Source organism: Pseudoliparis swirei, chromosome 5, assembly GCF_029220125.1.
Source record: "Pseudoliparis swirei isolate HS2019 ecotype Mariana Trench chromosome 5, NWPU_hadal_v1, whole genome shotgun sequence".
Classification (NCBI taxonomy): domain Eukaryota; kingdom Metazoa; phylum Chordata; class Actinopteri; order Perciformes; family Liparidae; genus Pseudoliparis; species Pseudoliparis swirei.
In genome coordinates this window covers 13,392,817-13,535,663 of record NC_079392.1, presented here as the reverse complement: position 1 = coordinate 13,535,663, position 142,847 = coordinate 13,392,817, and the positions used below count along the sequence as shown (strand labels likewise).

Here is a 142,847-nt window from a genome sequence, read left to right as displayed (position 1 = left end):
TTGAATGTTGTGAACTCTTCATTTGTCTAAACTCTATGCTGTCTTTATAAAGAGCAGAGAAACAGATTTTTCTTCTGTCTAAAATCAGCATTTCCTCTGTAATGAGCCATAAAGTGCTGTTTTTTTATCCATCTGAATTCAGCATTGTTTCTGTATTGAGAGACAGATTTCTTTCCATTTCTGTCTGAATTCAGCATTATGATAATACTATTCATAAAGCTTTATATTGCTAATTTCAACTCATTGTATAAACAGCTGGCACTTGTCAGGTCCCATTGTCTTTATATTTTTAAAAGGTGTGTAAAAAAGGCAAACCCCTTTTAAAATCAAACTTGGTCAAATTAATTAAGCTAGGGTTGAATGAAAAGACTGAAATTATGTCTAAAGACACCTATAAGATTTAAAAGTGTTGTGAAGAGAAGCATTTTAGGATTGAGAAATCAAAAAGTGACTTGTCATTCGTTCAGGGTCATATAGCCTAAAATATAGACAATGAATACATGACCCTATAGAACACTAAATACAGAACATAAAGAAAAGTATATAAAGGAGGCTTTTTGTAACGGATGTATATTTCTTATTTCAGAATGCTGAAATCCATAATTTCTACAAGGCCCCAGGTGCCATACTTTAAACCGCCACCACTCCACATATGCGTGGTGGTAGTAAAAGACCAGCCCAGGGTCATTAGTTGGGATTTCGTGGCGGCAGATGCGGCCAAAGTGACCCTCCACGAGGAGTACAGGGATAAAGTAAGAGAGGGGGGGTGCTTCGTGATCCGGGGATATGGATTACGCGGGGCATCTCCCCCGTATCAAATAAACATCACAAAAGACCCCAAATTTTATCAGAGTAGCGACATCTTAAATGCAGAGCTGAGGCAGAAGCCCTGGTTAATCCGCGCTCAGCTCTGACCCCCTCAGCACCTGCAGGGAGTCCGTGGGTCTCCTCACCGTTGAGGGTGAGGTGGTGGAGGCAAGTCATGTTCTGTCCAACAGGACTGCCATGTGGAAACAAATGTAGTACATTTTTGGAGAATACTGACAAATATCCAAGTTTTTTTAATGAAATGTGAAATTAACATACAAATCCACCATGTTCAGGTTTCTTCTGTGAAGAAGGTGGTGGTGGCGAGGGAAACGGTCCCTCTGCAGAACGTCACCCTGAAGCAGGTACAGGCTATTTAATAAAGACCCATGGGTTAATATGCATATTGTCAGCATTGTAAAATACTATTTTTGTATTTACAGGGGGACACACGGGTGCCACTGTGTTTGTGGAGGGAGGCAGCCCTCCAAAATCTGGCAATCGGGACGCCTGAGGGTGTCCCATCTCAGAGGGTCGATGTCGGACTACGGGTTCCAGCTACAGTCAACCCTCAATTCAACAGTTGAGGTATGCCTAGCTTGTGCAGTTTTCTTCTTCTTTTGATAAATTATTCATTTTATCTTTTCGATTTTGGAGCACTTATGGATGTGTATTTGAGTGCCCTGTCAGCATTCATTGGTGAACAATTCCATTTTCAAAATGTACAGGAAAATGACGAGGATTAATATATACTTCATCAATTTAATAATCAAGACAATTAATATTCAAAGCAAGTGCTGTACCAGTATGCTATCATGTTGAATTACTGTTGTCTTTTGACTATGCTGTCTTTCTTCAATGTTAAGCTCCACGAGTGTGGAGGTGGTCGGGGCCTATGGGGTGATGGACGTGGAGGAGAGTCCAGGAGAGCTGGAGGTTCTCCTGGAGGACAACCGAACCCTAAGCATCACGCAGGAGAAATGGGACCCGATCGCGGCCAAGATGACGGCGCCGCCGATCAAAATTAAAATAAGTATCATCGGTAATCGGTTAGACGGCAGAGGTGGTTGAGGAGTGATTTGTATTTTTTGTTAAACTGTTCTATATTTAATGTATTTGTTTGATAAAATATTTTAATTATGTTATGTTCTCGTTATATCAAAATGTTTTTATTTAATCAGAATTAAAGTTGTTCTATGTTTCATTAAAATAAATATGTTAAAATTGTCAGCTTTGTTTCAAACGCCTGTTGAATACTCATTAGCAACGAATACAGCTATTAAGATATTTATTATTCCCTTTATTAACACTTAAAGCATCGTATCTACTCTTATTTTAATAATAACTCTGATAAAAATAATGAATGGTTTCCTATGGAGCAAAGCTTCAAATGTCAGCGTATGTTTAGATAGACACCATTTTACTTTTAAGATGTTGAGAAAATTGTTAGCTATAACTTTATAATTCAGCTTTTTTTCAAAGCTCTTAGTTATTTAACTGTCCCCGTTTTAGTTTTGTGTTTTTCCGCTCCTGGGGTTGTCAATGGGGGGAAGTCTCGAGCTGTTTAATTGGACATTTGGTTTAAAGTCATGGAAAGGTCCTGGAGATCCATTGGTCAGCATGTGTATGAACCCTGTAACAAACAGAACTGACAGCGCTTTACTCGCCTGAGTTTAGTCGCCTGACTGTTTGTAGTTTAAACGCGTCGGTGAGGGGGCATGGCTTATCTCCGTGGCGAAATATTTTCCGCCATCCGCCACGGAATAATTAACCACTAGTTCTACATTATACTTCTTGTGGAAATGCCACACACGTCAACTCCCACACCCTGGTGTCTGGGTTCATAACATCACCCGTAGGCGCATACAGCGCCACGAGAGCAGCAGCAGCCAGTTAGATTCATCAACAGCGGAGCAGCTCAGCGCTGATTGGCTCTCACAACGCAGCGTTCAGTCTGTCCTCTCCCTCCGCTATTTTTTCTCCTGCGCCACTCTGCGCTCAACTCAATTCGTTTTATACTCCGCGACTTATTGAGTGCCGTAATAATCTCGCGACACAACGAATCAATAATGCAATATTGTAATAATCGATTTGATCGATTCGTTGTTGCAGCCCTAGTTAGCATTCCAGCGCATTTTCAGCAGGAAATGCATTTTCTAGTTATTATTTATCAAAATCTTTGGTCGAGCAGACCGACCGCAGCGTTGCTCGCATATGCGTACAAAATACATAAAAAACGTGCGGCCTGACCGGGAATCGTGTGCATTTGAGTCTGGAAAAGATTCACCCGGCCGATCTTCGTGAAAAATGAGAAACAGCGAAAAATTCAGAAAGCCTATGGGAAAAAAATGTCGAATGCTATCTAGTCTGAGAGCGTAACCTGAAAATACGTCAAAACGTGCGGCCTGATCGGGATTGGCCAGAAATGTCTCGACTAAGAGATTGGACCGGCGCGAAATTGTTCCTTTCATTTGAACGAGGTTTCGCAAGAGAAAACGCTAATCTTTGTTCCCACAGTGACTCACCAGACCTTAAGGTAGAGAAATTATTTAAACGTTAACAAAAGGATGTAGTTTATTTGATCATGTAAAGAATATATATTTTAGCTTAGCACAACCTAGTATTGTTTGCATAAATATTATGTGTAAGATGGAAAACACTGAATGGAAGTTAAAATCTCCACTCTGGTGCCTGACTGATCTAAAGAAAGATAACAGTGCATCCACACATTCCGGAGGTGATCACATACAAAGAGCTCTCTATACTCTCAGAGCATAGGAAGGGTCCAGATGTGGCCATTATTCTCCTTTGGTCCATCACTGTCCCTCCTCACTTTCCCCTCACATGTGGGAAGAAGCCCCGGTGTGAGGCCCCATCCCTGAAGAGATAAGGCCCAGTCTTCTTACAAGAGAGGGACTATTAAATCAACTATCTCCACAACATATGCACTCATTGGCAGATGAGAAGAACCAATGAAGGCCACTGGTCCCAGCTGAGGAGGGTCCATGCATGATGTCTACTTGTATCCTGATTTCTGAATAATCTAATTTCTTTCAGTAACAATCAATTGGACATTTTTTCATAGCGCAGTTTCCATGGAATATTTGTTCGAGTTTCGGAAGATATCTGGGCTGTTTCAGAGTTTATAATGGGTATGTCGCGGAATCTTCAGATCTAGAGGGCAGAACCAACTGCCAGTGAGGGGGAGCAACTGAAATTCATAGACAAATCTAACTTATTTTGCCACAAGCCTGCCAATCTTCACTCTTATTCTACCATTTATGGATCAATGTAGGAAATCTTGTGCTATTCCTCACGTGTGGATTGAATCCAACATTTTTCCCACATTTGTGTGGAGGAGCCTTAACAAGGGAGGAAGTACACCTCTCTAAAACAGAGACATATTTCCCTTTTTGGAAGAAACTACAACACTTTGTAAACTGCGGTTAAGCCGTCATATCTAAACCCCAAAACATATTTGAGGACCCGTAGACATTCACAAAAGCCTTGACCCTCTCATAATGCAGACCCCTTTCTGATTAAAATTATGCTTTCATGTGAAAATTCCACTTTTAAACAGGTTGTTTTTCATTGAAAACCCTGCTATCTGGACTGCTGGTCTATTCACAGATGGCAAATAAAAAAACGTGAACCTTGAAGTATGTATGTATTGAGTTGATGTAAATTGTGCGATTACACATACTCAAACTATGATTTTGATTCCAGAAAAAAACAGCAAATTTTGAGAGGCTTCTTGATGGGAAATGTACCATGTACACCACTGCGAGCCACTGTCTTAAAGGATCGTCTCCTCAACATGCTCGTCACTGACATGAGGTCTTTGTCGATGATTGAAGATGACGGCTTCACTAAAATGATCTACACCTTGAACCTTGGTTACACTCTGCCCTCCAGGACCCACTTCACAAAGCTCAGTGAGAGAAAATATGAGGAGATATTCAAGAAAGTGAAGACTGCAAAAAACTCCAACAAGTGTAGCAACTGAAGCTTACCTTGGTGTTTCATGTCACTTTACAGATGACTCAGACATGCAGTCAATCTGCCTCACCAACATGCCACTGCTGGACAGACATACTGCATCTAACATTGCAGAGTGGTTGGAGCTGCAACACCGTTAATTTTGTGTCCGTCTCCCCAGTGATTGTTCATTCCCCAGCCACTTCTGTCTCCCTGATCCCCGATGCCCCACACCTGTGTTTCCCCTCTTTATATATTCTCCCAGTCTCTGCCTTGTCCCCTGCCAGATTGTTGTGTGTTTTGTCCCGTGTGCCGATTCACATACGACCAGTCCTTCTTTAAGTAAAAACGTTTGTTTTGTGTCACTCAAACCTGGAGTCAGCCTGTTGTTCTGCACCCGAGTGATACCCGTGTGAACCCGTGATAGGAGCAGGCAGACCATTTTATCTTATTTTATTTGGGTTTTGTTTTCCTGCCATCATCTTATTATTCCTATCTCGATCCTATAATTCAACCAATCCAACCAGCCTAGCAACGTGTTAGCCAATTACAGGTAGAGGCGGGTCACGGGTCACTGAATCATACTATCGCTGTCAACAGATCAGTAACGACCAACCGTTATGGATATAATTTCTTTCAGAAGAATAGCGTTCATGCCAAGAGGATTAACGATCGAGCAGGAAGCAGCACCATACAACACCCATTCCACTGGAGCGATGAGCACGAGTCAACACTGAAGTAAGCACTCATGCTAGGAGGGTTAGCTACAGCAACTAGGGAGCACAAGGACTGGGCAACAACAACAACAACAACACGGTTTAACATTCCTGCAGACAGCAACAGGTTATTGCAGCCTAGTGACCTTGGCACAGAGAAGCCCCAAAGACCGTCCATGCAGAACTTTCCTCAGGAAAAAAAGGTCATTTGCAGTTCCTGGTATGGAAGCTTTTCATGGATGGAGTATTCAGTTCAGGCAGATGCTGCATACTGCTACCCATGCAGAATGTTTCAGGGACCCAGATCCACTGACTCAACCTTCACTCTAACTGGGTTCCGTGACTGAAACTGGAGCACCTGACTTGTGATGCCATGTGGAGGTTCACACAAGTGAAATCTCAAGATATTATCTGTCTGCAATTATTGATGGATGCATACAGTGGAATGAATGAGGATGGATGTGGGCTATTTTTGTCTCTATTTGAGTTTGCATTAAGGAAAGATGCAGAACTAGCAAAGATAGCCAAATCTATTCGATACACAAGTCACGACATTCAAAATGACTTAATAGACATAATGAGTGCTTACACTTTAAAAGCGGATGGAACCAGAGACCCAACAGGCTTTGTGAATGAACTGTGTGAACCAACTGAGCGCCTCTAACAATAGCCACTGCTGACCAGGGAGATGCAGTTACATTGACTGACACCATCATAGAAGAACTGACCACAGCTGGCTGAGAAAATCCTCAGTCAGGTATATGATGGTGCCTCTACAGAAACTGCTGCAGCAAAAACTGGACAGAGAGATACCATATGTCCACTGTTATAACCATCAGCTGCATTTGGTGGTCACCCATGCCGATGGATTTCTTCAGTGTGTGTAACATGCTGTACAAGTTCTGCAGAAGACCGACCGTTGCCATTCTCGCCTACTGGACCAGCGATGGAGTGGACATTTGGTATGTTGATATGGACTGATGGTCCATAGTTGATAGTTGATAATGATGATGCTCTATGTTTGTGATTCCCTGCCTGAAGATATTAAAGTTGTTGTTTTGTATTCTACAGTCTCAGTCATTCTGAAATCATTTGATGACCTATCCACACTGTTCCAAGAGATCACCAGCACCATTTGGAGCAGATGGTTCATTGCTGAGATGGTATCTTGACCCCCAAATAAGATGTTGCAGTCTGAACACATGGATCTGGCTACAGGTAAAGAAAGAATATATTTTTGTTAGTCTAGAAAATGTAATTAAAAGTGTACTTATGTACAGTATCTTACACAATATTTTAGAACTTACTGTTGGATGTGTTTGTTTTGTTTCATTTCTCCGTCTTGTCATGTAATGCTGCACTTTTAATTTTGTTATATTCTGTACAGTAACAATAAGGAGGTTTGTATTTTCTTCTAGGTTTGCAGCTCATCAGCAGTGCATGCACCTGTCTTGAGAATATCCGCACTGAGACAGAATTCCAGACAATCCTGGCACATTGTGACAATGTTACAACAAGACCATCAAACACAAAACTCTGCCCTTGCTGACTATGTTGTTGAGAAATCTGCACACAGTAGATACTGATGATACAGAAGGATTTATTATAGTTGTATTGACTCAGTATGTGGGGAAATGAAAAAACATAATTGTGACCTGATGGAGGCACTCAATGCCCTGGATCCTGCACAAGCGACATTCTTGGATGCCAGCAAGGTGAAGCCTTTACTTGACCTCACCAAGACACCTGCTGTGGACTCTGAATTCGAGGTGGCCGCAACTTCCTCAGGGCACAAATGAAAGAGTCTTCTCCACCGGATGAGGAGAAGTGGACAATGAAACAGGTGATTAAGGCTAGTCGAAAGTTCAATTTTGTCTTTATTGTATTCAAAAATCTCAAAAGCTATAAGGCTCCTTTTAAAAGGATTAAATAGCCTTTAATGTCATGGCATGGTCATTTGGGACCTTTAAAACACTGATATGTTTTGGCATCAAGCCATCATCAAGCAGTCAAACATCACATCTAACATGATTAGGTTCAATGAGATGAGCATTTATTTAATTTTTCAACTGCATACATATTTTAATGTATATTGGTGTCTGGGGAATCATTATGGTTATTATATTGATTTCAACCTAATTTCTCAATCCTTACAGATTCTGAAACAGTTCCAGAGGCCGCTGGAAGCAATGCCCACCGTCTTCACAGCATTTAAACATGGCCTGACTTTTGGAGCCAGCAAAATTCGTTTTCCACGCTCAAAAATGTCTACACAGAACATCGCCTAACTATGCTTCATCAAATCTGATCCAGTTGGCATTTGAGAAGGACTTGACTCGGAAATTTAGGAATGAGTGGAAGGACAGTGTTTTAAGGAGGTTTCACACAGTCCGCCTGCCACTCTACTAAAGTGAGTTATTAAACCTTTGTCTGTTTTATTTCTGAGGTCTCCTCCAGGCTTTTAAAACCTAGACCTCATTTCCTCTCTCTCTCTCAACAAACAGGGTTACCACCAGCATATGAACTTTGCCTGATGTGTGAGGACAACACCTCACAGATCCATCCATCCATCTTCATCATCTTTTCTGAGGTTGGGTCATGGATGTAGCAGCTCCAGCAGACGACCCCATACTTCCTTCTCCCTGGCCACATCAACCAGCTCTGACCTCATAGATACTCCATATTTTGCGTTTCTTGCACACTGCACAAACTCACAAACTTACCAAGAATATTTGTCTTATTTCTAGTCAAAATGTCTCATTACACTTTTCACTTTATTTATTTTCTTTTAATAATAAACTGGCATATTTTTCTACTTATTTCAATTGAAAATTAGCAAGTGACAAGTGAAAAACAACTTACTTTTTGGGTAATGTGTTTTATTTTCAGTGAAATTAGACATTTTGACTGGAAAAAAGAGAAATATTCTTGGTAACATTTTGAGTTTTTGCAGTGCTAACACTGCTTGGTGCTCCTTGTGCTCCCTAGTTGCTGTAGCTAACCCTCCTTGCATGAATGCTTACTTCAGTGTTGACTTCCGTAATCATCGTTCTAGTGGAATGGGTGTTGCATGGTGCTGTTTCCTGCATCGTTAATCCTCTTGTATTGTTGAGTTTTTTTGTAAATAGTTATTGGTTTTCTTTCTTGTGTTAATGAAAGAATTAAGTTATGTTACCTAGATTTTATTTTTGATATTATATTATATTTATTATAATATAATTATATATATATATATATTATTGAGATTATATTTTTTGTCTATTTTGTCTGTTTCATTTAAATAAATAGACATAACACTACACTACTGTTTGTTTGTTTTTGGATTTGGGGATGAACCAAATATGAGTTTTTAGCACCGTAGGAATAGCCACAGAGCCGTTGAAGCAAATAAAATGTAGCATGAAAAAGTGTGACCCCCCCAAAAAATTTAATGCCCCCCCTCTAATTTGTTTCTGCAGCCGGGTCTGGGAGCAGGTAGTGGCCAGATTCCTCTCACTAAAATCATTGCCATAGTCCATGACAATGGTGCCAATATTGTGGTTGCGGTAAATATCTTTGAGGAGAAGCATGGGTGGTCCTCTGTCCGTTACAAAGGCCACACTTTGCAACTTGTGATCAATGCTGCATTGAAGTATCCAGGCATTGAAAAAGATGTTGGGACTGCAAGATGTCTGGTAGACCATTTTAAGAAAAGCGAGCTCGCCAGCAGTAAGCTCAAAGAAAGAAAAAAAAATGGCCACACCAGAGCACAGCCTTGTTCAAGACATAAGCACAAGGTGGAATAGCACATTCTACATGATAAGCCGACTGCTTGAACAAAGGTGGCCTGTAATAGCAACACTGTCGACAGCGCCGTCACACAGAGGCCAAAGGTACCTGGATTTGAAATCAAACCAGTGGCGCCTGCTGGAAGAGCTTTCAACAGTCTTCTTTTTTATGTTCTTCACAAAGGGCTTGCAAAGTGTCGCCGGAGCCAGACGTGTATGTTGCTGGTGAGTTTACAAGTAGTGTCAGATTTGAAATATTTAGGCATTTTTATTGATTCTAATCTCTTTTAAAAAACAGGTAAACCATGTGATAGTCATGAATTTTAATGCAATGATCGTCACCAGTGGCGAGTTTAGCCTAAAATTTCTGGTGGGGCAATTTTGTATGACATCATGTCACCTTCACAAAAATAGGGGTAGTTGATTATTATAACAGTAGGCCTATATAGACCAGTCAGATATACTATGGGCTGCATTTTGAGTGCCAGCTGGGAGCAGAAATCCCATTTCAAATACATTTCACAAGCTTAAGCGCTTAGCACGACAGAAAGATGTTGCCAATAATAATAATAATAATATTGTATTATATTTTTACCACACACTTCATTCCAAAGAATCTGAGTGCCAACAAAGTACACACTATAATACAGCATTAAAGTAAAATTATTGCAACAAAGTAAAAAGATTAGACTGACACAGCTTAAATAACTTGCATAATTTATTTAATAACTGTAAAACAAACGATGTCCTTCAGCTAAAAAAAAAGAAGAAGTTTTGACTCACCAAGGCCGATCACTTAAGGAAGTTGGCGCGGCTGTTCTTTGCTGTTAAAATCCAGCAGTCCATGAACGCACGGGTTTTCAATAGAAAGCATGGAGAGGGCGTTCAGTCTCTTCTGTCCCATCGTGTTCCTTGTGAACGTCTTAATCCTTTAACATTGAAAAGTTCTCAGACTCCGCAGACGTCATGGCGGTTGTGATGCTGATGCTGAGCAGAGTGCAGGTTTCAGACAAGGCCTCTTTTGTAGGTTGTTTCCCCAAATGGCCTGGAACGGCAACAGTGCTGATTTTCCTGTGTGCAGCTTCGTGTGTCCGTATAAAAGAGCCAGCTCAATTTGCAGCTTCCCCTCGTTCATAAGAGCTGTGGGCCTTAGCTTGATAGCACAGGCGAGTTGGGCCTCCGGGAATGACTTCATATTTTGGGGAAATGTGCAGTCCACCAGTTGTGCGGCGATAAGATGGTCACTTTTGGAGAACCGGTACTCCACTCGCGCAATCATGGTATCACGGCAGGCGTATTTGATTTTCTGCGCTTTGCTGTGCCCGGCTCCTCACTGGCTTGGTTGCCAATCTCATCTGCTCTCGGATTTCTTTCACGTACACTTTGAAACATTCCACTGCATGATTCACCCCAGAAGCGTCGATCTATCTTTTCTGTAGTATGCCATACAAAACATCCACTTCTGGCATAACTTTGGCAAAGAACTCCAGCAGTCGGAGAAACCTGCGGGCCCGCAGGTGCATGGAGATGCCGAATGCCTCGCTGATGGACACCTTGTCCTATCCTGGTTGAGTGCGAATGTTATCCAGACACTCCAGTATATCTTCCCTAGTTTCCCATACCACATTCACGGTCCTGATTTTAAAATTCCATCGGGTGGCCGCGGGATCTGCTTGTCTGATGTCTCTCTGCCAGAGCAGCCAATCTTTTCGGTGAGGTGGAGAAGTGTAAAGAATATATATTATAGCTTAGCATAGCCTAGTATTGTTTGCATAAATGTTATGTGGAAAGTGGAAAATCACTGTGGAAGGTTTGAAACATCAGCAGGGCATTCCGGCGCCTGAACTGATCAAAGGAGATAACAGTGACACACGAAAGAACTTTATGCACCAACGCTCACCCTAGATTTGAATAGAACAAAGCAACACTCATGCTCACATGAACAGGAGAGCCACAGAGACAACTACTGAGCGCAGATAAGATAAGGAAAGGTCCAGCTTTGACAATTAATATCCGGATTCAACCACAGCCCTCTCTGACACACACACGCACACCTACACTGGCCCTTTGTAAATATCCTGGGAACGACCTTCTCGCCACAGCGCATCCCACCTAGGAAGAGATAAGACTATCTTAGAAAACTCCCGAGCTTCAAGGAAGCTACATGTGAATTCCATCTTTCTTCCTTTTACACTTTTTCACAACATATGCTCTCATTGGCGGGCCGAGAAGAACCAATGAATGAGCGACAGCGATGGAGGCAGAGAGATGAAGAACCAATGAGAAGACACCACTCTCTTTTCTCCTGACCAATCAGAACTGTTCCTTTTGGCTATTTCAATGGCTGCGCGCACTCTGCTCAGCATCCTTTCTCCAGCGCTGGGGCCATTGGTCAGAGCTCTGGAGGGGGGTCCATGCATGATGTCTACTTGTATCCTGATTTCTGAATAAAACGCTAATAAATGTAAAGTAGAAGTCTACTGCTGTTTTTCCCAGTGAGTACCGTCCAGGTGGTGTGTTCCTGTCCAACTCCAACATAAGATTGTGGAAAAACCAAAGAAAGGGCACGTGATGCCACATCTGGACTTCCCTTATCTATCTGCCCCGGTGAGTGAAAGTCTATAGTTGCTCTCCCATTCCTGTGAGTATAAAGAGCTCTTCGTTATGGTCACTTCTAGAATGAGCGTGATGCGGGTTGCATAAAACTTCCTTTGTGTGTCTCACTGTTATCTTGCTGTGTTCAGTCAGGCGCCAGAGTGCCCTGAGAGGAGTTTTCAACTTTCCACAGTGACCTTTCCACTTTTCACATAATCTTTATGCACACGATATTTGGGATAGCCAAGCAATAGTATATATAATTTACACTGCCACGCATAACCGCTGCACCATGATAGGTTTGGGCTATTAGTTTGTCAGTCAGTCCCAGTGGCTCAAGGGCATTTGATAGCAGTATAATGGCAAATGGCAGTTTTATCCTTCACTTCAATGAACTCAAGAAACCGCTCTGTAACGCTGTTGTCCACCATGTATCTAAAGACTTTGACCATTTGGGATTTGAATGAGGTATCTGTGGTCTCATCCGCCTGCACAGCTACAAACTGGGTGTCTCGCAATTGCTTGTCCACCTCACACTTGTCGACCTCATACATGCAATCCAGGAGTTAGTTCTGAATGGTGCTCGATGTCCCCTTGAATGTAGGCTCCGAATCGTAGTGCCGTCTCAGCCTAGTGTTGCCCTCGTAGTCTCAATAATGCACCTAAAAATGTCTGGGCTCACAGAGTCGGCTGACTAGTCGTGACCACGCAGACCCAGTTGGCACTTCCCTCAGAGCTTTAGGCATGATATCAGTCTCCCTAGTACATATCGATTCTCCTCCGCCTGCTTGTTCTGGAAATGAGCACTATCTGTGCCATGATGTTGACCCCGTCCCAATAGTCTCAATTGAGATGACTTTTCCTACTCTCATGTTTCACCGTTCTGCCAGATGCTTCAGGTCTTTATATCCATCAGTTGTCCAAACTGAGTCTGCAATAGTTGTATTTACAAAAAGAAGGCGTGTAAAACAGAACATTGCTCTTTTTGTTGTGCTCGCAGTTAGCCATGTCTTTTAAACCACTCCATCTTTAAAGTTCGATTCGCTTTCTCACCAGGCTGCTGCAGGAACAAGTCGTCTGGTCTGTATGGCCCCAGAGGTTTTATTTCCAATTTTTCTTCCAGGGGCAATGTGCTAAATTGCACCCTATTATTCTGAGAGGGATCCTCCTCCTGAAGGAATTTTTCCTGATTCGTATGTGTACGGGTTGTAAAGCCTTCAGAGGCAAATTTGTAATTGTAAAAAACATTCTTTAAAACTCCTCAATGTAATGCCGTGTTCACACCGAAAGCGACAAGATCCCATGCAAAGTCAACGTAGAGACTCGTGTGGTTGCGATACACGCTTTTTTTTCCGGGCGGCGCGTTTTGTGCGATGCAATTTTCACCCCTAATTGAATTATTTAAACTTTGAGGCAATAATAATTTCGCAACTCGAGCCGATTGGCCCGAGTTGCGAAAGGAGACATTTTGATGTCCCGCCGTTGTTGAATCAGAAATGTTTACTGTCATTCGGTCACCAAGCAATATTATCCTTCTCTGCGGCATTTCAGCCACCTCTCTTGCCAAGCAATGGCACTATTCTGATATCCAGCAGCGTGAGATGCTTTAATGAAAGTCTGTGTACATAGTCCAACTGTTGTTTCCTCCATGTCTGCAGCTACTGGAAAGGATCTCATCATCCCCAGTCAGTCAGTGCGTTCACATGCAATCGAATTATTGGCTTAGTCCAGGGGTGGGCACACTTTTTGACCTGCGGGCCACATTCGGTTCTAACATGTGACAGAGGGGCCGGGCCAGGAGCATTTGGACACGCAATGTAATTTATTAAACCTGGAGATTGCGTCTGTTTTTTATACATTTCAATTTAAGGTGCAAAGTTAAAGTAATCAACATTTACTGGAAAGAGATCAATGGAATCACTTTCAACATTCAAAACAAATTATTACCCAACGAAATACTCAAGCTCAATAATTTCTAATGGTTTTAAACCCCGCAAAATAATGGACGGATTGTCCTGAGAGATAGACTGTATTAAATATCCTGCCTGCAGCAGAAACAAGAAAGGGGTCTTTAAATTGAGGGCGATGTGCGGCGTCATCTGGTCAGCATGTGTATGAACCCGTCACAAACAGACTGACAGCGCTTTACTCGAGAAAATATGACCCTAAAGCTGACAATTGAAGTTCGATTTTTAAAAATTATTTATATCTCTTCTGAAAACACACCTTTACTCATGTGGACGAACTGTTTTAGTGTTTGAAATTGGTTTACCAAAGGTCATAGGTTCACAAAAGCAGTGAAATATCTGAATACAATGCTAGATACATGTAATTGCACCTGTCCATCCTGGAGAGGGATCCTCCTGTTGTTCCTGATCCGATGTGAGGTCAAAGGTCAAGGATGTCTATATGCACAGATTGTAAAGCACTCCGAGACAAATTTGTGAAATTGGGCTCTACAAATAAACTGAATTGAATAAATGAGGAAAACCAAATTTTGTATTGACGTTTTTTTAGTAAAAATGATGTGGTCTGTCACACATTCACCAAAATGATAAAGATGGGACTGAGAAATGACTTCATATTGCAGATAAAGTTTCATGGGGTGTGTGCAAATAAAAAATGACCATTACATTTTTTTAAAAAATAAATATGTATTGTACATTAAAAAAAAAATCTACATTATATACATGTTGAGAAATAGAAAACAGAACACAACTATTGACAGACTATTAACAATATGGCTTCACTATAATAACATGTCATCGTGTCACGAGACCTCTGCTGGCCGGGCAGGTTGAGCTGCAGGCTGCGCTGCAGGAGCTGGTGAATCCTCTCTGTGAAATACAAGACTAGTCAGCACCGCGCACAAGTTACGGACACCGTGACACGTAACGTGTAGTAAAGACTCTTAACCGGTCCAAGTGGACCTCTTCTGGCTGCGTGGAACTCCTCGTGGCTCTGCAGCCCCTCCAGGCTCCGCGCTGCTTGCCAAAATCACTGCGGCCGTTTCTAAATGAGCTTCACCTGTGTGGTGGGCGGGTCCCTTGTGATTTACTGGTTATTTTTTTCGCAAAATGTTGACAGACAAACGGATTGACAAATCATGGTGAAGGGTTTTGTGTGACGAGTACTTTCCGCGCCAACGCACACCGGAAGTAAACAGTCGCGATTTGGACAAGTTCGGCGGGCCGGATAAAAAAGCCTAACGGGCCGGATGTGGCCCGCGGGCCGTAGTTTGCCCATGTCTCGCTTAGTCGGACTGAAATCGAATTATCCGTTTCATGTAAACACCTTAGTCGGACTATGTGCGGTCCGACTTCGATCCGGTTAACACCCCTGGATAGCTCGATCCGATCCAGTTGATAATTCGACTCTCGCTGCATGTAACGGTGAATTCGATTAGGAACTGGACTTTGCGTCTTTGCGCATGCTCGAGATCCCGCCGCCCTCCTCCCTCCCTCCCTCCCATGTCGTGACCCGGAAGTCGAAAGAGACGATAAATTAAATTCTCCATGTACCTTCGGCGACGGCATCTTCTCTCCGTTATCAACTCAGCCAATAGCGCTATTTGCATTTGCTGTACTCCTATTAACACCATGGAAGAATAGTAGAGTGATGTAGCTTCGCCTTGCTCTCTGTTCGCCATCTTTCTCGAAATGTTGTTGTTGGTGGTGGTGAAGAGGTCAAGCGGAAATGGCTGTATCACCACGAGTTGTAATGAAAACAGCGCCGCCTATCGTATATGACATGCTTTCGGCCAATGATTCGAATTACTCACTACCATGTATATTGGGATAACAGCAGATCCCCCAAAAGATAGCATAGTCCGACTAAATCAAGATTCGAATTATACCATCATGTAAACGCACTGAGTGTGCCCCCTATTTGAGTTCTTGTGAGAATTTTGCCCCGACATGCTCTGCTCACAAGTCTCCACTCGCACCTCCCTCCGCCTCCTCACGCCGCGCCCCCCTCCACTTAGAGCTCAGTGCTCCTCGTGCCGTGCCAAACAGGTCAGCCTACTTCTCCTCTGACCCGCAGCATCAGACAAACGGGCCATGACGTAGTTTGGTAATAAATTAACCACGTCGACATTAGCGCTGCTGAAAACATGACGTGGCAACTGGTCAGACGTTTCCTAATTATTTTTTTTAAAGACTCCCGAAATCCGTGATTTCAAAGCCTTGTACAGCTTAGTTATGTTTAGAGAAGAGAGAGGGAGAGATATACAGGCAGGCATCTTCTTTGTGTTGTATAAATGCTATTTAGACAATTTCTAAAGTATGTTGAAATTATTAATTCATTTTATAAATGTCACAAGAATTCAATGCTAGCTCTCGTTGTCATGCAATCCTTGTGCCACTTTTTTTAATGTGGTATGGATCTTTGTTTTGTCAGTTTCACAAAGATCAATCTTGCATCAGCATTGCAGAGGATGAAAAGAGTAAACTCAAGAAAAAAACACTTGTAATAACTACTAACAGTGAGGTCATGCGCGGAAATATCAGACTGAGGCTTTATGACGTTTTTACAGAGGTTTGATATTTCCCCGAGCGGTCGAGATTAGTAAAGTTGATGATGGCATTTTTCGCTCCCATCATTTAAAAAAATAAAAACAAATTGTAATGTTAATAGAAAAAATGTCATTTTGTTCAGCTGTGTCTTCTCACAACACAATGTGTTTCAGGTGTTGCTAGCAACCAATTACTTGACTTCAAGTTAGTGATCAATAGAAAAATCATGTTGCCGATGGGTGCCCTTTTTTTTGGTTCGAGCACCTGCCCCCCAAAATGTCTGCGCACGTCCCTGATCTTGAGTAACTCGCAATTTAACTTTCCTCTCATCCTGACTGTTTGTTGACCATCTGCTCACAGGTTTGTCACAGGGTTTTCGTGAGTCCTCACTATGCCTACTAAAACATATCTTACCTTCCGTTGGCAGTTAACGATTCAGTAACCATTTCAGTTGCTCGAGAAAGAGGTCAGGAAATAATGTCCTCTCCATGCCTCATGTTTTACACCTGTCCAATAGGTAAAGGTTTGGGGATAGACCCCACCAACCTACGAAATTATAGACCGGTGAGTTTTGTTATATGGACCACAAAATCTTAACAGATTTTGGCAATAATAAATGCAGCTTAAATAGGATTCATAAAGGGAAGGACATTCACATACGTATACTACATCTTACCCCTCTCACAGCTGCCTTTTCCTTGGATGCTCAAAAGGCATTTCAGTTTTCTTGCAACATAGCCTTAAAAGGTTTGGATACACTTTTATTCAAAGGGTGATTTTAAAATGTACTCCGATCCACAAGCGGCAGTGACAACAGAATATCACTCAACTTAATGAAAGGTACCAAACTCTTACCCCCAACTCTACATTAAGCCTGGAACTTTTGGCTATCGCAATCAGAACAGAGGCGGACTTTAAATGGTTCAATGAACAAACCGTTTGTATGGCAATAATATTTTATTACTGTCAATTACCCATTTTCTATCTAATTGAATCCTTTAAAGAAATATCAGGCTATAAGTAAAGACTTGTAGTGGGCATAATACAGCAGGACTAGTGGTGTACCAGGAAGTAAATGGGTGAGGACTCAGGGATATTACTATGATGACTTAGGATACGAGTTAATGACCCTTTAAGAGCGGTGTCGTAACGCGGAGGCATGGGGGCGCAGTTTGAAGGCAAGTGCTAGTACAGGGTTGTCAAACTCAGTCACCGTTGGACACATCAGCAGATGGCACTACGCAGCAGAAGAAATTACCTTCAAAATAAATGCACAGGATTTTTTTTCTTACATTCCTTTAAGAAAAGGTGATCGGATGTCTTTCAAGCCATAGCAGCCCACATAAAATGATGTCGTGGGCTGAATTAGGCCCATGGGACTTGTGTTTGATACCTGTGTGCTAGAGCAGGGATACTCAACTTCAGAGGCCAAGAGGGCCACATTTAAACCACAACAGGTGCAAAGGGCCACAAATCATTATTAACATATATTTGTACCATTTTATTCACTGTATTTATTCCTACCTAATTTTCACACGATTTTGGTTGGCTAATTATAATTCAGGGTTTTTCCTGGGTCAAAATGGGTCTTCGGTGCTCCCAAAAAAAGAAAAGTGCCGCTGTTCGAGCAGGTCGGGCTGTTGAGTGAATGATCAGCAGCTGGCCGCTCGGTCCATTCGCGCACCTCAGTTGCGTATTGATCAAACAAGAAGACACGCTTATCAACTCCAGTGTTTCCCCTACCATTAGAACAGGGTGAAATCTCCACCCGCCACTCTAATTTTCGTCTACACCCCCCCCCCAACAATTCTCGGCTCGCGCGACAGTGATGCGCGCGCCGGCATCGAAGCTCTGCCGTGATGCGCGCACTCTCACCCCCACCCCCGTCAACAACTCATCTCGGCTGGTGCGCGCCAGATCTCCGATGCCGGCGCGCGCCCTAGTCCCGCCCCCCTGAAACTGTAAACCTAGGGGAAACACTGAACTCGATTACGATTAATCAAAACAGAACGAGGGTTCGGTTGTAGCCTCCTTGAAACATAATATTGAGAACATATTCGCTGACATGCACCTGATGAACACAGTTTTTATTTTTATTTTTTCCATCGCAGACTTTTTTTGCCTTAGGCGCTCGGGATTTGTCATAGGCGCTCGGGAAAACGGCTTAGGCGCGCGGCCAAATTTTCTCTATGCAGGAAAAACCCTGATAATTATTATGCATTTATAACCAGGCATGTCGGGGCCCACAAAATAAGCGTCATCCGGCCCGCGGGCCGCCTGTTGAGTAAGTCTGTGCTAGAGGGTCTGGCATATATGCAGCAAACAATCTGTCAGTGACTGAGTGAAGCCGGGGCTTATATACTAGAGGCAATACCATTGGTGCAGCAGAGTGGACAGGTGAGAGTGATAGAGCTGACGAGATGGGTGATGTGGTGGGTGTGACTACCAGGTGCACTGAATGAGCTGATTAGGTGAAGGAGACAGGCCGTTTCTCAATATGCATTCTTGTTGAGCTTGTTTTTCTCGTGTACTCAAGTACTGTTCCAAATTCTGCATCTTCCCAAGCACAGTGCAAATGCCCAGATGTGAGTTGTCTGTACTTGGGACAGCCAAATAACCCAGAATGCATTTCGCAACGGAGCAATGGGGAAGGAGAGAAAAACACAACTAAAAGTTGACATTTTCTAATTAGACCTACTACTGTTAATGAGCCACAGATTTTTTGAGGCGAAAATGTTGTTGTTGAAGCATCAAATCTGGTCGGTTTGTCAAGATTTAGCCTACTTAAAAATATGGTCTGACGAATTTTGGAGATTTGAGGTCTTCATCATCTCTGGTTTGGAGGATCTACAGGCATGAGAATCCCTCACCTTTCGGCGAAATTCGCCGTTTTGAAACCAAAATAGGTGACTGACGTGAATCGTGTAGATCCGAAGAGTTTTTGTTTTGGGGGAAGGGGGGGGGGGGGTCAATTGGCCGGCCGGCGTTTATGAGATTGGAGTGGGACACGGAGAAAATGTGGAGTGGTGCTTTTCGCAATAGAACATCTTTGATGGGCACGTGTCGCGTCTCGGCCAATCAGCGTCAAGATGTCTTCAGCGTTTGGTGGTTTAGGTTAGCTTGAATGTTAGCCCGCTATCTGCTGCTGTCACGCTGCACGGTGTAGCGATTCTAACAAAGTACCCGTACGTTAAGAGCGATGTGATTTAGCATATTTTTAGTATCGATACTTCATTAAAAGAGCGATCAGAGCGCACGCGCTGCTCCGTGTCGAGCTGTCTGCGCACACTACGCAGCGAGTGCCGTTAAGTGGCGGAATTTTCGGCTTTAAAAATACAAATTAAAAAAGATGCCAGAAGTTTAAATTCAGTCTGTAAAGTTCTGTTACTGTAACTCTCCAGCTCCTCATCCTGATGAACTCTGTATCATCTGGTCAGATACAGACTAACAGTCTCATAGTGATAATCAATGCTATGATGGCTCCATGTAGTTTCATTAATATCTTGTAGGCTAATACTAATAATACTGCCATTTGTTAAGTGTTGAAAAAGTTGGTAAAAAGTGAACCATACAGATATTTTATTTATTACTATTATAGATAAATATACCAGGATCGTATTTATGGTACTGTTTTATGGTATTGTATCAGTATCATGATATTTATGGCAGGTATGGCATAGATTAGAACATACGTGTCAAACTCATGGCCCAAGGGCCAAATGTGGCCCGCCACGTCATTTTATGTGACGGCATTCTTGTGTCCTTAAGATTCACTTGTTGGTTCATAATTGACTGTAAAGGGAATATTACTAAATAGTTGTGTTGTGCATACTGTGATATTCTGAACACTCAGGTTCAAACTGCAACATCTTTTCATTAAATACATTTGAGAAGTTAAAAATATCCCTCGATTTAGGTCTCAGCTTGTCATTCAGGGGTGATAGTGCGTCCCAAAGCCAGACCAGTGGAGAACCACTGCCCAAACCAGTGGAGAACCACTGCCCAGACCAGTGGAGAACCACTACCCAGACCAGTGGAGAACCACTACCCAGACCAGTGGAGAACCACCTGTCTCAACTGAAAAAGATTTTAACAAAGTTAATGTAATAATGTTTGTTTGATCTTTGATAAAGTAATGTGGGTTAAAATAAATATAATTAAATTAAATAGATGTATTGTATAATATTAAATACATTTGCATATATAGTTATACATTTATATAAGTACACCTAAATAAACAAACAAATGCAAAGACAGTTATTTAACAATATGTTCTGGAGTAGTTAGAATTATACCGTGTTAGTGACAACCGGCCCTTTGAGGGCAGCCATGAGGCGGATGTGGCCCTCGGTGAAAATGAGTTTGACACCCCTGGATTAGAAGATTGTGACAACCAGGTAGAGGCAGAACAGACTCAAGGAACAGACTCGAGGCTCAGCAGAGCACAAGACTTGAAGACTTGTTCACGCCACAAAAAAAAGGAAGTTGGTTCATGAATGACTATATTATATACAATATTACTATTATTATAGGGCCCACTGACTTGGTGTCAGAATGGAGGAACTATAGATTATCATACAACGTCCAACATCGATGTTCGTGGAAGTCACCAGCACCCCCCCCCCGCGCGCGCCTATCCTTCTCACCTTTTTCACTCCTGACCCGTTTTCATGCCTGATCTAATAAGTAATCTTTGGTCTCAGTGTGTATTATTTGTTCACAGGTAACTTTAAATCAATTTGATAAGATTTAATATTTTAATTTAACTTTAGCATTGACTGAATTGTTTGCAATTATGTCTCAATAAATATTTAGAAAGACTTAAAATATATATATCACTGATTCTTGAGATAAGGGACAATTCATGTCCTCCACTGAAATGCAAAGATTGGCTTAAAAATCCCGATATAAATGAATTGAAATAGACTTTAAAAGCTCAACATGAAAGACTTAACTACCCCAATGTACTTACTTTTGTCTATATTTATATATTTTCATAGCAATTTGAACAAGTGCAAGCATTGCCCTAGAAAGTACATGCAAATTAACATGTCCTCTGCAAGAGGTCACAGGTTCTAATTAGGGATGGGTATCGTTTTGTTTTTTTCCGATACCGGTGCTAAACCAGTACTTTTAAAACGATACCAGTGCCTGAACCGATACTTTTTTTTCTAAACGCACAATGAGGACATTAAAAACCTCTTTGGCCATATTCCCTGTAGAAGCCGTTATCATGGAGCACTGACAAACAACGGATATCAGACTGTTAACATACACAATACATGTTCTCCATTATTGATGTGATATGTATTGTCATGTGCAGACTTTATAGGGTTAATCCTGTCACTGTTTTGATGGGCAAAGAGAACAACCAATCAGAGGGACTGAAGATGACACGTGACAAATAAAGTTTAGCTTCTGACAGCGAGAGGTCCACTGAAACAAAGTGATGCCCTACGGTCTTTTTTCCTCCGTCATTATATTCCCGGTAACACCGGGTATACAGCCGGGATCACTGTACATCAACACATCTGCTAGCAGACTGTCACGCTCATAGCTCGTAGCTCGCGCTAGCTACGAGCTAGTTTAAACATTGTTATAATGGCTAATTTATTATTTCTTGGGCTACTTTTATGAATGCAAGACTTGTAATAAACGTTACGGTACTAATCTGAGTTCAGGCTGCTCGTCATAATCGGTCTCCCCGTGTTCAGGGGGACCGGTGACGGTCTCCCCATCGCGCCCAGCCTGACGCTGGTGTGCTCGACACGGGTTCACGTAGTCACACACGGCGCAGCCTCCGCTGTCAAACTTAAATATGATAGGCTATCGTAACCTGCTGACAGGGCGGAGTCACCTGAGAAGTTCACAACAATAGTTTTTTTCAATTTCAATCGGCTCAGGCACCGGAAAGAAGCACCGAAATGTGTGTTGCGTTTCGGTCCGGGTAATACCGGTTGTATTGGAACCTGTACCACATTGGCACCGGTTTCCGGTACCCAACCCGAGTTCTAATTGCAAAGCAAAGTCCTTAAAAATGTAATAAATACATAAATATCAATATGAAGTGAATTGCATGGCTTTATAAAATGTAACCGAATACATAAAGCAAAACAGCCATCAAATTATACATTAAAAATTGCCGCTCAAAGTAGTGTCCTCAGTTCATGTCAACTCCGTCAGAATTTTTACAAATTAAAAAAATCTGGCATGAACTTTAATCCTGAGGACCCCTTGTACATGCTTCTTCTCTTGATGGATGCAGCAGTACAGCACATGGTCTCGTAAGTTTAACATTTATATATTTTTAGCAAACTAAGTTGATATAACTGTCGTCACAGGTTTTGTATGTGAACTTTGTCATCCAAGAATGATTATTTTAAATAAGAATTGTGAAATAAATGGAGGTGTTTTTGGTGAGTTTATGGAGGCAGCTAGCAACTGGGAAAAATCTAAATGGCTCCAGTGTACGGGATACGATTCAGACAATAAAAACGTTAATTTCGTCAACTCCGTCCAGAATGGCTGTCAGACTGTTGACGTTCAAGCTGACGGAGTTGACAAATGATCCAAAACCTCATTATTTGATGCATAATAAACTCAGATTGTGTTTATGATTTAATATTGGCATAATACTTATACTAAACTGACTGACTGGCAACAAATAAATGATCAACACAAATGTTAATTTATATTTATTGCTTTTAGGCAAGAAGTTAGACACCCCTCCAGATAGCAGAGTATGGAGGAGCCAACTTTCAGTAGACGTGCTCAACCGAACCAGGATGTGTTTAGTTTAAAGTTAACCTTTTACTTTGTTTATGGTATAGAGCTGGTGGTGTATTGAGTTAAGTCTTGGTCATTAAAGATCTTTACCTGTCACCGTCCCCATTTTCTTGGCCTGTTTATGTTATGTGTGCCATTTCTCTAAATTGATGGTCTTGTAACACACAGAGGATTCTGGATCCTGCATAGTTCATTGACTTTGCTAATAAGTTTTAAGTTTGTCCTTAAACAGTTAAATGCACTTATAATCCAAGCATAGAGGGACTGAAGACACATGAATGTCTCATGTGTGCTTTACGGCCTTGTTAACAGACCTTGTTTGCTGTAATGTTACATCAGTCCGTCAACACTGTCAGTTTTGTCCCACCCTAAGATGTGGGTTTTTGTCTTAAAAAAAAAAAAGCCTTTTACTTCTGTTTATTTTAGAGTTAATTCACTAAAACATTGCATGGACTACATGCAGTGGTGTCTTAACTGCATATAACCACAGATTAAATATGTAAAATGTTAAAAATAAATAACAAAATTAAGTTTTTTTCCAACGCCGTTTTTCCTCAACTGTGTAAAATTTTAAAAAAGGGAATACAATGGTTTTTTAATCACTTAACTAGGAGTAGGCACACTATTATTATATATTTAAACACTTAAAAGTGTCACTGAATCATTTAAATTAAAATAAAATTATTTCTAATGCATCTGACTGAGTTGACAAATGTCAACACACAAATTGGATAAATGTCATTTTTTATAAAAAGTGATTTAATAAAAAACGTGTTCCTTTACATGGTAGGTCAGACGTGTTTATAAGAAAATCTATTCCAAATGGATGTGCTGCCCATTTTAGTTTTTTAGGTTTCAAAAGTACGGAAAACGAAATCACGTTATTTCTGGTTTCCGTATTTTGAATGAAACGAAAAAACAAACGAACAAAATGTACATGGACCCCCCCTTGCTTATTCTAATTCAGGATGGAGTCCAATCACCAAAGACTTTGCACTATTCCAATGTATGCAAATGTAAGATTTTGTTAAACTTGAAATACCAGTCTCTTCTGATTGAAATATGTTTAAATAGTATTTTATGCTTTTTTTTTTAGCTTGGAGAAAGAAAGTCCTTTTAACAAATCACTATTTTGTTCAGTATGTGGAGAACAAAATGCTTTGCAACGTTTCAACCAGACCGACAACTGGTTCCCACAGAACCCCTACGAGACAGCTGAATAAGAACAGAATAAATCACGAGTCATTGATGAAATACACTGCAAGCATAGCATCAAAATGTGTGCAGTTTTAACAGGAACAGCTATCACAGTTTAAACTTCTTAATTCTAACCACTGAGGAGGCGGCAGAGGGGCCATGAGAAAAACCTTCCCTCGATGTCACAGTACAGAGAAGGGATGTATGGCACATCAACTATTTTCAAGAGTCTTGTGTCTTTCTTATATTTTTAATAGATCCAAAATGAGATCGTAAACAAATGTCCCACCATTTGAGATTAAAACATGCACTCGAAAGTCCTAAAGGTCTGTCCCATTGTTGTCCTTGAGGTGGCAGTATTACACCATGTTGGTGCTTTTGTTTAAACTTTTATTTAGCCCTGTGGGGAAATTCTTCTCTGCATTTGACCCATCCTTAGTTATCAAGGAGCAGTGGGCTGCAGTGAAGCGTCACGGGATACAACTGCGGATACAGTGTCTTGCTCATCGGCGTGCAACTATGGGGAGAGCGGGAATCGAACTAGGTACCTTGTGGTTACAGCCTTGTTTTACTCTTCACGAGAAATAAACGTGTAAATGCACGACTGTGCAGGATTGAAAGTTTTACTTTAGAAAAAATGTCTATCCACCACTGCCAATACCAACATTGTCAGTTAGAGACAGGCTGAAAAGTGTTTCCCGGATGCTCCCTTCTCTTCTTACAGTGTGTGGGTGTGTCTGTGGAGCTGCCCCTAGTCATCAGTGCAACTGTCCCATAACAGGAAGCTTCAGTTTCTTGTCAAGCATTCACCAGATTGTCCTGTGTTTTTGCCAAGCATTTTTCCAGATGTCATCGTTTTTTGCCTTGTCTCCACCTCAGCCTCACTGCCAGACCTTTTGGATGTGTGACCTCTGCCTGCCCACAGATTTGCTTTTGCCTAATACATCAACTTTTTCTCATTGAAACTCAGAGATTTCTGGGTTTATCTGCTTCGGAGTCCTCCCCATGCCGCCGCACAAGATGTGGGGGTGTTGGCAATCGGGGTGAAGACGACACAGAAGGTAACATGTTCACTGCTTGGAGCAGTATTAATTTCAGCTAAAATGTAAAGAAAATAGATGACTAAAATGTTTATATTCCAGGAGCGTTTGAAATCCAGTCTGATTAGGTGTAACTTCAGTTTTCTGGCTTCTCGTACTTAAATGCTTTGAAACAAGCTTTTCAAGTTAAATACTGAAAAACTTCCTCACATTTTGAATATATATCTGTTGTGTGAATCATTTGTGTAAAATTTCTGAATGCGTCAAGATAGTGTTTGATACCGTATCTAGACATGACTGTACATGACTACAAAAATGCACCATACCCTATAAATCAAGATCAGTGGAAACTTTCAAGAACATATTGCGGAGTAGAAAAGCATGCACATATCAACATATTTAGCAAAACAAGTGTTTATATGATTTTCTTACCATGATAAAAGAAAGCTGCGAGCAGCGATGAAAGGGTCCTCGCTCATTAGCGCCAGTCGGGAGCGCAGATGAGAGAACAATGTGGACATATACATGCATCATGTGTCTCTAGACCACGTCATGTAAATTGAATGTAAAATAAAAGTGATGCAAGAAATTAGCCCGGGCTGAGATTCAAACCTGTAACATTATGGTTATATAGCAAACACACTAACTCTGAGAGCCACAGCCTTAGATGTAAAAAGTATTTCTACTAGAATAGGATTATACTCAATAGTATAAACTGTGTCATTTTCTCTTGCCAGTGGCATGATTGAATGTTACAGCCACTTTCTATAACATAACGTATCACAAAGTGAGTGTGTATTCGGCCCCATTCGGTGCAAGTGTACATAAAATCCACTACAACCTAAGCCGGAAGACATAACTCTCGATTTACTAGTTGTAACAGGTTCTTGGCTGTCACATGTAGGTTTCTCCCCCCATACCAATGGATGAGCACTCTGTGATATTTCGTAATATCCTTTATTGGACTGCACTGTGCCTCTGCTCTCCTCTCTTGTGCCCTGGATAAGTGGAATAGATGTTTAACTGTTTGAGATTTGGTGAACTTTAAGCTTTGCCAATTAATGTATAAAGGTACATTCGTGACACATTAATAATAATAATAATAAAGAAACATTGAATGAGTCAGTAACTTAAAGATACATGTTGTATGTCTACAGAAAAAAGGTAAGAACATTTATTTAAATGTATGCAAGTTGTTGTCGCTGCTGTTGGGTGTGGTAGAAATAAGTGTTCCTTTACCTTGTGAGAAATCAAAAGTAGTTTAAGCATGGTTGACCCATAACACTTTATTATAGTAACAAGTTTACAAGTCATCAACCAAGCACTAAATAACAAACAAGTCATGAAAACATTCAGCTGAATGGAGCAGAATCCCTGAGCCTTAAGACTGTCAGAAATAACTGCTGCCTTCTCAGTGCAAGACTGCAACCTTTATACATCTCAGAGACAATCCACATTCCAAAGTCCATCTGTTTCCTATCAGGAAGTTGAGACACCCGAAAGCTATGTTTAGTCTGCCCCCTGCTCTACCGAGTGACCATTTGAGTGAACTTCCCCGGTTTGATCATTCCCTCAAGACACTGGGTTGTGACCTTTCCCGTGACCCCACAGGATTAGATTACCCCCCCCCCCCCCATGAACATTTGGGAGAGACAACTGTTTAACACATTCCGAGAAAGAGAGAACTTCTAAAACACATTTTCCCCCCGACATTGGAGTCATTCAAATCGAAAGCCCGTAGGAGGAATAATTAAGCCGAACAACTTATATCGTTCTGGTATATTTATTCGTCTGGTCATCAGTAAAGCACACAAACTCCAATTGCAAGAGTAGGATGATTCGTCCAGCTCAACATTGAAGCATACACACACACTGTAACATTCAGGTTATATCTCCTCGAAATAGGCGCCAGTGTCATCGATTTCTAATTGGCCCTTTCTGTCAAAAGATGAGTTAACCTCTGCCCTAGTGTCCTAAGACCCATCACCTTCAATGCAGATGAGTCTTCCATCTAATGAATAAGAAAAACATGCGTGGGTGTTGGGAGTTGTGAATATGTTCTGACATGTCGGCTTAACCACAACCTCCTGTTTTTTAGTCTCGACATCTTCTGCTTTCATTTCTTAACTTGACTTTGTCCTCAATGCTATCCTGACACAGAATGTATGGAACAATACACAATACATAAATGAGAATAGATTATCACTGCTGTGAGTTTATCCAGGCATGTGGTAAATTGAGGGTCCAACAACTTAGTGACCTCTGAGTCCCAAGAGTAGTTTCTAGTAGACATTTATTAATTGAGATTTAAAGGTTAATATTTTGTCGTCATTGTTTATATCACATTTCAGTTTTCATCATCTTTCCACTACATTTCTTACTATTATTTCATTATTTTTATATTTTATTCAACTCACTTTAGGTTGATCCGAACTGAGACGCTCAACAATGGAGCTGCCGACCTCTGTGGGAAAATGGACCAAGGAAGACGTCCGCCTGTGGCTGATGACAGTGGTCAAAGTTCATGAAACTTATGCCAACATTTTCTTTGAAGAGGAAGTGTCTGGAGACATGTTAGTTTACTTTGAAAAAAAAGACATATTGGACTTGGGAATACATCATGGTCCAGCTGTAAAAATCACATCTTATCTAGAAAGTTTGAAAGAAGGATCGGAATATGAATCACAGTTCCCAGCATATGTGAAAAACTGGACAAAAGAACAAGTGAACCAGTGGTTACAGCAGCATCTTAGGGTGTATATCAAATATGCAGAACGACTCCAAGAGGAAGATGTGTCTGGAGATTGCATTGTTTGCTTCAAAAAGCAGGATTTTTTGGATCTGGCTTTGAAAAATGGTCCTGCTGTGAAGATTCTGGCAGAACTTCGTCAGCTGAAGATGAAACCAGAGCCAACACTGCAACCAGTCCTTCACAACAGCACAGACCCAAGAGAATCTCCAAAACCCACTCAACCTGAACTAGTTCTGTCTCAGGACATAGCAATCAAACAACCAGATTCATGTCATGAAATTGAATCAAAAACTGACAACATATTAGTAAAGGAATCTGAAAAGGTTCAGCTGCCATTCCAAAAGGTTTCAGAGAAAGAGGGAATCTATCAGCCACAATACTTGGGGGCCAGGAGAAAAGGAGCTATAATGGTAAAATCTGTTTTGGAGTATATTCATTCTTGTATCCAGCATTTATATCCAGCAAGTATGGACAGTGATTACTTCATAATGTTTACATTAACTATCTACTTCCTTTTCTTCCTGCAGACCACAGTCCCACCAAAGAGCACTGTGGAAATCCAGAAAATTCTGGACGACCTTTCAGAAGATAACTTGAAAATGTTTAAGTTCTACTTAAAAGAATACACTAAATCCAAGCATAAACCTATTCCTCAAGGTAAATTGCAGCACAGCGACACCATGGACACCGCTACATTAATGACGAACAACTATGGATGCAAGGAGGCTTTACAGGTCACAATAGCAGTTCTAAAAGAAATCAATCAGCAAGAACTCGCTCGTCAGCTGGAAAAGAACATGTGTAAGACAACCAATGGCAATATGTATTCAATCTGTGGCATAATTTTGAAAACATATTATTTTTGTATCCTGCTTATAAAAAAGATGAACCAGAGTTTTAGGAAATTAATGTGGCTTTAAAAAAAAGACACTACACATATCTGTGAAGGGATTTTAAAGATGTACTTCATAACCATAGGGTTGACACTGAGGGTCGAACAGTCAGAAAACAATTCAGTGGTTTTTCATTGGATTTGGTGTCGATAACATTTCCAGCCTTAGATCAAGATGTTGTTTTGTTAGTGTGTTTTCCTAAAATAATTAATTATTTTACTCTTCATTCAGGTCCACTGGAAAAGCAGAGTCTTCCAAAAGACGTTTTGAACAAAGAGGCTAACCAGGGTGACAAACTTCAGAATTTGTTAACTTGTGGTGGGAACTCACTGGACAAAGATGACCATTTCATTGTTGTTGTCAACAAGAGCAGTCCAGAACAAGTGCAGTATCTGCAGTTTTTGGGTAAGCTGAAACCATTTTGTGTGTTGGACTTTGACCCCAACTCAGTTGCTCCAGGTGGACTGTGTCATTCCTACAGAGAGTCAAGGGTGGCCAATCTGCATACACCATCACAGTATCAAGGACCGACTGAATCCGTGATAAAGACCCTTAACCTCTACAAGCAGACAAGCTGGGTCTTCTGCAATGGCAGACATGACCTTGACGGTGACTTAAACAAGGAGTTAGACTATAAGAACTGGCTGAGGAAATCTTGCAAAGATGTAGAGCAATTGATTTCATTCATTTGCAACCCTGATGTTCTTCCACGTGGAGGAAGTCTCGTAATTTTCCTCTTACTGTCACCTGTGGACACCGAGAAAGACCCAATGTTTGACATATACAAATCTTTCATCAAACAAACAAAAGAGGAAAGCACCATCACTATTTGTGAATCTCAGGGCATGTATGAGAAATGGCGGGATCTTGTACAAGAAAAGTGTGACTCTGACATTGATTCTCGATCGATATATGAGCTGACCCTCAGTGAGGTCAATGGCACTATAATGGCACTGGGACCATTCAACCAGTCATCTGAAAGATTGCTTCCCTCTTCTGGTTCTAGCTGTGTTGTTCTAAAGCAGAGGGATGAAGATTTATTGACAGCTCTGGATATTTTGTGCCTGAATCAGTGTGAAAACACAATTGATGAAAACAGTTCAGAGTTCCTTGACCACAGAATCAGAGTTGAGGAGGAATTCTACAAAGGAGGCAAAGTCAAATGGTGGAACTTCTACTTTTGTGACAAAGACAAAGAGAAGCCATTTGTTAAACGGGACAAGTACGAAAATGTGAAAAAGATGATTAGGTCTCAGTTGAAGGATACAAAAATGTGTGCTCTACTCAATCTGTTTCACCATCCAGGCTGTGGAGGTACCACTTTAGCAATGCATGTGATGTGGGATCTCCGTCAAGAGCTCAGGTGTACTGTGCTGAAAGACAACGCACTGTCAAAGAAAGAAGTTGCGACTCAAGTCGGTACGCTCATGAAACTTGAAAGTGAAAAAATGTTTCCAGTTTTGCTGTTGGTCGATGATTCAAAAGAAACCGAGAATCCTCACGAGCTTGTGAACTGCATACAAAAAGAGGTAGAATATGGCTTAAACATGAATGTGGGGAAGCATCAAACTGTAAAGTCATCATCCTAAACTGTGTTCGTTCCCACAGCCCAAAGGAGCAATACAAACAGCACAACACAGGACAAAGTCAGTACATAACTGCTTCATTGACACCAGAAGAACAGAAGGAGTTTGAAAAGAAACTCAGAGATCTTCAAGAAACTCATGCAAAACCTGAAAACTTTTACAGCTTCATGATCATGAAGAGCAATTTTGACAGAAAATACATTGAGGATCTTGCTCGTAACATGCTGGAGAATTTTGATTCTAGCTCAAGGGAAGCCAGACTGTTTGCCTTCCTAGTGTTACTTAACACCTATGTGGAAGAATCTGAAATATCTCTCTCTCTCTGTCAAGATTTTTTGGGGATGAAAATGATACATTGGAAGAATGACAGCATAATGGGCCGAATGGAACCATATTCCAACTTTCTCTTCATTGACATAGTTGAAGACTTGGGAGGATACAAAGGAATCCGAATCCTGCATCACTCCATAGCATCTGCGTGTCTGGAAGAGTTGGAGAGAAGCTGCTCTATGAGAGTAAGTGATATCACGATGGACATTCTTCAATGTGATCTGTTCTTCCGTGTTGGATCTGTCAAAGACAGATTCATGTGCTCAATTGAAGAAATGTTGGTGGCAAGGCAGCGAAAGAAAGATGGAGATGAGAGAGAACCATTTTCTTCTCTCATAGGAAAAATCCACAAAGATCAAGGGAGACAAACTGTCCAAGAAATCTTTGTGAAAGCTTCTTCCAGGTTTGTGACGTGTGCATCTATTCCTCAGGCATTGGCTAGATATTTGTACATCAAGGAGAAGGACTTCCCAGAGGCTCTGCAATGGGCTGAAAAGGCCAAGAACATCAAACAAAACCCATTCACATTTGACACAATTGGGCAGATTCACAAAAGCAATTTAAAATCTAACAACCCCAGGGAAAAGCAGGAGACATCACGGAATCCAGAAGACTTAAAGACAAACATCAAAATGGCAGAAAATGCTATCACAGCATTTAGAAGGGCCCAAGAGCTGGCAAATGAAGAGAATGAACCGGAGACAGAAGCCGCTGATGATGAGTCAAAAGACTATCCCAAAAATTCATACAATGTTTTTGGCTATTTGGGTGTGCTGGATATTGTCTTCCTGGTTTTTGAGATATTGAGCAAGTTGCCGTTCTTTGAGGGAAGGGATGCAATGAAAAAGAAGTACCTGCAGAGTTTTCTGAAAAAATCAATGCAAATCACCAATGTGTATAAAGAGGAGAATGAAATCAACAACAGATATGTGGAGATCATCAAAGAACACGAGCAGTTTCTCCAGAGTTTGAAAACTCAAGCAAAAGAAATTTTTGAACTTCTGGTCTACTACTTCACGAATATAAAATCAAAGAATTCCGAATTTGATTCAAAGAACCGTCGGAATATCAATCAACTTTTTAAAAAGTATGTAGATCTTTTTTGCACTACATCAGAGGAAATAGAAAAAGAACGACATGGCAATCCTAAATTCAATTTGGAAATTGATATTGTACAACGAAGATACCTTCTTGAAGAGAAATGTGCAGATACATTTGCAGGAATTCTTCAGCATTTGGACAATCCTGCCGAAGAGATTGAGAGCATCACAGAATGCTATGCATTCTTGCGCCAACAACAATTCATCAACCAACATCAAAAGACAAAGGAAACGATCAACTACATTTTGTCAAACATAGTTCTTTACCTTTTGAATCCAAAATCTAAACAGGTAAAGAGTCACAGATACCTGTCTGATCTACTTTTGAATACTCTCCAAGAAGTAGGAAGTTGGTATTCCTTCCCAGATCCATACTACCTGGCTCTGCTGTTACTCTGGCCAAGTCCTAGGCAAGAAAACACAGACATTGTATCATACGTGAAAGCAATTCGGAACTCAAAGCACCCGGTTTTATCGTTTCGAAAAAGGAGCACTGTTGCCCACCTCTACCTGGGAAAAGAAGAGGGACTCAAGAGACTGGTTTCTAAACGGCAACTGAGTGAGACTTTTAAAAAGATGCCCCGTGACACCTTAGCTCAAATTTGGCGGAATGGAGATATATTTAAATACAAAGCAATTATCAACCGCCTTCAAAGAGTCAGTGGAACCACTGAACAAGGAGAGCTGTTTGCCATTTATGGCAAAATGAAAATCCCTGTGCGTCCAGCCTTCATTGCTGGAATAAGAAGTGGTGCAAGCACAGAAAAGGTTTCCTTCTACCTTGGTTTTGCTATTAATGGACTACTGGCATATGATATCCAGTATGACAACTAAGGTATTTGATTGTACAAACAAAGTGCATCGGAAGCACAAAGACATGAACTGTACAGTGTGAAAAAATCTGAACTCACTCATGAAATTTCAAACATCTCATAAAACTACATGAGCATGTGATATCAGACAGATTGCTGAGTTAAATAGAACATATGGCAGCTCAATACAGTTGAATATTGAAGCTGAATATGTCTTTTTTCTATTCTTTTTTTTCATCTAGTATTTGTTATGTTGGTTTTCTCTTACAGATGTGGCATTTATGCCAAACTATTCATTTATTTGACAACTGAACTGTACCTTTTGAAAAAATAAGTGTATTAGCCAGTGACTTACTGTGATGGAACTTTAAACACACTTGATAAAAAGCACATGTGCATTTGATTAAGAGGGATTGTTGGGTTACATGGTGATCCTGCAGCACTATATATAAATGTTTGTCTTTATAAGATTTTTTATGACAATTAATATCGTAACATTTTTTTGTGTTGTTTATATATGGTTGTCTCTTGTGGATGTGGCTCATTTGCCAAATTATCTCCTATTAATATATTTGCAGGTGCAAATATCATAATAGGCATATTAATTGTTGTACAAACAAATGCAACACGAGCACTGACGCATGAACTGTACCTTTAAGAAATGTGTGGCAGCCAGTGACTCACTGCAATCGAACTTTAAACGCACCTGATAAAAATGTGCATCTGATTAAAAAGACAGATTGCAGTATTCAATAACAATCATGAAGGTCAATATAGCTGCACATGTAACGTTAGTTTTTATGACTTCTTATCTTTTATTAACAGTAATCATTAACTTTCTGAGGATTTTTAAAATGTCTTTTGCAGATGTGGCACATTTGCTAAACATAAGTGGAGCTCATTTTTGTACAAACATGTAAAAAGCACTTAACGGTGAAAATTAACTCTTGGTGATTTTCTCAAAGAAATAGAGAACCCTGGAGCTCCCAAATCCCAGTTGAGAACCATTGCGCTATCCTCAATCATTTTGTATTTTTATATTTGACTTTTGTAACATCATCATAAACATGTTTGAACAAGTTAATGTGGAATAAATCTTGTGTGACAAATGTGATTGATGGTTTTCTGTACATTTTCTGTAAAGACAGGATTTTGCCAAATGGTTTGAACTGTAAAGGTGCTGACCAGCCACCAAGATACTTAACTATGAGTTGCTATTTACCCTTTTAGAGGTGGGACCGTAGTTTGTATTTAGTTGCTGTAAGATAGTATAATGTTATTAATTAATGTAGATAATAGTATAGGAGTCAGAAATGGCTAATTGATATTATTTGACATGTGTTAAGGACTGAGGACCAAAGACAGCATGACGCAGACTCAAGCCTCTGTAGGGTGCAAGAAGAAGAAGAAGAATAGAAATATACTTTATTAATCCCCAAGGGGAAATTTGTCGAGCCAGTAGCAGCAACACAAGAATAAAAAATAAAAATAAAATAAAAAACACAAAATATAAGAAGGGTTAGGGTGATCTGGCAAGAGGTGAACTGTTGTAGAGCCTCATAGCCGTCGGCAGGAATGTTCTCCTGTATCTGTCCTTGTGGCAGCGGAGCGTGAGGAGACGTCTGGAGAAAGTCCTCCTCTGTCCCTGTAGGAGGTGGTGGAGGGTGGTCCGGGTTGTCCAATATGGACACAAGTTTCTTCAACGTCCTCCTCTCCACCACCTGTTCCAGGTGCTCCAGCTGGCAGCCGATGATGGAGCCAGCCTTCCTAACCAGTTTGTTAAGACGGCTGGTGTCACCGGCTCGATGCTGCTCCCCAGCAGACAATGGCAAAGTGCAGCACACTGGCGACAACCGACTGGTAGAATAACTCCAGCATCTTGCTGCACACGTTGAAGGATCGAAGCTTTCTCAGGAAAAAGAGTCGACTCATCCCCTTCTTGTACACAGCGTTGATGTTGGCCTTCCAGTTCAGTCGGCTGTCGATGGAGACGCCCAGGTACTTGTACTCCTCCACCATGTCCACGTCCACTCCCAGGACACTCAATGTCTTTACTCAGCGGGTTGCGTACACAGCGGGTTGCGTACACGGAGAATCAGTTAAAAATACTCTCCGCTTCTGATGCAAATGATGCTATTGCAGCATCTATGCAAAGCTCTTCAGGAGCCGCCATTGTTTGTTGAACAAAAGGTGGCCTCGGTGTTGCGTCACACCCACTATAACAACGTCCAGAGCTGCCAGTAGCTCCTCTCAAAACCCACATTGGTCCAACCCACTGTGTGTTTCTGACAGAAATGCAATCCAGCTGCAGCACAAGGGAAACTGGCTTCAGCTAAACATGAGAGAATCCTACGAAAATAAATAGGTTTGTGTGGAGCTTCTTTTACATGGTAAAGTGCACACCAGACATAGTAGATCAAATATATAGTCAGTAAACAGAACATAAAACAGTAAACAGGCTACGGTAGCTGAATAATATACACAATAATAAATACACATGTTCAGAATAAATGTATTACTATTTCCACAGTGTATTGGTATTAATATTGCAGTGAATTAAGTGTTTAGTGGTCTACTGGGAGCTCAGCTGGTTGTGCAGCCTGACGGCAGCAGGAAGGAAGGACTTTAGTCTCTTCCTGTTAGCTGTCGTGTCGAGATGCTATACCACTCTAATCACAAGGGCAGGAAGTGAAGATAACCGAGGACACGAGAGACAGGAAACTCCAAAACAAAGACCCACAACCATAACGCACACGACAGAATGATGAATCGTGGAGGTCTGGATCTCGGAATATGCCAACTACCAACTACTCATACACTGTCATATTCATTGATTGTGTTGTTACTGTGTTTGGATTTGTGTATAATGATTCCTTCTGTACACATTACATCTATTGCTTCTGTCCATCCTGGAGAGGGATCCTCCTCTGTTGCTCTCCTGAAGGTTTCTTCCCTTTTTTCCTGTGAATGGTTGTTTGGGAGTTTTTCCTGATCCGATGTGAGGTTTTGGGACTGGGATGTCTAAATGTACAGATTGTAAAGCACTCTGAGACTAATTTCTAATTTGTGAAAATGGACTATACAAATAAACTGAATTGAATTGAATAGAATGGTATGTTGTGGTTATTTTAAAAGTACGGGGCGTTGTTTGGCCTGACAATGCGGCGGTGCAACAAAGCCCTGTTCCTAGTGGCTTGTAGGAGTCGTTGGACTTGTCTGACTAGATAAGTTATTAATTACTGTGAGAAACAACCATCATAGCAACATGTTAACATTTCAATTTCAAAGTTATTTGGTTGATGTAATCTGAAGAAGAAAAAGTTATGTGATTTTACTCACCAGGACGAAAGTGTTTTCTTCTTAAAGTCCAGAAAAATGGACCAACTCTTGTTCCACTATCAATAAACAGCATCCTAATTATTTATGTTTATAATTTTGTTTCACAATTTACAATCTGGTTTGTTTGTTTTGATATTGGGGACTGGCTTGACGAGAATCCCAGCCTCTGTGTGGTTGTGCTGCCCTCTGCTGATTGTTTCACTTTCAGGCTGGTTTCATAAAGATGGAACTGGATTCCAACATGCAGACCTCTGATAAACCTGTAAGTTCATTCGATGCACAAAGTACATTCAATAGACTTTCCATTCAAACTCAGATTTGTCTCAGTCTGTAACTGTCTCTAGCTCGTCTAAAATACTTTTTAAAACTACATTAATTTACAAGTGAAGGAAAACTAGAAACAAATATACGACAGACTAACTTTAATGGGAAGACAAAGTTATCTTAGCATTATCTTAAGCACGAATAATAAGTACCCAATGCAGAAAGATATCCCCTGTGCCGGTTATACTATTATATATATCATTTTATTTTTTATACTCGCAATCATGTAAAAAACAAGTTTTACTGTTGTAGATTTTGGAGTGGTGCTCATTCTGATATTAACTATTATTTTCATGATTGATCAGTCTGGTGATTATTTTAATTATGGACCCATTAATGGACATTACATGTCATTTAGCTGACGCTTTTATCCAAAGTGACTTACAATAAGTGCATTATGAGAACAAACTCAGAGCAACAACAATCAACAAAGTAACATTTCTTCATGAAAGCCAAACTACAAAGATATCATAAATAAGAGCCATTCACGTGCCACTGAAGTGGCCATTAATGGACTGATCATTTCACATGTGTTTGTACAAACTGTTGGTTAGTTCAATTAATAAGAAGATATTTTGTTTTGTGTGTGAAAACCGTTGCTTGTAAAGTAATTAAAGCTGTCAAATGAATGTAGTGAAGTATAGATGTAGTGGATGAGAATTATAAAGTGGCATAAAAAAAGAAATTATCCAGATAAAGTGCTTAAGTACAGTATTTGAAACGGATTTAACATGTTAAACTACTGATCTGCATCTAAAATGCAAAGACCAATACATTGTGTTTTTGCAACAATCTTTATTATGACAAAAATGTGAAAACAATTGTAGAGCAGCATCTTCACATATAATTAAAAATGAATTGAACATGTTCACACAGAGGTTGGTATGACGACAGCGGTAACTGTGTCTCTCAGTGAGAGTGAGCCGGCGATGAACAGATGAATGTGTGTTGAGTTTCGGGGGAGCAGCCTGTGGAGATCCAGCTTCTGGGGTTTTCAACCAGCACGCAGTCCGAGCCGACGGTGGACTCGGACGCCCTCAGTTTGGAGAAGGACAGCGTCTGACCGTCAGCCCACATCCAGCGACCCGGACCCCCAGACAGACCTGAGAAACATGCAGAGTGTGCAACAATTACTCACCAGGATTGAGACATGCGCCACTTTAACGTCCTCATTCCACATCTGTTTTACTTTGACGTCTCAGGCTTTTTTTTGAAAAGCGACCGACAACATATAGTATACCTTTAAGGACAAATCGGTTCGTACGAGCAGTTCTTGCAAAATTTGGAAATAATAATAATGGTTGGATGTGTAAATCAGGCTTTCAGTCACTCACCGATCCAAAATGGCTTCCTCCCTGTGAACTTCCACAGCCAGACCACGTCTCTTCTGGACCGCACGCTGGTCAGGCTGCTGTTCAACCTGCCACACAATGTGAACAGTGACGCACTGATATAACGTAAATTAACTGAAACTTGATGCATGTGCATGTACGCATTATTATTCACAGTTTTTATGAGATCCATGTAAATAAAATCACATCCTTAAATTGATCAATTTAATTGACTAAATAGATTAAACTTATACCCGTGAAAGAATATTTGATTGCACATGTATTAAACCTCAGAACGAAATAGCTTTGAAGAAGGATGTTATTTAAAATACGAGGCCTTTTAGTGAAGTTAGGTATGTTCTGTTGTCTAATTTCTAGGACTGTAAAATGGACCTTTCATCATTGAACAGCAGACACACACAGGAGATCACAGTGGAGCATTTGTTCAGGAGTTGGTGTAGACCATAAACATAGCTAAAATAGTATAGGGCGGAGCTCGAACTTCATCATTTGTCTCATGACTTTTGAGAGCAAAACAAGGTGCTGTCCATGTATGTATCAAGTGTATTGTTTAAAGGCCTTTTTAGAAAAAAAACTGTTAAAATCCTCACGGTGTCGGAATGAGACAAAACAGAATAACATATATTTGAATATATAAACTTCTCTAATGCTGAAAATAACAATCCAGTTTATTGGAATTAAGTTAATATTACTGTCTGTCATTTTTTCATCTAAAACTGTATTTTATAAAAAACTCTGGCGATGAGACCCAGGCTGCAGTAAGAAAAACCCATTTACAGCAGAGAGCAGCTCCTCTCGGCGCTGGCCCAGCTGGCCACGGACGAGCCGACGATGTAGCAGCGTCTTCTTTGGCTCTCTTCGGTCTTTTCTCCCTCTCCCATGACCTTCCTTCCCTGCTTGGCTTCTCTCGTCATGTTTTGTCTTGTTTTATACTTGAGACTCTCTTCTCACTAAAAAAAAACCATGGACCGATCAACTGATGATCTGATCAACTGGTCTCTCAACGCAATTGACACGGTCTTCTCGGCGAGAAGCTTGGGTTCGGGGGAACCTGCCCGTCCCTGCCGGACGTTGCAGCTGGTTACGATGGACGTGTCGTGTGCCTAGCCCAGCCGTTCCGTGGAGGACGACATGACATCTACCTATTCGAACTATGATTACAGGATTTCTGTTTGGATTTGGCGTTGCCCTGGTTTATCGGAAAATTAAGGAAACGGTGATAGCCCGTAAAAAGCCCCTAAGGCTGCCCGACGAAATTGGATCGATTTGAAAATGGGAGGAAAGTGGTGGAATAGCAGGTGCGCAAATTGGATGTAGCTGCTGGCAGACCAAACAATCCCAATCTTATCTGCTTGCTCCCTCAACCAGAACGGTGCCTTGGCCAAGGGCGTTTACTGGAACAACAACTCCTGAAGATCGCTGAAGTGAGAACCTCTCTCTCCTTCCCTTCCCCACTATCCACAGACACCTGTGGTTGTTTTCCCAGGACCTTTCAGGCTATCTCCATTCCATGGCACTGTGGACTGGAGAACTCTGTCTGTTGTGGCCTGGGGAGGACGACATACCAGAACACGCACACACGAACTTTCAATAATACTGATTGCATTCCCCTCCCTCCCCACACGCCGCCTTGCTTTTTACCCACCCCAGTGGGACCGGCGGGCTGTGGCTGGCGCTGCTGTGTTGGCGCGGACCGCTGGCTGCTTGTCGGTGCTGGTTACCTTCTGCCCCCAATGGATGGGCTTAGATCACCCAGTTGTTGGATTACCTCCCCCCCCTACCCGTTGCAAAGTCATGTGTAAATGTATGCTTTATGCTTAGGTGTGTTTTTTCCTGCTCCCACTGTACCCTCTCGGGGCATAGTCGGGTGTTTTTCGCCTTTCTTCCCTCATGTTATGCTGTAATCTTTCATCCACCCTTTCTTGTAATTTCGATGCTTTTGTACCTGTACTCTGGCAAACGACAAATAAATATATCAATCAATCAATCAATCCTGTAGTGAGTCCAGCCGCCCGGGCAGGAGCTGCTGGTCGCCTTCCCCGTCTGAAAAAAGAAAAGAGAAAATAATCCCAACATTTTAACGTGGAACAATGAGGCCGATTGTTGACAACAGGAGGGGAACGCATGGGGGTGTTGAGGGATTGTTGTAGAATAACATGTATACAAAGTATCTTGGAGATTTTGAGCGGCTTTTTTTGTCGTTTATGCTTCACAAGAACATATTTAAACTGAGCTGTGTGTTCGCACCTTGCGCTGGAGGAGCTCCGGTTGGCGTCTGGGTTCTGGATGGTCCATCTGAAGAGGCTCCCCGGCTCGGAAGTCCTGCGGGAGGCGACCATGAGGCGACCGACTCCACCCAGATTCACCCGGCTTCAGCTCCTCCACCCGCAGAGGAGTCAGACTGTGGAACTGAGGAGAACCAGGCGGTAACACGGGCGGGTCTGGGTGTTTTCATCATCAGTGGACAAACAAGCGTGTCTTACCGTCCAGACCTTCTCCTCAGACCTTCTCTCTCCAGACTGATGGACCTGAACAAAGCACTCAAACATCAGCTTGGTGTAAAACATTTAAGCATATTTAAACAACTGCTGTCCCACCATGCAAGATATAATACACATTAAAAAAGCTTCTGAAAAAACAAAAACTATGAAACAAATATACCACTAATACAAAATAAGACTTTACATTTCCGGCAACAAAATCTACTGGAAGCAACGCTCACCTGCAGTCCTGTGCTCCCAGTGCTCCCAGTACTCTCCCCTGGTAGCTGCCGGCCCTGGTAGTGGACGTGGCTGTAGCCGTCATGGGCCGCCTGATCCTGTGGTTCCACCTCTCCGTAGTCCAGGTAGGGTCGGCGGTTTGGGACATCGCCCCGGGGAGGGTGAGGCCGGTTCTCCCACAGCAGCTCCGCCTCGATGTCGGTGACGGCGTCCTCCTCCTTCGGTCTGGGAGGGTCCGGGAGGCCTGGAGGAAGAGGAGGGAGTCGCGTCCCATCCTCTTCCACCTTCAGGTCGTCTGGATTGCACCGGCCTAGCAGACAGCAGAGTAAGCACCTTCTTTGTATCCTTGCAAAAATATCTCCAATTCCAAGTATTTCTAAACGACTGACTCGTGATGAGGTTTTACCTCCTCTGGGGTCGATGATTTCCACACTAGCGGAGGTCCTCTGCCCCAGGACGGCGTTTTTGGGGCTTTTCAGGGTAACAGAGAAGGTCTCGTGGTTTTCCTCTAGACCGTCATCTATCAGGTAAATGTTCCAGGTTTTCACACTGACTCCTAATCAAGAGACGGGATGGGAAACACAAAATCGATCTATCGCAGGAGTAACCATAGATACCAAACGCTGCACCAGAGGTGCTGAATCCACCTGAAGCTGTCTGATTGGCTGTTTCTTTGAGCAATGCCCTCTGGGACTTGACTACCCCTCTCCTAAAGCAAAACTTAAATATTTTTTGCACCAATGATTTAAACCAGGAGAGGGTTTTGGTGCCCGTCCCCGTTCTGAAAGGAACTCGAGCGCCCTCAGGCGGTGTCTCCTGCTAAGCGACGCACAGTAAAGTCAGACCTGGGTCGAACTGGATGAGGCCGGCTGTGCTGTGAGTGAAGTCCCTGCCGGGTTTTGCCGATCCCTCCTCCACCTGCACAAATGTTATTATGATAATATTTCTGATTAGCAGCACTTTTATAAACATGACGGCAGAGGCACAGAGCGTGGAGGAAAGGGCGCCGCCCGCGTACCTGGATGGCGACGTACGCCGGGTCGGCGCTCTTCCCGCTGCGTTGGATCTGTATCTGAAGCATCTCAGAGGTCTCACAGGTTCTGTAGCAGGTCGCCGACAGCTCCACCCGGGACCAGGACAGCTCCAGTCTGCAGGAGAATTCTTCATATACTGACACCCACCCACACAGCGCTGTATTTGAGCTACCCTATCGTATGTTCACCAGCTGGTAAGTGGTCAACACTTGAGTTTATAATGTTTATTCTGTACTTTCCAGGTCTTGATCCAGGCCCTGATCCAGGTCCTGCTGTAGGCCCTGATCCAGGTCCTGCTGTAGGCCCTGATCCAGGCCCTGATCCAGGCCCTGATCCAGGTCCTGATCCAGGTCCTGCTGTAGGCCCTGATCCAGGTCCTGATCCAGGCCCTGATCCAGGTCCTGCTGCAGGCCCTGATCCAGGTCCTGCTGCAGGCCCTGATCCAGGTCCTGATCCAGGCCCTGATCCAGGTCCTGCTCCAGGTTCTGCTCATCTCCAAGTTTCTTTTTGACAAGCTCGTCCGACCTAGCAACATTGACTACGGGTTGGTCAAGTTTGGGCGTTCATGTTAATACTACTAAATATAACATTTTAGATTGGACTATTAAATTGAAAGCTACAAAATACAGGTCTAAAAATATGAGGTCAGGAAGGGAAGCCGAGTGGTATCACGCTGACGTCTCATCTAAAAGGGAAAGTCTTTTTCCCAGAGTATTTAATTTAGTTTCCAAAATGAATTGAACTAATGCATTTATTATTTGTATTCTTATGAAACAAAGTGTCACGTAACACTCAGTGGGTGTTTAGCTCAGGTTTGTTCATTTTTAACCAAGTGGACTCCTGCTCACGACGTCTCGGTTCTGTGTTCCGTTGTAAACTGTAGAGAAGTGTCTAGGAACTATAAAAAGGTTACCTTGCTGTTCATGTCGACTCTATTCTCACTAATCCTGCGTCTCTCTTCCCTTTTCAGCTCCAACAGATGGAAGACGCTCAGCTGCAGCAACGAGAGGCCAACCTCACGGCCCTGGCCGCCATCGGGCCTCGCAAGAAGAGACCAATGGAGCAGACGGGAAGCCAGGTTGGTCTGCGGTGGAAACGTTGACCCTACAGGTGCAACGCGTTGTCCCGAGCCATCTGCTCCAAAGAAATGACGAAGAACAGAGCAACAATGTGTCAAATCCGAGTCAAAATATGAGTCTGCTGTCTTCCAACGGCGGGTAGGACGAGACGGTGGGTGAGTTGTTTACTCGTTTCTGCCACAACGACGTACATTCACTGCCTGCTGAAGGATTGCAGTGAAACTCCCACCGCCAGCAGATATTTCACATTAAAAGCCTATTCGGGAATGGTAGAATTGTCATTTAAACTCCTGGGAGGCTTTTAATGTGAAACAGCTGTGAGGAAGTGTTGTTTCATTGTCATAAATAAACGTAAAAATGTAAATAAAAAGAATATTTCTGTAAAAAAAGAGAGGAACTGTGAGCAGCAGAGTGGTGATTACTGAACAGCAGGTAATCATGGAGCAAGTGCGAGTGTTCATCATCAGCAAATTACAGGGAGCAGAAAACAGGAAGGCTTCTAACTCAAATACGATACGATGAACCAACGCAGGGAGAAGATGAGAATACAGGCCGGTCTCTACGAGAAGCATGTGCTAAATGAAAGTAAGGTTGTGTGACTGACCACTGTTTGAATATTCCAATATTCATTTTCCCTCCTCGAATTTGTCAGAATCAGCAGTTAAGTAGCTCTGTTTGCTCTAGACATGTAATATCCCTATGTTTAACTAAACATAAGGGTTTTCATTGAAAACATGCTCGGATGTTTCTTGCACCACCAGGACTCGTGCAAATGTATCTGTTGACTTCTTGTGAACGGCGAGCTGCAGAAGACCAAACCCATCCCTTGCCCGTTGGCTGCCTCCTCGGCTCACGGGCCCACAGTACCACAGCTAGCATGTGTGAGCCTGTCGGCTTAGCTCACGGAGCCTTTCATTCTGTGTGTTTTTAAAGACCAGGACGCTCTGCTAACTGCGTACTCTGCCTTCTCTCTCCATTACCCAGCGCAGCCGGCTGCCTGTTTGCTCTTTCCTCAACAGCCACAGGGCTTCACCTCCGCTGGCACAGCCCACACGCATGACGGCTACCTAGAGGAGTGATTGTGTTTGGAGTGAACGCTGTTACTGCACATACTCAGACAGGAAGTATTTGTTGAGGCATCGTCCTTGAAACGAGGATTGTTTGTCTCCATATTAATTCAAGGACTTGGTTGACTTTGATTTGTAGCGTGAAAGCACGAGGGCTGTGCCGAGGTTTCAGTGAATGTCTAAAGAAAAACAAAAGAGATGTGTCGCTCACTCTCTCTCTCACTCTCTCAGGTGACCCTGCTGCCCAGACCGAGCATTCAGAGGGTGACCCGCGTCATGCTGAGGGATCTGCTGCTGTGTATGGAGCAGGACCGCTTCCTGTGCCACTCCCTCCCTCTGTACAGAGCCATGCTCTGACCACCTCGCTGGGAATGACCACACCACTACACCGCTCTCATATTAATCTTAATTAAACAAGCTTTGTTTGTTGTTTTGTACTTTGTTTCAGTTCTATCAACAATTCATCTGTTTATTATCTACTATTTATTTTTTTGTAGGTGGATCAATGATGGTGATCAGCTCCTAGTTGTGATTAAAAATATGACAGAAGATGAAACACTGTTTACTGAAAAGATTAGTTGAGTTCTAAGTTTAATGTTGAGTGTTTCATTATTCTGCTTGTTTGTTTGACCATTAAAAGAAGTGGACTGGGTCACATCCTGACTTTTACTCTCATTGTCTCATGGTGGGTCGTGTTCTTGTGCTTTTGAGTTTTGCATTTTGTAAATCACCTTTTCTAACGACTGAAATGTATTTTCATCAAGACAGTGCTCCGTTTTGAAAGCTCAGGAATCAAAGCCCTTTCAATAAAGATTGTTCTTTATTGTTTAACCTCTTCAAACCTGGAGAATATAATGGATCAACTCAGACTTCAAGAACACCTCTATTGAAGAAGTAAATAAGACAGTTGGAGCTCAATGGCACATTTGATTTTTCCTAATGTTTTTCAGAAATACTCACTTGTACGTGATGTAATCTGCACATCATTGTATCTCAGTCGTGTCTCTAGAGTCTGGTCTTGGGAGGACGGTCTTTCTGCGATTAGAACAGCAGCTTTCTTGATGTCACCACATCAGCTGTTCTTGCTCATGAGTTTACTCGAATTATTCACGAGAAATAATTCTTTAGTCAAACAAAATGTCAACCCTGCTTTTTTCATTATTCTTAAAATATAAATTTTATTTTGAATTGTGTGTGATATATATATTTGTATATATACACAATTCAAAATAATAAAATAATCATACACATATTGTATATATATTGTGTAAAAAATAAAAACAAATATATATTGTTTAGAAATATTTAGATTATATATAAATATGTGTATATATAATAACTATGTTATATACATATATATATATTTGTATGTATATATAGTTATATTACACATGTAATTGCAAACAATTCGGTCAAAAGTAAAAAGACAGCACTAGTTCAATGTTAAAGTTTATTTAAAATATTAAGTTATGAATCTTAACCCTCAGTCAAACTGGTTTAATGTTAATGTGAATAAATAAACTCTTTGTGCTCTTATCTGGTATCCTGATATTTATGCCAGGTATTGTATAGAAGTTATAATGTTAGTATCGTGACAACCAGGTCGAGGCAGAACAGACTCAAGGAACAGAGTCAAGGAACAGAGTCATGGCTCAGCAGAGCTCACGAGTCCTTGTTGTTCAGGCCAAAGAAAGGGAAGTTGGTTTATGAATGACTTTAACCATATGATATATCATGACAACGCATATTTTTTATTACTATCATTATATCATTAATAATATTTCTACTTCATACATTTTGTTGTAAAACTACCAAAGTTCAGCTAAAAATATTATTAGATTAATCAATTAGTTGCTTAAGAGAAGAAGAAAAAAGAAAAAAATTGTTGATAATAATTTCACTTTAAATAATTAAAAAAACATGTTATGGTTCCAGCTTCCTAAATTTGAAGATGTGCTACTTTTCCAATTTTTCCTAATTTGAATGAATTTAAATATTGTTATACTTGTGTTCGCCAGTAGGGGCAGTAGCGGGTTTTGCCATGACTGGTGCTGTAATTATTGTCTTAAACAAACAAGTTAGACCAGCGTAACACAGACAGTGACGCAGCTGTTGATGCGAGTCTCTTGGTGTTTACAGGTGAGAAACGTACATAAGCACCATATATATATGAATGTTATGTTCGCTCGCTTTTATATTTTGACAGTTATTAACTGTAGAAGTTAAAGTGAAGACAGTTAATTAAGGCTAGCGCCGTTTAGCGAGCGTTTTACCACCATTGTACAATGTCTGCTGGCCTGAGAATTACATTGTTCCATGAAAGATTAGATAGTTACATGTTGTGTCCCGTGACAGATATAAACAGTAGTATGCACACACATAAGTACATATATACATACACAACATGAACATGCATATACAGTTTAAACAGGTTTCCTGGTGGAAGTCACTTCTTGTCAGTGCCTTCGATCTCCGTGACCTTGTCCGTCACCATGGAAACATTGTCACATGACATGTAAGGACTCTGGTTCTGTGCTGTGACGTCGCTACTCGCTAGTGACGTCACGGAGCACCGAACCAGAGTCTGTATATAGAAGTGATTTCCAGCAGGAATTCAGTCTGAATCTCACAGAAACCCCTCCACCCCTTCTCCATTCAGCCACTTCCCGGGGTGTGGGCCTCTGATGAGATATCACAGACAGGGTGGGTGGGCAGGTTTATTATATATTATATATTATTGGTTATTGGATAAAAGAGGAACAAAAGGAATTAATACACTTGACATCTCAGGAGTGCAAATCCAGGTTTATTTATTAATTATTTATATTGATTAATTAATATTCTGACGTTACCCTGCTATGTGTTTGCATCATAGAACACTAAATACAAATATATATCACTGGCTTTTTTAAAACTTTCATTTTAAGCACTTCCATTCTGTCGTTTTTGGTTTCAGACGACAGAAACGAAATACGGAAGTGGTTTTCCGTTTTTGGTTTCAAACGGAAAACGAAATCACGTTATTTCTGGTTTCCGTATTTTGAATGAAACGAAAAAACAAACTAACAAAATGTACACGGACCCCCCTTGCTTATTCTAATTCAGGATGGAGTCCAATCACCAAAGACTTTGCACTATTCCAATGTATGCAAATGTAAGAATTTGTTAAACTTGAAATACCAGTCTCTTCTGATTGAAATATGTTTAAATAGTATTTTATGCTTTTTTTTTAGCTTGGAGAAAGTCCTTTTAACAAATCACTATTTTGTTCAGTATGTGGAGAACAAAATGCTTTGCAACGTTTCAACCAGACCGACAACTGGTTCCCACAAAACCCCTCCGAGACAGCTGAATAAGAACAGAATAAATCACGAGTCATTAATGAAATACACTGCAAGCAAAGCATTAAAATGTGCAGTTTTAACAGGAACAGCTATCACAGTTTAAACTTCTTAATTCTAACCACTGAGGAGGCGGCAGATGGGCCATGAGAAAAACCTTCCCTCGATGTCACAGTACAGAGAAGGGATTTATGGCACATCAACTATTTTCAAGAGTCTTGTGTCTTTCTTATATTTTTAATAGATCCAAAATGAGACCGTAAACAAATGTCCCACCATTTGAGATTAAAACATGCACTCGAAAGTCCTAAAGGTCTGTCCCATTGTTGTCCTTGAGGTGGCAGTATTACACCATGTTGGTGCTTTTGTTTAAACTTTTATTTAGCCCTGTGGGGAAATTCTTCTCTGCATTTGACCCATCCTTAGTTATCAAGGAGCAGTGGGCTGCAGTGAAGCGCCACGGGATACAACTGCGGATACAGTGTCTTGCTCATCGGCGTGCAACTATGGGGAGAGCGGGAATCGAACTGGGTACCTTGTGGTTACAGCCTTGTTTTACTCTTCACGAGAAATAAACGTGTAAATTGTTAAGTTGTAATAGTTTATTTTGATAACATCTGCAGAGGTCTTATGTTTTAAATTAATACATATAGAAAGATATTATAATAGACAATATTAAGGAGAATATTGATATTGTTATTAATGTATTATGAAGCATAGGGGTAATGTTTACTCTATGCAAATGTAAATGGCAAGAATTAATGTATGTTGCATGAGAGTGACTGTATGTTAGTATTATAGATTGACGAAGCCGGTTGAAATCCGTGAAATGACTTACAATAACAAGAGACTTTTATTGTGAAGGTGACTTTAATTGACGGGAATCTTATTGTGAAAGCGACTGAAACCGGAAGTGACTGTTTGACCGAAAACAGGAAGAGTATATGACTGCGTGTTTGTAGAGGGAACTTTCTCTTTTCTCAGGTAAGCCCCGAAGGGAAGGTTGTGCTCTCGGGAGGAGCCGAGAGCCTGCAGCCTTGACACGAGGGAGAGCGCGTTGAATGTTTGATTCACTTTTCTTGCCATTAAATGTTGATAACTTAATCCATGCGTGTCCGGAAGCCTGTTTCTCCACCATCTGCGTAGTGCCCCAGTTTTGAGAATATTCTTACAAAATGCACGACTGTGCAGGATTGAAAGTTTTACTTTAGAAAAAATGTCTATCCACCACTGCCAATACCAACATTGTCAGTTAGAGACAGGCTGAAAGGTGTTTCCCGGATGCTCCCTTCTCTTCTTGCAGTGTGTGGGCGTGTCTGTGGAGCTGCCCCTGCCTGAGTCATCAGTGCAACTGTCCCATAACAGGAAGCTTCAGTTTCTTGGCAAGCATTCACCAGATTGTCCTGTGTTTTTGCCAAGCTCTCAAGCCATTTTTTCAAGTAATGATTTTTGTTCCATAATTTTGACTTTTTAACCATTTTTCCAGATGTCATCGTTTTTTGCCTTGTCTCCACCTCAGCCTCACTGCCAGACCTTTTGGATGTGTGACCTCTGCCTGCCCACAGATTTTCTTTTGCCTAATACATCAACTTTTTCTCATTGAAACTCAGAGATTTCTGGGTTTATCTGCTTCTGAGTCCTCCGCATGCCGCCGGACAAGATGTGGAGGTGTTGGCAATCGGGGTGAAGACAGCACAGAAGGTAAGCTGTTCACTGCTTGGAGCAGTATTAATTTCAGCTAAAATGTAAATAAAATAGATGACTAAAATGTTACACCTATTTATATTCCAGGAGTGTTTGAAATCCAGTCTGATTAGGTGTAACTTCAGTTTTCTGGCTTCTCGTATTTAAATGCTTTGAAACAAGCTTTTCAAGTTAAATACTGAACAACTTCCTCACATTTTGAATACATATCTGTTGTGTGAATCATTTGTGTAAAATTTCTTAATGCGTCAGTCGTTAAATTGTAAGTAGAGTACAATAAACAGGGTGCAACAAAGTATAACAAGATAGTGTTTGATACCATATCTAGACATGACTGTACATGACTACAAGAATGCACCATACCCTATAAATCAAGATCAGTGAAAACTTACAAGAACGTATTGCGGAGTAGAAAAGCATGCACATATCAACATATTTAGCAAAACAAGTGTTTATACGATTTTCTTACCCTAAAAAAAAAAAATGAAAGCTGCGAGCAGCGATGAAAGGGTCCTCGCTCATTAGCGCCAGTCGGGAGCGCAGATGAGAGAACAATGTGAACATATACATGCATCATGTCTCTACGTGAAGTCCAGACCATGTCATGTAAATTTAATGTAAAACAAAAGTGATGCAAGAAATTAGCCCAGGCTGAGATTCAAACCTGTAACATTATGGTTATATAGCAAACACACTAACTCTGAGAGCCACATCTTTAGATGTAAAAAGTAGTGCTGTGAAAAATAACGCGTTAACTCAAGTTAATTCAATTACAGGTTTAACTAGTTATTTTTTTTAATGCATTTAACGCATGCGCAGAATGAGCTTCCAATCCGTCTGTTGTTGGTCGTCGGGACGAAAAAAAAGTCACTTGCAAAATGAGCTTCCAATCCACCACTTCAATCTGAACTCTGTCCGCTCTCATGCAGACGGTCGTGCTGTTCATCGGTAATGATCCTTCCGCAGGTTCACCTACGGAAACCTTGTTACGACTTTTACTTCCTGTAGATCAGGGTCTCAACACGTCGATCGCGACCTGCCAGTCGATCGCGACCTGCCAGTCGATCGCGGCGTAGTGTTGGTAGATCGCATGACATTAAAGAGATTGGCCCGCCCCCTGACATGTTCTCTATAGCACGTCTTTGTTCTTTTATTACACTAAACGTCTGTTGTTGATCGTATCTCCACAGCAGCATGTCATTTCTGTCTCTTCGCGTTGCGTTAACACTTATCGATCTCCGTCTCGCGCGCCACAGAGCTCCGTGCGCGCATCGACCGAGCAAAAAAGTCACTTGTCAATCTGTCCACCTGTCCGGGCCGGTGAGGTTTCAGCTTTGCAGCGGTGTCCCCGCCGTCCCTTTCATCACGGCCCAGTTCATGAAGAAAACCCACACAGTCAGTTTGCCTCAGCAGCTGCTAAAGGAAGACTAGAGGCCTTTAGATTGTATCATGGTGGAGTTAATGGTTGACAAACAAGAGAACAAATTTCTGTTTAACCCTCCTGTTACCTTTACATTTACTAACATATTTTACCCTCGGGTCAATTTGACCCCAGCAATTAAAACCTCCAGAAAATTATTAGAATTAATATTGCTTCCCAAGTTTAAGTGTGAGGTACTTTATGTTTGTTTGTTGACTACCTAAATAGCCCTTTAAATAAATAAAAAGTTGATATTTCTTATATGTTTGACACAGTGAAAAACAGCCTGGGTCAAATTGACCCCAAAGAACACCGACATTAAACATTGAATGGGATCAAATTGACCCGAAAGGTAACAGGAGGGTGAAACATTCTGTTTAGGATGAAGATGTATTAATGTTCCATATGGAAGAAAACTGCTAAATAACTGCTGAGTTGCAGCACCATTGTATAGAAGAATGTATAAATGTATATATCCGTCTTTTGTCATAAATCTCTATGTTCTCACAAAATATACCGAGAATATCGGTAATATGTGATTAATCATGATTAATCCACAAAAACCTGTGATTAACCCGATTAAAAATGTTAATCGTTTCACAGCCCTAGTAAAAAGTATTTCTACTAGAATAGGATTATACTCAAGAGTATAAACTGTCATTTTCTCTTGCCAGTGGCATGATTGAATGTTAGAGCCACTTTCTATAACATAACGTATCACAAAGTGAGTGTGTATTCGGCCCTTCCACACCAAGGTTTTTGGTGAAAACTCACCATTTTGATAACTATTCATCTTTAAAACATTCTGAAACAAACATTTTGTGGGAGGAGTGTGTAAAAGTAAAACGGTGAATTACTGTAGCACCCCCTAGTGTTTCAATCGCAGAATATTTTGTATGCACGTTACAGGATGCAATGTGCACATGTATAAGCAAGTTTTGAGTGATTGGTCCCAATAGTGTGAAGTTATGAGCATTGAAAATACAAGACACACCCCTCATTGGTCAATATCTCCTTGACACAATGAGATGTCAAAAAGCTTTTGATAGAGGTGATATAGCTTCAATTCTGATTGAACAGTTTGGCATGAATCAGACCCAGCGTGTAGGAAAAGTGCCCAATTCTGTGTTTGATTACGTCAGTCACTCAGACCTAATTAATTTGTTTTTTTAAAGTTTAAAGCCGCAATGAACAGGCTCTTGCCCTTGTGCACAACGAGGTATAGAGGACATGCACACACATTATACATGTTGCTATATGTGTAGATCACACCATGTCATGTAAATCAGATGATCTTTGTCACATTTAATTTCCATTTCTTTCTTTATTTGAACAGGGACGGTCCGTATACATCAATCAACCCAGGGGCAAATGTGTCAGTCTTAGCTAAGGCTAAATTTCAACCATAGTCCCTGTGGCCAGATATTACAAGCCTTCACTAAGGGAGAAAATGGTTATTACAAAAACATCCTAAAAGGCAATAAACACACAGGTTACGATCAAATACAGGCCTCATTATAAATATCATAAAAAGCATCATAAAAAACAATAAACATACACACAATCATTGAGGAGGGAGTCAGGATTCTTGCTCGCACATCGGATTGCAAATAAGCCAGTTCTTCAGGTCATTTTTAAAAGAGTGATATGTTCTGCTCGTGCGTATATGCAGAGGCAGGGCATTCCAGAGGTGTCCTGCCTTTATTGAGAATGCAGACTGGCAAGGAACTTTTCCTAAATGGGATGATACAGTCACCTCCCTCAACAGATCTAGTTTGTCTACAACTCTGCCTGTTTTGTTTGATAAATTTACCAAGTGGGGGAGGAGCCGGAGATAATTGTGTGATGTTTTCCCAGCTCAGGAGGCTGTGTTTAGTTAGAATTGCACAGTGGTGATAACTCCTGGGCTGTTTATCAAGTATTTTAAGAGCCTGCTTATGAAGGATTTGAATTGATTTTAGAGTTGTGCTACTGGCTTGAGCCCAGCTGGTTAGGCAATAATTCAAATATGGGATGATAATTGCATTAAAGTAGAGCTTGTATAGTATGTACTTGAAATTAAATAAATGAAATCTGACAACGTTTGCCACGTTTTACATCTGCTTCTTAAAAGTAAGGTTTAAATCGACGTAGATACCTAGGTATTTATATTCATCTGGAGCCTCTAACCAGAGACATAGACATCCGGCTCAGGTGAGTCACATGCCGTCTTTGTCTTTTTTACGTTTAGGTGTAAACAGGAATCTGAGAGCCATTTACAGACATTGAAATATGTATCGGTGAGTTTAAGTGCAGCCTGTACTGTTTTTCGCATTGACAGAAATCACTGTGTAATCAGTAGGGATGGGTATCGTTTGTGTTTTTTTCCGATATCGATGCTAAACCGGTACTTTTAAAACGATACCGGTGCCTAATTGGTGCCAAAACCAATACTTCAGCAACAAAAAAAGCAAAATGAGGACATAAAAAACTTCTTTGGCCATATTCCCTGTAAAAGCCGTTATCATGGCCGCACTGACAAACAACGGATATCAGACTGCCGCGCTCGCAGCTATTAGCTAGCATATCCTAGCGTAGGCGATACAGCCACCTACTCTAACCCCCTCCAGGTAGGACTTCATCAATGCTAGCAATTCAGCTGAGAGGTTGAAATGTTACTGTGGCAGTTGTGGGGGTGAGGTATGTAATTGGCCTCGGCTTCTGGCTGCCAATCAGCTGCTCTGGCTGATTGGCAATCAGTCAGCAGCCGACGCTGCACCCATAAAAGTGCAGCAGAGAGTGGAAGGAGAAAAGAGTGAGCAGAGGCGCCGTCGTGCGGTCTGCTGTGCTGGAGTAAAATAAAAGAATGTTACTGAACCGAACCATCGTCGGCAAATCCTTGGTGCTTTGGGGGCGAAACCCACGGGTGACGACCATGGAGTTGTCACACTGGAGCCCAACGTGGGGCCCCCTGGAGGAAAAAAGTGCAGGGAAGGAGAAGAGCCAGACCAGCAATGGAGTGGATTGGGACAGATGCTGGGCTGGATCCAGGAGATGCGGCGGGACCAGGCAGAGGCTAACCGCCAGGTCCTGGAGGGCCTCCAGGACCTGGCTGCGAGGCAGACGTGCGCCCTCGAGCAGCTGTGGCTGGCCCCTGCTCCCCGTGACCCGTCGGCGCTTCAGAACCCTGATCTCCGTGACCTGCCGCTGCTGCGCCAGAACCCTGATCCCCACGACCCCAGAACCCTGATCCCCACGACCCGTCGGCGCTGCTGACGACCCATGTTCCCCGGGATCCGTCGGCCCGAAGGCCGACCCCTGTACCCCGTGACTCGTCGGCGCGAAGGCTGACCCATGTTCCCCGTCGGCGCTGCCGGCCTCTGATCCCCGGGTCCCGGCGGCGGCTCCAGTTGGCCCTGCCCCGTCTCCATCCCGGCCGGTCCCAGTTCCCCGTTCCCCATCCCGGCGGGCTTCAGCTCCCCGTCCCGGCGGGCCCCCAGAGCCCCCTTGTCCTGAGCTCAGTCCCCCGGAGCCCCTTCGTCCTGAGCCCGAGCCCCCTCGTACTGAGCCCGGTCCACCAGAGCCCCTCCTCCGGCCCCGCTCTCATGGGGGGAGGGGGAGTAGATTAGGCCGGATGGAGCCCCTTCCTAAATCAGGCGGTGGGGGTGGGGTCTGTAATTGGCCTCGACTGCTGACTGGTTGGCAGTCAGTCAGCAGCAGACGCTGCACCCATAGAAGTGCAGCAGAGAGTGGAAGGAGGGCAGAGTGAGCAGAGGTGCGGTCTGCTGGAGTGAATAAAGCATGTTCCCGAATACCTCGTTTTCTGCTCATCTCTTGTGCTTTGGGGGGAAACCCACAAGTGACGGCCATGGAGTTATCACAGTGACATTTTCTTAATCAGGATATTGTGGTTAACAGTGTCAAACCCCTTCCTGAGGTCAAGAAATACTGCTCCTACTACTCCTACTGCTTAAGGCTACTTGTTGTCAGTAAGTTGTGCTTTGACTCAATATGGCTATGTAGGTATGAAAATGTTTTGCAAATTTGACAATTTCATGTCTAGTTACAACGGCTTCTTGTGTCAAATCAATTCATGCAAATTTCCCTCCTCGTAATTGCAATGCTGTTCCACAAAAACCCCAAAGATTCTCAATTTACAATTGTGAAGGTCTTGAGATTCTGCTGATCAAATCTGAGATGGATGCTTGAATTTTCATATACAAACATCCAATGATTTTAGTTCTTTTAAATTAAATATGAATTGGTCTCACTACATAACTAAACTACGAAGGAGAAAATAAATGATTATTTAACAAAATGTATATATAATATGAGTACAATAGACGATGTGGTTCTATTGGCTCCTTCAGAACTTGACCTTCAGCACACGTTTTGTTTTTTTATTATTTTGTGCGACGCCTATACTTGTGTTCTTTAATTTCTCTTCTTTCTCTGGTGTTTTATTAGGGAGGGTTGGTGTTCAGAGGGTTGGTGTTCAGATAAAGTATAGCGGAGCACGGTGTTTGCGGAAGAAGTCTCAAGCCAGGGATGCCATTTTAAGTGTTTATTTTAACATTCCTGCCTTAGGGCCCAGCTCATAGCCATCATTCTGACGTGTTCACGGATCGCGAGGCCATAGTCCTCCTGAAAGTTCCCAGAAAGTTTGCTGTCTGTCGAACCCGTAAAGGACCAAATCTCACGCCTCACAACCAAGGTTAATATTCAGTCTCCATCCACTGAGCTTAAAGCTCCCAGTTAATGTTGTGTTGTCATTAGGGATGCGCCGATCTGACCGGCGCCGATCCATATCGGCCGATATTCCCATTATCGGTTTTGATCGGCGTTCTCAAAACGATCAGATGACGTAACATCTGCGAGAACTATCAGAGACGTTTCAATCGCCGCGCACCGCAACGGAGACGATGCGCCCGGCGAGGGCCGCAGAGTGAGAGGTCCATGAGGGGATCCTCACGCACCGAGCGGCGTCCCCGTCCCCCGAGTTGAATCTCTGGGTCAACTCAGCCGACTCTCACATGTCTGAGCCCCTATAGACTGATGTTCACGGTAAACACATTCGATCGGGAGCGCGAGGGTTTTGATAAAGTTAGCGGAAGGATTTAAGTGACAACATCCGGTTTTGCAAAGTTAGCGGAAAGAACCACGTGAAACAACATCCGTTTATCAAAATAAGATGTCGACAAATCATTCACGAGCATATAAAAGTAAACAATGAACTGATTTTGTATCTTTATAGATCGTTTCTAAGATTTAGCTTAAATTATGCTTACATTAGAACATTTTTACTGGACCAAGGAAGAGTTTATAAAAATAAGTCAGACTTTTGTATGTTAAAAAAAGTCCTGAATATAGATTTCCCCAAGAGTTCCAGGAAATGAATAATGCAGATGTGTTCCATACATATCTGAAATCCCCTACAATAGCAATCAAACAATTTTAATGTATCAATTAGGACATTTTTCAAAGTAAAAGTCCTAAATGTTTAAAGAAATCTGTAATTTCTTTCATGTTTGAGTTGCTTTATATATGTATTTCCTCATAGTCCTAGGCCAGGGATTCCCAAAGTGTGGTGCGCGCACCCCTGGGGGTGCGCGAGCTCTCTCTAGGGGGTGCGCGAGAGGAAAAATGTAATGGCGGTCTAATAGTGTAATAATTAATATTAAACATTCTCAGGGCTCTCAAGTGTCACGCATTGAGCGTGAGACTCAGTGGCGTCCCTAGGCTAAAACATCCGTGGCTAAAGTTCTGGATGTTTTTAATTGTGAATGTTAATTAAAAAAAAGAAAAAAGATTTGGCACACAAGTGGTTAACACCTCCAGGTCGCACGTGACGTCATTCACCCAAAGCAGCGGAGTCAGACTGGCAGCAGGCGCACATAACAGCAAGCTTCTGTCTGAGAGTGTTTCTATGTCTACAAATTTCGCTGCTTCACTCCTCTGGGCTAAGCCCAGCACCGCCGCTCCCATAACGCGCATCGCTCTGCCGTGTTACGCGCTGACACATCCGCGCACACACAACTCTTCTCGCGGCAAAAAAAAAAAAAAAAAAAAGTGTGGGGGGATTGGGGGTGCGTGAACCCGGTCGGGATGTAGAAGGGGGTGCGTGGCCTTAAAAGTTTGGGAACCCCTGTCCTAGGCAATAATGCTACACAATAAACATAATGCTTCAATCGACACCGTGATCGGTGTTATCGGATCGGCAGGTACTGATTTCGGTGATCGGTATTATCGGTGATCGGCAGATACTGATTACAGTGATAGGTGATCGGCACCAAAAACCTGATCGTTGCATCTCTAGTTGTCATGCATCGCCCCGCTGGCATGCTCTCTTCTCGCTCCCAGCATTTCAAAGACTGCCCCCTCCTGAGATAGCAGCTGCTTCCTTCCTGAGACTTCCAGTTTAAGACTTTTCAAAATAAGAGCTTTATGGAACCAGCCATCTATCAACCGAGGGAAACGTACCTCCCATCATAAAAACATTTCATTCATACCATCAGCATCCTATAGTTATGATAACAATAAGACATAATCAACATTACAGTTACAAATATAATACATTGACCACACTTTTCTATGCTTTTATAATACATTATTCAGAATATTCTCCCGAATATTCCCTATGTAAATGATCTTTCTATATGCTTTACTTAAGAAATAAGACTTCCTTATTTACATGTGCAAGTGTACATAAAATCCACTACAACCTAAGCCGGAAGACATAGCTCTCGATTTACTAGTTGTAACAGGTTCTTGGCTGTCACATGTAGGTTTCTCCCCCCATACCAATGGATGAGCACTCTGTGATATTTCGTAATATCCTTTATTGGACTGCACTGTGCCTCTGCTCTCCTCTCTTGGGCCCTGGATAAGTGGAATAGATGTTTAACTGTTTGAGATTTGGTGAACTTTAAGCTTTGCCAATTAATGTATAAAGGTACATTAGTGGCACATTAATAATAATAATGATAATAATAAAGAAACATTGAATGAGTCAGTAACTTAAAGATACATATGTTGTATGTCTACAGGAAAAAGGTAAGAACATTTATTTAAACGTATGCAAGTTGTTGTCGCTGCTGTTGGGGTCATTCAAATCGAAAGCCCGTAGGAGGAATAATTAAGCCAAACAATTTATATCGTTCTGGTAGATTTATTCGTCTGGTCATCAGTAAAGCACACAAACTCCAATTGCAAGAGTAGGATGATTCGTCCAGCTCAACATTGAAGCATACACACACACACTGTAACATTCAGGTTATAGCTCCTCGAAATAGGCGCCAGTGTCATCGATTTCTAATTGGCCCTTTCTGTCAAAGGATGAGTTAACCTCTGCCCTAGTGTCCTAAGACCCATCACCTTCAATGCAGATGAGTCTTCCATCTAATGTATAAGAAAAACATGCGTGGGTGTTGGGAGTTGTGAATATGTTCTGACATGTCGGCTTAACCACAACTTCTTGTTTTTTAGTCTCGACATCTTCTGCTTTCATTTCTTAACTTGACTTTGTCCTCTATGCTATCCTGACACAGAATGTATGGAACAATACACAATACATAAATGAGAATAGATTATCACTGCTATGAGTTTATCCAGGCATGTGGTAAATTGAGGGTCCAACAACTTAGTAACCTCGGAGTCCCAAGAGTAGTTTCTAGTAGACATTTATTAATTGAGATTTAAAGGTTAATATTTTGTAGTCAATTTATATCACATTTCAGTTTTCATCATCTTTCCACAACATTTCTGACTATTATTTCATTATTTTTATATTTTATTCAACTCACTTTAGGTTGATCCGAACTGAGACGCTCAACAATGGAGCTGCCGACCTCTGTGGAAAAATGGACCAAGGAAGACGTCCGCCTGTGGCTGATGACAGTGGTCAAAGTTCATGATACTTATGCCAACTTTTTCTTTGAAGAGGAAGTGTCTGGAGACATGTTAGTTTGCTTTGAAAAAAAAGACATATTGGACTTGGGAATACATCATGGTCCAGCTGTAAAAATCACATCTTATCTAGAAAGTTTGAAAGAAGGATCGGAATATGAATCACAGTTCCCAGCATATGTGAAAAACTGGACAAAAGAACAAGTGAACCAGTGGTTACAGCAGCATCTTGGGGTGTATAGCAAATATGCAGAACGACTCCAAGAGGAAGATGTGTCTGGAGATTGCCTTGTTTGCTTCAAAAAGCAGGATCTTTTGGATCTGGCTTTGAAAAATGGTCCTGCTGTGAAGATTCTGGCAAAACTTCGTCAGCTGAACATGAAACCAGAGCCAACACTGCAACCAGTCCTTCACAACAGCACAGACCCAAGAGAATCTCCAAAACCCACTCAACCTGAACTCGTTCTGTCTCAGGACATAGCAATCAAACAACCAGATTCATGTAATGAAATTGAATCAAAAACTGACAAAATATTAGTAAAGGAATCTGAAAAGGTTCAGCTGCCATTCCAAAAGGTTTCAGAGAAAGAGGGAATCCATCAGCCGCAAGACTTGGGGGCCAGGAGAAAAGGAGCTATAATGGTAAAATCTGTTTTGGAGTATATTCATTCTTGTCTCCAGCATTTATATCAAGCAAGTATGGACAGTGATTACTTCATAATGTTTACATTAACTATCTACTTCCTTTTCTTCCTGCAGACCACAGTCCCACCAAAGAGCACTGTGGAGATCCAGAAAATTCTGGACGACCTTTTAAAAGATGACTTCAAAATGTTTAAGTTCTGCTTAAAAGTATACACTCAATCCAAGCATAACCCTATTCCTCAAGGTAAATTGCAGCACAGCGACACCATGGACACCGCTACATTAATGACGAACAACTATGGATGCAAGGAGGCTTTACAGGTCACAAAAGCAGTTCTAAAAGAAATCAACCAGCAAGAACTCGCTCGTCAGATGGAAAAGAACATGTGTAAGACAACCAATGGCAATATGTATTCAATCTGTGGCATAATTTAAAAAAAATATTATTTTTGTATCCTGCTTATAAAAAAGATTAACCAGAGTTTTAGGAAATTAATGTGGCTTTAAAAAAAAGACACAACATATATCTGTGAAGGGATTATAAAGATGTACTTCTTAACCATAGGGTTGACACTGAGCATCAGAAAGGGTAGAACAGTCAGAAAACAATTCAGTGGTTTTTCATTGGATTTGGTGACGATAACATTTCCAGCCTTAGATCAAGATGTTGTTTTGTTAGTGTGTTTCACTAAAATAATTATTTATTTTACTCTTCATTCAGGTCCACTGGAACAGCAGAGTCTTCCAAAAGACGTTTTGAACAAAGAGGCTAACCAGGGTGACAAACTTCAGAATTTGTTAACTTGTGGTGGGAACTCACTGGACAAAGATGACCATTTCATTGTTGTTGTCAACAAGAGCAGTCCAGAACAAGTGCAGTATCTGCAGTTTTTGGGTAAGCTGAAACCATTTTGTGTGTTGGACTTTGACCCCAACTCTGTTGCTCCAGGTGGACTGTGTCATTCCTACAGAGAGTCAAGGGTGGCCAATCTGCATACACCATCACAGTATCAAGGACCGACTGAATCCGTGATAAAGACCCTTAACCTCTACAAGCAGACAAGCTGGGTCTTCTGCAATGGCAGACATGACCTTGACGGTGACTTAAACAAGGAGTTAGACTATAAGAACTGGCTGAGGAAATCTTGCAAAGATGTAGAGCAATTGATTTCATTCATTTGCAACCCTGATGTTCTTCCACGTGGAGGAAGTCTCGTAATTTTCCTCTTACTGTCACCTGTGGACACCGAGAAAGACCCAATGTTTGACATATACAAATCTTTCATCAAACAAACAAAAGAGGAAAGCACCATCACTATTTGTGAATCTCAGGGCATGTATGAGAAATGGCGGGATCTTGTACAAGAAAAGTGTGACTCTGACATTGATTCTCGATCGATATATGAGCTGACCTCAGTGAGGTCAATGGCACTATAATGGCACTGGGACCATTCAACCAGTCATCTGAAAGATTGCTTCCCTCTTCTGGTTCTAGCTGTGTTGTTCTAAAGCAGAGGGATGAAGATTTATTGACAGCTCTGGATATTTTGTGCCTGAATCAGTGTGAAAACACAATTGATGAAAACAGTTCAGAGTTCCTTGACCACAGAATCAGAGTTGAGGAGGAATTCTACAAAGGAGGCAAAGTCAAATGGTGGAACTTCTACTTTTGTGACAAAGACAAAGAGAAGCCATTTGTTAAACGGGACAAGTACGAAAATGTGAAAAAGATGATTAGGTCTCAGTTGAAGGATACAAAAATGTGTGCTCTACTCAATCTGTTTCACCATCCAGGCTGTGGAGGTACCACTTTAGCAATGCATGTGATGTGGGATCTCCGTCAAGAGCTCAGGTGTACTGTGCTGAAAGACAACGCACTGTCAAAGAAAGAAGTTGCGACTCAAGTCGGTACGCTCATGAAACTTGAAAGTGAAAAAATGTTTCCAGTTTTGCTGTTGGTCGATGATTCAAAAGAAACCGAGAATCCTCACGAGCTTGTGAACTGCATACAAAAAGAGGTAGAATATGGCTTAAACATGAATGTGGGGGAAGCATCAAACTGTAAAGTCATCATCCTAAACTGTGTTCGTTCCCACAGCCCAAAGGAGCAATACAAACAGCACAACACAGGACAAAGTCAGTACATAACTGCTTCATTGACACCAGAAGAACAGAAGGAGTTTGAAAAGAAACTCAGAGATCTTCAAGAAACTCATGCAAAACCTGAAAACTTTTACAGCTTCATGATCATGAAGAGCAATTTTGACAGAAAATACATTGAGGATCTTGCTCGTAACATGCTGGAGAATTTTGATTCTAGCTCAAGGGAAGCCAGACTGTTTGCCTTCCTAGTGTTACTTAACACCTATGTGGAAGAATCTGAAATATCTCTCTCTCTCTGTCAAGATTTTTTGGGGATGAAAATGATACATTGGAAGAATGACAGCATAATGGGCCGAATGGAACCATATTCCAACTTTCTCTTCATTGACAAAGTTGAAGACTTGGGAGGATACAAAGGAATCCGAATCCTGCATCACTCCATAGCATCTGCGTGTCTGGAAGAGTTGGAGAGAAGCTGCTCTATGAGAGTAAGTGATATCACTATGGAGATTCTTCATTGTGATCTGTTCTTCCGTGTTAGATCTGTCAAAGACAGATTCATGAGCTCAATTAAAAAAATGTTGATTGCAAGGGAGCGAAAGAAAGATGGAGATGAGAGAGAAACATTTTCTCCTCTCATTGGAAAAATCCACAAAGATCAAGGGAGAAAAACTGTCCAAGAAATCTTTGTGAAAGCTTCTTCCAGGTTTGTTACAAGTGCATATATTCCTCAGGCACTGGCTAGATATTTGTACATCAAGGAGAAGGACTTCCCCGAGGCTCTGCAATGGGCTGAAAAGGCCAAGAACATCAAACAAAACCCATTCACATTTGACACAATTGGGCAGATTCACAAAAGCAATTTAAAATCTAACAACCCCAGGGAAAAGCAGGAGACATCGCGCAATCCAGAAGACTTAAACACAAACATCAAAATGGCAGATAATGCTATCTCAGCATTTAGAAGGGCCCAAGAGCTGGCAAATGAAGAGGATGAACCGGAGACAGAAGCCGCTGATGATGAGTCAGAAGACTATCCCAGAAATTCATACAATGTTTTTGGCTATTTGGGTGTGCTGGATATTGTCTTCCTGGTTTTTGAGATATTGAGCAAGTTGCCGTTCTTTGAGGAAAGGGATCCAACGAAAAAGAAGTACCTGCAGAGTTTTCTGAAAAAAATAATGCCAATCACCAGTGTGTATAAAGAGGAAAATGAAATTAACAACAGATATGTGGAGATCATCAAAGAACACGAACAGTTTCTCCAGAGTTTGAAAACTAAAGTAAAAGACATTTTTGAACTTCTGGTCTACTACTTCACGAATATGAAAGCAAAGAATTCCGAATTTGATTCAAAGAACAGTCGGAATATCAAACAACTTTTTAAAAAGTATTTAGCTCTTTTTTGCACTACATCAGAGGAAATACAACAAGAACGACATGGCAATCCTAAATTCAATTTGGAAATTGATATCGTACAACGAAGATACTTTCTTGAAGAGAAAGGTGCAGATATATTTGCAGGAATTCTTCAACATTTGGACAATCCTGCCGAAGAGATTGAGAGCATCACAGAATGCTATGCATTCTTGCGCCAACAACAATTCATCAACCAACATCAAAAGACAAAGGAAACGATCAACTACATTTTGTCAAACATAGTTCTTTACCTTTTGAAACCAAAATCTAAACAGGTAAAGAGTCACAGATACCTGTCTGATCTACTTTTGAATACTCTCCAAGAAGTAGGACGTTGGTATTCCTTCCCAGATCCATACTACCTGGCTCTGCTGTTACTCTGGCCAAGTCCTGGGCAAGAAAACACAGACATTGTAACATACGTGAAAGCAATTCGGAACTCAAAGCTCCTGGTTTTTTCGTTTCGAAATAGGAGCATGATCGCCCACCTCTACCTGGGGAAAGAAGAGGGACTCAAGAGACTGGTTTCTAAACGGCAACTGGGTGAGAATTTTGAAAAGATGCGCCGTGACACCTTAGCTCAAATTTGGCGGAATGGAGATATATTTAAAGACAAAGCAATTATCAACCGCCTTCAAAGAGTCAGTGGAACCACTGAACAAGGAGAGCTGTTTGCCATTTATGGCAAAATGAAAATCCCTGTGCGTCCAGCCTTCATTGCTGGTATAAGAAGTGGTGCAAGCACAGAAAAGGTTTCCTTCTACCTTGGTTTTGCTATTAATGGACCACTGGCATATGATATCCAGTATGACAACTAAGGTATTTGATTGTACAAACAAAGTGCATCGGAAGCACAAAGACATGAACTGTACAGTGTGAAAAAATCTGAACTCACTCTGATGAAATTTCAAACATCTCATAAAACTACACGAGCATGTGATATCAGACAGATTGCTGAGTTAAATAGAACATATGGCAGCTCAATACAGTTGACTATTGAAGCTGAATATGTCTTTTTTCTATTCTTTTTTTTCATCTAGTATTTGTTATGTTGGTTTTCTCTTGCAGATGTGGCATTTATGCCAAACTATTCATTTATTTGACAACTGAACTGTACCTTTTGAAAAATAAGTGTATTAGCCAGTGACTTACTGCGATGGAACTTTAAACACACCTGATAAAAAGCACGTGCATTTGATTAAGAGGGATTGTTGGGTTACATGGTGATCCTGCAGCTCTATATATAAATGTTTGTTTTTATAAGATTTTTTATGACAATTAATATCGTAATTTTTTTTGTTTTGTTTATAGTTTGTGTTGTTTTATATATGGTTGTCTCTTGTGGATGTGGCTCATTTGACAAATTATCTCCTATTAATATATTTGCAGGTGCAAATATCATAATAGGCATATTAATTGTTGTACAAACAAATGCAACACAAGCACTAACGCATGAACTGTACCTTTAAGAAATGTGTGGCAGCCAGTGACTCACTGCAATCGAACTTTAAACGCACCTGATAAAAATGTGCATCTGATTAAAAAGACAGATTGCAGTATTCAATAACAATCATGTAGGTCAATATAGCTGCACATGTAACGTTAGTTTTTATGACTTCTTATCTTTTATTAACAGTAATCATTAACTTTCTGAGGATTTTTTAAATGTCTTTTGCAGATGCGGCACATTTGCTAAACATAAGTGGAGCTCATTTTTGTACAAACATGTAAAAAGCACTTAACGGTGAAAATTAACTCTTGGTGATTTTCTCAAAGAAATAGAGAACCCTGGATCTCCCAAATCCCAGTTGAGAACCATTGCGCTATCCTCAATCATTTTGTATTTTTATATTTGACTTTTGTAACATCATCATAAACATGTTTGAACAAGTTAATGTGGAATAAATCTTGTGTGACAAATGTGATTGATGGTTTTCTGTACATTTTCTGTAAAGACAGGATTTTGCCAAATGGTTTGAACTGTAAAGGTGCTGACCAGCCACCAAGATACTTAACTATGAGTTGCTATTTACCCTTTTAGAGGTGGGACCGTAGTTTGTATTTAGTTGCTGTAAGATAGTATAATGTTATTAATTAATGTAGATAATAGTATAGGAGTCAGAAATGGCTAATTGATATTATTTGACATGTGTTAAGGACTGAGGACCAAAGACAGCACCTGGTTTTATCGTTTCGAAAAAGGAGCACTGTTGCCCACCTCTACCTGGGAAAAGAAGAGGGACTCAAGAGACTGGTTTCTAAACGGCAACTGAGTGAGAATTTTAAAAAGATGCCCCGTGACACCTTAGTTCAAATTTGGCAGAATGGAGATATATTTAAAGACAAAGCAATTATCAACCGCCTTCAAAGAGTCAGAGGAACCACTGAACAAGGAGAGCTGTTTGCCATTTATGGCAAAATGAAAATCCCTGTGCGTCCAGCCTTCATTGCTGGTATAAGAAGTGGTGCAAGCACAGAAAAGGTTTCCTTCTACCTTGGTTTTGCTATTAATGGACCACTGGCATATGATATCCAGTATGACAACTAAGGTATTTGATTGTACAAACAAAGTGCATCGGAAGCACAAAGACATGAACTGTACAGTGTGAAAAAATCTGAACTCACTGATGAAATTTCAAACATCTCATAAAACTACATGAGCATGTGATATCAGACAGATTGCTGAGTTAAATAGAACATATGGCAGCTCAATACAGTTGACTATTGAAGCTGAATATGTCTTTTTTCTATTCTTTTTTTTCATCTAGTATTTGTTATGTTGGTTTTCTCTTGCAAATGTGGCATTTATGCCAAACTATTCATTTATTTGACAACTGAACTGTACCTTTTGAAAAAATAAGTGTATTAGCCAGTGACTTACTGTGATGGAACTTTAAACACACTTGATAAAAAGCACATGTGCATTTGATTAAGAGGGATTGTTGGGTTACATGGTGATCCTGCAGCACTATATATAAATGTTTGTTTTTATAAGATTTTTTATGACAATATCGTAACATTTTTTTGTTTTGTTTATAGTTTGTGTTGTTTATATATGGTTGTCTCTTGTGGATGTGGCTCATTTGCCAAATTATCTCCTATTAATATATTTGCAGGTGCAAATATCATAATAGGCATATTAATTGTTGTACAAACAAATGCAACACGAGCACTGACGCATGAACTGTACCTTTAAGAAATGTGTGGCAGCCAGTGACTCACTGCAATCGAACTTTAAACGCACCTGATAAAAATGTGCATCTGATTAAAAAGACAGATTGCAGTATTCAATAACAATCATGAAGGTCAATATAGCTGCACATGTAACGTTAGTTTTTATGACTTCTTATCTTTTATTAACAGTAATCATTAACTTTCTGAGGATTTTTTAAATGTCTTTTGCAGATGCGGCACATTTGCTAAACATAAGTGGAGCTCATTTTTGTACAAACATGTAAAAAGCACTTAACGGTGAAAATTAACTCTTGGTGATTTTCTCAAAGAAATAGAGAACCCTGGAGCTCCCAAATCCCAGTTGAGAACCATTGCGCTATCCTCAATCATTTTGTATTTTTATATTTGACTTTTGTAACATCATCATAAACATGTTTGAACAAGTTAATGTGGAATAAATCTTGTGTGACAAATGTGATTGATGGTTTTCTGTACATTTTCTGTAAAGACAGGATTTTGCCAAATGGTTTGAACTGTAAAGGTGCTGACCAGCCACCAAGATACTTAACTGAGTTGCTATTTACCCTTTTAGAGGTGGGACCGTAGTTTGTATTTAGTTGCTGTAAGATAGTATAATGTTATTAATTAATGTCGATAATAGTATAGGAGTCAGAAATGGCTAATTGATGTTATTTGACAAGTGTTAAGGACTGAGGACCAAAGACAGCAGGAGGCAGACTCAAGCCTCTGTAGGGTGCAAACAAAATGTCTTTACTCAGCGGGTTGGGTACACAGAGAATCAGTTAAAAATACTCTCTGCTTCTGATGCAACTGATGCTATTGCAGCATCTATGCAAAGCTCTTCAGGAGCCGCCATTGTTTGTTGAACAAAAGGTGGCCTGTGTGTTGCGTCACACCCACAATAACAACGTCCAGAGCTGCCAGTAGCTCCTCTCAAAACCCACATTGGTCCAACCCACTGTGTGTTTCTGACAGAAATGCAATCCAGCTGCAGCACAAGGGAAACTGGCTTCAGCTAAACATGAGAGAATCCTACGAAAATAAATAGGTTTGTGTGGAGCTTCTTTTACATGGTAAAGTGCACACCAGACATAGTAGATCAAATATATAGGCAGTAAACAGTACATAAAACAGTAAACAGTCTACGGTAGCTGAATAATATACACAATAATATATACACATGTTCAGAATAAATGTATTACTATTTCCACAGTGTATTGGTATTTAGGAAAGATAAACTGAGGGGAAAAGGAGGGGGTGTGCTACTTTATGTGAGGGATACTTTCACCTGTAGGGAAATCAAACTCCCAGCTAACATTGCATTTGATTGTGTTGGTGTAGAAATCACACTATCTGAGGAAATGTCCCTCACTATGATTTGCCTGTATCGCCAACCCACCGCTAAGGTGGATTTCTATGACCAGGTAAAACTCCTGCTGAACTCATGTGACTCCAACAAAGAGCTAATTATCATAGGTGATTTTAACATTAACTGGAATGACAAAAAAAATAGAAAAATCTTAAAACGAATCACGGATAAACACAACTTAACACAGCTGGTGGATCAACCAACCAGAATAACCAAAACCTCAAAAACTATGATAGATTTATTGTTTACAAACAAGGCTGACAGGATAGTTAAAACCTACAACTTCCTGACAGGTCTTTCTGACCACAATCTTGTCCTTTTTGCCAGGAAACTCACAAAAAAAAGGCTCATTGCCAAAGCTAAAACGCCTGCCTTGGGCTCACGCTTCATCCCCAAAAACCTGCAGCAACGTTTCATGGAGGCAATACAAATTATTGACTGGGGGGACACTCTGTCCTCTGAAGACATTGGTGTAAACAGTAATCTGTTTATATCCAAAATCAATGAAACAATGTCTTCATTCTCAAAGAAAGGGGGTCGTAGGGAGAGGAAGGAGCACCACATTCCCTGGCTTAACATCGCCTGTAGGAATTTAATGAAAACTAGAGACCAACTATTAAAGCAGAGTTTGAAATCTGGACTATCTACTGACAGACAGAAATTCACTCATGCTCGTAACAAGGTGACTCAAACAATAAGACAGGCCAAAGCAAACTTTTTTATCAACATAATTGAAGGTGCAAAAGGTAACAGTAAAAACGTTTGGCAAATCCTAAATAAATTATTAGGTAAAGATAATAAACAGAAAAATAATACTATAGAATTAAAAATCAATGATGCCTCCATAAAAGACCCTGCTGTGTTAGCCAGCTCTCTAAATGAGTACTTTATAAATAGTGCTCTGGATGTCACAAGTTCTTCCCACCATCTGAGGTCTCCCACAGCCCGATTGTGTATACAAATCCAGTCTTTGAGCTGGAGGAAATCACAGAGGTGGAGGTAAAAAGTATAATCTCAGGATTAAGAGGTTCTAAGGCTAGGGATGCAGATGATCTAGACATCAACTTTTAAAAAACAAATATTGACGGTCTAATAAAACCAATTACTATGCTTGTAAATCAATCAATCAGCATGAGGGAAGTCCCATCATCCTGGAAAATGGCCACGGTAATACCGATTTTTAAATCTGGGGATAAGGAAATAATGTCCAACTACAGACCTATCTGCATCCTCCCCTGTGTCTCTAAGGTAGCTGAGAAATGGGTGTCAAAACTAATCACCAAACATTTAGACAAAGGTTTCGTTCCTCTCCACCCAATGCAGTTTGGTTTTCGTGCTCAACACTCCACTGAGACAGCTAACTGTGTCTTTGTGGAAAAGGTTAAATGTATGTTGGACACAAGCCCGTATGTGGGTGCTGTATTCCTAGACCTCAGGAAAGCTTTTGACACTGTTGACCACCAAGTGCTCCTGACAAAGCTGACTTATTTCAACTTTTCAGCAGACTCAATACAGTGGCTTGAGTCATATTTATCAAACAGAAAACAGAGTGTTTTGGTCAACGGTGCCAAATCCCCATACCTTGTCAACCCTGTAGGGGTTCCACAAGGTTCCATTCTTGGACCATTACTGTTTTCACTGTACATAAATGACTTACCTAATGTATGTCCTGAGTTAAATGTACAAATGTATGCCGATGATGCGGTCATCTTTGTACAGGGAAAAAATACTGAAATGATCTCATTGTGTCTCTCAAATGCTTTGGACAAGGTCCAACACTGGCTGAACAACATTTGCTTACAGTTAAATGCAAAAAAAACTGTATGCATGATGTTCAGTAAACGACCAGTCGTAATTGAAGGATCAAATGTGTTTTTAAACGGAGCAGAACTACAACTAGTCCCCCACTTCAAGTATCTTGGGGTCATACTAGACTCAAACTTGAATTTTAAAAAACATATTAAAAAAATCTCCAACACCATAAAATTCAATCTGCAAAATTTTAAACAAATTATACCCTTCTTAACTATCAATGCTGCAAAGTCATACCTCCACTGTATGATCTTTTCCCACATTGAATACTGTTTTACAAATTGGTCGATTGCCTGTGCCACAAACCTGAAACCAATACAACAGCTGTACAAGAGGGCTATCAAGGTGTTTGACAGAAAGCCTAATTCATACCACCACTGTACTATCCTTGAGAAACACCATTTCCTGAGTTTTGACAATTTAAAGTCTTTTAAAAGTATGGGTTTTATTTATAAATGTTTACATGGACTGGCTCCCCCTCCCTTAGGGGAGTTCATCCACAGAAAAACACTGGACGCCCACCAGGTCAGAAACCAGAGGAGACTGTGAAGTCCCCCATAGACGGACCACTTTTGGCCAAAATGTCCTCTCCGTTAAAGGAAGCTCATTGTGGAATAGCCTCCCAACTCAGATACGGGATTGTGCCACCTCAACAGCTTTAAAGGTCAACTAAAAGAATGGTTGAGAAACACACAGACGTGCAATCACCGCTAAATGCACTTTAGCATAGGGTATTCTCCTCTTGCACTTTATGTAGCACTTTTATCTTATCTTGTATTGCACTTTACATGTCACTGCTGCTATATTGTACTGCCATGTGGTAAATACTCATGTATGCTGCTCTTGCTCTTTTTGCATATCATGTATTTAATATTTTTACAAATGTCATGTTATTATATATTGTACGTCAGGGACTACGGATGGAAATTAGCTCAAAGCTATAATCTGGCATATTTACACTGAAAACATAACCTGTCTAAAGTGTTCATTAATGTGCATTGTCCCTCTTCAAATAAAACGATTAACTAACTAACTAATATTGCAGTGAATTAAGTGTTTAGTGGTCTACTGGGAGCTCAGCTGGTTGTGCAGCCTGACGGCAGCAGGAAGGAAGGACTTTAGTCTCTTCCTGTTAGCTGTCGAGATGCTACCACTCTCATCACAAGGGCAGGAAGTGAAGGTAACCGAGGACACGAGAGACAGGAAACTCCAAAACAAAGACCCACAACCATAACGCACACGACAGAATGATGAATCATGGAGGTCTGGATCTCGGAATATGCCAACTACCAACTACTCATACACTCTGTCATATTCATTGATTGTGTTGTTACTGTGTTTGGATTTGTGTATAATGATTCCTTCTGTACACATTACATCTATTGCACCTGTTCATCCTGGAGAGGGATCCTCCTCTGTTGCTCTCCTGAAGGTTTCTTCCCTTTTTTCCTGTGAATGGTTGTTTGGGAGTTTTTCCTGATCCAATGTGAGGTTTTGGGACTGGGATGTCTAAATGTACAGATTGTAAAGCACTCTGAGACTAATTTCTAATTTGTGAAAATGGACTATACAAATAAACTGAATTGAATTGAATTGAATAGAATGGTATGTTGTGGTTATTTTTAAAAGTACGGGGCGTTGTTTGGCCTGACAATGCGGCGGTGCAACAAAGCCCTGTTCCTAGTGGCTTGTAGGAGTCGTTGGACTTGTCTGACTAGATAAGTTATTAATTACTGTGAGAAACAACCATCATAGCAATATGTTAATTTCAATTTCAAAGTTATTTGGTTGATGTAATCTGAAGAAGAAAAGTTCTGTGATTTTACTCGCCAGACGAAAGTGTTTTCTTCTTAAAGTCCAGAAAATGGACCAACTCTTGTTCCACTATCAATAAACAGCATCCTAATTATTTATGTATATAATTTAGTTTTACAATTTACAATCTGGTTTGTTTGTTTTGATATTGGGGACTGGCTTGACTAGAATCCCAGCGTCTGTGTGGTTGTGCTGCCCTCTGCTGATTGTTTCACTTTCAGGCTGGTTTCATAAAGATGGAACTGGATTCCAACATGCAGACCTCTGATAAACCTGTAAGTTCATTCGATGCACAAGTACATTCAATAGACTTTCCATTCAAACTCAGATTCGTCTCAGTCTGTAACTGTCTATAGCTCGTCTAAAATACTTTTAAAACTACATTAATTTACAAGTCAAGGAAAACTAGAAATAAATATACTACAGACTCACTTTAATGGGAAGACAAAGTTATCTTCGCATTATCTTAAGCACGAATAATAAGTACTCAATGCAGAAAGATATCCCCTGTGCCGGTTATACTATTATATATTATATCATTTTATTTTTATACTCGTAATCATGTAATTTTTATTTTTTTACTGTTGTAGATTTTGGAGTGGTGCTTATTCTGATATTAACTATTATTTTCATGATTGATCAGTCTGGTGATTATTTTAATTATGGACCCATTAATGGACATTACATTATTACATTACATGTCATTTAGCTGACGCTTTTATCCAAAGTGACTTACAATAAGTGCATTATGAGAACAAACTCAGAGCAACAACAATCAACAAAGTAACATTTCTTCATGAAAGCCAAACTACAAAGATATCATAAGTAAGAGCCATTCAAGTGCCACTGAAGTGGCCATTAATGGACTGATCATTTCACATGTTTGTACAAACTGTTAGTTCAATTAATAAGAAGATATTTTGTTTTGTGTGTGAAAACCGTTGCTTGTAAAGTAATTAAAGCTGTCAAATGAATGTAGTGAAGTATAGATGTAGTGGATGAGAATTATAAAGTGGCATAAAAAGAAATTATACAGATAAAGTGCTTAAGTACAGTATTTGAAACGGATTTAACATGTTAAACTACTGATCTGCATCTAAAATGCAAAGACCAATTCATTGTGTTTTTGAAACAATCTTTATTATGACAAATATGAAAAAAATTGGACAGAGCAGCATCTTCGCATATAATTAAAAATTAATTGAACATGTTCACACAGAGGTTGGTATGACGACAGCGGTAACTGTGTCTCTCAGTGAGAGTGAGCCGATGAACAGATGAATGCGTGTTGAGTTTCGGGGGAGCAGTTTGTGGAGATCCAGCTTCTGGGGTTTTCAACCAGCACGCAGTCCGAGCCGACGGCGGACTCGGACGCCTCAGTTTGAGAAGGACAGCGTCTGACCGTCAGCCCACATCCAGCGACCCGGACCCCCAGACAGACCTGAGAAACATGCAGAGTGTGCAACAATTACTCACCAGGATTGAGACATGCACCACTTTAACGTCCTCATTCCACATCTGTTTTACTTTACGCTCAGGCTTTTTTTAAAAAAGCGACCCACAACATATAGTATACCTTTAAAGACAAATCGGTTCGTACGAGCAGTTCTTGCAAAATTGGGAAATAATAATAATAATAACGGTTGGATGTGTAAATCAGGCTTTCAGTCACTCACCGATCCAAAATGGCTTCCTCCCTGTGAACTTCCACAGCCAGACCACGTCTCTTCTGGACCGCACGCTGGTCAGGCTGCTGTTCAACCTGCCACACAATGTGAACAGTGACGCACTGATATAACGTAAATTCACTGAAACTTGATGCATGTGCATGTACGCATTATTATTCACAGTTTTTATGAGATCCATGGAAATAAAATCGCATCCTTAAATTGATCAATTTAATTGACTAAATAGATTAAACTTATACCCGTGAAAGAATGTTTGATTGCACATGTATTAAACCTCAGAACGAAATAGTTTTGAAGAAGGATGTTATTTAAAATACGAGGCCTTTTAGTGAAGTTAGGTATGTTCTGTTGTCTAATTTCTAGGACTGTAAAATGGACCTTTCATCATTGAACAGCAGACACACACAGGAGATCAGTGGAGCATTTGTTCAGGAGTTGGTGGAGACCATAAACATAGCTAAAATAGTATAGGGCGGAGCTCGAACTTCATCATTTGTCTCATGACTTTTGAGAGCAAAACAAGGTGCTGTCCATGTATGTATCAGAGTGTATTGTTTAAAGGACTTTTTAGAAAAAAAACTGTTTATATTCCATACTGTTAAAATCCTCACGCTGTCGGAATGAGACAAAACAACAGAATAACATATATTTGTATATATAAACTTCTCTAATGCTGAAAAGAACAATCCAGTTTATTGGAATTAAGTTAATATTACTGTCTGTCATTTTTTCATCTAAAACTGTATTTTATAAAAAACTCTGGCGATGAGACCCAGGCTGCAGTAAGAAAAACCCATTTACAGCAGAGAGCAGCTCCTCTCGGCGCTGGCCCAGCTGGCCACGGACGAGCCGACGATGTAGCAGCGTCTCCTGTAGTGAGTCCAGCCGCCCGGGCAGGAGCTGCTGGTCGCCTTCCCCGTCTGAAAAAAGAAAAGAGAAAATAATCCCAACATTTTAACGTGGAACAATGAGGCCGATTGTTGACAACAGGAGGGGAACGGATGGGGGTGTTGAGGGATTGTTGTAGAATAACATGTATACAAAGTATCTTGGAGATTTTGAGCGGCTTTTTTTGTCATTTATGCTTCACAAGAACATATTTAAACTGAGCTGTGTGTTCGCACCTTGCGCTGGAGGAGCTCCGGTTGGCGCCTGGGTTCTGGATGGTCCATCTGAAGAGGCTCCCCGGCTCGGAAGTCCTGCGGGAGGCGACCATGAGGCGACCGACTCCACCCAGATTCACTCAGCTTCAGCTCCTCCACCCGCAGAGGAGTCAGACTGTGGAACTGAGGAGAACCAGGCGGTAACACGGGCGGGTCTGGGTGTTTTCATCATCAGTGGACAAACGAGCGGCTCTTACCGTCCAGACCTTCTCCTCAGACCTTCTCTCTCCGGACTGATGGACCTGAACAAAGCACTCAAAAATCAACTTGGTGTAAAACCTTTCAGAATATTTAAACAACTGCTGTCCCACCATGCAAGATAAAAAAGCTTCTGAAAACAAAACTATGAAACAAATATACCACTAATACAAAATAAGACTTTACATTTCCGCAACAACATCTACTGGAAGCAACGCCACCTGCAGTCCCAGTGCTCCCAGTGCTCCCAGTACTCTCCCTGGTAGCTGCCGCCCTGGTAGTGGACGTGGCTGTAGCCGCATGGGCCGCTGATCCTGTGGTTCCACCTCTCCGTAGTCCAGGTAGGGTCGGCGGTTTGGGACATCGCCCCGGGGAGGGTGAGGCCGGTTCTGCCACAGCAGCTCCGCCTCGATGTCGGTGACGGCGCCCCTCCTCGGGTCTGGGAGGGTCCGGGAGGCCTGGAGGAAGAGGAGGAGTCGTCCCATCCTCTTCCACCTTCAGGTCGTCCTGGATTGCACCGCCTAGCAGACAGCAGAGTAAGCACCTTCTTTGTATCCTTGCAAAATATTCCAATTCCAAGTATTTCTAAACGACTGACTCGTGATGAGGTTTTACCTCTGGGGTCGATGATTTCCACACTAGCGGAGGTCCTCTGCCCCAGGACGGCGTTTTTGGGGCTTTTCAGGGTAACAGAGAAGGTCTCGTGGTTTTCCTCTAGACCGTCATCTATCAGGTAAATGTTCCAGGTTTTCACACTGACACCTAATCAAGAGACGGGATGGGAATCACAAAATCGATCTATCGCAGGAGTAACCATAGATACCAAACGCTGCACCAGAGGTGCTGAATCCACCTGAAGCTGTCTGATTGGCTGTTTCTTTGAGCAATGCCCTCTGGGACTTGACTACCCCTCTCCTGAAGCAAAACTTAAATATTTTTTGCACCAATGATTTAAACCAGGAGAGGGTTTTGGTGCCCGTCCCCGTTCTGAAAGGAACTCGAGCGCCCTCAGGCGGTGTCTCCTGCTAAGCGACGCACAGTAAAGTCAGACCTGGGTCGAACTGGATGAGGCCGCTGTGCTGTGAGTGAAGTCCCTGCCGGGTTTTGCCGATCCCTCCTCCACCTGCACAAATGTTATTATGATAATATTTCTGATTAGCAGCACTTTTATAAACATGACGGCAGAGGCACAGAGCGTGGAGGAAAGGGCGCCGCCCGCGTACCTGGATGGCGACGACGCTGGTCGGCGCTCTTCCCGCTGCGTTGGATCTGTATCTGAAGCATCTCAGAGGTCTCACAGGTTCTGTAGCAGGTCGCCGACAGCTCCACCCGGGACCAGGACAGCTCCAGTCTGCAGGAGAATTCTTCATATACTGACACCCACCCACACAGCGCTGTATTTGAGCTACCCTATCGTATGTTCACCAGCTGGTAAGTGGTCAACACTTGAGTTTATAATGTTTATTCTGTACTTTCCAGGTCTTGATCCAGGCCCTGATCCAGGTCCTGCTGTAGGCCCTGATCCAGGCCCTGATCCAGGCCCTGATCCAGGTCCTGATCCAGGTCCTGATCCAGGTCCTGCTGTAGGCCCTGATCCAGGTCCTGATCCAGGCCCTGATCCAGGTCCTGCTGCAGGCCCTGATCCAGGTCCTGATCCAGGCCCTGATCCAGGTCCTGATCCAGGCCCTGATCCAGGCCCTGATCCAGGTCCTGATCCAGGTCCTGATCCAGGCCCTGATCCAGGTCCTGCTCCAGGTTCTGCTCATCTCCAAGGTTCTTTTTGACAAGCTCGTCCGACCTAGCAACATTGACTACGGGTTGGTCAAGTTTGGGCGTTCATGTTAATACTACTAAATATAACATTTTAGATTGGACTATTAAATTGAAAGCTACAAAATACAGGTCTAAAAATATGAGGTCAGGAAGGGAAGCCGAGTGGTATCACGCTGACGTCTCATCTAAAAGGGAAAGTCTTTTTCCCAGAGTATTTAATTTAGTTTCCAAAATGAATTGAACTAATGCATTTATTATTTGTATTCTTATGAAACAAAGTGTCACGTAACACTCAGTGGGGTGTTTAGCTCAGGTTTGTTCATTTTTAACCAAGTGGACTCCTGCTCACGACGTCTCGGTTCTGTGTTCCGTTGTAAACTGTAGAGAAGTGTCTAGGAACTATAAAAAGGTTACCTTGCTGTTCATGTCGACTCTATTCTCACTAATCCTGCGTCTCTCTTCCCTTTTCAGCTCCAACAGATGGAAGACGCTCAGCTGCAGCAACGAGAGGCCAACCTCACGGCCCTGGCCGCCATCGGGCCTCGCAAGAAGAGACCAATGGAGCAGACGGGAAGCCAGGTTGGTCTGCGGTGGAAACGTTGACCCTACAGGTGCAACGCGTTGTCCCGAGCCATCTGCTCCAAAGAAATGACGAAGAACAGAGCAACAATGTGTCAAATCCGAGTCAAAATATGAGTCTGCTGTCTTCCAACGGCGGGTAGGACGAGACGGTGGGTGAGTTGTTTACTCGTTTCTGCCACAACGACGTACATTCACTGCCTGCGAAAGGATTGCAGTGAAACTCCCACCGCCAGCAGATATTTCACATTAAAAGCCTATTCGGGAATGGTAGAATTGTCATTTAAACTCCTGGGAGGCTTTTAATGTGAAACAGCTGTGAGGAAGTGTTGTTTCATCGTCATAAATAAACGTAAAAATGTAAATAAAAAGAATATTTCCGTAAAAAAAGAGAGGAACTGTGAGCAGCAGAGTGGTGATTACTGAACAACAGGTAATCATGGAGCAAGTGCGAGTGTTCATCATCAGCAAATTACAGGGAGCAGAAAACAGGAAGGCTTCTAACTCAAATACGATACGATGAACCAACGCAGGGAGAAGATGAGAATGCAGGCCGGTCTCTACGAGAAGCATGTGCTAAATGAAAGTAAGGTTGTGTGTTACTGACCACTGTTTGAATATTCCAATATTCATTTTTTCCCTCCTCGAATTTGTCACAATCGGCAGTTAAGTAGCTCTGTTTGCTCTAGACATGTAATTTCCCTATGTTTAACTAAACATAAGGGTTTTCATTGAAAACATGCTCGGATGTTTCTTGCACCACCAGGACTCGTGCAAATGTATATGTTGACTTCTTGTGAACGACGAGCTGCAGAAGACCAAACCCATCCCTTGCCAGTTGGCTGCCTCCTCGGCTCACGGGGCCCACAGTACCACAGCTAGCATGTGTGAGCCTGTCGGCTTAGCTCACGGAGCCTTTCATTCTGTGTGTTTTTAAAGACCAGGACGCTCTGCTAACTGCGTACTCTGCCTTCTCTCTCCATTACCCAGCGCAGCCGGCTGCCTGTTTGCTCTTTCCTCAACAGCCACAGGGCTTCACCTCCGCTGGCACAGCCCACTCGCATGACGGCTACCTAGAGGAGTGATTGTGTTTGGAGTGAACGCTGTTACTGCACATACTCAGACAGGAAGTATTTGTTGAGGCATCGTCCTTGAAACGAGGATTGTTTGTCTCCATATTAATTCAAGGACTTGGTTGACTTTGATTTGTAGCGTGAAAGCACGAGGGCTGTGCCGAGGTTTCAGTGAATGTCTAAAGAAAAACAAAAGAGATGTGTCGCTCACTCTCTCTCACTCTCTCAGGTGACCCTGCTGCCCAGACCGAGCATTCAGAGGGTGACCCGCGTCATGCTGAGGGATCTGCTGCTGTGTATGGAGCAGGACCGCTTCCTGTGCCACTCCCTCCCTCTGTACAGAGCCATGCTCTGACCACCTCGCTGGGAATGACCACACCACTACACCGCCTCATATTAATCTTAATTAAACAAGCTTTGTTTGTTTTTGTACTTTTGTTTCAGTTCTATCAACAATTCATCTGTTTATTATCTACTATTTATTTTTTTGTAGGTGGATCAATGATGGTGATCAGCTCCTAGTTTTGATTAAAAATATGACAGAAGATGAAACACTGTTTACTGAAAAGATTAGTTGAGTTCTAAGTTTAATGTTGAGTGTTTCATTATTCTGCTTGTTTGTTTGACCATTAAAAGAAGTGGACTGGGTCACATCCTGACTTTTACTCTCATTGTCTCATGGTGGGTCGTGTTCTTGTGCTTTTGAGTTTTGCATTTTGTAAATCACCTTTTCTAACGACTGAAATGTATTTTCATCAAGACAGTGCTCCGTTTTGAAAGCTCAGGAATCAAAGCCCTTTCAATAAAGATTGTTCTTTATTGTTTAACCTCTTCAAACCTGGAGAATATAATGGATCAACTCAGACTTCAAGAACACCTCTATTGAAGAAGTAAATAAGACAGTTGGAGCTCAATGGCACATTTGATTTTTCCTTATGTTTTTCAGAAATACTCACTTGTACGTGATGTAATCTGCACATCATTGTATCTCAGTCGTGTCTCTAGAGTCTGGTCTTGGGAGGACGGTCTTTCTGCGATTAGAACAGCAGCTTTCTTGATGTCACCACATCAGCTGTTCTTGCTCATGAGTTTACTCGAATTATTCACGAGAAATAATTCTTTAGTCAAACAAAATGTCAACCCTGCTTTTTTCATTATCCTTTAAATATAATTATTTTATTTTGAATTGTGTGTGTGATATATATATATATGTATATAAACACAATTCAAAATAAAATAATCACACATAATTGTATATATATTGTGTAAAAAATAAAAACAAATATATATTGTTTAGAAATATTTAGATTATATATAAATATGTGTATATATAATAACTATGTTATATACATATATATATATTTGTATGTATATATAGTTATATTACACATGTAATTGCAAACAATTTGGTCAAAAGTAAAAGACAGCACTAGTTCAATGTTAAAGTTTATTTAAAATATTAAGTTATGAATCTTAACCCTCAGTCAAACTGGTTTAATGTTAATGTGAATAAATAAACTCTTTGTGCTCTTATCTGGTATCCTGATATTTATGCCAGGTATCGTATAGAAGTTATAATGTTAGTATCGTGACAACCAGGTCGAGGCAGAACAGACTCAAGGAACAGAGTCAAGGAACAGAGTCATGGCTCAGCAGAGCTCACGAGTCCTTGTTGTTCAGGCCAAAGAAAGGGAAGTTGGTTTATGAATGACTTTAACCATATGATATATCATGACAACGCATATTTTTTATTACTATCATTATATCATGAATAATATTTCTACTTCATACATTTTGTTGTAAAACTACCAAAGTTCAGCTAAAAATATTATTAGATTAATCAATTAGTTGCTTAAGAGAAGAAAAAAAAGAAAAAAATTGTTGATAATAATTTCACTTTAAATAATTAAAAAAACATGTTATGGTTCCAGCTTCCTAAATTTGAAGATGTGCTACTTTTCCAATTTTTCCTAATTTGAATGATTTTTAAATATTGTTATACTTGTGTTCGCCAGTAGGGGCAGTAGCGGGTTTTGCCATGACTGGTGCTGTAATTATTGTCTTAAACAAACAAGTTAGACCAGCGTAACACAGACAGTGACGCAGCTGTTGATGCGAGTCTCTTGGTGTTTACAGGTGAGAAACGTACATAAGCACCATATATATATATTAATGTTATGTTCGCTCGCTTTTATATTTTGACAGTTATTAACTGTGTAGAAGTTAAAGTGAAGACAGTTAATTAAGGCTAGCGCCGCTTAGCGCGCTTTTACCACCATTGTACAATGTCTGCTGGCCTGAGAATTACATTGTTCCATGAAAGATTAGATAGTTACATGTTGTGTCCCGTGACAGATATAAACAGTAGTATGCACACACATAAGTACATATATACATACACAACATGAACATGCATATACAGTTTAAACAGGTTTCCTGGTGGAAGTCACTTGTCAGTGCCTTCGATCTCCGTCACCATGGAAACATTGTCACATGATAAGGACTCTGGTTCTGTGCTGTGACGTCGCTACTGCTAGTGACGTCACGGGAGCACCGAACCAGAGTCTGTATATAGAAGTGATTTCAGCAGGAATTCAGTCTGTGAATCTCACAGAAACCCTCCACCCTTCTCCATTCAGCCACTTCCCGCGGTGTGGGCCTCTGATGAGATATCACAGACAGGGTGGGTGGGCAGGTTTATTATATATTCTATATTATTGGTTATTGGATAAAAGAGGAACAAAAGGAATTAATTTCTAAAATAATTTAGAAATTAAAAAAGTGTTCAAGTGCACACAATTCAGGAAGTTACTTGATTTGTAAAATAGTGTAACGTGGGACTTGTTAACCTGTGTGATTGTCGCTCAAGTGGACCATAGAGATTTCTCTGAATGGGCTTCGCTCCTATTCACACCTGGGCCCATGCAAAATAAATATTACTGAATATTTCAAGGTGTGGCGGCCATATATATATATATATATATACACATCTATTATATTCTTATTAGAAGGGTTTGTGGGCACTGACTCAGTCAGAGCAGAGGACCCCCACCCCCCAGCCCGTTGTCACCTTTTTCACCTCTCATGAGTTTGCAGGTATGATTATTATAAAAGACCTAAAAGATCCTTTTTCTCATTATATAACAAGATCTGTTTTATGTTAATATGATATTGTTTTATGTCATTATTCAGCATAGAAATGTGTGTGTGTGAGTGCAGGAGGACCTGTGGCATGCCAAAGTGAGTGATGTGCGATCCCAGCTTCGCTTCCTGGAGGAAGTGGAGAGTTTGAAGAAGAAGAGGATTGATGAAGAGGAGAGAGAGAGACTGCTGCGTTTGGCCAGAGTGAGTTTATGTTTGACTTAAACCACCGGATAATACCCAAGACGTGTATGTTTTTATCGTATAAAGTGTATCTTTAAAGGCTAAAAGTGTGTTTCTTGTTTGGATTATGTTGGCATTTTATCTGAAGCCACCAGAATTATTCTGACCTATTTATTTGCGAAGATTCTGCTCACTAAGTTAATATCTGTCTGTTTGTGGTCAGAGTGAGGGTCCACAGCATCAGCAGCTCAAGCAAAGAGCCAAAGAGGTGTGTACGTGTTTCACCCTGGAGCATGCTGGGAGACTCCCTCTGCTAATCAGAAGATTATCGGGTGCCCCCTCCCCTCCCTGCAAGAACTGTACAGCTCTCGCTGCCTTAAGAAGGCAGTCAAGATCCTCAAGGATCCATCTCACCCGGGCAACGAACACTTTGTACGGCTGCGCTCAGGCAGGCGCTTCAAGACTATGTATACCCGGACCAACAGACTTAAGTTCAGCTTCTTTCCGAGGGCCATAAGCGCACTAAACGCTGCTAAGTTTTTAGAGAGTCAAATGTCGCATCCCCGTTCAATATGAGGAATCGTGCAATAAAAAACTTAGGTTTACACTAAGAAATATGCCTAGTTTACATACGTAGTTTATTATACTTATTTTTATATTTATATTTACATCCATAGATCTCATTTATACTTATGTACAGTTCCCCTATGTCTATTTATGATTCATTCTGGTTTTTATATTGTCTTGTTTATATTGTCTTGTTGTTTTTATATTGTCTATTGTCCTATTAGCACCTTGGGATTGCATCTAAATTTCGTTGTTCCTTTGCACAATGACAAATAAAGAGCATTATCATTATCATTATCATTATCATTATCATTATCATTATCACTGCAGCAGGGCCTGGCTGTCTGCTGCAGGCCCTGATCCAGGTCCTGCTGTAGGCCCTGATCCAGGTCCTGATCCAGGCCCTGATCCAGGTCCTGCTGTAGGCCCTGATCCAGGCCCTGATCCAGGTCCTGCTGTAGGCCCTGATCCAGGTCGTGATCCAGGCCCTGATCCAGGTCCTGCTGTAGGCCCTGATCCAGGTCTTGATCCAGGCCCTGATCCAGGTCCTGCTGCAGGCCCTGATCCAGGCCCTGATCCAGGTCCTGCTGTAGGCCCTGATCCAGGCCCTGATCCAGGTCCTGATCCAGGCCCTGATCCAGGTCTTGATCCAGGCCCTGATCCAGGTCCTGCTGTAGGCCCTGATCCAGGCCCTGATCCAGGTCCTGATCCAGGTCCTGCTGTAGGCCCTGATCCAGGTCCTGATCCAGGCCCTGATCCAGGTCCTGCTCCAGGTTCTGCTCATCTCCAAGTTTCTTTTTGACAAGCTCGTCCGACCTAGCAACATTGACTACGGGTTGGTCAAGTTTGGGCGTTCATGTTAATACTACTAAATATAACATTTTAGATTGGACTATTAAATTGAAAGCTACAAAATACAGGTCTAAAAATATGAGGTCAGGAAGGGAAGCCGAGTGGTATCACGCTGACGTCTCATCTAAAAGGGAAGTCTTTTTCCCAGAGTATTTAATTTAGTTTCCAAAATGAATTGAACTAATGCATTTATTATTTGTATTCTTATGAAACAAAGTGTCACGTAACACTCAGTGGGGTGTTTAGCTCAGGTTTGTTCATTTTTAACCAAGTGGACTCCTGCTCACGACGCCTCGGTTCTGTGTTCCGTTGTAAACTGTAGAGAAGTGTCTAGGAACTATAAAAGGTTACCTTGCTGTTCATGTCGACTCTATTCTCACTAATCCCGTCTCTCTTCCCTTTCAGCTCCAACAGATGGAAGACGCCAGCTGCAGCAACAGAGGCCAACCTCACGGCCCTGGCCTCCGTCGGGCCTCGCAAGAAGAGACCAATGGAGCAGACGGGAAGCCAGGTTGGTCTGCGGTGGAAACGTTGACCCTACAGGTGCAACGCGTTGTCCCGAGCCATCTGCTCCAAAGAAATGACTAAGAACAGAGCAACAATGTGTCAAATCCGAGTCAAAATATGAGTCTGCTGTCTTCCAACGGCGGGTAGGACGAGACGGTGGGTGAGTTGTTTACTCGTTTCTGCCACAACGACGTACATTCACTGCCTGCTAAAGGATTGCAGTGAAACTCCCACCGCCAGCAGATATTTCACATTAAAAGCCTATTCGGGAATGGTAGAATTGTCATTTAAACTCCTGGGAGGCTTTTAATGTGAAACAGCTGAGGAAGTGTTGTTTCATTGTCATAAATAAACGTAAAATGTAAATAAAAAGAATATTTCTGTAAAAGAGAGGAACTGTGAGCAGCAGAGTGGTGATTACTGAACAGCAGGTAATCATGGAGCAAGTCAGTGTTCATCATCAGCAAATGACAGGGAGCAGAAAACAGGAAGGCTTCTAACTCAAATACGATACGATGAACCAACGCAGGGAGAAGATGAGAATACAGGCCGGTCTCTACGAGAAGCATGTGCTAAATGAAAGTAAGGTTGTGTGTGACTGACCACTGTTTGAATATTCCAATATTCATTTTTTCCCTCCTCGAATTTGTCACAATCAGCAGTTAAGTAGTTCTGTTTGCTCTAGACATGTAATATCCCTATGTTTAACTAAACATAAGGGTTTTCATTGAAAACATGCTCGGATGTTTCTTGCACCACCAGGACTCGTGCAAATGTATCTGTTGACTTCTTGTGAACGACGAGCTGCAGAAGACCAAACCCATCCCTTGCCCGTTGGCTGCCTCCTCGGCTCACGGGGCCCACAGTACCACAGCTAGCATGTGTGAGCCTGTCGGCTTAGCTCACGGAGCCTTTCATTCTGTGTGTTTTAAAGACCAGGACGCCTGCTAACTGCGTACTCTGCCTTCTCTCTCCATTACCCAGCGCAGCCGGCTGCCTGTTTGCTCTTTCCTCAACAGCCACAGGGCTTCACCTCCGCTGGCACAGCCCACTCGCATGACGGCTACCTAGAGGAGTGATTGTGTTTGGAGTGAACGCTGTTACTGCACATACTCAGACAGGAAGTATTTGTTGAGGCATCGTCCTTGAAACGAGGATTGTTTGTCTCCATATTAATTCAAGGACTTGGTTGACTTTGATTTGTAGCGTGAAAGCACGAGGGCTGTGCCGAGGTTTCAGTGAATGTCTAAAGAAAAACAAAAGAGATGTGTCGCTCACTCTCTCTCACTCTCTCAGGTGACCCTGCTGCCCAGACCGAGCATTCAGAGGGTGACCCGCGTCATGCTGAGGGATCTGCTGCTGTGTATGGAGCAGGACCGCTTCCTGTGCCACTCCCTCCCTCTGTACAGAGCCATGCCTGACCACCTCGCTGGGAATGACCACACCACTACACCGCTCTCATATTAATCTTAATTAAACAAGCTTTGTTTGTTGTTTTTGTACTTTTGTTTCAGTTCTATCAACAATTCATCTGTTTATTATCTACTATTTATTTTGTTGTAGGTGGATCAATGATGGTGATCAGCTCCTAGTTTTGATTAAAAATATGACAGAAGATGAAACACTGTTTACTGAAAAGATTAGTTGAGTTCTAAGTTTAATGTTGAGTGTTTCATTATTCTGCTTGTTTGTTTGACCATTAAAAGAAGTGGACTGGGTCACATCCTGACTTTTACTCATTGTCTCATGGTGGGTCGTGTTCTTGTGCTTTTGAGTTTTGCATTTTGTAAATCACCTTTTCTAACGACTGAAATGTATTTTCATCAAGACAGTGCTCCGTTTTGAAAGCTCAGGAATCAAAGCCCTTTCAATAAAGATTGTTCTTTATTGTTTAACCTCCTCAAACCTGGAGAATATAATGGATCAACTCAGACTTCAAGAACACCTCTATTGAAGAAGTAAATAAGACAGTTGGAGCTCAATGGCACATTTGATTTTTCCTTATGTTTTTCAGAAATACTCACTTGTACGTGATGTAATCTGCACATCATTGTATCTCAGTCTTGTCTCTAGAGTCTGGTCTTGGGAGTCCAGACTCCGGAGGACGGTCTTTCTGCGATGAGAACAGCAGCTTTCTTAATGATGTCACCACATCAGCTGTTCTTGCTCATGAGTTTACTCGAATTATTCACGAGAAATAATTTTTTACAGTCAAACAAAATGTCAACCCTGCTTTTTTCATTATCCTTTAAATATAAATATTTTATTTTGAATTGTGTGTGATATATATATTTGTATATATACACAATTCAAAATAATAAAGTAATCATACACATATAATTGAGTGTTGAAATTATTTCAGGATTCTGTATTTGAACAAAAAAAATGTATGATCATTATTACTGATGAGTATCACCAATTTATTTATCTGTATGCAATTATTAAAAAAACTGCAAATATCCATTCGGTTCATTAGAAATCACTGAAAAGTATTGCTAGGTATTTAACAAATTTATTGTCTTAGAAATTGCAAGGTTTACAGCTTACAGAACATCAGCTTATAAATTTTTCTCTAAATATTAGGTATATGAAATAAAAATTATATAGTAGGTATTTAAAATTCAGCTGTGCATGTCATATTAACAGAATCAGAAACAACTGCAAGGTTTCTAGCACTGGACAGAACTCCAGAGATCAGAATTCTTTTTTTCTGTTACGAGGAAAGATTAAGAACTTATCAAATGGATTCTAATTTTCTGAAATCCTGTATATCCATGTACAAGCAATTTAAACATATATAGTTTAAAAGTCTTTCAATTATTTCATTGTTGTAATATATCAGATATGTTATAACAATTATTATTAGATGTAATTGTTGCAATTACAGATAATTAAAGAACTGTTGATCACAATAGTAATTAATAAACAGACTATGTACACTGTTAAATTGTAAAAATAAAGTATACTTGTAACTTCAGTAAACTTTTAATTTAATATGAAATAGATATAAATCTGATGTCATCATACATAGTATATATTTATGATATGTATAATGTTACTATTCATGTAATCTGACAAACAATGTCGACAGAGCATGTAAAACAGACAGGAACTAGTCAGTCATTGCTTAGCAGATCACGGTCTTTTGTTACAAAGAAATTAGTTTATATACTTCAAGACCGCAGTCATATATGGTTTACTATATTTCATTGGAATAAATGAAACGTTTTCTAGCTTTATCTAGTATCCTGTAATTTACTCCAGGATTATTTTATTGTAAAAGAGTTACGATATCAATTGTTGTTACGAGACAGACAAAGTAGTTCGATGTTGCATAATTTCAGCTTTCAAACTAGATGTAAGTGAACAGAGTTTCATGGCTCAGTCTTGAAGCTTACAGATGTCTGCTCTTTTCCAGTTCATTGCGATTCATAATGAAATTGTTAAGTTTGTTTATGCTATGACTGTTACGCATATTGAGTTGATCGTGACAACAGAGTTTAATTATTACAAATCAGTTTGCCATTCATCAGATAGTACAGTCTTTGACTTCAGTACATCTAATGTGTTAAGGTGAGAACTACAAAGTTCAGCATATAAATATTATTAGCTAATATATTTTGCTTATAGAGAAGAAATAAAACAATTAATACATGTGCTTCAGATGACATAATGTTTGCACTTATAATACATTTAATAAACATGTAATAATTGGTTCCGTAGTCTTACTGAAAGATAATGCACAAGATTAAAGCTATTTTACACAATTATCTAAGTTTAAATATTTTAAGCACTCATTGTATCTTCGACTCCGTGTTTCGCACGATGGAAGATAGCATGTGCCATAACTGGAAACTGTATCCCATGGTCATTGAGCACGAACAAGTTAGACCAGCAGGAATCAAGACATGTGACCACTGATCAGTCTCTGGTCATTCAGTGTGGAGTACATATACACAAAGATTGCATATTAATGTTATGTTTTTTATATTAAATACAGTTATTAACTTGATCTGAATACGTTAATAAGATTTTCAGTTAATTAAAGCTTACGCTGTCGTTTCAGCGCAACCATGTACATGTTGCTGGCTAGATTAAAACTTGTTTCATAAACTTCACGATTCAGACTCAGGTTACATGGTTCCCGTTTGCAGTTATGAAACGTATACGAAACATATGTTCCGAGTATATGAATCAAACATGTACATGCATAAAAGTTACACAGAGCTTTCCTGGTGGAAGTCCATTCTCTATTCCAGTGCATTAGATCTTCGTATTGTACCAGTCACCATGAGAAATTTTACAATACATTAGCTTGTCTGTAGCTAGTGCGTCTATGTGTTGACGTCAAAGGCCTTGCAACAGACCAAATGTCCTACTGAGTGATTTAACAGCATGAAATTCACGGTCTATGATACTCACAGAAACCCACAAGTTTAAACTTCTATTCAGCCACTGGGAGGGGCAATGGGCCTGATGAAATCTATGTCACAGACAGGAAGTGTTTGTGGCGTCACTTTATTAAACTGATACATTTTTCTATATTTGATCCAAAGAGGTAAACAAAATGTAATTGAATTACATACTTGACAATCTCCCAGTTTGAGAGTGCAATTCCATGTTGTGTTTGTTATACTTATTTAGCCTTTGATTAATTAATATTCTGATTACCCTCTATGTGTTCATCATAGAACAGGGCTGATACAAAGTAGATACACTGGATCTGTTTCTCATCTTGCATTGTAGAGCGACTGTCCTGTGACGCCGTTTTATCTTCAGACGACAAAACGGAAATACTTGAATGAAATTTTACCGTTTAGTGTTTCCACCACTGCAAAACAAATCAGTTGATTCAGGTGAAATTTTGATGCGAAACAAATCTACTAGATGTCATCGTTTGTGAGCTCCCCTTGCTTATGCTAATTTCAGGAGTTGAGTCTGCATTCACCAAGATTTCTTTTGCCAATCTCAACTTTTTATGTAAATGATTTTGTTTAATTTGACTTTGTAAATCCAGATGTCATGTTTTGCATTGAAGCTATGCACAAAGACCTTTTATGCTTTTTAGCTGAAATGTCTTTTGACTAAAATCACTATTTCTATTCCAGGATGTTTGAGATCATCTGCTTTGAACCTTCCAGCAGCCGGACAAATTGGGGTTTACAAACTCGAGACAGACTGAATAACGTCACCACAGAATAAATCAGCGAATGTAATAAATGGAAAATTTTTACATGCGCAGTCATTAAATTGTGGTCAGTTTTAAAGGAACAAACTTTTTTAAGTTTAAACTTCTTAATTCTAACATAAAGCGCTGTGTGAATCATGAGAAAATTTCTTCATCGATCGTCGTAAATTGTACAAGAGTACAGGATAAAAGGTGCACATCAACATATTACAAGATTAGTGTTTGTCCATATCTTCTTACATGATCCAAATGAAACCGTAAATCAAATGTCCCAGCCATTTGAGAGAAAACATGCACATGATCAAGTCCTAAAGGCAAGACAAGTGTTTACATTCTTGAGGTGGCAAGTTATTACCCAGTGGGAGCTGAGTTTAAACTGTTTATTTACATGCGAACATTCTCTCCTGCAGACCACAGTCTTAATTAACAAAAGGGTGCAGTTGGGCTGAGATTTAAACGCGTAACTCAGGTTAATACAACTACAGGATTTACTAGTGTCTTGAAATCGCGTTCTAACATCGGAATGAGTTCGCAATCGCTGGGTAGCTCTCGTTGTGGTTACGAAAAAAGTCACTTGCAAAATGAGCTTCCAATTCACCACTTCAATCTGAACTCTGTCCGCTCTCATGCAGACGGTCTGTTCATCGGTAATGATCCTTCCGCAGGTTCACCTCCGGAAACCTTGTTACGACTTTTACTTCCTGTAGATCAGGGGTCTCAACACGTCGATCGCGACCTGCCAGTCGATCGCGGCGTAGTGTCGGTAGATCGCATGACATTAAAAAGATTGGCCCGCCCCCTGACATGTTCTCCAGAGCACGTCTTTGTTCTTTTATTAAACTAAACGTCTGTTGTTGATCGTATCTCCACAGCAGCATGTCATTTCTGTCTCTTCGCGTCGCGTTAACACTTATCGATCTCCGTCTCGCGCACCACAGAGCTCCGTGCGCGCGCATCGGGACCGAGCAAAAAAAAAGTCACTTGTCAATCTGTCCCCGTGTCCGGGCCGGTGAGGTTTCAGCTTTGCAGCGGTGTCCCTTTCATCACGGCCCAGTTCATGAAGAAAACCCACACAGTCAGTTTGCCTCAGCAGCTGCTAAAGGAAGACTAGAGGCCTTTAGATTGTATCATGGTGGAGTTAATGGTTGACAAACAAGAGAATTTTTTTTTGTTTAACCCTCCTGTTACCTTTACATTTACTAACATATTTTACCCTCGGGGTCAATTTGACCCCAGCAATTAAAACCTCCAGAAAATTATTAGAATTAATATTGCTTCTCAAGTTTAAGTGTGAGGTACTTTATGTTTGTTTGTTGACTACCTAAATAGTCCTTTAAATAAATAAAAAAGTTGATATTTCTTATATGTTTGACACAGTGAAAAACAGCCTGGGGTCAAATTGACCCCAAAGAACACCGACATTAAACATTGAATGCGGTCAAATTGACCCGAAAGGTAACAGGAGGGTTAAACATTCTGTTTAGGATGAAGATGTATTAATGTTCCATATGGAAGAAAACTGCTAAATAACTGCTGAGTTGCAGCACCATTGTATAGAAGAATGTATAAATGTATATATCCGTCTTTTGTCATAAATCTCTATGTTCTCACAAAATATACCGAGAATATCGGTAATATGTGATTAATCATGATTAATCCACAAAAACCTGTGATTAACCCGATTAAAATTTTTAATCGTTTCACAGCCCTAGTAAAAAGTATTTCTACTAGAATAGGATTATACTCAAGAGTATAAACTGTCATTTTCTCTTGCCAGTGGCATGATTGAATGTTAGAGCCACTTTCTATAACATAACGTATCACAAAGTGAGTGTGTATTCGGCCCCTCCACACCAAGGTTTTTGGTGAAAACTCACCATTTTGATAACTATTCATCTTTAAAACATTCTGAAACAAACATTTTGTGGGAGGAGTGTGTAAAAGTAAAAGCACATCGGATTGCAAATAAGCCAGTTCTTCAGGTCGTTTTTAAAAGAGTGATATGTTCTGCTCGTGCGTATATGCAGAGGCAGGGCATTCCAGAGGTGTCCTGCCTTTATTGAGAATGCAGACTGGCAAGGAACTTTTCCTAAATGGGATGATACAGTCACCTCCCTCAACAGATCTAGTTTGTCTACTACTCTGCCTGTTTTGTTTGATAAATTTACCAAGTGGGGGAGGAGCCGTAGATAATTTAGTGATGTTTTCCCAGCTCAGGAGGCTGTGTTTAGTTAGAATTGCACAGTGGTGATAACTCCTGGGCTTTTTATCAAGTATTTTAAGAGCCTGCTTCTGAAGGATTTGAATTGATTTGAGAGTTGTGCTACTGGTTTGAGCCCAGCTGGTTAGGCAATAATTCAAACATGGGATGATAATTGCATTAAAGTAGAGCTTGTATAGTATGTACTTGAAATTAAATAAATGAAATCTGACAACGTTTGCCACGTTTTTCATCTGCTTCTTAAAAGTAAGGTTTAAATCGACGTAGATACCTAGGTATTTATATTCATCTGGAGCCTCTAACCAGAGACATAGACATCCGGCTCAGGTGAGTCACATGCCGTCTTTGTCTTTTTTACATTTAGGTGTAAACAGGAATCTGAGCGCCATTTACAGACATTGAAATATGTATCGGTGAGTTTAAGTGCAGCCTGTACTGTTTTTCGCATTGACAGAAATCACTGTGTAATCAGTAGGGATGGGTATCGTTTGTGTTTTTTTCCGATATCGATGCTAAACCGGTACTTTTAAAACGATACCGGTGCCAAAACCAATACTTAAAAAAAAAGAAGCAAAATGAGGACATTAAAAACTTCTTCGGCCATATTCCCTGTAAAAGCCGTTATCATGGCCGCACTGACAAACAACGGATATCAAACTGCCGCGCTCGCAGCTATTAGCTAGCATATCCTAGCGTAGGCGATACAGCCACCTACTCTAACCCCCTCCAGGTAGGACTTCATCAATGCTAGCAATTCAGCTGAGAGGTTGAAATGTGACTGTGGCAGCTGTGGGGGTGAGGTATGTAATTGGCCTTAGTGCAGCAGAGAGTGGAAGGAGAAAAGAGTGAGCAGAGGCGCCGTCGTGCGGTCTGCTGTGCTGGAGTAAAATAAAAGAATGTTACTGAACCGAACCATCGTCGGCAAATCCTTGGTGCTTTGGGGGCGAAACCCACGGGTGACGACCATGGAGTTGTCACACTGGAGCCCAACGTGGGGCCCCCTGGAGGAAAAAAGCGCAGGGAAGGAGAAGCGCCAGACCAGCAATGGAGTGGATTGGGACAGATGCTGGGCTGGATCCAGGAGATGTGGCGGGACCAGGCAGAGGCTAACCGCCAGGTCCTGGAGGGCCTCCAGGACCTGGCTGCGAGGCAGACGTGCGCCCTCGAGCAGCTGTGGCTGGCCCCTGCTCCCCGTGACCCGTCGGTGCTTCCGAACCCTGATCTCCATGACCTGCCACCGCTGCGCCAGAACCCTGATCCCCACGACCCGTCGGCGCTGCTGACGACCCATGTTCCCCGGGATCCGTCGGCGCGAAGGCCGACCCCTGTACCCCGTGACTCGTCGGCGCGAAGGCTGACCCATGTTCCCCGTCGGCGCTGCCGGCCTCTGATCCCCGGGTCCCGGCGGTGTTATTCGCAGAACTCAAAAAGTATTGAACCGAATCGCATGAAATTTGGTGGGATGATTGGTTATTATCCGGGGACCAGTTGATTAGATTTTGGGATCGACCGTCTCCATCCCGGCCGGTCCCAGTTCCCTGTTCCCCATCCCGGCGGGCCCCCAGAGCCCCCTTGTCCTGAGCTCAGTCCCCCGGAGCCCCTTCGTCCTGAGCCCGAGCCCCCTCGTCCTGAGCCCGGTCCACCAGAGCCCCTCCTCCGGCCCCGCTCTCATGGGGGGAGGGGGAGTAGATTAGGCCGGATGGAGCCCCTTCCTAAATCAGGCGGTGGGGGTGGGGTCTGTAATTGGCCTCGACTGCTGACTGGTTGGCAGTCAGGCAGCAGCAGACGCTGCACCCATAGAAGTGCAGCAGAGAGTGGAAGGAGGGCAGAGTGAGCAGAGGTGCGGTCTGCTGGAGTGAATAAAGCATGTTCCCGAATACCTCGTTTTCTGCTCATCTCTTGTGCTTTGGGGGGAAACCCACAGGTGACGGCCATGGAGTTCTCACAGTGACATTTTCTTAATCAGGATATTGTGGTTAACAGTGTCAAACCCCTTCCTGAGGTCAAGAAATACTGCTCCTACTACTCCTACTGCTTAAGGCTACTTGTTGTCAGTAAGTTGTGCTTTGACTCAATATGGCTATGTAGGTATGAAAATGTTTTGCAAATTTGACAATTTCATGTCTAGTTACAACGGCTTCTTGTGTCAAATCAATTCATGCAAATTTCCCTCGTAATTGCAACGCTGTTCCACAAAAACCCCAAAGATTCTCAATTTACAATTTTGAAGGTCTTGAGATTCTGCTGATCAAATCTGAGATGGATGCTTGAATTTTCATATACAAACATCCAATGATTTTAGTTCTTTTAAATTAAATATGAATTGGTCTCACTACATAACTAAACTACGAAGGAGAAAATAAATGATTATTTAACAAAATATATATATAATATGAGTACAATAGACGATGTGGTTCTATTGGCTCCGTCAGAACTTGACCTTCAGCACACATTAGGGAGGGTTGGTGTTCAGATAAAGTATAGCGGAGCACGGTGTTTGCGGAAGAAGTCTCAAGCCAGGGATGCCATTTTAAGAGTGTTTATTTTAACATTCCTGGTTGCCTTAGGGCCCAGCTCATAGCCATCATTCTGACGTGTTCACGGATCGCGAGGCCATAGTCCTCCTGAAAGTTCCCAGAAAGTTTGCTGTCTGTCGAACCCGTAAAGGACCAAATCTCACGCCTCACAACCAAGGTTAATATTCAGTCTCCATCCACTGAGCTTAAAGCTCCCAGTTAATGTTGTGTTGTCATGCATCGCCCCGCTGGCATGCTCTCTTCTCGCTCCCAGCATTTCAAAGACTGCCCCCTCCTGAAATAGCAGCTACTTCCTTCCTGAGACTTCCGGTTTAAGACTTTTCAAAATAAGAGCTTTATGGAACCAGCCATCTATCAACCGAGGGAAACGTACCTCCCATAATAAAAACATTTCATTCATACCATCATCATCCTATAGTTATGATAACAATAAGACATAATCAACATTACAGTTACAAATATAATACATTGACCACACTTTTCTATGCTTTTATAATACATTATTCAGAATATTCTCCCTAATATTCCCTATGTAAATGATCTTTCTATATGCTTTACTTAAGAAATAAGACTTCCTTATTTACATGTGCAAGTGTACATAAAATCCACTACAACCTAAGCCAGAAGACATAGCTCTCGATTTACTAGTTGTAACAGGTTCATGGCTGTCACATGTAGGTTTCTCCCCCCATACCAATGGATGAGCACTCTGTGATATTTCGTAATATCCTTTATTGGACTGCACTGTGCCTCTGCTCTCCTCTCTTGGGCCCTGGATAAGTGGAATAGATGTTTAACTGTTTGAGATTTGGTGAACTTTAAGCTTTGCCAATTAATGTATAAAGGTACATTAGTGGTACATTAATAATAATAATGATAATAATAATAAAGAAACATTGAATGAGTCAGTAACTTAAAGATACATGTTGTATGTCTACAGGAAAAAGGTAAGAACATTTATTTAAACGTATGCAAGTTGTTGTCGCTGCTGTTGGGGTCATTCAAATCGAAAGCCCGTAGGAGGAATAATTAAGCCAAACAATTTATATCGTTCTGGTAGATTTATTCGTCTGGTCATCAGTAAAGCACGCAGGCTGGAGTTGAAGCATACACACACACTGTAACATTCAGGTTATAGCTCCTCGAAATAGGCGCCAGTGTCATCGATTTCTAATTGGCCCTTTCTGTCAAAGGATGAGTTAACCTCTGCCCTAGTGTCCTAAGACCCATCACCTTCAATGCAGATGAGTCTTCCATCTAATGTATAAGAAAAACATGCGTGGGTGTTGGGAGTTGTGAATATGTTCTGACATGTCGGCTTAACCACAACTTCTTGTTTTTTAGTCTCGACATCTTCTGCTTTCATTTCTTAACTTGACTTTGTCCTCTATGCTATCCTGACACAGAATGTATGGAACAATACACAATACATAAATGAGAATAGATTATCACTGCTATGAGTTTATCCAGGCATGTGGTAAATTGAGGGTCCAACAACTTAGTGACCTCGGAGAGTCAAGAGTAGTTTCTAGTAGACATTTATTAATTGAGATTTAAAGGTTAATATTTTGTAGTCAATTTATATCACATTTCAGTTTTCATCATCTTTCCACAACATTTCTGACTATTATTTCATTATTTTTATATTTTATTCAACTCACTTTAGGTTGATCCGAACTGAGACGCTCAACAATGGAGCTGCCGACCTCTGTGGAAAAATGGACCAAGGAAGACGTCCGCCTGTGGCTGATGACAGTGGTCAAAGTTCATGATACTTATGCCAACTTTTTCTTTGAAGAGGAAGTGTCTGGAGACATGTTAGTTTGCTTTGAAAAAAAAGACATATTGGACTTGGGAATACATCATGGTCCAGCTGTAAAAATCACATCTTATCTAGAAAGTTTGAAAGAAGGATCGGAATATGAATCACAGTTCCCAGCATATGTGAAAAACTGGACAAAAGAACAAGTGAACCAGTGGTTACAGCAGCATCTTGGGGTGTATAGCAAATATGCAGAACGACTCCAAGAGGAAGATGTGTCCGGAGATTGCCTTGTTTGCTTCAAAAAGCAGGATCTTTTGGATCTGGCTTTGAAAAGTGGTCGTGCTGTGAAGATTCTGGCAAAACTTCGTCAGCTGAACATGAAACCAGAGCCAACACTGCAACCAGTCCTTCACAACAGCACAGACCCAAGAGAATCTCCAAAACCCACTCAACCTGAACTCGTTCTGTCTCAGGACATAGCAATCAAACAACCAGATTCATGTAATGAAATTGAATCAAAAACTGACAAAATATTAGTAAAGGAATCTGAAAAGGTTCAGCTGCCATTCCAAAAGGTTTCAGAGAAAGAGGGAATCCATCAGCCGCAAGACTTGGGGGCCAGGAGAAAAGGAGCTATAATGGTAAAATCTGTTTTGGAGTATATTCATTCTTGTCTCCAGCATTTATATCAAGCAAGTATGGACAGTGATTACTTCATAATGTTTACATTAACTATCTACTTCCTTTTCTTCCTGCAGACCACAGTCCCACCAAAGAGCACTGTGGAAATCCAGAAAATTCTGGACGACCTTTTAAAAGATGACTTCAAAATGTTTAAGTTCTGCTTAAAAGTATACACTCAATCCAAGCATGAACCTATTCCTCAAGGTAAATTGCAGCACAGCGACACCATGGACACCGCTACATTAATGACGAACAACTATGGATGCAAGGAGGCTTTACAGGTCACAAAAGCAGTTCTAAAAGAAATCAACCAGCAAGAACTCGCTCGTCAGATGGAAAAGAACATATGTAAGACAACCAATGGCAATATGTATTCAATCTGTGGCATAATTTAAAAAAAATATTATTTTTGTATCCTGCTTATAAAAAAGATTAACCAGAGTTTTAGGAAATTAATGTGGCTTTAAAAAAAAGATACAACATATATCTGTGAAGGGATTATAAAGATGTACTTCTTAACCATAGGGTTGACACTGAGCATCAGAAAGGGTAGAACAGTCAGAAAACAATTCAGTGGTTTTTCATTGGATTTGGTGACGATAACATTTCCAGCCTTAGATCAAGATGTTGTTTTGTTAGTGTGTTTCACTAAAATAATTATTTATTTTACTCTTCATTCAGGTCCACTGGAACAGCAGAGTCTTCCAAAAGACGTTTTGAACAAAGAGGCTAACCAGGGTGACAAACTTCAGAATTTGTTAACTTGTGGTGGGAACTCATTGGACAACGATGACCATTTCATTGTTGTTGTCAACAAGAGCAGTCCAGAACAAGTGCAATATCTGCAATTTTTGGGTAAGCTGAAACCATTTTGTGTGTTGGACTTTGACCCCAACTCTGTTGCTCCAGGTGGACTGTGTCATTCCTACAGAGAGTCAAGGGTGGCCAATCTGCATACACCATCACAGTATCAAGGACCGACTGAATCCGTGATAAAGACCCTTAACCTCTACAAGCAGACAAGCTGGGTCTTCTGCAATGGCAGACATGACCTTGACGGTGACTTAAACAAGGAGTTAGACTATAAGAACTGGCTGAGGAAATCTTGCAAAGATGTAGAGCAATTTATTTCATTCATTTGCAACCCTGATGTTCTTCCACGTGGAGGAAGTCTCGTAATTTTCCTCTTACTGTCACCTGTGGACACCGAGAAAGACCCAATGTTTGACATATACAAATCTTTCATCAAACAAACAAAGAGGAAAGCACCATCACTATTTGTGAATCTCAGGGCATGTATGAGAAATGGCGGGATCTTGTACAAGAAAAGTGTGACTCTGACATTGATTCTCGATCGATATATGAGCTGACCCTCAGTGAGGTCAATGGCACTATAATGGCACTGGGACCATTCAACCAGTCATCTGAAAGATTGCTTCCTCTTCTGGTTCTAGCTGTGTTGTTCTAAAGCAGAGGGATGAAGATTTATTGACAGCTCTGGATATTTTGTGCCTGAATCAGTGTGAAAACACAATTGATGAAAACAGTTCAGAGTTCCTTGACCACAGAATCAGAGTTGAGGAGGAATTCTACAAAGGAGGCAAAGTCAAATGGTGGAACTTCTACTTTTGTGACAAAGACAAAGAGAAGCCATTTGTTAAACGGGACAAGTACGAAAATGTGAAAAAGATGATTAGGTCTCAGTTGAAGGATACAAAAATGTGTGCTCTACTCAATCTGTTTCACCATCCAGGCTGTGGAGGTACCACTTTAGCAATGCATGTGATGTGGGATCTCCGTCAAGAGCTCAGGTGTACTGTGCTGAAAGACAACGCACTGTCAAAGAAAGAAGTTGCGACTCAAGTCGGTACGCTCATGAAACTTGAAAGTGAAAAAATGTTTCCAGTTTTGCTGTTGGTCGATGATTCAAAAGAAACCGAGAATCCTCACGAGCTTGTGAACTGCATACAAAAAGAGGTAGAATATGGCTTAAACATGAATGTGGGGGAAGCATCAAACTGTAAAGTCATCATCCTAAACTGTGTTCGTTCCCACAGCCCAAAGGAGCAATACAAACAGCACAACACAGGACAAAGTCAGTACATAACTGCTTCATTGACACCAGAAGAACAGAAGGAGTTTGAAAAGAAACTCAGAGATCTTCAAGAAACTCATGCAAAACCTGAAAACTTTTACAGCTTCATGATCATGAAGAGCAATTTTGACAGAAAATACATTGAGGATCTTGCTCGTAACATGCTGGAGAATTTTGATTCTAGCTCAAGGAAGCCAGACTGTTTGCCTTCCTAGTGTTACTTAACACCTATGTGGAAGAATCTGAAATATCTCTCTCTCTGTCAAGATTTTTTGGGGATGAAAATGATACATTGGAAGAATGACAGCATAATGGGCCGAATGGAACCATATTCCAACTTTCTCTTCATTGACATAGTTGAAGACTTGGGAGGATACAAAGGAATCCGAATCCTGCATCACTCCATAGCATCTGCGTGTCTGGAAGAGTTGGAGAGAAGCTGCTCTATGAGAGTAAGTGATATCACTATGGAGATTCTTCATTGTGATCTGTTCTTCCGTGTTAGATCTGTCAAAGACAGATTCATGAGCTCAATTAAAAAAATGTTGATTGCAAGGGAGCGAAAGAAAGATGGAGATGAGAGAGAAACATTTTCTCCTCTCATTGGAAAAATCCACAAAGATCAAGGGAGAAAAACTGTCCAAGATATCTTTGTGAAAGCTTCTTCCAGGTTTGTTACAAGTGCATATATCCCTCAGGCACTGGCTAGATATTTGTACATCAAGGAGAAGGACTTCCCCGAGGCTCTGCAATGGGCTGAAAAGGCCAAGAACATCAAACAAAACCCATTCACATTTGACACAATTGGGCAGATTCACAAAAGCAATTTAAAATCTAACAACCCCAGGGGAAAGCAGGAGACATTACGCAATCCAGAAGACTTAAACACAAACATCAAAATGGCAGAAAATGCTATCACAGCATTTAGAAGGGCCCAAGTGCTGGCAAATGAAGAGGATGAACCGGAGACAGAAGCCGCTGATGATGAGTCAGAAGACTATCCCAGAAATTCATACAATGTTTTTGGCTATTTGGGTGTGCTGGATATTGTCTTCCTGGTTTTTGAGATATTGAGCAAGTTGCCGTTCTTTGAGGAAAGGGATCCAAAGAAAAAGAGGTACCTGCAGAGTTTTCTGAAAAAAATAATGCCAATCACCAGTGTGTATAAAGAGGAAAATGAAATTAACAACAGATATGTGGAGATCATCAAAGAGCACGAACAGTTTCTCCAGAGTTTGAAAACTCAAGTAAAAGACATTTTTGAACTTCTGGTCTACTACTTCACGAATATAAAAGCAAAGAATTCCGAATTTGATTCAAAGAACCGTCGGAATATCAGTCAACTTTTTAAAAAGTATTTAGCTCTTTTTTGCACTACATCAGAGGAAATACAAAAAGAACGACATGGCAATCCTAAATTCAATTTGGAAATTGATATTGTACAACGAAGATACTTTCTTGAAGAGAAAGGTGCAGATACATTTGCAGGAATTCTTCAACATTTGGACAATCCTGCCGAAGAGATTGAGAGCATCACAGAATGCTATGCATTCTTGCGCCAACAACAATTCATCAACCAACATCAAAAGACAAAGGAAACGATCAACTACATTTTGTCAAACATAGTTCTTTACCTTTTGAAACCAAAATCTAAACAGGTAAAGAGTCACAGATACCTGTCTGATCTACTTTTGAATACTCTCCAAGAAGTAGGACGTTGGTATTCCTTCCCAGATCCATACTACCTGGCTCTGCTGTTACTCTGGCCAAGTCCTAGGCAAGAAAACACAGACATTGTAACATACGTGAAAGCAATTCGGAACTCAAAGCTCCTGGTTTTATCGTTTCGAAATAGGAGCACTATCGCCCACCTCTACCTGGGGAAAGAAGAGGGACTCAAGAGACTGGTTTCTAAACGGCAACTGGGTGAGAATTTTGAAAAGATGCGCCGTGACACCTTAGCTCAAATTTGGCGGAATGGAGATATATTTAAAGACAAAGCAATTATCAACCGCCTTCAAAGAGTCAGTGGAACCACTGAACAAGGAGAGCTGTTTGCCATTTATGGCAAAATGAAAATCCCTGTGCGTCCAGCCTTCATTGCTGGTATAAGAAGTGGTGCAAGCACAGAAAAGGTTTCCTTCTACCTTGGTTTTGCTATTAATGGACCACTGGCATATGATATCCAGTATGACAACTAAGGTATTTGATTGTACAAACAAAGTGCATCGGAAGCACAAAGACATGAACTGTACAGTGTGAAAAAATCTGAACTCACTCTGATGAAATTTCAAACATCTCATAAAACTACACGAGCATGTGATATCAGACAGATTGCTGAGTTAAATAGAACATATGGCAGCTCAATACAGTTGACTATTGAAGCTGAATCTGTCTTTTTTCTATTCTTTTTTTTCATCTAGTATTTGTTATGTTGGTTTTCTCTTGCAGATGTGGCATTTATGCCAAACTATTCATTTATTTGACAACTGAACTGTACCTTTTGAAAAATAAGTGTATTAGCCAGTGACTTACTGCGATGGAACTTTAAACACACCTGATAAAAAGCACATGTGCATTTGATTAAGAGGGATTGTTGGGTTACATGGTGATCCTGCAGCTCTATATATAAATGTTTGTTTTTATAAGATTTTTTATGACAATTAATATCGTAATTTTTTTTGTTTTGTTTATAGTTTGTGTTGTTTTATATATGGTTGTCTCTTGTGGATGTGGCTCATTTGACAAATTATCTCCTATTAATATATTTGCAGGTGCAAATATCATAATAGGCATATTAATTGTTGTACAAACAAATGCAACACAAGCACTAACGCATGAACTGTACCTTTAAGAAATATGTGGCAGACAGTGACTCACTGCAATCGAACTTTAAACGCACCTGATAAAAATGTGCATCTGATTAAAAAGACAGATTGCAGTATTCAATAACAATCATGTAGGTCAATATAGCTGCACATGTAACGTTAGTTTTTATGACTTCTTATCTTTTATTAACAGTAATCATTAACTTTCTGAGGATTTTTTAAATGTCTTTTGCAGATGCGGCACATTTGCTAAACATAAGTGGAGCTCATTTTTGTACAAACATGTAAAAAGCACTTAACGGTGAAAATTAACTCTTGGTGATTTTCTCAAAGAAACAGAGAACCCTGGATCTCCCAAATCCCAGTTGAGAACCATTGCGCTATCCTCAATCATTTTGTATTTTTATATTTGACTTTTGTAACATCATCATAAACATGTTTGAACAAGTTAATGTGGAATAAATCTTGTGTGACAAATGTGATTGATGGTTTTCTGTACATTTTCTGTAAAGACAGGATTTTGCCAAATGGTTTGAACTGTAAAGGTGCTGACCAGCCACCAAGATACTTAACTATGAGTTGCTATTTACCCTTTTAGAGGTGGGACCGTAGTTTGTATTTAGTTGCTGTAAGATAGTATAATGTTATTAATTAATGTAGATAATAGTATAGGAGTCAGAAATGGCTAATTGATATTATTTGACATGTGTTAAGGACTGAGGACCAAAGACAGCACCTGGTTTTATCGTTTCGAAAAAGGAGCACTGTTGCCCACCTCTACCTGGGAAAAGAAGAGGGACTCAAGAGACTGGTTTCTAAACGGCAACTGAGTGAGAATTTTAAAAAGATGCCCCGTGACACCTTAGCTCAAATTTGGCGGAATGGAGATATATTTAAAGACAAAGCAATTATCAACCGCCTTCAAAGAGTCAGAGGAACCACTGAACAAGGAGAGCTGTTTGCCATTTATGGCAAAATGAAAATCCCTGTGCGTCCAGCCTTCATTGCTGGTATAAGAAGTGGTGCAAGCACAGAAAAGGTTTCCTTCTACCTTGGTTTTGCTATTAATGGACTACTGGCATATGATATCCAGTATGACAACTAAGGTATTTGATTGTACAAACAAAGTGCATCGGAAGCACAAAGACATGAACTGTACAGTGTGAAAAAATCTGAACTCACTCATGAAATTTCAAACATCTCATAAAACTACATGAGCATGTGATATCAGACAGATTGCTGAGTTAAATAGAACATATGGCAGCTCAATACAGTTGAATATTGAAGCTGAATATGTCTTTTTTCTATTCTTTTTTTTCATCTAGTATTTGTTATGTTGGTTTTCTCTTGCAAATGTGGCATTTATGCCAAACTATTCATTTATTTGACAACTGAACTGTACCTTTTGAAAAAATAAGTGTATTAGCCAGTGACTTACTGCGATGGAACTTTAAACACACTTGATAAAAAGCACATGTGCATTTGATTAAGAGGGATTGTTGGGTTACATGGTGATCCTGTAGCACTATATATAAATGTTTGTTTTTATAAGATTTTTTATGACAATTAATATCGTAACATTTTTTTGTTTTGTTTATAGTTTGTGTTGTTTATATATGGTTGTCTCTTGTGGATGTGGCTCATTTGCCAAATTATCTCCTATTAATATATTTGCAGGTGCAACTATCATAATAGGCATATTAATTGTTGTACAAACAAATGCAACACGAGCACTGACGCATGAACTGTACCTTTAAGAAATATGTGGCAGACAGTGACTCACTGCAATCGAACTTTAAACGCACCTGATAAAAATGTGCATCTGATTAAAAAGACAGATTGCAGTATTCAATAACAATCATGAAGGTCAATATAGCTGCACATGTAACTTTAGTTTTTATGACTTCTTATCTTTTATTAACAGTAATCATTAACTTTCTGAGGATTTTTTAAATGTCTTTTGCAGATGCGGCACATTTGCTAAACATAAGTGGAGCTCATTTTTGTACAAACATGTAAAAAGCACTTAACGGTGAAAATTAACTCGTGGTGATTTTCTCAAAGAAATAGAGAACCCTGGAGCTCCCAAATCCCAGTTGAGAACCATTGCGCTATCCTCAATCATTTTGTATTTTTATATTTGACTTTTGTAACATCATCATAAACATGTTTGAACAAGTTAATGTGGAATAAATCTTGTGTGACAAATGTGATTGATGGTTTTCTGTACATTTTCTGTAAAGACAGGATTTTGCCAAATGGTTTGAACTGTAAAGGTGCTGACCAGCCACCAAGATACTTAACTGAGTTGCTATTTACCCTTTTAGAGGTGGGACCGTAGTTTGTATTTAGTTGCTGTAAGATAGTATAATGTTATTAATTAATGTCGATAATAGTATAGGAGTCAGAAATGGCTAATTGATGTTATTTGACAAGTGTTAAGGACTGAGGACCAAAGACAGCAGGAGGCAGACTCAAGCCTCTGTAGGGTGCAAACAAAATGTCTTTACTCAGCGGGTTGGGTACACAGAGAATCAGTTAAAAATACTCTCTGCTTCTGATGCAACTGATGCTATTGCAGCATCTATGCAAAGCTCTTCAGGAGCCGCCATTGTTTGTTGAACAAAAGGTGGCCTGTGTGTTGCGTCACACCCACTATAACAACGTCCAGAGCTGCCAGTAGCTCCTCTCAAAACCCACATTGGTCCAACCCACTGTGTGTTTCTGACAGAAATGCAATCCAGCTGCAGCACAAGGGAAACTGGCTTCAGCTAAACATGAGATAATCCTACGAAAATAAATAGGTTTGTGTGGAGCTTCTTTTACATGGTAAAGTGCACACCAGACATAGTAGATCAAATATATAGTCAGTAAACAGAACATAAAACAGTAAATAGTCTACGGTAGCTGAATAATATACACAATAATATATACACATGTTCAGAATAAATGTATTACTATTTCCACAGTGTATTGGTATTAATATTGCAGTGAATTAAGTGTTTAGTGGTCTACTGGGAGCTCAGCTGGTTGTGCAGCCTGACGGCAGCAGGAAGGAAGGACTTTAGTCTCTTCCTGTTAGCTGTCGAGATGCTACCACTCTCATCACAAGGGCAGGATTGAAGGTAACCGAGGACACGAGAGACAGGAAACTCCAAAACAAAGACCCACAACCATAACGCACACGACAGAATGATGAATCATGGAGGTCTGGATCTCGGAATATGCCAACTACCAACTACTCATACACTCTGTCATATTCATTGATTGTGTTGTTACTGTGTTTTGATTTGTGTATAATGATTCCTTCTGTACACATCACATCTATTGCACCTGTTCATCCTGGAGAGGGATCCTCCTCTGTTGCTCTCCTGAAGGTTTCTTCCCTTTTTTCCTGTGAATGGTTGTTTGGGAGTTTTTCCTGATCCAATGTGAGGTTTTGGGACTGGGATGTCTAAATGTACAGATTGTAAAGCACTCTGAGACTAATTTCTAATTTGTGAAAATGGACTATACAAATAAACTGAATTGAATTGAATTGAATAGAATGGTATGTTGTGGTTATTTTTAAAAGTACGGGGCGTTGTTTGGCCTGACAATGCGGCGGTGCAACAAAGCCCTGTTCCTAGTGGCTTGTAGGAGTCGTTGGACTTGTCTGACTAGATAAGTTATTAATTACTGTGAGAAACAACCATCATAGCAATATGTTAACATTTCAATTTCAAAGTTATTTGGTTGATGTAATCTGAAGAAGAAAAAGTTCTGTGATTTTACTCGCCAGGACGAAAGTGTTTTCTTCTTAAAGTCCAGAAAAATGGACCAACTCTTGTTCCACTATCAATAAACAGCATCCTAATTATTTATGTATATAATTTAGTTTTACAATTTACAATCTGGTTTGTTTGTTTTGATATTGGGGACTGGCTTGACTAGAATCCCAGCGTCTGTGTGGTTGTGCTGCCCTCTGCTGATTGTTTCACTTTCAGGCTGGTTTCATAAAGATGGAACTGGATTCCAACATGCAGACCTCTGATAAACCTGTAAGTTCATTCGATGCACAAAGTACATTCAATAGACTTTCCATTCAAACTCAGATTCGTCTCAGTCTGTAACTGTCTATAGCTCGTCTAAAATACTTTTTAAAACTACATTAATTTACAAGTCAAGGAAAACTAGAAATAAATATACTACAGACTCACTTTAATGGGAAGACAAAGTTATCTTCGCATTATCTTAAGCACGAATAATAAGTACTCAATGCAGAAAGATATCCCCTGTGCCGGTTATACTATTATATATTATATCATTTTATTTTTTATACTCGTAATCATGTAATTTTTATTTTTTTACTGTTGTAGATTTTGGAGTGGTGCTTATTCTGATATTAACTATTATTTTCATGATTGATCAGTCTGGTGATTATTTTAATTATGGACCCATTAATGGACATTACATTATTACATTACATGTCATTTAGCTGACGCTTTTATCCAAAGTGACTTACAATAAGTGCATTATGAGAACAAACTCAGAGCAACAACAATCAACAAAGTAACATTTCTTCATGAAAGCCAAACTACAAAGATATCATAAGTAAGAGCCATTCAAGTGCCACTGAAGTGGCCATTAATGGACTGATCATTTCACATGTTTGTACAAACTGTTGGTTAGTTCAATTAATAAGAAGATATTTTGTTTTGTGTGTGAAAACCGTTGCTTGTAAAGTAATTAAAGCTGTCAAATGAATGTAGTGAAGTATAGATGTAGTGGATGAGAATTATAAAGTGGCATAAAAAAAGAAATTATACAGATAAAGTGCTTAAGTACAGTATTTGAAACGGATTTAACATGTTAAACTACTGATCTGCATCTAAAATGCAAAGACCAATTCATTGTGTTTTTGAAACAATCTTTATTATGACAAATATGAAAAAAATTGGACAGAGCAGCATCTTCGCATATAATTAAAAATTAATTGAACATGTTCACACAGAGGTTGGTATGACGACAGCGGTAACTGTGTCTCTCAGTGAGAGTGAGCCGGCGATGAACAGATGAATGCGTGTTGAGTTTCGGGGGAGCAGTTTGTGGAGATCCAGCTTCTGGGGTTTTCAACCAGCACGCAGTCCGAGCCGACGGTGGACTCGGACGCCCTCAGTTTGGAGAAGGACAGCGTCTGACCGTCAGCCCACATCCAGCGACCCGGACCCCCAGACAGACCTGAGAAACATGCAGAGTGTGCAACAATTACTCACCAGGATTGAGACATGCACCACTTTAACGTCCTCATTCCACATCTGTTTTACTTTTACGTCTCAGGCTTTTTTTTAAAAAGCGACCCACAACATATAGTATACCTTTAAAGACAAATCGGTTCGTACGAGCAGTTCTTGCAAAATTGGGAAATAATAATAATAATAACGGTTGGATGTGTAAATCAGGCTTTCAGTCACTCACCGATCCAAAATGGCTTCCTCCCTGTGAACTTCCACAGCCAGACCACGTCTCTTCTGGACCGCACGCTGGTCAGGCTGCTGTTCAACCTGCCACACAATGTGAACAGTGACGCACTGATATAACGTAAATTCACTGAAACTTGATGCATGTGCATGTACGCATTATTATTCACAGTTTTTATGAGATCCATGGAAATAAAATCGCATCCTTAAATTGATCAATTTAATTGACTAAATAGATTAAACTTATACCCGTGAAAGAATGTTTGATTGCACATGTATTAAACCTCAGAACGAAATAGTTTTGAAGAAGGATGTTATTTAAAATACGAGGCCTTTTAGTGAAGTTAGGTATGTTCTGTTGTCTAATTTCTAGGACTGTAAAATGGACCTTTCATCATTGAACAGCAGACACACACAGGAGATCAGTGGAGCATTTGTTCAGGAGTTGGTGGAGACCATAAACATAGCTAAAATAGTATAGGGCGAAGCTCGAACTTCATCATTTGTCTCATGACTTTTGAGAGCAAAACAAGGTGCTGTCCATGTATGTATCAGAGTGTATTGTTTAAAGGACTTTTTAGAAAAAAAACTGTTTATATTCCATACTGTTAAAATCCTCACGCTGTCGGAATGAGACAAAACAACAGAATAACATATATTTGTATATATAAACTTCTCTAATGCTGAAAAGAACAATCCAGTTTATTGGAATTAAGTTAATATTACTGTCTGTCATTTTTTCATCTAAAACTGTATTTTATAAAAAACTCTGGCGATGAGACCCAGGCTGCAGTAAGAAAAACCCATTTACAGCAGAGAGCAGCTCCTCTCGGCGCTGGCCCAGCTGGCCACGGACGAGCCGACGATGTAGCAGCGTCTCCTGTAGTGAGTCCAGCCGCCCGGGCAGGAGGAGCTGCTGGTCGCGAAAATAATCCCAACATTTTAACGTGGAACAATGAGGCCGATTGTTGACAACAGGAGGGGAACGGATGGGGGTGTTGAGGGATTGTTGTAGAATAACATGTATACAAAGTATCTTGGAGATTTTGAGCGGCTTTTTTTGTCATTTATGCTTCACAAGAACATATTTAAACTGAGCTGTGTGTTCGCACCTTGCGCTGGAGGAGCTCCGGTTGGCGCCTGGGTTCTGGATGGTCCATCTGAAGAGGCTCCCCGGCTCGGAAGTCCTGCGGGAGGCGACCATGAGGCGACCGACTCCACCCAGATTCACTCAGCTTCAGCTCCTCCACCCGCAGAGGAGTCAGACTGTGGAACTGAGGAGAACCAGGCGGTAACACGGGCGGGTCTGGGTGTTTTCATCATCAGTGGACAAACGAGCGGCTCTTACCGTCCAGACCTTCTCCTCAGACCTTCTCTCTCCGGACTGATGGACCTGAACAAAGCACTCAAAAATCAACTTGGTGTAAAACCTTTCAGAATATTTAAACAACTGCTGTCCCACCATGCAAGATAAAAAAGCTTCTGAAAAAACAAAAACTATGAAACAAATATACCACTAATACAAAATAAGACTTTACATTTCCGGCAACAACATCTACTGGAAGCAACGCTCACCTGCAGTCCTGTGCTCCCAGTGCTCCCAGTACTCTCCCCTGGTAGCTGCCGGCCCTGGTAGTGGACGTGGCTGTAGCCGTCATGGGCCGCCTGATCCTGTGGTTCCACCTCTCCGTAGTCCAGGTAGGGTCGGCGGTTTGGGACATCGCCCCGGGGAGGGTGAGGCCGTTCTCCCACAGCAGCTCCGCCTCGATGTCCGTGACGGCGCCTCCTCCTTCGGTCTGGGAGGGTCCGGAGGCCTGGAGGAAGAGGAGGGAGTCGTCCCATCCTCTTCCACCTTCAGGTCGTCTGGATTGCACCGCCTAGCAGACAGCAGAGTAAGCACCTTCTTTGTATCCTTGCAAAAATATCTCCAATTCCAAGTATTTCTAAACGACTGACTCGTGATGAGGTCTTACCTCCTGGGGTCGATGATTTCCACACTAGCGGAGGTCCTCTGCCCCAGGACGGCGTTTTGGGGCTTTCAGGGTAACAGAGAAGGTCTCGTGGTTTTCCTCTAGACCGTCATCTATCAGGTAAATGTTCCAGGTTTTCACACTGACTCCTAATCAAGAGACGGATGGGAAACACAAAATCGATCTATCGCAGGAGTAACCATAGATACCAAACGCTGCACCAGAGGTGCTGAATCCACCTGAAGCTGTCTGATTGGCTGTTTCTTTGAGCAATGCCCTCTGGGACTTGACTACCTCTCCTAAAGCAAAACTTAAATATTTTTGCACCAATGATTTAAACCAGGAGAGGGTTTTGGTGGCCGTCCCCGTTCTGAAAGGAACTCGAGCGCCCTCAGGCGGTGACTCCTGCTAAGCCGCACAGTAAAGTCAGACCTGGGTCGAACTGGATGAGGCCGCTGTGCTGTGAGTGAAGTCCCTGCCGGGTTTTGCCGATCCCTCCTCCACCTGCACAAATGTTATTATGATAATATTTCTGATTAGCAGCACTTTTATAAACATGACGGCAGAGGCACAGAGCGTGGAGGAAAGGGCGCCGCCCGCGTACCTGGATGGCACGCGTCGCCGGGTCGGCGCTCTTCCCGCTGCGTTGGATCTGTATCTGAAGCATCTCAGAGGTCTCACAGGTTCTGTAGCAGGTCGCCGACAGCTCCACCCGGGACCAGGACAGCTCCAGTCTGCAGGAGAATTCTTCATATACTGACACCCACCCACACAGCGCTGTATTTGAGCTACCCTATCGGTATGTTCACCAGCTGGTAAGTGGTCAACACTTGAGTTTATAATGTTTATTCTGTACTTTTGGAAATTTGAATATATTTGGATGTGAATACTTTAAAAAAAAAATTATACGTACAGTATTTCTACACTGTGATATTGCTACTTTCAAAGTACTTTTTCTGAAGCTATATAATGTTGGTCAAATTAGAGGTGGTCAACTACGACAGTGATTTGGGGATTTCGAAGAATAAAGTCGTACATTTATCCCAAAATGTCTTCTCAGAAAGTAATATATTCCCGTCTTCATCCTTCTTTTATTTATTTTTTGACCTACAATGCGAGGGCCCTGATATCCCATCCGACTGGACTAATTCCCAATTTATGAAACAACACATTTGTGGTTCCTGTGTGTCAGTCGCATCCTTTTCCTTCTACAAAACCTACATTTCGGGCAACATGGTGTTTCCTGCCGGGTCGATGAGGCGGAACAGGAAGCTGTCGGATGTCACCTCCATGTCGGCTGGGAGGACAAACGCCACGGCGCGCTGGTCCACGTCCCGCTGGGTGAAGCGACCTTTGATGTAAGCTCCTGGCAGGACAGGAAGTTTGAATCTAGGTGAATCTTTCGTTGACATCTATATCCAAGACGTCTACCACTGAAGTGTGAAACGAACGGCCCACCTGTGAGGGTGTTCTCCAGGTAGCCAGAGTGCGGCGGCCTGGTGATGGAGAACTCCAGCTCCTGCACGGGGCTGTCGGGGTCGGAGGCCTGCAGGTGTTTGGAAGTGATGAGGATGCCATAACGCCCGCCAACCAGATCCACCACCGCGCTGGGGCTCCGCCTGGTGGTCAGACTGGGAGGTAACCTGTCCACGTAGTCCACCTGATCCACAGTGGGAGACTTTTATTTAAACAAGACATTCAGAAGAATGCAGGCGCTCTGACAGTCTGAATGGATAATCTGGGTTTATTGTGTTATATTTATTTATTTATTAGGTTCTGGTCCTTTTATAATTGTATTTAAATTCATTTATCTGGCTGATAAAAGTATTGTAAACTTGCAGATTACGTTTCTTTTGAATTATTCGGTTATTTATGTTTGTTTAATTTAGTTTTATGGAACAAGTGAAAACTATAATTTAAACACAAATGCATAGAAGATAGATGTTACATAACACCAACTACTTTCAGGTTAGATATAGATGTACCATCAACTTGTTTAATCATGATCCTTACAGTTAACTATTAGTTTTTGGCAGATTCTTTGTACATTGGGTGTTTTTGCCTTGTTGATAATATTTCATATTTATATTTTGTTTTCATCTGCGCTCTATATTTGCACTCTCTCTCACAACAATTCCCCTCCGGATAAATACGGTTTTAGTTTATCTTAACTTAAAATGTGATCTGCAAAGTAATCTCTTCTCTAACATTTGATTCCAAAATGAACATGTGAATTCATCAATCAAAAATATTCTTGTTATTTTTTCCGCCAGCTATTTCAATACCCAGAGAGAGATACTGATAAACGTTTGATGGACGTTTGGTAACAGGAAGTCAAAATCACCTGGCGAGTTCACAGAGGAAAAGAAGCGGCCAGAGGTGCAGCACTGCGTGTTCGCCACTGGGTGTCACTCCTGTCATGTGTAACAATCAGCTTCGTACATTACATTACATTTGATTGAAGTTTCTACTTCCTGGCCTCCTCTTTCTTTGGTTAATATACTTTCTCCCTTTTTCACAAATTTACCAATTATTTATCAAGGAAAACATATTCGGATCGCAAACTTCAAAAAATAAAGTGCTTTCCGTTATAGCCAGTGGTGCAGGAAGTACTCAGATACCACTGTAGAAATACAAGTTAAAGACCTGCATTGAAAAGTATAATCAGGAAATTAAACTTCAGTCAAATGTAATTATTCAATAGCAGCATGTAGTAGATTTTCAAGTTAAAAATATTTTTGAAAAATGACATCAGCCATCAAAATAGTTTAATAATTCACAAGTGTATGTTCTGCGTAAGCATCTGAACATGTAGAACTGTGAAATAAACATATTATTGTGGAAGTATAAAGTAACCACTACTGTTATTATCACAGTACACATAGTTTTCTTCCCCTTTTCCACCCTGAACGTTTTTTTCTATGTTATGAGAGTTTTTCCTGAACCAATGTGAGGTCCTGGGACAGGGATGTCGTATGTGTACAGATTGTGATATTGGGCTATATAAAATAAACTGAATTGAATTGAATTGAAAATGGAAGAGTATATTTGGATTTTGGACGGTTGGAGGGACAAAACAAGACATTTAGAGACGTCACCTTTAACACTTTTTTACGAACTAAACAATTAAATGATCTCATGAAAATAGACCCCATATTAAAATATAACAGTCGAATAATCACAGAATTTATTTAGAAATGAAATATATATTTAAAATATATTTAAGTAAATAAACACATCCAGCACGGCCTAATTTATCTGTCTGTGATTCAAACAGTAATTTTGACCTTTGCATTTTACTTTAATTCCACTTGAAAATAACCGTATTGCCATTTCTTTAAGATTTCATGACAATGTACACATATTGACCTGTGTACTTCAGTATTTTCACCTTAAAGTCGTCCTCACTCACACGTCTCCTGCCATCAAGGTATTCTGGGTGCTGTACTTAATTCATGTGAGGTAATACATTACCACAGGGTAATGTTGTATTTCTCACAATTTATCTATACATTTATAATGTGGATACTTTGCAGATTTAGCTACCCTGCAGTATGGAAAGTAAATAAAATAAGCTCCACTTTTAACAGTGCAATATTAAATATCAATGCATCAATATTATAATTATCTGATAATATAATACGATATAATATAAAATAATATTATAGAATAAATCAGATGAAATAAAAGAAAATATTAATTGAAGTATTTTTGACCGTGTGGCATTAGTATTTCCCCTTAAGTCGAATATTGGATTACTTCTGGCAGCTCAGCACACAGTCTGGGTTCTGATTGGAGGGAATACTAAACTATTGTATGAGGTGTGTTCTGCTCGCCTGGATGTTGAAGACAGCCGGCTCTTCTCTCAGCTGTCCGAACTCAAGGTATCCTCTGTTGGTCCCGTCGGTCGGCAGGAAGTAGAACCTGTCAATATCCGCCGGGCTGCCCGGGTCGTGTCGGTAAGCCAGGTTCAGCCTGTCCACGTCCGTCTGGGCAAACGTCAGCGGCGGCGTCAGCGGGACTCCCTCCAGCAGCAGCTCGCCGTAGCGCGGCGGCTGCGTGATGACGTAGCTCAGGTTGGCGGCGGCCGTGTCGGGGTCGGTGAGCCGCAGCTGGTCGGAGGTGACGGTTTCCGTGGCGCCGTCCTGCAGCCGGAGGCCCGTGTTGTAGTGGAGGGTCGGCGGGATGCGGTCGCCGTGCTCGACGGTGAAGTGGAGGGTGCCGCTGCGGGACGCGTCGCCATTGGTGACGACGAAACTGTGAAGGCAATAGACAGTTTGGTTAGAAGCAGATCGGAGATGTTTATTAATCCGTCATTATCAGTGGACATACCTGCAAACTTGTCACCTTCCGGCAAAATTCGCCGTTTTGAAATCAAAATAGGTCATCCACGTGAATAGTGTAGATCCGAAGAGTTTTTGTTTTGGGTAGGGGGGGGGTCAATTGGACGGCCGGCGTTTATGAGATTGGAGTGAGACACGGAGAACATGCGATGTGGTGATCTTCGCAATAAAACATCTTTGATGGGACACGTCGAAGGAACAGGCTCCTCGAACAGACTCATGGAACGGGAACAGACTCATGAACAGAATCATGGAACAGAATCATGGAACAGACTCATGGAACAGAATCATGGAACAGAATCATGGAACAGGCTCATGGAACAGACTCATGAACAGGTTCATGGAACAGAACCATGGAACAGGCTCAAAGCTCAGCAGAGCACACAAGTAAAAAAAAGGAAGTTGGTTCATGAATGACTTTAACCATATTATATATCATGATAATGTAAAGTTGTTATTACTATTATTAGGGCCCGATCACTGAATTATTCAGAGGACCTTTTTTCTTAAAATGTTTGTTATTATTATTTAGATTTGCGGTCAGAACAATCATAGGACTTTAGTCAAAAAACAACGTGGATGTGGTGTGGAGACAACAACAAAAAAGTCACCTGCACCCCCCCGTTGTCACCCTTTTCACCCCTCATGAGTTTGCAGGTATGAGTGGAGCATTTCATGGCCGAATTACCAGTTATATCACAATAAGGGACAGATATGATTCTATTGCTGAGAAACATCTGCAGCAGTAGAAGGAATCTACATGATCAGACTCAGAATCACAAGTTATAACAAATGCTCTATATACTGTAAGTACTTTGAATGGACCAAAAAGCAGAATCAACTTGTATGTCACTCCAGAATTAAAGGTAGTTTTCACTTACTTATACATATATAGAGCTTTATAAAACAAAATAAATGCACATATTGTGGAACATTTGCTTTCTTTTTGGGAAGATTTTTCCTGTACGTCCCCACGAAATGATAACTTTTTATTCCATCGCGGTTTCTTTCTTTGCCGTAACTTTTTTGGGGGCATTTCCTTCCTTTGGTAAAAGAAAGATGAGCGGAAACAAAGAGATGAGCGACAGACAGGAAATAACTATTGTTCTGTTGCTGCCACAACATCTGTGTACTTGCTTTATGTTACAAACGGGATCTGTGTGGAGTTTGAAGACCTGCAACAACTATTCAGTTGCATTGTGGGAAATGCAGGATCCAGTGTTCTCGGCCTAATAAAAGTCAGGAATGATGTCTCGACTTCTGCTGCACACATTTTAACTGTTCTTTGTGGAGTTTCTTTAGAGTCCCACAATGGGATGAAGTTGTATACTAAATGAGCAAAGTAGCTTAGATCATTTATTTTTCTTTTGTTGTGAAACACATTTAAACATACATTTTAAAGATCCGTGTTGAATGCTTAATTTTCATTTAAATAAGTGTCTTTGTGTGCAGTTTGATTTTAAAATATATCTCATGATTAATTAACCACATGACTCACTCTTGAGTAACAATGACGGCAGCTTCAGTCATCAATCACGTGAGGGCCTGTTTTCATTTGGAGACACGCATCTCATACTTCAAGTCCAATGCACTGTCAATTGTCGCTAGTGTGTGTGTGTGTGTGTATGTGTGTGTGTGTGTGTGTTTTGTCCTCTTTTGTCTGCCAACACAATCTGCCTCTCAGCCCTGCAGCCGACTAACTGCCACGGGCCTCGGCACACCGGACACACACGGAGATGCAGGTCCCGCTGTAACATCTGGCTCCAATGTCGGTCATATTTGCCCAGAGATGGCCGTCTGTGGCCGGTGCTCTGGCCGGTGACGTCGTGCCAACGCCTGTTGTTATTCTCCTAGTAATGCCCATTCATCATCTGCTGTCACGGCAACAAACGCGCACACAAACATTATGACCAGGTTGGTTTGTCTGCCTGTCTGTCACTCTGTCTGTCTGTCTGTCTGTCTGTCTGTGTCTCTCGCTCTCTCTCTCCTCCAGTTCCTGAGTCTCTGAGTCTTGGCTGTGATCTGATCGGCTCTTTCATAGCCAGACAAACCAGCCGGTCGGGGCAGCAGAGGTCTGGGTGACAAACCCGGGGTCTGCACACACTCTAGGTCACACTCCCCCCAACACACTCCCCCCCCCGTCTCCTTAAAAAATAACCTGCTGCTGCCAAATTGGCTGTAAAAGCAGATAAACATAGTGTAGCAGAGAAAGCCTCTCGTCTCCTGACGCTGCCCGGTTTCTCTCGTCTCGCTGCCCGGTTTTTCTCTTTCGCCGGCCAAATGTTGTGTGTGATACTTTCCTCCACAGAAATATCCTCTCACAATATGCGGCCTGATCATTTTGCCATTTATTCTCACGTGTGCAGAATACTTGCTGTGCTCCAAAATAGCTTCTCTTTACAAAGATGGCCAACGTCAAACAGCTGTTTGTTGAAAAAGGTGAGGTTAATTTGTTGCATGTTTGACATTTTATTATGCTTCTAATTAAATCGTTTTGTATTTATATTTTAATCAGAATAGTCCATCGGGATCTTTATTTTCTTTTTTCAAAAGAGCTCCGAAAGAACCAAGACGATGCTGATTTCCTTCAGATATTACCGTGAGCGTGTGTATTCCCACCTGAAGGAGTCAGTCTCCGCACGGTGGCTGTTGTCGTGGGTGTAGCACACGCGGTGGGCGGCCACGTCCAGCTGTGTGAAGGTGGTCAGGGGGACGCCCGGCTGCTGGATGGCGTGGACGAGGCCGTGCCGCGGCGGGACCGACAACGCGTACACCAGCTCCTCCGGACGACCGGCCGAGTCTGACGCCAGCAGGATGTCGGTGTTCAGGACGACGCGCTGCCCCTCCATCAGACGCACTGCCTTGCTCACCAGCACTAAGTCACCTGGAGGCGGCCAGAGGGAAAAGATCGAAGCACTGGAGCGAGCACACATACGGTTCCTAGAGAGATGAAGCTGCTTTTAACTGCTAACTTCTGCACATTTTTGGTCATTATGCAAAAATAATGTGGTAATAATATTTATGGATCAAATATTTATTAATATATTTCAAAATAAATATTTATGAACATAAACTACCATAAACATATAACTGGATCTGCATGAAGGTTTTCTGAGCAGTTCTTTACGTACATTACAAGCCAAATTTAAAGTGGTAAATCTGTGTGAATGTTTCTTTAATTGAGCATTCATGAGAATCTAGCCTCAATATATAGATATCTTTTATATCCCACCGATGAAATTTCTTTCAATAGAGGATTGATTCAAATTCAACTTTGCGAGGTAACACAATAAAAAATCATAAGGCCTAAATGAGTGTTGTTGTCGGAGGAGGAGGACGAAGAGGTGACGCACCCAGAGGACACGAGTCAGCGCCCCTCCACAGCTGCTCCACGTCCCCTCCGTTAATTATTCACCGGCTGAGGAGGCCGGTCGTTTCTCACCTCCGCTCCTCCAGGATCAGAGGGCCCGCAGCCAGAAGGGCCGAGGCCTCTTCGCACCGTGTTCACCCGACTGGCAAAGCACGGTGAGCTGGGGGGGGGGGGGGGGTCGCTCAATAATACATGAACGAGGACCGGCCAGAGGGACCGCGGAGGGGCTTAAATGTTAGTTAGGCTGTGTGTGTGTGTGTGTGTGTGTGTGTGAGAAGACGCTTCTTCTTGTTGCTCTAACTTTACTTTAGTCAGTTGTCATTGTTTTATTCTCGGAACACTTTATGTAATCTACGTTGATGTTGGCTTCAGCGAGACCGTTTCCTGCTGATTCCAGATCAGAAACAAACTTTTAGAAACTCAACTTGTCAGCACCTTCCCTTCACCCACCGGACATGAAGGCACTTCAAAAGCCAAACCTCTGACCTTTCCGCACTGTGCGGACGGAGATGAAGAAGCTCTGCGAGGGGCTCTCGTTGTCCAGGTCGCTGAGGGTGAAGCGGAAGCTGTCATGACCTTTGAACCCGGCGGCGCGTGTGTGAGCGTACCAGAGGCGGTTCATCTCCACATCGTCCTGAGTGAAGTTCTGGCCGGCCGACAGCTCGGTCCAGCCCGACTCCGCCTGTGCTCACAATGTTCAGTGCCGTCAACACACCGAGGGGATCAGGCACTTGGAAAAACAATTATGCTTATGTTCTCGTTCAGGCATTAGAACAAATTTTTGTTCGATATTTGTTGTTATTATCAACAAAACGTATGTTTAGATCAGTCCGTCTCTCAATACTGTTGGACTTCCTGTCTCCAAACCCATTGGTTCCTACTGAAGACCTTTAAAAACACCTCGAATATAGTTCCTGTTCTTTTTTCTTTTTAAAGGCCCAGGAATTTTGAAGTATTGAAGTATTAAGATCCTTTTCTTGAGTAAAAGTAGTTATACCCCACTGTGAAAATAATCCACTCGTAAAAAACAAACCTGCTTTCAAAACCTTTAGTAAAAGTATTATCAGTATTATCGGCGAAATGTACTGAATTAAATTGAAAATACTCACGGTACAGTAAAAGTTCCTGCCATGGTTTCTCTTATATGTGATATTGAATAATATTACTGCTGCATAAATGTGCATGTTGCATTGTAACTCCTTTACATCCAGTTGACTGGTTTAATATCTTAGACTGTATATAGATGAAGGGGATGCTTTATGGTCTGTTTGACTCTAAATTGACCATAATTCACTCAATAAACATCACGCTGTATTCAAGAAAACTTGAAACTAGAGATTGAGACCATAAACTCATGTTTACAATGTTTACTGAGGGAATAAATGAAGAGAGAAGTAGAGTCATTTTCTCATAGGCTTCTCGACAACCAGACTTATTTTTGCAACCAGAGGAGTTGCCCCCTGCTGGTCAGTGGAGAGAATGCAAGTTTAAGACACTTCTGCATTGGCTTCACTTGGCAGAACCAGAGTTTGCCACCTGGTTCAATCGACAGCAATGCATCCGATTCTGTCAGATCATCTATGTGTGTGGCGTTGGTATCTATAAAAACAACTAACAGCCGGTTTTCAGCATTTTCCAGCTGATCCAAAGTGTTTTTTAGAGTTTATTTAACATTAACAGTCAGAGGATGTTGTCAACACATACAGGAATAAACATCAACTCTTTTGAAAAGCTGTTGAATAAATGTAAGTGAAATATAAAATCCAATATTTATGATATATAGTGGAAGTATAATGATAAATAAAATGGCAATTCTCAAGTAAAGCACCTCACAAGTACCTTGAGTTTATACTTGAGTACTTTCTCTTTCCAAGATGTTTTAAAAATGTAGGTCTAAAACTTAACAAAGAGAAACGTCGTTATTTTGCTCACCTTGAGCCGCAGCTTGCCGAAGCGCGGTGCGGCGTTGAGGAAGTAGTGCACCTGGTTGGGGGGGGTGTCTAGGTCCTGGGCCTCAAGGGCCACGCTCGAAATCACCCTGTGCTCACCGGAGTCCACCTCCAACCCCACGTTCCTGAACACACCAACGAAGAAGAAAGAACCATATTTTAAATCTGTATGTTCCATTTAAATCTTTTCTTTTTGTGGTGTTCAACCAGTTCAACAAGCAACATTTTAGACTTTATTTGGCTCTGCTTTTGAAAAAATTCATAAAAGCACGGGAAAAGGGGTTGAAATGTCCCACTTTTGAAGTGATGAAAATGCAGATACAAGCAGGAAGAAGTTTGTTTGAGAGGTTATTTTTTCCCAAGCGGGATCACGGACATCTGGGATGGTGGTGTTGTTGGGTGGGGGTATGGGGGTCGGTGAACATCAGAAAGCGTCTGGCTGTCTCCTCACTTGGAACTAAAATCCACGCAGGAGAGGAAGCCGCCGCGTCCGTCCTGCAGGAACGCAAAAAAACAAGGAGGCTGGCATCTGCCAAGTCCCGGCGTTACTTCTGCCTGGGCGCCCTTTACAGTACCAGCTCGGGCCTGTGCCAGCGCACCCACGCACACCGACGGCTGATCTTGGGACAGCGAGGGTGAGGGGCTGGGGCGGGATAGCATGGGGAACCCAGTCAAGGATGCAAATTCGCGGATTAATTTACATTTGGTGCTCTAGCGAGCTTTTGTGGCAGCAGGACCGTGTGTGCGTGGGGTTGAGTCCAAATACACGACAGTCTGTGTGTTCAATAAAACGGCACTTTACGTACATTGCACTTTTGTAGCAGCAACATTATCCTTCTACTCCATTGTATCTCAGAGGGAAATATACTTTACCACTTTACAGTTATCTCACAGTTTTAGTTTATTTCTGCATTAAAATTCATGAAATATACTATCAAACTAACAAATGTATTATTATAGATTAAACCACTCAGTATATAAAGACATTAACATTAGCTCCACATTTACCAGCTGCAACATTAAAGTGATGAACACATTAATAATCATAATACGAGGGTAGAATATATATTATTCTGCAATTTTTTTAAATTTTTATTACTTTAAAGGGATTGACTAAATAGTGTATATATTTTAAATAGCAGCCTTCTTTATGTCTGTCGGTGTGACTCTGACCTGAAACCTCGCACAGTCACATATTTCTGGTAATACCATATTAACAGGCATTAAGCACTAAATCCTCATATCAGCTCACATCTGTGTGTGTGTGTGTGGGGGTGTGTGGGGGTGTATATGTGTGTGTGTGTGTGTGCGTGCATGTGTGTGTGTGTGTGCATGTGTTGGTGTGTACTTGAGCAGCCATGGTTTCTCGTCGTTGACCGGCAGCACGGTGACCCGAGCCGTCCCCTGGACTGTGTGGACGCCATCTGTCAGCCGCAGAGCCACGGCGTCCTTCAGGGTTTCCGTGTCATCGTGCATGTACACGATCTTCATGCCTGCCGAGGGGGGAAGGGAGGAAGGGGGAAAGGGGGGTGAAAAAGAAAAAAATCCCTTCTCATTTGTTTTTGTGTCTTTTGTGCAAACACACTTCTACCTACATATACACACACACACACACACATATAGAACAGAGACTCAAGAACACTCAGGCAGAGTAAATGGTTGAAATAAACCTTTAACAAGTCTCAGTTTGGTTTATAAAGATGTTTGTGTTGTGTATATTCTATTTAGGCCTCTTAAACGGCATAGATCCTATCTGCCTGATGGATCGTCTGGGTCGTGGAATTCCTGCTCATGACTACGCCACTGTCCTGTTGAGACTCCGCCCACTCCTCCTCCCCACCGCCATCTGCCTGATGGATCGTGGAGGTCTCCATCGTGGAATATGCCTACTATGAACTATTCATACACTCTGTCATATTCATTGAATGTATTTTAACTCTAAATCTGTCCTTCTGTACACATTACATCTATTGCATCTGTCCATCCTGGAGAGGGATCCTCCTCTGTTGCTCTCCTCCAGGTTTCTTCCTTTTTCCCCTGAAGGGTTATTTGGGAGTTTTTCCTGGTCCGATGTGAGGTTTTGGGGCAGGGATGTCTATGTGTACAGATTGTAAAGCACTCCGAGACAAATTTGTAATTTGTGAAATTGGGCTATACAAATAAACTGAATTGAATTGAATTAAACGACGCACAATTACATTTTTTTCTTTTCTTTTTGAATCAAGCAATAGCTAACTACTTGCATTAACCAACCCATCAGTTAGCTTTTTACAGCAGCCAATAAGGACTGTCAAGCTGCTACAATGGATTTGGACTGGGGTCACGGTGAGGACGATGGACCGCTTCACTGACTTTATTTGCAGTCCCTACGTTGCTTATGTTTCTATTTTTAAAATAATCATTCTGAAATAACTTCAAAGCTATTTCATGCATTGTGATGTGATTTAGTAAAAGCCCTTCATGCTTTCCAGAAGCTGAATAATACAGTGATGTAGTGCCGGTGTAAAACACAACACGAACACAACTGCAGACGGATAAACCGAAACACAATTAAACCTTGACCTGCTGGTGGCATGATATGAACATGTCCCCAACGTCACATGATGGGATTATTGTTGTTTAAAAGTTCATGAAAAACCAGTAAATAGCTGTTGGTATATTTCAGTCTGGACCAATGTGGTGGACATCTTCAAGTCTCGTTCAGGGAATAAACATGAACTGAGTTCAAGCACTACAGTTTACAACATGCTATCAATAATGCTGACGGTATTAAGCTTGTGCAGCTTGTGCGCTGCGGTTTCTATATTTTGTGACATTTTGGTGAATCTGCACCATGAAAAGTCGTGTTCGTTAACTTCTAGCAGTTTTTATTTGCACTGGAAGCAAAAAGAGGATTTTTAAACATTATTAAGTTGTTGTTAATTTGCAAAAGGCAAGTGGAAAGTAACAACAGTAAGTTGTTTAGATTCGAGCCGTGTTTGTGGTCACATTTGACCGAGTTATGACTCAGGGTGTGAATTAAATTCAATACAAATGTCCGTCCATAGAAAATGTTTTTAAATCTCATTGCAAGATCACAAAATAAAAGTAGCTACCTTGTCGTGAGCCTGAAATACCATTGAGTAATCTCAGGAAAATAAGCTTACATTATAAATTACGATCTGGCCGATTTCATACTGTGTACAATCAACTGTACTTAATAATCTACTTAAAAAGTACAGTTCTTTACAGAACTGATTCTATTTGCCATTAGAGCCAGTTGACGCAGCGGCATCGTCGCGTCCCTCTCACCTTGGCGGAGCTCCTGCAGGGTGAAGGAGGTGACGGGGAGGCTCCTTTGCAGGAGGTCCGCCCCCATCTCCTGATAGCGTCTCAGCTCGGTGCCGTAGATGCCGTTGATCAGGCTGCCGTGAGCCGGCGGCTGCACCAGCGTGAAGGTCAGGACGTCCGGCGGGGCGTCCAGGTCGAAGCCGTTCAGTAAGGAGGAAGTCAGCTCCCTCATCCCGCCCTCCTTCACCTGCGGGAGGTCGACAACGAGATTTAGTCTACACCTACGCTAGCGCCCCCCATGTTGGATGGACGAGAAATGTTTGTCATTGTTCGATTTTTGACCCCCGAAGGGTAAAGAAGAAAAATATTGGATTGGACATACGGTGAAGTTGGCGAGCAGCAGCGAAGGTGTCTCGTCATTGGTTGGATTGATGATGATGTAGAAGGGGACAACGGCGGAGCGGTGCAGCCCGTCGCTCACGCTGATGGACAGTTGGTCGACGGTCGGCTCCGCCCCTTTGCTTTCCGACTGGACGTAGTTGATGAAACCAGAGGTCAGGTGGACAAGACTGAAGGATTCTGGTAAAAAGTGTTTCGCTAGTGTCAGGTTCAATGTGTGCCGAACACGAGCACGCACACACGCACACGCACACGCACACGCACACGCACACGCACACACACACACACACACACACACACACACACACACACACACACACACACACACTGACCGACTCGGACTCCCGCGTTGCTCTTCTCGAAGCCGGGTGTTGGTAGCGTGTTCTCCAGAAAGCCATGCAGAGGCGGAGTCTCCAGGTGAAAGGTCAGCTGGTCGGCGGGGCTGTCAGGGTCTGAGGCCCCGAGGACCCCCCCACACAGACAGGTGGAGGAGCCTTCGTCCACCACCAACATGGACTCACCTAAATCAACACATAACAACAGTGACCTAAGTCGGGCAAATATTTTGTACACAGATGAAGCAGTTTGTCTCCACTTAGTGGAGGTCAAAAGAGTTCCTAATGTGGCATTCTATGTTATAACCCCAAAAGGACACAGCTGAGTGTGTTTGAGCACATGCAGAATGAAGAGGAAGAGTTCCAGCTGTATGTGTAAAGAAGACCCAGCCAGGTCAGTCACCCTGAACCACATAGGGCCCACTCGACTCAACGGTCCCCCGTATCACCCTGATCCACCAGAAAAAGGCCCAGTACTTCCACTTGGTAGTCTGCACATGTCAGTCAGTTGTCCATCCGCCCATCTGTCCATTCATTCATTCATCTATCCATCAGTTCATCAATCCAACAATCCATCCCTTGCTTTATGCCTCGGTCCATCCATCAGTTTATCCCTCCATCCATCCATACATCCGTTCGTCTACCCAACAGTTCATCTATCCGTCCATCACTTCATCCATTTGTCCATCCATCCCGTTGTCAGATGCTAGTATATCCGCTACTCACCCATCTTCCTTCCCAGTGCTGTTAATTAACAAACACAATCACCTCTGGACCTGGATCCAAACTGCCAAACCTCCCTTGGGCATGTATTAATTATACTATATATATGTATGTATACATTGTGTGAATGTGAATGAGCATTTACGATGGACAGTCCTGTATCGCGCTGATAAACTAAACAAAGAAACAAGGAAGATTCCTCGCGTTTCGCGGCGCTAATGCTCTTACTCTGCGTCTTTATTCCCTGATAATTAATTAGACCAAGAAACACCACATGCGACCCCCCTCCCACTCCCATCCAACCCAGCACTGCCTGGTGAGATATGCTGGCAGGATTAGAGAGTTATCGGGCCGCTGGTAGCGCCACGGTAATCCGGATGGCGAGACTCTTGTGACCGTGCAGGATGCGCCTCTTTCTGCTTTTGTTTTGAAAAGACACTCATTGTCTCCTGTCTCCTGGGGAGCACACAGGAGTGATAATCTCACCCAGCTGTGTGTACATGTAATACCAGCAGACAATAAACAGATTTCACTTTAGACACGTCAGCGCCAACCTCGTTAACGCTGACGACAAGACGCGCACGTTCCATAAATCACCCATAATGCAATGTGCAAACAATGAGATTTAGGACTCAACTTAACATCCAAACACCACACTGCAAGAAACATAGCAGAAACTATTTAGGGTCTGAGTTTTTTTTTTTAACGGTTGAATTTCTTTTAAATATTATCGTTTTAAAATTGCAAATAATCCCACTTGTTTTTAAGTTTCAGAAAGTTTCTGAAATTGAGCTTCAGCGTTTCGAAGGAGGTCAGAATGAGGAGGGAAAACTGCTGGAATCTCACCTTTACTTTACAGTAAAGAGAGAGACAGGTGTGCCAGGCATCCAGAGGTCACAAGGCTGGTTTCAAACCCTGGGAAGTTGCGGTTATGTGTCATGTGCTTTCAAAAGCCTCGAATTCTGAAAAACACACAATAACTTAAACGTTGATGTTTAGAACTGCGTCGGAAGTCCTTCAAAATAAAACCGCAAAAGCATAAAGAAGGTTTGATTCAGTCTGACAATATTCTTGCGATTTCTTTTGCAGTGCTAACATGCCATTGCAAGCTCTCTCACTCACACACACACACACACACACACATTATCTCCCAGTTATCCTAGTGTGAATCCCAGTGGTCACTGGTCTCCATTGATAACCACAGAGCTCCTCCAATCCCATTTCTTGGCTACGACTGCGGCGAGAACTATCACTCTCCCCAGGAGTGTGTGTGTGGGTGTGTGTGTGTATGTGTGTATGTGTGTATATACAAGAAGTGTATGTTACCCCCCACCCCACCACCACTCCCAGAACACAGTGTGTGTTGGACTGATAGGTGACGGCGTGTTGTCGGGGTCAGAGCTGCTCCTGCTGCATTAAGAGGATTGTAAACAGTGAACACACACACACACACACACACACACACATGAACACACACACACACACACACACACACGTTGGTGAAACATGGCTCCGTTCACACAGCCTGGCTGAGCTGAAAATGTCCTGTTTATCACTCCTCAGGTTTTAGTTAGTGCTAAAGCTAATGCGTGTTATTATAACCAACACAGATAATTACATTTACTGCCGGATCATGAAGTTTTAATATGTTCATGAATTAATTTAATACCCATCAGGACGATATGACTTCCCAGCAGAATGTAACAATAATCCCTCATGAAATATTTAATAATTCATTCATTAAATTACAGTTAAGAGTAAAATTAACATTAATAATAGTAATGCATGAGTGATAATAAGTTGATTTTATCTAAGATAAATAACTGTTTTACAGTGACGGGACATTTTTCTAGTTTTAATACTTTTATTCAAAGAACCTTTTCAATGCAGGACTTTTGCATACAGTATATTTTCAGTGTGGTATCAGAATAATAATTGGCCAAGCACGCTGTGTATTATTCCCTTACTTAAGTAAAAGATCTGAATACTACAGCAGCCCATATTTACAACTTTCAAAAGCCTTTCCCTGGAGGTAAACTGTTCCTCAGGTGTGTCATGACAGAAGTCTTACCCAGAGTGACGGTGGGCACTTTGTTGTTGACAGGGAGAACGATGATGTTGAGGTCGTACACAGGAAGTGTGCCGTGGAGAGGCACGGGTGGGGGCGGGGCGTCTCCGTGGCAACATCCATCCGTTCCTCCAGCCTCGCCGTCAGAGATGATGAGCGTGACGGTGTCGAATACCGACCCGGGTCCGATCTCTCCTCCTGAAACAGGAAACAAAAAACAGCATTTTGTAATGCTGTGAGAACGTGTCTGAGGAAAAAAGACAAGTGACACTAGGAGACACAAAGCACGCTTGGTACTGCTATCTTAGAATATATATATATATAAAAGCTATTATGTAGATGTTCTTATGGTAGATAAAACATGAGAAAATGTCCTTTAGGATACCCTTCTAATGGAGCTCTCTAGGGTGCACACAAAGAGAAATGTAATCAAGATAGCTCTAAGTAGCCATTTCAGTGGAGAAAATACCATTAAGGGCCCTTCAGTGTGCCCTTACAATGGTGAAAGTGGGATTCAGTGACCTCTAGGATGCCCTTGCAGCGGAGAAAAAAGGATGAAGTTTCCTCTTTAGTGCCTTTCCATAAGAGTAAAACATATTTTGATTGTGTGCCCTGATATGTAGAAGCTGCAGGGCAGTATCATATCTGCTCTACATGCTAGAAACCTTCTGTGCACGTGTGTCCTATGCTCTAAGGGAGCATAATAATGCTCCCTTACCTGTGTGGACATAGTAGACGTGTCCCTGCAGCACGTCCTGCTGGGAGAACTTGTCCACGGTCAATCCGGCTCTCTGCAGCTCCCCTCTGCCTGGACTCCGGGCCAGCATGTAGGTCAGTCTGGAGTCCTCGCTGTCCCGGTCTGTAGCCGACAGGTAGTCCACCGTTATCTGGACCTGCCCCGCCTCCATGCAGCTCAGCCCGCCCCGCAGCCCTCCACCCAGCTGGGGAGGTTCATCGTTCATCGGCAGGACCTGAGGACAGCACGAGAGAAATCACAGACTCAAAATACACAACAGAAACAAATAAAGTCCAAATCCAAAAATGTTGATTGATGATGTTATACATGATTTGGCGGGACAGGAAACACACCTGTATCGACAGGACGACGTCTACTGAGTTGAGACCGTCCGTCACCTTCAGATGGAGTTCATCCGCGGTGGTCTCAGAGTCGTCGTGGATGTACCTGCCACACAAAGAGCCACGCACTCCATCTGTCAGTACACCCGACTGAACTTACACAGTTTAGATTTTAGATAGAAAATAATTGAATAGTATCAGAATGTTTTCTAACTTTATTAATCCCCAGTGAGGGAAACACATTTGTCACCAAATCAACTCACACAGAAACAAACAATGGGCATACGTTCCACAGCACACAACAAACAGAAAACCCAGTACAATGAATAAATAACACCACAAAAAGCCATTTGATTCTACATCTGGTTATCTGGATCGTGGTCCATGTCTACTACTCATTATTTATAATTCCTGTCATACTCATTGAATGTGTTGTAACTCTGTAATGCGTCATTCTGTACACATTACATCTATTGCTTCTGTCCATCCGGGGAGCTCTTCTGTTGCTCTCCTGAAGGTTTCTTCCCCTTTTTCCCTGTGAAAGGTTTTTTTTCAGTTTTTTGGGGAGTTTTTCCTGATCCGATGTGAGGTCCTGGGACAGGGATGTCGTATGGGTACAGATTGTAAAGCCCTCTGAGGCAAATTTCTAATTTGTGATTTGGGGCTTAATAAAATCAACTGAATTTAATTGAATAAAAAATCTTCTAATAGCGTGGCAGCTTCTGGAATAAAAGATCTTCTGAGTCGTTCAGGAGAACACAGAGGCATCCGTAGTTGTTCCGAGTCCATTAAAAACACGATGTAATCGATGGCCTTCAAAACACACAACCATTGTTTCACTTAGCCCTCAAGAGGAGGTTTCACACCATTTAGCATTTTGATTTGGATCAAGTCTAAAAATGTTGGACCAAACGAGGTGTAAAAGCTTCCAAGGTTTGGCTAGCTGACAAACTATATGTCAAAGAGGAAACTCAAGCTATGAGAAAGGAAGAAATGAAGATATGTTTACACATATCTTCATCACTTATGTAATGGGATATCTAAACAGAGCATCTTGTGGGTCAGCTGCTTTACTAGCTCTCTAGCTCTTGATTGGCTGTAAAACGCCCAATTTAGCAAATTGGGTGACTTTGGTAAAGTATTGTGACCACAGCGTATACAGAGCCAGAAATCAAACATATGACATTGTAATAACACCATTTATTCTCCCCACAATACATTTGTTTAAATTGATTTGTAAATGTTATTTTTTTAGCCTTTTTTAAGTGTACTGAGTCAAATACCAAATACAGGGGCCAAAAAGTTTCAAAAGACTTGTGGGTACGGAAATGAGCTCACACATGGTCTGATAACTCTCATGCACAACTAAATACCCACATCCGAATAACACAGTCCCGACTGAATGTGTCGCTTCCTCCGGAGGTTTCAGTTTGTGTTTCCGTGGGCTAAACAGTGACTCCACGAGGATCCAGTCAGAAACAGATGCAGACTAACAGTTTCCAGAGGAATCAGTGCACGTGGGTCTGCAGTGTGTAATCATGGAACTGAAGCATGCAACCTTCTAATTAGCGTGTTAGCTCTCTGTGATAATCACATAGCTTTGATCATGTTTGGTCTCCATGTGTCACTGCAGTCAGTGATCCTGAAACCCACCCGGACAGGAACATCCATGTGGTATTACATCACAGTATTTTGCCAGAGATTTGGAATCACATTAACGTTCAAACTAATTTGATTTGTTTGGGTTTTTTCTTGTTTAATCAGCTTACCAAAATCCAACACATCTAAAAATGTCTATAGGGCTATATTTGTCTACTTTTTCTAAATAATTATAAAATGTAATCAGCTGAGCAATGGACATGTCGGCAATACTTATTTTGTATCATAATTATATTAAGTATTAATATATTCTCTAGACCCTCACTTTGAACTTAGAGACAAACTTAAGTGATTTAAATCTTTATGAATTTGTTAAAATTCTCAGAACATTTAAAATATTATATTTGCACTAAATTAGCGTTTTGCTACAAAAGTGTGTCTAGTTATTGTGTAAATTATAATGCCACTGGGATGTCCATACCAAATAAAGTCAAGTCAAGGTGGACATTTTCTGACGTAGTTAGTTGCAAGCTCCAAAAGCACTGGATCCTACATCTCCCACAATGCAACTTGATTACATTTCTTCACACAGCCCTACACCATATAATCAGGGATAGAGTGTTGGTATTGAATGATTCTATAAAACCCCAGATTACCTCAAATACCAATGTTATTAAATTATCTGAATGGTTCAGGTTAGGCAGCTAAAACACCTGGTCAGAGGTCAGTTGACCTTTCTGCCTGGTATATATATTATGGAGGATTCCAGAATATATTGTATATATGTAAATGTAAAAACCTTTCTTTTATATATATATATATATATATATAATATATATAAAAGAAAGGTTTTTACATTCTTACTTTTCTTTGCCGTTTTCTTTATTAATGTCTACAAGCCTAAATATATAAAGAGAAGGCTCATCGTTCTGCAAATAGTGCTGTGAAAATGGACAATAAACTAAAATTAACAGATGAGGAATGAGTTTGTATTAAAAGAGAACATAAAAAAATAAAAGCCTATGTTTTATATTATATAAAGGCTCCTTTAGAGCAACAGAAAACGTGCTATAACTGCTATTTGTTTTTTCTTTTAAATAATCCTTCGAATGCCCCTTTAACCATCACAAACACCTGGCAAACCCCAGCCCTCATCTTAACCCGAACCCAAGTAGAAGACTAACTGTAAAGGTGGAAGTTCAGCGCCTCAGGTGTCTGACCTGAGTCGGAGTCCTCTCAGGTCCTGGAGAGTGAATCCGTCTCCGTGCTGCAGCGCTCGGCCCTGCAGCTCCAGCCGGCCGTGTCGAGCCGTCCTCCGAACCTCCGCCCTCAGAGCCTCCTCCCTGCTGTCCCGGTCCTGAACCAGGAGATGCTCCTCGGTCACAAAGGCACCTCCGCCCTCCTCCACCCGCAGCAGGTTGGTGAAGGCCTGACGAAGCACACAGAGGATCAACCAACAGAGCTGCATTGTCAAATGTGGAGTTAAATGATAAATGCTAAATATTCCTTTTGGTGAATTTTCTACCAGATATGGTGGAATATTTAAAACTTCATAACTTCCAGACACACATCATCACATGGCATCGAAACCCCCCGACATTCACTCCAGTAAAATACGTTCATCACTCGGACTAACAACCCAGTCCTTGTTTGACCTCTGACCTCTGGCGCCTGGTCGTCCACGGGGGTGACGGTGATGTTGAAGAGAAGGCCGGAGACGGTGCCGCCGTGGTGGTCACTGACGGAGAAGACGAACTGGACGAACAGCGGCTCCGGGCCAATGTCTTCCACTGGAGGCATGAAGGCCACCTTCATGTGATGCACTGCATGCTGGGAGAGCACAGGAAACAAAATATGTTTACCATTTTTATGAAACTCCTGAATATATTCATACTCATTGATTATTGATCATGACTAGTGTTTCTCCCATGCCTCCACAGTAATCCACAACAGAGTAAATCCTTGATCAATTTAAATAAATGGAGGCCAGGTTTACCAACAGCAAAACTATATAACATGTCTCATGAACTCAAGTGAACACAAGGCAACGTATCACACAAAAGGTTTAGATGACATCCTACAAAAGGTTACTCCTTTTGTTTCCCTACCAAAGTCCATACAAATGTGTCAATTCACACTTGTTACATACATAGAGTCCTTTCAAAATAAACCTCCGTCTTCACACTAAACTTGGTTAGTTCGAGTCAACACAACTCAATGGTTCTGTTCAGGCAACAAAACCACTTGGCTCGGTTTAGGCTACACACATGAAGCTAGAGAGTAAGTTCAGTCGGAAGATGCATCCATACTATTGCAAGATCATCTTATTTCTCATACATCTGCCAATCACGTCTCATGCATTCTCACTCATTATTCACTTGCTGCCATTGTTTGGGGCTGTCAATCATAACACCAGCTGTTAAGATCAGCTGGTCTCCTTTATCCAATAAGCACAAGGGAACAATTACATAGTTAACCAATCATCTTGCTGCCGCCTCATTTCAATATGACTGTCTCTCTGCCTTCAGTTCATTCATGTTGCTGTTCCACACCCCTCCACCTCGGCTCAGCCTTCATCAGATCCATTCGCTTCATCAACTCATCATTCTATGAGCTCATCAGCACCACCAGCTCTGGACTCCACGGGGGGATCTGTCTTGTTGCTGATCGATTACAAAATCTCCCCGTAGAGTCCAAGCGCCAAAGACTCTGAGACTTCTTCGTCACATATTATCTGTTAACAATAAACATTATCCTCTCTTTATCTGTCTTGTCTTTCCTGATCTAACTACTTGGGGAGGTTTAGGCAACACAACTTCATGGTTATGTTTAGTCCACAAAACTACTTGGTTATGTTTCGGAATATATTGTAGTTTTGTGTAAAAATAACTGCGAAAGTGGCGTGACTGAATTATGCAAGTTAAGTGACAAATAACTCAACGTTGACTTCTTATTTTAACACGGGGAAAGAACGCCGGCCTCACGGCTGAGTGGTCGCTACGTCTTGGACCCATTCCCCTCTCCCACCCACCAGGTGCGTGTTTCAGCAGTCTGTTTACGTCCTTGTTCAAGATTACCTGGATAACGAACAAAAAAATGTCATCATACATTTAAAAATCCCGCCACATTATTTTTCTTGATTATTGCTGCGATAGCTAGATGAAACCAGCCTGCAGGTGGTGAATAATCACTACACTAACGGTCGTTTGGTGGGTGAAGTATTCCTTTAAGTAGGAATCGTGCTGCTTGTGTACATCAAGAGGCAGTTTATGCGTTTCAAACCTGTGTGAAGGACTTTAACACTGGCACCATGTGGTCCCTCTTCATGCTGTTGGCACTGTCTGTGGAGAACAGACGTCCTGCATCCATCAGCCTGATAATACAAAAAGAAAATACCAACAAAAATAAATATATATACTGTATTAACAGGTTTCTTTCTATTTCATGAAACAGGAAAGTGGGAATTTAGAGGTGATGGAAGGTTTATTTTCTCGCTTTTCATTGAGCCAGATTAGCAGCCTTTGTGCAAAGCTGGGCTAAACACATCCTGTACAGCAGAAGCAGTCCTGTCCTTGTCCCGTCCTTACCCAGGATGCAGTGGGCTGAAGCAGGGCTGCGTGATGACGTAGGTCAGGTCTGTGTCTGGATGCTCTCGGTCGACGAAGTGGAGGTGAGCCTGGGTAACGTAAACCACCTCCGTCTCCATCACCGTCAGAGAGTGAACACTGCCGGAGACCTCAGCCGGCAGCTGGTCCTTCACCGGGAAAACGTGGACCACCACCGTCTGGATCGAAAGGAAGGAGAACGTTACGACTACCACACTGTAGACATGCTCAAGAGAATACAAGTACTTCAAAGTTAAACGTACGTAAATGTATTTAAATATATTTCTATTATAATGGTGACGTACATATTTCTGGGAGAGGTTGGGCGGCTGGTGGCTGTCAGACAGCGTGAAGTCGAAGGAGTCCTCAAACTGCTCCTCTCCCGAGTGCTGGTAGTAGATCTGACCCTGGATCAGATCTCTCTGTAGGAAACTGTCCACGGGATCTCCTGCACAGTAAAACGCAGCAACAACATTTACGACCGAGCAGCCGGAATCACGAGATGACGGGCATCAACGCCATATCACCATTTTGTCAACCTGCGACAACTGTGAAGGAGATTAAGAACAAAAATCATTTCAGGGTTTCAGCAATACTCTGAATTTCACTCAGCCTTTGGTCATTTCTAAGTAAATCTGCAGTCTATCGAAAACAAATGTAACCTGATTACACTCCCCTTTAAAAAACAAGGCTTTCAGAGAAAAAAAAAAGAATTTAACATTTGTTACTGATGATCAATGTTTTATTATGTAATACTTTATGTTTTGCATTTATTGTTCTTTATTTATTGTAAGAATTTAGACTGCAAAAAAAACTCAGATACCATCCAGATAAAACCACACACATTATTTACTTACTCGAGCAGATTTCTTTTAATATAACAAACTTTTCTATTTAGAGATTATATGTTTACGATTTTATTTATTTAATTGCTACATTGAATGATGTTATGACCTTTCTAAGAATAAATAACAAGACATGTTTTCTTTGTATATTTGTATTTGTCATTTGTTTGTACTGTGGATAGACTCCATGATAACTGTGGTTTAGATTTCCTTTCATTATCTCTGCTGTTTGATGCAAGTGGGATGTGTTAATTCAAGGAAATGAAACACAATTAACAGTCACAATTAATGTGTTATTTGAGAGTGTGATTTTCAAAATAAAAGAGGGAAGCCATAACTTAAAGAGTCTACAGTGTATGCAGTACATACCTCTTTTTGCTTGTCAAAGAAATTTCTTAATTTTAAAATGTTAAAGAAAAAGTAAAAGTAAAAATATGATGGAACATCAAATTTGAGGACATGATGTCATTTGAGGCCTTTTTATTATTTCTATCACAGTCACAACCTTTGACCTTTATAACAAACCATACAAGTCTTTATTTTTGTATATATCTTATAATAAGCCCATCCCTCACCTGTCTCGTGGGTGGAGGTCTTGCGCACCAGCCGCCCCGCCATGGGGCCGGATGTCACCCGGTAGAGGATGTAGTCGTCGCTGGAGTCCAGGTCGGAGGCCAGCAGCGTGAACTCCTCCAGCCGCACGGCGCCACCCTCCTGCGCCTCCACCGCCACGTTGTTGATGAGGAACGGCGGCGAGTCGTCCTTGGGCAGCACGTTGATGGGGAACCTGTGGCGGATGCTGTGGCGGCCGTCGCTGATGCGGAAAACGACGTGGTCGCTCGTGGTGTCGCTGTCGGAGTGGTGGTAGACCACCACGCCCTCCCGCAGGTCCCGCACGCGGAACATGAACCCCTTCCTGCCTGGGCGAAGGAGAGCGCCATCAGACTGTACACATGTTTACATCTGGAGAGGAGGCTCTATAGAAACGTGATAAGACACTCTATTTCATTCATTAAGTTCAAAGTTGGACCAACCTAATTCAATTACTTCAAATTGGTAAAAGAAAAATGAATGAAGTGTTTTCCAATAAAGATTAACACAATTGCTTTACTTGTTTTCAAATCAATTACTCTATTTTAAAATGAAGGCTAATTGATACTTGCTAATATAGATTTAATTACGAGCTAACACAGATAAAATAATCTCTTATCTGATAATGAGACTTTCAGAACGGAATGTATTTCAATACAGTTGCAGTGACCGGAGCGATGTCCAACATATATGATCTATTGTCTTAAGACTTTGCATAATCAATATTCTGTCTTCATTTACATTTCATTGGACAGTGGTTTGGATCATCTCAAAGTGTTAAATAAGAATTATACAAGTACAAGAATTTACACATTTTTAAAATTTGGACAAATACTTAAATAATGTTTATGATTAAAGTGAACAATAAGAAAAACATCTATGTTCATCTATGTTTTTAGTATTTATACATTTTGTCTCAAATATAATAGTGTGGATCGTGAACTTGGAGAAGAGTTGGACGATAAAAGAGAATAAAACTTCTCTGGCCCACATTGACGGAATGTAGGCCGTGTCCATCTGTCGTCTCTCTGCTGCTGGCCTCCCTCGCGCTGGACATCATGCTAACCGCTAACTGCACAGCGTCACATCACTGGCGGACATGTGTTGCCGTCGGCGGACGGCGCTCTGTTGTTTCCAAAGCCAAAAGCTTCACACTCTTGATTCAATTAACGTCTCTAACACATACGCCGCTATTTTCTTTTCCCCCCTCCCATCGTCACTTGTAAAATAACAAGTTTCTCTCAGGCGCCTGAAGGCACCACAAGGTGCTAGCTGGGGTATAACATGGCGTCCTTCCCGGTGGCCCGCCCTGGGTTTGCTAGCATCGGGGGAGGTGGGGTGGGCCTTCCTGTCTCTCCTTCCCGCGTGCCAGAGAGACAGAAGGGCGAGGTCAGCAGACAGATTGAGAGAGACGAGCGGTCGCGAGCCCCAAACCTCATTAGCGACTTTACCGAGGTGGGCTACCGGTCCAAGTGGATGGAAACAACTTGGTAATTGGGCCCAAAGGTGGCATTGGGCAACAGGCCCATAGCGGAGGAAGTGGGCTGGGAGGTAGGTGTGTGTGTGTGTGTGTGTGTGTGTGTGTGTGTGTGTGTGTGTGTGTGTGTGTGTGTGTGTGCGAGCGCACACATCAGGACAGGCAGCCGTCCATTTGGCTGAAGGCGTTGGACCGAGCCTGCAGTGACTGTCCCCCCATGGAGGGTCAAGGGAGCTCAGAGACACAGCTCCACCAGAGGACCGCTTCCTCCGGGCCTGGTACACACACGTGAGCGGAGCACAGCCGAACGTGTGTTCCTTCATGAACAAGCGTCCAAAACGGAGATCAAAAAACAAAACAATGCTGGAGCCAGTGCTGCGGTGCAACATGCGTGGGGGGCTGGATGGAAACAAGCCTAGTGGGAAAAAAGTTTCAACAACCAGCCAACTACTCTTTACTCTTTCCCTGAACAGGTTTGTCAGAGAAAAATAGACGGAGAGAAGAAGAGAACTGAGAGTTTAAAGAGGACAATATGAGAAGCAGGATACAAAGACAATGAAGAGAAAAGAGAGGGGTGGGTGGGGGTTAGAGGATTACAATTGTGAAGTCTTAAAAGAAGAACTGGTTTGGATTGATTTTTTTAATCCGGTAGAATACGAACCGACCCACGGGAAGGTTTTTCCTTTGTGACACTCCCAGTCTGCAGCACTGTTCATGCCGCCAATTTCTTTCGTACTTGTTTTAGGTTCGATAAAGACCGGTGAAAGTACTTCAAAATTGTTCCCAAGTACAGTACTTTTTACAGAAATATTGTTGATTTGTACTCCATTACATTTATTAGATCCAAACCACATTTGGAGGTGGTCTGAAGTGCTGAAGGCCGCTCCTGGCAGAGCCCGATGGAGAACAACCGTCCGTGTTCCTGCGTCGAAATTAAACCTGATAAGAGGCCGGAGGGGCTCGAGGATCCGAGTCACATTTTGAGTACATTTGAATTTATATATAATTTAAGTTTATTTTTTGCTATTGATGTCAGTTAAGTTTAAACGTCAATATAATATTTTACACCCTAATATTTGGTGACTTTTTTATTGTTTCTTCAAGCCCCCTGACCCTTTTGAAAGCTTGGAACCTTTCAAAGGGGTCGGGAGAACCAGAAAATATCAATTATATATACGGTATATATATATATAAGATCCTCTGGCAAGATAACTGTGTAATATGGTTTGCATAGGTTCACCTTTGAGACTTTGCTCTCATCCAAATTGCATTAAGATACTGAATCAATCTCTAAACCGCAGTTATCTTTGCTGAAGCCCACTGCGAGGTGCTCTTGAAGGTCACCGTTATTCATTGTTTGAGGATGTGGCTGAAGTAGATATAAAAAAAAAGAAAAATGATGAAAGAGAATCAGCTGAAAACAGGCCTCCTCTCCCTCTGAGCTCCCCTCTGTTCCTATACGGCTAAAGCAGCCATGAAAGGTTAAATCCCTGCCTGAACCCCTCGGGGGTTGGAGTGGGGGTGGGGGCTGCACTACTCTGGTAGCATGAAAACCTGTTTGGGGACATTGCATCTGCTCCCTGTGCACGGCGGCATGAAATGTCATAAACCCTTCCAATCTGCTCGGTCCAGCTCCCCGTTTTGAGACAAAGAGGCCGTCTCTCAGCGTGCTGGGCTGGAAGGGGCAGACGTGGACGAGGGAGTGGCCCCCCCGGCCCCCCATCCTCCTCCGGCGAAGTGGCCGCGGCCCCATTTTACACCTGATTAGGAAACACATGCAGGGCCACTAGACATATGCTTCCCCAGCTATACCACAGTCCCTGACGGATGGGCAACACATGGAGGAAAAACGGCGGAAAAAGGCCAGAAGACGTTCTTTGGGGATTCCCAAGGTGGCGGTGTGTCGGAATACCAGCACGGGATGAAAAGGGCCGAGGTATGGGGACGGAGGATCAAACTGGGGTCATTTCTCAAAGTAATGGGACTATGTTTCTATACTGCATGTGGATCAATGTGTAAATATGAAATCGACTGCCTTTCATCATCTACACCCAGTTTGGGGGCGGCATCCAATCAGGAATGTGCTGAGAAATGCAGCTGCTGATGTGGATGGAGAGTCACGACATAAGGAATTTAAACTAACCAATACATTGTGGTTAATTATAGTGCAAATATTCAGATTATTTTTTGTTATTATTATTGTAGTATATTATTATACATTTCGAACCATTAATGTTTATTGTTGCAGCTGGTAAAGTTGGAGCTCATTTAAACTACTCTAGATACTTGATATGCTCAGAGCTTGAGAATTTCTGCCTGTGGATCTAAAATGTTTTATATTAATTTATAAGAGTACATCATCATTAATTCCTTGACTATTTTGCATTGTTCTCTGTATTTAAGTTCACGTTCAGACTATAGACTGCATATCAGAAGTGGACAAGGTCATCGTGACCTCCCTCATTCGTTGTGGACTGTCGAGTTCGAAATGTGGAGGAATGACGTAGAGACACTGTATACTTCTCTTGTAGCGACCTGTCAATCACAGTAGCCCCGCCTTAAAGCTTACTCTGACATGTAATGTAATGTAAATACTCTGCTTTATGGTCTATTTGATTCTAAATGGACCATAATTCACTAAATGAAAATCATGCTTTATTGAAGAAGACTTGAAACTAGAGAATGGAATGATAAACTCATATTTATAAGAGAGAACTAGATAAAAATGTTCATAGACTTCTATACAATCTGACATATTTTTGTTGCCGCCTCGTTAAGACTGCAGGCAAATCCAATTTGTTTCTCAGATGAGATCTTTACAGACGGCCCCCGCACGACTATTTGCAAGTGATCGGATCCAGACATCACCAACCTATCTGTATGGGTCGCTGTGGTAACGACTAAGGCGTGAGTGACGACGTAGCTATGCTAGTGACACAGATACACAAATACAATGCGGTAGAGTAAAGAGTAAAATATTCCTCTGAGAGATGTAGTGTTTGTCTTTACCTCTGACACTAAGGTGTCCATGGAGAGGCCCGTCCACAGCCACCACATAGACTGCATCGATGTTGTCGTTGTCTACGATCTGCAGCTCCTCCCAGGTGATTGGTCGGGACTGACCCTCCAGCAGGTCTAAACCTGAGACATCAGAGTTTGGAAGACAACGGCCTTTAAAGTTTAGGTAAACAGTATGTGCTCAGTTTGACTGTAATAAACGATGTATTATGGATGAAACAATGTAAAGGTTTTTTTGTCAGTAAAACCTTTGTACCCATGTTCCAGGAGACTCTGGGGGCATTTGTTTCTGTCGCCCGGATGGAGATGTGGACCACGATGGGTGGGCTGGTCATGTAGGAACGGTCTATAGCCTGGAACTCCACCTTACACAAAATGGATTTACAGAATAGACTGTAAATGTAATGTTTGACCATGTAAACAAAACATGTACATGTACTGAATTTACAACCAAAATTAAAGTAAAACATTTCAGGGATATATCAGGGAGACATTTAAATGAATGTATTTGGTAAGTCAAGACAAGCCAATACTTTAAACAAATTCCTCCTATTTTTCGATTTTGTCTATTCTTTTATTAAATGTTGTTGAAAAATAGTAGACATTTTTCTTCCTGAAAATGTAGTTTTTTTTTGATGATACACTTCATATATTTTATTGATATTTATTTTTTAGGTTGTATGTCCTGTCCACTCTCATAGTGAGCATAACCTCTAGTACCTCGTAGTTCCTGCGGTGTGATTGGCTGCTGTTGGGCGGCTGGTAGGCCACCTTCATCTCGTGGAGGTCCAGCCATGTGAAGGACGTGACGGGCTTCGTGTGGTCGTCCAGGTGGGTGACGTAGCCCTCGGCGGGCGGGGCGGTCATGTTGAAGACCAGCATCTCCTGCGGTGTCTCGTGGTCCTTGGCGTCCAGGGAAGCTGTGGTCAGCGGGGTGAGGATGAACTGGTCCACCTCCAGGATGAAGGAGGCCATAAAGACAGCTTGGGGCGGCTGGTTCTGCATCGCGCCGTGGATCAGAACCGGCAACCACACCGACTGAGCCTGCAGGGGCGGGGCAAAGGGACAGGAAGGTCAAGATATTCATTGAGTGTGTTGTAACTCTGTAACTCTGTTCATCTGTACACATGACATATATTGCTTCTGTCCATCCTGGGAGCGCGATCCTCCTCTGTTGCTCTCTGAAGGTTTCTTTACTTTTTCCCCCGTGAATGATTTTTTTCTATTTGTTGGGAGTTTTTCCTGATCCGATGTGAGGTCATGAGACAGGGATGTCTATGTGTACAGATTGTAAAGCCCTCTGAGGCAAATTTGTAATTTGTGATTTTGGGCTATAGAAAATAAACTGAATTGAATTGAATTAATAAATCATTTACTAATACAGCTTTAGATGACAGAGATCTAATATTTATAAGTCTACATTTAATTATCATATTGTGTTGCACTGCTATAATAGTGCTGTTAACCTTAATGTGGTTATGTTTTATGAATCCTCTTCTGGTTATTTTTGATTTAATTAATTGAAGTGGCCGTGGGACAGACACAGTCTCTATAGAGTTGTGGCCGGGTAAATGCTGGAATGGAGAAGGGTGCTTCTGTTTCCTGATCTAGAAGCAGACAGGTTGCTACTGATACCAGAGCCATATACGGTGTCACTACGTCACTCTTCCCCAGTCCAAATATGGTCACTTCTGTTCACTGGTTACAACATACCATTAACACCATTATACTGGGTCTGAGAGGCTAGAGGGATGTGCTCATTTAAAAACCATTATTTGATGGAGACCGGGTGTAGTTGTAGAATATTCTCTCTCTCCCTTTCTCTCTCCCTCACTATGTACAATAAATAAATAAATAATAAATAAATTGATATAAAATATATATAGCAAAAACAGATTGATATAGCCTGAACCACGAGCTTTGAACCAGTTCTTTTGGTTCTTTGCTGCAGCCGTTATTCAAACCTCCCAGCAGAAGCAGAAGGTTAGTGTAGGTTCACACTAGAGGAATATAAGTCACAGCTTGAACCTCTTCAATTGAACCACTGACTGACTCAACATTTAGAGCGGCACGTTGTGGTTCAATAATGATGGAGGGTCACTGACGCTTATCTGGACAGGAAAACAAGTTAAACATCAAAGTTCATCAGTGTTCTCCTCTCGTCATGTAACACTGTGGTAAGAAACTGAAGTTTGATTTATTTATTAATTATTCTTTGAGGGCCAAAACTATTCAAAATGTCAATTAAACATTTAATGTTTGAACTATTCTGCTCTAGTTTATTTTATCTCCGTTAAAATAGTTCTTAGTGAAGGAAAGAAGGAAAAACCTCAATAAACTGCTGATTTGACTTTTCAACAGCGGTGTATGTTTTAACACGTATCACTTAGAAATCAACACATGCTGCCACAACTTGTGCTGTTACATGTGCTGTTGGAGAGCGAGCCTCAGAAAAGACAATCAGACGTGTTAGAATTGACAGGTCTTTGTTAAAAAAATGGCACACTGCTTATGCGCGAACAAAGGGCCGTTTGACATCTTGGGTTAGTTTTGTGAGCATTTCAAACCCCTCCACAACCTCCTGCACGGCTTCCTTCCACTTCCACAGAGCTGAGAACGTGAAAGTGGGATGTCACCTTTTGACTGCCAATAAACCTCTCAGATGCTGATCCCACCTGGAAAACATCCGACTTGGAAAAGACCGAAGCTGCAGTGTGTCGCCTTTGTTCAATTCAAGAACTTCGGAGTAGCTTTGGCACAAGTTGTTTTCCCTCTGGCACACGGCTTCCTACACTGTGGTCAAAAGGGAAGCGGATGTTGTCTTTACCTCCAGCAGAGCCCTGGTGCCCTGCTCCCTCAGCTCCACCCTGATGGGGATGTAGTCGATCTCCGGCGACGGAGGGCTGAGGTGCTGGTACTTCAGACCCGAGCTCAGGAAGTCCTGGCAGCTGGTTTTGAGGAAAAGAAGCTCCTTGGTGTCATGGCGACAGGGTTTGTTCCCGGGACAGAGCGTCGCCGTCTCTCTGCCTGATGGAGGATGACAGGCCGTTGGAGACCAATCAAAATAGTTAATTTAAATAGTAAATCAATAAAAGTATGCAAAAGCATTCTTGTTACAGTCAGTATTTTATTTCTAATCATTATTTGAGACTTTTTTTTAAATGAGTAGCGATATTTATTTCACTAAATGTATCTTTTATATAATAAAATATAATTTTTTCATTTTTATTCATTAGTTGAGAATTTATTTTGATTTGTTGTTTTACTATAAACCACTTTGTAACTTTTTTTAGAATTGCAATGTATTGTTTCACTGAAATAAAACTGTTAAATAAAAAAACTTGTAATTTGATCAGTTACAAGAATCTTAACTGCCAACCGAGCCTTGAGCATCAGGACTGTTGATATGGTTACTTTTGACCAGAGGTGTGTTTGAGGTCATCAGTAAGCATTACGACATACCCTTCCTCTGCGTGGAGTCTTCCTCCCTCACTAGCTGACCCAGAGCCGGGACGCTGGTGTCGGTGGTCATCAACCTGACGATGCAGACCAGGTCTGCGGTGGTCCGGATGTTCAGGACAGAGCTGTCGATGGCGTTGGATAAACCATAGAACAGAGGGACCACCAGCGGAGTGCTGCCCAGCTCCACCACGCCGGAGACCGAGTCCACCACCCGCACCGGCAGAACCACCGTCTCCACCTGCGTGTCCGAGGCCGTGAACCTGAACACGGACACCACACAGCGTGTTAAAGGAGCATCTCTGGGATTTAGTTTCAATGTATTATTCCAAACAAACTGTTTTTTCACAATATTGTTAAATACACAGCGAGAAAGAGCTGATCTGGCAATTTCAAAAAAAAATTCCGGTTTCTATTTTAAATTTTTTAACTCTTTTCAAATCTATGAATCTGTGCATGAGCAAAAGCCAGAATGAATGAATTACTTTCGACCTGCAACTCTCAATCCCAAGATTGATGTCAGTGTGTAAATTGTGTTCAATGATGATGTTAAAAAAGGTGTTATTAAATAATTAAGAATTGAATCCCAATAAATCAAATCAGGACTTTCTGGAGTTCAGTGCCCACATCTAGCATTCGTTTGGTTTATTATTTCATTATTTTCTATTCGCTTTAATTTTTCATTTAATTTAGCTTTTCTTTAATTCTATCATTTTGGTTTATATTTCCACATATATTATTACATTTTATCAGATTATGTCAGTTAATTTTACGTTGAAGCTGTGCATACTACTCATAAAGTCAATATCAATATTATCATCAATCAACATAATTAGTTAATTGCATTCTTACAACAGGAAATATATTGATGCTTCAAATCATTTTCAACAAAATCTGCAGTGTTAAAAAAACACATATTTTTTTAGTGATGATGGGCCTAATCATTATTTCTGATTATCTCACTTGATAATTAAATAAATAGTTTAAATGACACAGTTGTTAACTGACCTGTAGACCCTGAGCATCACTGTGTCCTGGTCCAGCAGAGGACTGCCATCATGGACGTATTTCACCTCATCCTCCAGGAAGCTGCAGTCAAACACCTGCAGACCCCCCCGGACCCAAACAGCTGTAAAACCACTGTGCTGGTTCTGTCCATGTGTAACGGTGGAACTACAGGGGGCGTGTCCTCACCTGCGGGGTCAGCCTCCCCACCCTCTGAGTGACGGGTTCGTTCATCACCACCTCCACCTTACAGTCTGCGATCGGGCCTGGGCTGATCTTCAGCTCCCTCTCCGTGACGAACACCGACCGACCCCGAGCGACCTCCACGCCCGAGTTCACCACCACCAGAGCCCCGCAGCGGACGGATGTTGCCGCCGACAGCAAAAGCAGCAGCCACCCTAACAAAGCAGCAGTTACGGCAGCCATGTTGGATCGGTGAGGTCCTCTTGTTGCACGGGTTTCACGTGGGAAGTTGTGTTCTGGAACAAAGCGAGCCGATGGAGGACGAAGGCCGAGGCGTTTTCAGTCTGCTGGGACCCGCATCCTCTCCCCTTTTCGTCTGGTGTCACTAAATTACCGAAATGAAGAAATAACAACGGGGAAACTGTTCAGTGTTTTCTTATTTGACTTATTTCTGAACTCCGACAGTAAAATTCATATTCATCCACTCTGGAAAGCAATTCTCAGTTTTGGCTTTGTGTTGCCAAAATGGGAAAAAGATACAATTATCTGAATCATCCCAAAGTTTGACCATCTTTGTTGTTTGAAAGTCGATCAAACTGGGTTAAGAACTTCACTCCCCTCAGGGACAGAAGACACAGATCACGACCTTTAAAGTAGAAACAGAAAAGTAGAAAAGGGAAACGTGATCGACTTCCGACCAACAGCTGCTCTCTTTTCTAGTTGTTATGTCGGTCTGCTATTCGGTGCTGAACAGAAATGTTCAATGAAAAAACAAATAAGGAACCAGACAGGAAACACCTCCCTGCACTTCACATATTAGAGCCAATTTTAATATAAACAAAAAAAACAACGATTGTTTTGTGGAGCTTTAAGTTCAAACTAGATGAGGCAATTCCAATTTCAGACTGTGATGCATTTATAAGCTCATAAACCAAGCTGTAAACATGAGCTCTTACAATACACACACAAAGACACACAAACACACATTTCTTCCATCAACACTCACACAATCTGGTGATACTTACAACACAAACTTCTGATCAGCTCTGAAACTTCTCCAACGTCACCATCTACCCCTTACAACTCTTTATTGCTACAGCTCTGAATCCCCACGACTGCCCATAGCCAATAGCCAACCAACCCCCCCCCCCCCCCCCCCCCCACACACACACACACTTCCAGCCGGAAAATGCTTTCACCCTCCATTTCCCTTCAAAACTAATACCCACTGCAGGAAACCGGGGGTTAATCTGCATGACCTGCAGAGGTGCTGGAAATGGCATGGGACCAGGGTGGAGCAGGGGGAGGAGAGCAGGGGGAAGGCGGGGGGGGGGGGGGGGGGGGAGAGTGTTTTCAGGATCAAAGCAGGGCACCAACTGGAGCCGGTGTGTCACTTCCCATCCATCCAGACTAGCGTTGCTTCATTAGTTTGAGGTTTCAGCTGGATGTGTGTGTAAGTGTGTGTGAGAGAGTGTGTGTGTCTGTGTGTGTGTTCCCCTCAAAGTCACTGCAGCTCTGTGGACCTTTGTGTAGATTTGGGATGTTCCTCTTTTACTGTGGCGTTGCTTTTGAGTTGGGTAATTTGCATGCAATAAACTAAACGCAGTGGTGGAAGGTTATTTGAAAGTTAATGTAATTGTAATGTAAATGAAGTTAATGAACACATACTAAACTACCTGAAGCTAATACAAGGTACTTTCATTTTGGATTGAATTTGGCGGTCCCTGTGGACAAAAGAGGTCGTGTTCCCCGAGCACCACGTTCCCTCTAGAAAACCTCTAACTGTGCTGCAGCGAGGTCCGACAGTTTGCCCCACGCAGTCCTGGTCTCCAGCAGCGTGGTGTCAATGCCGGCTGCCGGCGGGGTTAGGCGGAGCAGTGAGGAGAAGCTATGCTCCTGGCTGGAGGAAGAGCTGCTTCTGCGGGTCAAAGGCCGCAGATCTGGTTCTGTCCACGGTGGGCTGGTCGCCAACAGAGTCCCCACTGAAGTCTGTACCGGTCTGATCTTGTCAGATTTCTTGCAGGATCCAACCAGGTGGTACTAATGATACGCGTTGGGAATATCCACAACAAAGTAGTCAAGCTTCTCACTGATGGTCTTGTTTAGGTCATATAGAGGTGGGTTTTGTTTAACACCCAGTTTCAGTTGTTTCCTTTGTGACGGTAAGTTTGGTCATAGCCGAGCACACTGAACAAAGCCTGTGTCGAATAAAATAGAATAAAAAAGAAATACCTATACTTACATCCCTGCTATCTCTCCAAGAGGAATTCACTTTCCAATCTCAACCTGCACAGCCGAGGGCCTGATGTCCGTCTGACTGAGCGTTGGATCCAAACAGCAGGACTGGTTGCTGAAGCAGGACGTCCGATAAACGATCATCCAGCTGCTGCGACGGCTGGAAGTGACTCACTGCTGCTCAACGGGAAACACACTGTCTGAGGTAAACTGACACAGTTCTCAACGAAACATGATAATTAACTTCAGATCTGTCCACAGTCGGACCCACACAGGTCTTTGAACACGGACGCTGACAGTTTCTAGACTGAGGCTGTATTCAGCTGC

General features: G+C 41.6%; 10 protein-coding genes and 2 long non-coding RNA genes across 18 annotated transcripts; 7 read left to right on the top strand and 5 right to left on the bottom strand.

Annotated features, from left to right (window-relative positions):
• Positions 1–25,192: 25,192 nt before the first annotated feature.
• LOC130194206 (sterile alpha motif domain-containing protein 9-like) lies at positions 25,193–28,747 on the top strand. The gene is made up of 3 exons (XM_056415101.1): positions 25,193–25,424; positions 27,826–28,596; positions 28,683–28,747. The coding sequence occupies exons 2-3, from the start codon at positions 27,852–27,854 to the stop codon at positions 28,745–28,747; spliced, it is 810 nt and encodes a 269-aa protein (XP_056271076.1). The 5' UTR covers positions 25,193–25,424; positions 27,826–27,851.
• Positions 28,748–37,127: 8,380 nt separating this feature from the next.
• LOC130194205 (FRAS1-related extracellular matrix protein 1-like) lies at positions 37,128–39,752 on the bottom strand. Its single transcript, XM_056415100.1, has 4 exons — positions 39,740–39,752; positions 38,669–38,747; positions 37,874–37,959; positions 37,128–37,642 (listed from the first exon to the last, which is right to left on the bottom strand). The coding sequence occupies exons 1-4, from the start codon at positions 39,750–39,752 to the stop codon at positions 37,449–37,451; spliced, it is 372 nt and encodes a 123-aa protein (XP_056271075.1). The 3' UTR covers positions 37,128–37,448.
• Positions 39,753–39,874: 122 nt separating this feature from the next.
• On the bottom strand, positions 39,875–41,834 carry LOC130194204 (uncharacterized). The gene is made up of 7 exons (XM_056415099.1): positions 41,630–41,834; positions 41,457–41,529; positions 41,018–41,167; positions 40,614–40,921; positions 40,375–40,419; positions 40,139–40,300; positions 39,875–39,934 (listed from the first exon to the last, which is right to left on the bottom strand). Exons 1-7 carry the CDS (start codon positions 41,690–41,692, stop codon positions 39,875–39,877), a joined length of 861 nt encoding a protein of 286 aa, XP_056271074.1. The 5' UTR covers positions 41,693–41,834.
• A 614-nt stretch (positions 41,835–42,448) lies between these two features.
• LOC130193941 (transcription initiation factor TFIID subunit 4B-like) lies at positions 42,449–44,220 on the top strand. Of its 4 annotated transcripts, none has more exons than XR_008831733.1 (2): positions 42,449–42,723; positions 43,714–44,220. XR_008831733.1 is itself a non-coding variant. In XM_056414782.1 (2 exons), the coding sequence occupies exons 1-2, from the start codon at positions 42,625–42,627 to the stop codon at positions 44,146–44,148; spliced, it is 225 nt and encodes a 74-aa protein (XP_056270757.1). In that variant the 5' UTR covers positions 42,449–42,624; the 3' UTR covers positions 44,149–44,220. The 4 variants fall into 4 exon arrangements, 1 of the variants encoding a protein (XP_056270757.1); XR_008831732.1 differs by having other exon boundaries at positions 43,709–44,220; XM_056414782.1 differs by having other exon boundaries at positions 44,023–44,220.
• Positions 44,221–58,047: 13,827 nt separating this feature from the next.
• LOC130194203 (sterile alpha motif domain-containing protein 9-like) lies at positions 58,048–60,303 on the top strand (the record flags this gene model as incomplete). Its single annotated transcript, XM_056415098.1, has 3 exons — positions 58,048–58,782; positions 58,900–59,173; positions 59,507–60,303. Coding segments are annotated over 3 exons (1,725 nt in total), but the record flags the coding sequence as incomplete, so codon positions are not given.
• Positions 60,304–71,874: 11,571 nt separating this feature from the next.
• Positions 71,875–74,032, bottom strand: LOC130194202 (uncharacterized). The gene is made up of 6 exons (XM_056415097.1): positions 73,734–74,032; positions 73,547–73,628; positions 73,311–73,472; positions 72,988–73,106; positions 72,175–72,260; positions 71,875–71,939 (listed from the first exon to the last, which is right to left on the bottom strand). Exons 1-6 carry the CDS (start codon positions 74,030–74,032, stop codon positions 71,875–71,877), a joined length of 813 nt encoding a protein of 270 aa, XP_056271072.1.
• Positions 74,033–75,200: 1,168 nt separating this feature from the next.
• On the top strand, positions 75,201–77,356 carry LOC130193943 (transcription initiation factor TFIID subunit 4B-like). Of its 4 annotated transcripts, none has more exons than XR_008831737.1 (2): positions 75,201–75,899; positions 76,895–77,356. XR_008831737.1 is itself a non-coding variant. In XM_056414784.1 (2 exons), exons 1-2 carry the CDS (start codon positions 75,801–75,803, stop codon positions 77,325–77,327), a joined length of 225 nt encoding a protein of 74 aa, XP_056270759.1. In that variant the 5' UTR covers positions 75,234–75,800; the 3' UTR covers positions 77,328–77,356. The 4 variants fall into 4 exon arrangements, 1 of the variants encoding a protein (XP_056270759.1); XR_008831735.1 differs by having other exon boundaries at positions 76,890–77,356; XR_008831736.1 differs by having other exon boundaries at positions 75,201–76,051; positions 77,202–77,356.
• A 1,652-nt stretch (positions 77,357–79,008) lies between these two features.
• Positions 79,009–82,140, top strand: LOC130193944 (uncharacterized). Its single transcript, XR_008831738.1, has 4 exons — positions 79,009–79,108; positions 80,192–80,317; positions 80,520–80,564; positions 82,121–82,140. It is a non-coding gene; the product is annotated as an uncharacterized LOC130193944 (long non-coding RNA).
• A 19-nt stretch (positions 82,141–82,159) lies between these two features.
• On the top strand, positions 82,160–83,951 carry LOC130193945 (uncharacterized). The gene is made up of 2 exons (XR_008831739.1): positions 82,160–82,378; positions 83,212–83,951. It is a non-coding gene; the product is annotated as an uncharacterized LOC130193945 (long non-coding RNA).
• A 13,000-nt stretch (positions 83,952–96,951) lies between these two features.
• On the top strand, positions 96,952–101,753 carry LOC130193939 (sterile alpha motif domain-containing protein 9-like). The gene has a single exon (XM_056414778.1). The coding sequence runs from the start codon at positions 96,991–96,993 to the stop codon at positions 98,911–98,913; it is 1,923 nt and encodes a 640-aa protein (XP_056270753.1). The 5' UTR covers positions 96,952–96,990; the 3' UTR covers positions 98,914–101,753.
• Positions 101,754–103,962: 2,209 nt separating this feature from the next.
• Positions 103,963–106,736, bottom strand: LOC130194201 (C-type lectin domain family 9 member A-like). The gene is made up of 6 exons (XM_056415096.1): positions 106,575–106,736; positions 106,348–106,392; positions 106,110–106,265; positions 105,811–105,915; positions 104,998–105,083; positions 103,963–104,760 (listed from the first exon to the last, which is right to left on the bottom strand). Exons 1-6 carry the CDS (start codon positions 106,718–106,720, stop codon positions 104,567–104,569), a joined length of 732 nt encoding a protein of 243 aa, XP_056271071.1. The 5' UTR covers positions 106,721–106,736; the 3' UTR covers positions 103,963–104,566.
• Positions 106,737–107,505: 769 nt separating this feature from the next.
• Positions 107,506–142,605, bottom strand: frem1b (Fras1 related extracellular matrix 1b). The gene is made up of 29 exons (XM_056415094.1): positions 142,528–142,605; positions 140,292–140,670; positions 140,106–140,200; positions 139,101–139,360; positions 138,466–138,665; positions 136,359–136,682; positions 135,895–136,003; positions 135,630–135,761; positions 131,128–131,472; positions 130,013–130,155; positions 129,690–129,886; positions 129,385–129,475; positions 127,765–127,932; positions 127,323–127,531; positions 124,516–124,609; positions 124,145–124,397; positions 123,430–123,624; positions 120,633–120,821; positions 120,284–120,480; positions 119,923–120,148; positions 117,980–118,124; positions 116,615–116,756; positions 115,169–115,364; positions 113,932–114,196; positions 110,806–111,226; positions 108,428–108,629; positions 108,191–108,335; positions 107,574–107,703; positions 107,506–107,514 (listed from the first exon to the last, which is right to left on the bottom strand). The coding sequence occupies exons 2-29, from the start codon at positions 140,526–140,528 to the stop codon at positions 107,506–107,508; spliced, it is 5,319 nt and encodes a 1,772-aa protein (XP_056271069.1). The 5' UTR covers positions 140,529–140,670; positions 142,528–142,605.
• Positions 142,606–142,847: the final 242 nt, after the last annotated feature.

Bases quoted from the DNA above. Each gene is read 5' to 3' on its own strand.
- LOC130194206 (XM_056415101.1), top strand. From the start codon at position 27,852: ATGGAGCTGCCGACCTCTGTGGGAAAATGGACCAAGGAAGACGTCCGC. The intron at 28,597-28,682 runs GTATCCAGCATT...TTCTTCCTGCAG, and splicing joins TTTGGAGTATATTCATTCTT to ACCACAGTCCCACCAAAGAG.
- LOC130194205 (XM_056415100.1), bottom strand. The intron at 37,960-38,668 runs GTAAATGGGTTT...ATTGTGTGGCAG, and splicing joins GAGAGGAGCTGCTCTCTGCT to GTTGAACAGCAGCCTGACCA. The intron at 37,643-37,873 runs GTGAGTGACTGA...CATGTTTCTCAG, and splicing joins GAGGAAGCCATTTTGGATCG to GTCTGTCTGGGGGTCCGGGT.
- LOC130194204 (XM_056415099.1), bottom strand. From the start codon at position 41,692: ATGCTTCAGATACAGATCCAACGCAGCGGGAAGAGCGCCGACCCGGCG. The intron at 40,420-40,613 runs GTGAGCGTTGCT...TGCTTTGTTCAG, and splicing joins CTGGGAGCACAGGACTGCAG to GTCCATCAGTCTGGAGAGAG. The intron at 39,935-40,138 runs GTGCGAACACAC...TTCTTTTTTCAG, and splicing joins CGGAGCTCCTCCAGCGCAAG to ACGGGGAAGGCGACCAGCAG.
- LOC130193941 (XM_056414782.1), top strand. From the start codon at position 42,625: ATGGAAGACGCTCAGCTGCAGCAACGAGAGGCCAACCTCACGGCCCTG. The intron at 42,724-44,022 runs GTTGGTCTGCGG...TCACTCTCTCAG, and splicing joins TGGAGCAGACGGGAAGCCAG to GTGACCCTGCTGCCCAGACC.
- LOC130194202 (XM_056415097.1), bottom strand. From the start codon at position 74,032: ATGGGACGACTCCTCCTCTTCCTCCAGGCCTCCCGGACCCTCCCAGAC. The intron at 73,473-73,546 runs GTAAGAGCCGCT...GGTTCTCCTCAG, and splicing joins CTGAGGAGAAGGTCTGGACG to TTCCACAGTCTGACTCCTCT. The intron at 73,107-73,310 runs GTGCGAACACAC...TTCTTTTTTCAG, and splicing joins CGGAGCTCCTCCAGCGCAAG to ACGGGGAAGGCGACCAGCAG.
- LOC130193943 (XM_056414784.1), top strand. From the start codon at position 75,801: ATGGAAGACGCTCAGCTGCAGCAACGAGAGGCCAACCTCACGGCCCTG. The intron at 75,900-77,201 runs GTTGGTCTGCGG...TCACTCTCTCAG, and splicing joins TGGAGCAGACGGGAAGCCAG to GTGACCCTGCTGCCCAGACC.
- LOC130193939 (XM_056414778.1), top strand. From the start codon at position 96,991: ATGAAAATGATACATTGGAAGAATGACAGCATAATGGGCCGAATGGAA.
- LOC130194201 (XM_056415096.1), bottom strand. From the start codon at position 106,720: ATGTCCCAAACCGCCGACCCTACCTGGACTACGGAGAGGTGGAACCAC. The intron at 105,916-106,109 runs GCGAACACACAG...TTTCGCGACCAG, and splicing joins GAGCTCCTCCAGCGCAAGGT to CAGCTCCTCCTGCCCGGGCG. The intron at 104,761-104,997 runs GTGAGTGACTGA...CATGTTTCTCAG, and splicing joins GAGGAAGCCATTTTGGATCG to GTCTGTCTGGGGGTCCGGGT.
- frem1b (XM_056415094.1), bottom strand. From the start codon at position 140,528: ATGGCTGCCGTAACTGCTGCTTTGTTAGGGTGGCTGCTGCTTTTGCTG. The intron at 129,887-130,012 runs GTACGTCACCAT...CTTTCGATCCAG, and splicing joins CCAACCTCTCCCAGAAATAT to ACGGTGGTGGTCCACGTTTT. The intron at 124,398-124,515 runs GTGTGTTTCCTG...TGCTGTCCTCAG, and splicing joins ACGTCGTCCTGTCGATACAG to GTCCTGCCGATGAACGATGA.